At 40.1% G+C, this 122,280-nt stretch overlaps 2 protein-coding genes and 1 long non-coding RNA gene across 6 annotated transcripts; 2 read left to right on the top strand and 1 right to left on the bottom strand.

Annotated features, from left to right (window-relative positions):
* Nucleotides 1-29,523: 29,523 nt before the first annotated feature.
* LOC136992324 (basic helix-loop-helix transcription factor scleraxis-like) lies at nt 29,524-30,123 on the top strand. Its single transcript, XM_067298595.1, has 2 exons — nt 29,524-29,895; nt 30,037-30,123. The coding sequence occupies exons 1-2, from the start codon at nt 29,524-29,526 to the stop codon at nt 30,067-30,069; spliced, it is 405 nt and encodes a 134-aa protein (XP_067154696.1). The 3' UTR covers nt 30,070-30,123.
* Nucleotides 30,124-38,889: 8,766 nt separating this feature from the next.
* LOC106498492 (uncharacterized) lies at nt 38,890-68,480 on the bottom strand. 4 transcript variants are annotated; one of them, XR_010884511.1, is made up of 12 exons: nt 68,217-68,480; nt 57,879-58,036; nt 56,149-56,191; nt 54,913-55,495; nt 53,620-53,802; nt 53,445-53,503; nt 51,676-51,928; nt 51,406-51,493; nt 49,689-49,753; nt 42,720-42,897; nt 40,163-40,454; nt 38,890-39,073 (listed from the first exon to the last, which is right to left on the bottom strand). It is a non-coding gene; the product is annotated as an uncharacterized lncRNA (long non-coding RNA). The 4 variants fall into 4 exon arrangements; XR_010884514.1 differs by having other exon boundaries at nt 51,797-51,928; XR_010884512.1 differs by lacking the exon at nt 68,217-68,480 and adding an exon at nt 63,552-63,606.
* An 882-nt stretch (nt 68,481-69,362) lies between these two features.
* Nucleotides 69,363-107,697, top strand: NXPH2 (neurexophilin 2). The gene is made up of 2 exons (XM_067299398.1): nt 69,363-69,482; nt 104,985-107,697. Exons 1-2 carry the CDS (start codon nt 69,390-69,392, stop codon nt 105,726-105,728), a joined length of 837 nt encoding a protein of 278 aa, XP_067155499.1. The 5' UTR covers nt 69,363-69,389; the 3' UTR covers nt 105,729-107,697.
* Nucleotides 107,698-122,280: the final 14,583 nt, after the last annotated feature.

The raw sequence follows: 122,280 nt of genomic DNA, 5'->3' as shown, positions 1-122,280 counted from the left end.
TAACCCATGTAATATATATAATTTTATAACATATGCATGACTAAATACTCATTATATATTTCATTATACATTATATATTATATTCATTACATATAATTACCTGATGAACTCATAGCATTACATAGGTAAGTATTTGAGGTATGAATTTTAGCTGAAGTTAGCTTGCTGCCATTGTCAGAGCAACAGATGGGGTTCGGAAGGCTCCGTATATGTCTGCTCCCAGTAGGGCCAGTGGCTTGCTGGTTGACTTAAGCAACAAGTCACCTCAGTCCTGGACTTCCCTATTTCCCATCTATAAAAAGGAAATCTGTTACCACATTCTCTGTAAGGCATTTTAAAATCTAATAATTATGCAAGTGGATTTTTCACATATCAGTCTTATTATTAACTGAATGTCTGAACTGTAAGGCTAACTGAATTTGCATAACTACCTGTTCTATTGAATTTAACTGAAGCAGAATCAAGCACTTATCACAGTTACACTTTTAAATAACTTTTAAAGAGGTAAATTATTTTAAGGCTGATTTTTTTAGGTGAATAAGTAGATCATGTTGCTAATATGAATTGCTATAAACTGTGTGATGCCCCCAAAATATGCAGAAACGGTAACAGAAATTAAAAAGATTAAATGAGCACATTAGCAGTAACAAGAGAGTTCAATTTCCAAACTAATTGGGACAGAGGAAAAAAATATTAAAAGGAACAGCTTGTAGAGTGACTTCTTACTGGCAAGGAATCCCAAATGAAGCTATACGATGGAAAGGCTGAAAAATGCCACCCTTTATTTGATCACAAAGTACTTCGATCCCACAGGATAACCCACAGATCCCTACTAGATTGTGAGTCAAGGGTCTGGTCACCACCAAATCACCACAGGGCAATTCACGGGCTGGGTACTGTAGTTTTGTCCATGGTTAGGAGACCTAAAGAAGGAAATGGTGTGCTTTACTGGTTCAAGATCTCCCAGAAATCAGTGCAGGCCTTCCTAATCTCAGGGATCAGAGCTGTAACTGTAACAACTGAAAAGTTGATCAGCAAGTCTATAATTATTCCAAACCACCAGGGAAATCCATTATCAGTCCTTTCTAATTCCAGAATTGCTAATTCTTTTTTCTTCTTGACAATTTTTATTCTTTTTGGCATCTCAATTTCACAATCTTACAAAACTCTTAAAGAAAGGGATTACAGATCATCATTAAATTAAGCCTAAAATGTTGATGTATTCCCATCTGCTTCTACCACACTCCCATTTTATGAAAAATCATTTTTATGGTATCTCCTTTTGTTAATTTTACTATAACAAACTATGTTCCCCATAACAAACTTGGTAAAAAAAGGTTCCACAAAATTTTGATACAGGAAAGTATTTTCAAGTGCATGAAGCACAAAAGAACCATGCTTGAGAACTTGCATGAAGGATGAGTGTACATTTAGGTCACTGAAGTTGCAACTAGGGAGATATGGTTTCAGCTCTTAGTTTCCTTTCTGACCTTGGGAGAATCATTCAGTTTTCTGAATGCTTCTGTTCATCTCATTCATAAAATGAGGATGATAATATTCCATTAAATACAGCCTCTTCTATACCACCTTTGATTCTCAAAGAGTTTGCAACCTAAAATGACTAACTTTTGGTATAAGCATATACAATGTCTAGCACAGTGCAGCTTCATTCTCAGTCTAGGTCTATAGATACTAATTCAATAAAGTAACAGTTCTTAAGAACTGAAAGAACAAAAGTTTTGTCAAGCATCAAAATAATATAATGGAAAGAAGTGCTTATAAACATGAAGATCACCAGTCAAGAAATTATAAAAACAACATGCACATGCGTGCGGTCTCACACACACACGCGTGCATACACACACACACACACACACACAGATGTAACACGATCTGCCCTGAAATTCAGTAAACTGGATTAGAAATTTTAACTTTCAATATACCTTTAGGGAGCTGAAACAATTCAGGTATGAGCTGATGAGCAACACAGCTAATGTGGAACCTTGAAATAAAGATTAGAGAAAATTCTACATCTACATTAAAAGCTCTTCAGCACTAGGGAATATATACCAAAAGCACAAATCCTAGCATGATTTCATTAAGAATACAGAGATAGATCTTAAACATGGACGAGAATTGTCAAGATACGTGGTATGATTTTCATTTTTAAGGGAATTTTAGGAGAAGAATCTTTATTTTTTCATATTGTCAAATCTGAACTGCCAAATTATTATATAAAGGATTTATAGAACTAGAGATAGCAAAGCACAAGCAAACCAAAAGTTATTCACTGAATTGAGTAGCCTAGTGATTTAGTAGAAAAATAAGGCAGAAATTCTTTAAGAAGAAATAAAGAAGCAAACTCTTTGAGGCATAAAGAAGTTCTAAAGGGAACAGAGAAAGAAAATGCTACAAAGGATATGTGACCTCCTATGACATATATAACAAATGACCATGCAACTTGGACTAAGAAAGACCAAGGCAGTAAGGGATTTAAGACAGAATATAATTTTATTCTAGCAAGACTATAAAAATGCATGATATAAAATCAAACGGCCTGCAATGTGAACAAGGAGTAAACATTATAAATTTTTTAAATGTATTTGAAGGATGAAAATCTTGCAAGAAAAAAGAGGAGGGAATGGCAAATTAAAATGAGCAAGCAAATGCAGTCTCTACTGGCTGTTTCCTCAGTTTAGTTTCAGACATCCATGTTCTTATATCTAGTACAGCAGGCAGTTTAGCTGACATCGTCAAGTAGAAGTGTTCTTTATGCTGGTAACATAGAGTGTGTTTATATCAGACTTCAGTGTTTACACATTGCAGTCTTCCATTACAAATCATCTGAAAAAATACCATTCAGTTACGCTATACACATCACAGTATTTCCTCTAATCTCTGCAATGCATACGGTAACTTTCTATGAGCTACAGTGATGTTTGATTTTCTGTTGGTTGACAAACACCAATCATCCATTTTCAAAATTTTTTCCAATAAATTTTCCTGCAAACCAATTACCTCATGAAGGCCACTACAGGTAAGGTTGCAGAAATATTTTCAAAACATGGTGAAATTTGCCATTCATGCATAATTTGTCAAAAATCCACCAAAATGCTAGAAATTTGCCATTCTTTTCTTTAAAAGGAAAGTGTTTACCATTCACCAATTTGAGAGTAAAAAAAGAATGAATAAAATTAAAAATCCCAGCACTACTGTTTTCTTACTTTTATAAAGGAAGGAATTCAAATATATAGCATATCACACTACTCAACTGGTGTCAACATCCTAAATATCCTTGCAATATTTATAAGTGTTCACCATTTTAAGGTCCCACATATCAGAATTTTGGAGACTGGTGTACTCAGGCTTCTGAATTTGAAACTATCATCAAAAAATTAAATTAGAAAAAGGGTCTGTAATTGGTGCTTCTAGCAATCTGAATTGAGTTCCTTGCCTCCACCAGATCACAAATTACTATCTAAAATTGTGTAAGTTTGCTCATAAATAAAAATCTTTCTTTTCCAGTTCCATTAAGCAATCTCAGTTTTGTAGGATGTAAAAGTGAAGTTTGCACATTAAGTTCTTAGAAGTTTGATTCTCTTTTAGAAGGTGGGGGAAGGAAAAGAGGCGGAAAATGTTTTTCACTTGGAAAAGAAATGACCAAATGACAGTGCCATGTACAAATGTATGCTACAAAATATAACTTTTTGTGCCTTGACCACAGGAGAAAGGGATTTCAAAGATGCTATTAAAGAAAAAGAGGATCAATCTTAGGCCATTTAAATAATAACGCATGATTGCTTCATGTGGTATATTTTCTACCACCTCGTTCAAAAGAGTCTGAAGTAATGATAGTTTCACCATTTTCTTTTTCAGTAATCTAATGGCTGAATCCAGACCTGAGTCAAGGTCATGCAAAGCGTTATACACTCTCTGAAATAAAAGAGAACTATGAAACCCCAGGACTTTACAGAATTAGCTCTATACACCCTATTTCCAACTAAAAGGAAAGAAACCCCAGAAGTGACATAGGGGAAGAACAAAAAACACAGTTAATCAACATTAATTTATCTTTTTCTCTGGAGACGTAGGTACGCCATAAAAGAAATCACCTAAAGTACTACATACAAAGAAACCAGATTTTGGATTGCTGGGAAACAGTTGTGTAAGATCAGAGCAAAAAGGCAAAGAGAAGGTCATGCTGGAAACACATTTAATAAATAGTTGGAAAGCTAAGATGATTGAAAATGGTGGCCTGACTAGCCTAAAGCTATTGAAAACCAGTAGCAAAATTATGAACAGATGTGGGAAGTCCAGCTCCCAGGAGAAAGGGTATTTAATCCAAAAACACCTCAGTAAGCATAACCATATGCAAACAAACATTTAGGAACTAAGAGACAGTCACACTGATCCAGAAGAAGCAGATGGTGCACACAGGAAATCAGAAAAACACAGCAAAGAAACCACAACAATCACCAAGATATCACCAAGATATCAAGTACATGACTAAAAACTCCAGGCTGCCTTTTAGCCTGATTCAGTGCTGTCCTAAGAACCTTTAATGAAAATTAAATTCAAGAGGAAATAGAATCTCTGAGAAGCTTACTGTATACATGCCGAAAAGTCTTTTATTTACTGAAAAAAGTAGGAAGAAACCTGGTAGACTTAATTTTTTTTTTATGTTACTGGAGTATTCAAATGTGACCTAACAAAAAAATGTATTTGACCCAGAGAAAGGTCTTTACAGAGGCTTCATAATTATTGATGTCTGTAGTTAAGCATATCCAGCATTTTCTAGTTTGAGATCCAGCCTTTCTTTGCAAATATACTTCTGTCAATGTAACCACTGAAATTTTCCAAATGGGAGATTTAATTCCCTATGTTCGTTGATTTTTTTTGAACTCTTGAATAAAGCAGTTCAGCCATTTTTTGAAATGAAGTCTGATGAAAATATGCTTTGTGTGTGTTAAAATCTGCAGAACAGTCTTATCTAGTACCTTCATGCTTGGGAGCAGAGACCTGGACTTTAGGCATGGGATTAACTGGCACATATAGAAAATTCTTTTGCTATCACATTAAACTGTTCAAATTTGACCACATTTTAAGTCTCTGAAAATATTTGATCACTTAGAAACTCACTGGAATTTTACAGCTAAATTCTCATCTGTATGTTTTATATCCTCACAGCTCCTTATTCTGAATGGGCTTGGCATGTGCCTGATCCACAAAATATCTTGACCGCTTATGACCAAAACTTGAGCCATCTCAACCCTGTAAAATTCAGTGCAACTTTCCATGCAGCTATTCCTCCCATATGACAAATACTTGTGTCAACAGGCATCACACAGTTGGACTGAAAGCAGTCAATCCATCTCTTCCCTGCAATTAGTGTTTCTAAAAAAAGTAAAAATCAATCTGTCTGGGACGCAAAGGATTGGGATTGCGTATGTATAACTTTTTATATGTATATATATAACTATATACATACATTTTTTATATAATACACACACACACAGGCGCACACACACACACATATATATATATATACACAAAATATCTTTGGGAATTCCATTAAAAGCACCTGCATCAAAAGAAACTGTTAGGGTTGTAAATTCAAGTACTCCAAAGTTAAAAAGGCTAAGTGAGGCTATTGTGTGGACTGCACACCGAAGCTTAATTTGGCTTCCTTAGGCACACAGATGCTGATATGACTTTTACGTAAATGATTGTATGAATTTGAAAGACAGGAGTTCTGCCTCATTCAGAAGATAAGGTCGTGAATCCAACTGTAAACACCTGGGGTTCAATTTGCAGACATGTTGAATACTCACATCTGTAACTGCGATCAACAGAAATTATAGTTTAAAGATATAACATGCTAGAGAAAGCACTACTCTGCAAAACTAGATACTAGTCATTTCAAACTGGGTTTCCAGTATTAGCACTCACTTTTAATCTATGCTCCCACTCTCTATATTTACAGAGGGGTCAATACTACCTAATGTTGCAGAGGTGCCATGCTAACTAATTCACGAACAAATTCAAATCATCACAATACTACACCAAAAGCACCAACAGTATACTACTTTTTGTCTTTGTGGATGCAGGGTTTCAGTAGCACTCAGTAAATAACAAAAGAACAATGATAAAAGGAAATACTGACTCACTACTTCCTCAGAAAGAACCCTGTACCCTGAACACAGCAAAGGTCACTCAGAATTGGGAAAGGGCTGATTTAAAGATTCATAGGTGACTTTGATCCTGGGACTTCTAAGTGCTTGACTTTTGTACTCTAAGCTTTTTTTTTTTTTTTTTAATATACCTACAGGTTTGGGGAAGGGGGTTGTATGTAAATTAGACTAATTTAATGTTACTGGGTGGAATTCAGACTAGAATAGAGAAAATCGCCCACAACACAGGTGAAATTTAAAGGCTTCCTGGCTGTAATTAAAGGTATGCTAAACTGATATAGAGGCAAATCTGTCTGGAGGGAACGTAATGACGGCCCTTGTAATGTGTCAATCCAGACAGAGAAATGTTCAAATGTCTTACATTACAGTCACCTGCTCAGGTAGACAAAATATACATAAAAAGCAACAACACACAGTAAATATATTTATCATCTCCATTTTCTTGATTATCTCTGTTCTATCACCAAAATAGTGCTCTTAATATTGCCATCACTTAGAAATATTCAGATCTGTTACCACTCCCTCTAAAACTAAAAGTAAAAATATAATATAGAATGTATCTTTCAGGATGCGAAATCTGTGGAAAAGGTGTAATGCTGCCTTGGTGGATACCTTTTGTTTGAGCATCTCTTATCATTCACCAAGTCTGCAGAGCATGCACAGCTGAAAAAGACACAGCAGCTGCCATCCAAAACATAGATTCCAAAAGTATTTAGACATTTCACAGGTTTTACAGATACCTAAGTGACGAATTTCTTGAAGACAGAATTCCACCCTATCCACATCCCATGTTAGGTGCCAAAAGTATCTATCTGGGACTGCCTGGTTTCGCAGTTTGTTAATGACAATACAGGCTAATGATAATACAGACTAATCCTCCCTGTTCTGCTAGGTATGCAGTAGGAGGGAGGAAATTCCTGTGTTTGTAGTAGCAGGCACCTGCCCCCTCTGAGATACTCAGTTCCTTGACTGCATCTCTCTTTAGTTACCAGCCTGAAGCTGTTTCTGTTTGAGATAGGATGCCAGGACCCTTCTGATTAGGTCTCTAAATAATATCCCTGTTGTTGATAGCTGCTGCTGCAGCCAGCAAGACCTGACTCCAACAGAATTTTTCTTGTGGAAGAAGGGAGGCAGCACTAAAAGGCTGTGATGCAGAAAACAAATTCTTCAAAACAAAGTATGATTTATTTTGTCAAAAGGTATATAGCACTCAGACAAATGGACTGAAAATAACAGACACCAAGGCATGTACTGTTACTGGTTTGCATCTCTTCAGTCCTAAGGTAGACATGATTTAACCTAGATATCTAATGCTCTCTTGGGAACCAAGTTACAGCTGCCCTAGCCCTGTCTCTCAATCAATCTCTAGCAGCCTGTGGCAGCTACCTATTCCTCTCTCCACCATGTTACAACAGTCCAATCTTTTATCAGATCAATGTCTTCTGATCTCCTTCTACTCTTTCTCAGCAAGACAGCCCTGCTGTCAGTGTTAGTGTTACCAAAGGTTCCAGAGCTGCACCTTGCAGATATAAAAATATGACCACTCTGTTCAAATACTTGGAATTTCTAGAGTACCCTTTTTTAGCCCTTTATTTTAGCTTTCTTGCCTGTTTTTTTTAATCATTCTCTGTTCTCTTATTTCCCTCCTACATATTTTACTTCATATGATGGAATTCACTATAAGAGCCAGAGAGACACCATAATCATACAATATAATTCAGACATTGAGGAATGGCTTTACTGGGCACAGAGAAAGAGGGTCTGGAAGGCATGCAGGATCCCAGGCAAATCCATGTAACCGCACAGCCCCTGTGCTCAGACCAGAGCTGTTCCTGTCCCACCTATTCCTAGGCTCATGCTGAGAGTGACAGTTTCCAAGGCTGGAAGCTATGAACTTTATTATCCATCCTGAGATCTCTTCTTCACCCTCTTCCTCCAGGATATAGAATTCCTCTCAGAAACTAGATTAAAATGTATCTTTTAAGAGAAAATATCAATCTCATCCTTGCCCCAAGGTGTTTACCTTACTATAATTTTCTTTGCCACATGAGGAACCCTATGAAAGTACTATTCCTGTCTACCGCAGAAACCTATAATTGCACTGTGATTGTTCAACAGAAGTGAAAAGGGAAAGAAAAAAACCCCAAGATATACAGAAGTGCTCAAAATCTACTGGTTATGAAATGACATGCCTAAAGACCAGCAAAGGTATGACTTTAATAGTTTTGAACAGCACCTTGCCTATACTGTGATTCTCAGATTCAGCATTTAGTGATATTTTCTCCTATGTTAGCCAAATCTTCTTTTATAAAGTAATTTTCACTTTCTTACAACCAAGGGAGTGGAGTTATCAAAGGCTAAATGAAATACCATAGCATTACTCCATCTTTCTCAAACATTGTGGGTGTGAAAGTCCAGAAAATGAGCTGTAAACAGAAGATAACATAATAGGTGGGAAGGAGAGGGGAGGAGGGAGTGACTGGATGAACTCTCATCACTGATGGAACAGAACAGTACATTTACATGAAATTAATTTTCAGTGTTGAAATTATGTTATAGTAGTGACGATCACAAGAAAATATTGATAGCAATAAAATGGAATTCTAAAGAAACCGGCACTAAATCAGAAGACAGCACATTGACACTATTTATGTTAATTTCTTCAAATTTCAGCCCAGTCGGCATTATTGTTGACACCTCATGTAACCAAGAAAATAACTCAGGGAGTGAAAGTAAATGATTGCAGCTGCCATTCGATCCCTATATATTGTAGTAAGCAAATGTGCCAACACATTACAACCTTGATCTAACAACCACAGTAGTCAGCTGACTCATTGAGTACTACATTTTTAAATGTTATTTCACAGAGAATGTTTACAGAAAGTTACATTTCCCTTACTAGTTTTCAATTATAAAAAGTAAAAGACTATAACAGAAGAGAGAACGGGAAAATAAAAATGAGAACACAAAAGGAAAACACAGACAAATGAATCAAAAGCAATAAACACACCTCTTTCAACATTCATGATGGTTTTCAAAACTGTTTAACAGGTCACAGATAGTAAGGGACACTTACTTGGGTCACCTTAGCATTATGTTAGTAAATGTCCTTTCCAATCTAATCGTTGCAGAACCTGACTCTACAGGCATACTCTCATGCATGTAAATAACTTTAAATAAATTAAAGCAAAGTACTGTATGCCTGTAATTCAGTCACTGATGGAACTTCTCACAGGGGCTCTTTCCAATGAAAAAGAGGATACACTGAAACATTAATTCCTATTTATTCAAAGCAATGAGGGCCAGATTTGGACCCTATTGAAGTCAATGGGAAAATTCCCATTAACTTCAATGGGCTTTGAATCCTACAATAAATTCTCAATAACCATTTGCCTTGGCTTTAATTTAGCTGTTGCCCCCTTTCCTTCAGGTTCAGCTGCCATTTGGTCTAATTAACTGTTGCCAGATTCAGGAGATATGATTTTGAATGTGGCTGTGTGGCTGCTTCTGTTACATTTTCATCTTATAGAATTTCTGCTTCCTTTTTAATTTGAAAATTACTTTGTTACATTTAAATTGCTTTCAAAGGTAGTCTGTCCAGGCCAGCAGATGCACTAATGAGGATTCTTTATCGTTAAAATGTGCAAAGGGTAATGTTCTTGTTTTATTTTTGAAAGATTTTAGTCGGTCCTATTTTAGTCCACATTTAATACCAGAGTGAAGGGACAGAAACATAAGATCCTTAGTTGCAATCTTTAATGGATTAGTGGTATTGATCAAAGAGCTTTGAGTGCTGATGAGAATTTGTCACTTAATCTTATACGCATGTTTATCTATTTACCAAGAAGTCAGAGTGCCAAGCTAGCAGTGGTATGAGGCTAAGGGCTAGCACTTCTGCTTTAATAGTTGGATACACTCATCAAGGAAAGGAAATAAATGGTCAAATTATATCTCATCATGTATTAGGGCGGGGACTGCTATTTCTTTTTCTAACTCAGAACTTCACTTAACTTCATCCAAATAGAGCAGTTTCATCAGGGATGGAGCAACACAAGACAACATTCTGTACTAAATCAGGTAGTAACCTGTGCAGCGCATGTTAATGGGAAGGAAGACTGCATCACTGGGATTTCTTTCTTTTTTAATTAGATACAATCATTTTGACAAAAGGACATTGAGTGGTCTTGATTTTCATTTCAGAGAGATGTGATCATACTTACAATATATTTGTTAGGCAATTTAAAAGAATGCTATATTAGATTATTAAATTAACTCTTCACATATATCATATTGGTAAATTAAATCTAAACTGACCTTGACAGAAATAAGACTTTCAAAATTAAAAAAGGGTAAGTTTTTGAAGGGAAAAATAAGATTATCCTGAAATTCACAGTGTGTTTACTGTTAGCTGTAAGCAAAATGTCAACTCTCCTCAGTCACTCTCAAACCCTTTATGGAGAGAGGATTCTAGGATCTTGACTTCATTCACTGTACTAAAAGATACCTGGGCAAACAGTATGTCAGTTGAAATACCATACAGAATCACTATGACTACAACCTGGCAGTGGCTCAAAAACAATCAAAAAAAAAAGGAGCTATGAATTATGATATGGGCATTGTATGAGAAGAAATAGAACAGGGTTTCTCAACATTTTTGGTCTAGATGTCCCCTCTGGATGAAAACTGATCCATTAGAATATTTAATCTGGCCTTCTCCCTGCCACCTCTCAATGAGTCTTCCTCTACATGAAATCAGTCTGTACTTTCTGTCATTTCTATTCATTTATATGAATCTGATGCCACTACTAGTCGTGGCACCTTTCTGCTAAATTGATATTCACTCAAAATTACTGTGGATGCAGGAGGCTATCATGCTTTTCGTCACTGACATGGATTAATTGTGTCAGCTGGGACTGATTTTGTTTCCATAAGGTTGAACCTTTTCTTGAATTTTGTGGGTATAATGCTTACTCAAGCACATCATTTTTTTTCCTAGTAAGAACAATCGCAGGTATTTTAAAAGCTATGGATGATAACTACAAAGACCTAGTAGCACTGCCTGGAGAGTTTTCCTGAAGCACTGAGATGAACCATTCTCATGAGTAATTTTGTAAGAAGCAGGTTAACCCACATCTTCAGGAACCATGCTTGGCTGTATCAGAAGTATCCCACTAAAACAGACCTCCAGTTCCTTCAGGACATCCTGAACTCAGATGTACGCTCTGCTTACCTTGGGTTAGGAAAAATGCACTTATAAAATCTTTCTACTTCTCTGTTTGATAGTGTGAAGCAATGAGGCATCTGTAGCTTACATTTTTGACTGTCAGTGTAGTCTTCTGTGTAGCAGCATCTTTATTTTCTTTATTTTAAGGTAAATTCCCATAAAAACTTGTGTCTCCTGCTAGTCATAGTGACATAGTTCAGCACAGTTTCTTAACAACAGGTAATTCACCATTTCATTTCTCCACCTGCTCCAGTTTTGAGCATAGTCTCAAGCACAGGCAGACTGAGAAGACAAAGCAATGAGGTCTATTAAGGATGTTATCACTGGACAGGGATGCTGGGATTTATAATCTCTTCTGTCTGGGCCAAAGCTTTAATGGAAGTAAAGGCCTAAAGCTATATACATTCTGTCAATAGAACAAAAAGAGTGACATCCACTAAAATTTAAGCATTTGTGCTTGATAAACTGGTAATCATTGTTCACATTTTTTTAACAGAATAATTACAAAGATGGTGGAGAAAAACAAACTCTAGTCATCTGATTCATTTTTCCCATTTTTGATAGTGGAAGCAACAGCAGAGGGAGCAAAAACAAAGAGACAAAAAAGTTACTGGGGAAGCAGCATGTCTTCTGCCCTCAGTCAAAAACAAAACCTACCCAACTACATGCAGAGTTCTCTCCAATAATCATTATGGTGTGAGCCACAACCCAGAAATTCCTCTCTGCTGTGATGATTAAGGAAAAGACTGACCCTCACTATCAACTGAAATCTGTTTCTCTCTTTGTGTTACTCACCATGTCCATTCCTAAACCGCCCCTTGAAGAACTCACCCACAAGATTAGCTAGCCAATCCATCCTCGAGAGCTCTTCCAACTCTCAGTGCTGTTCTAAAGAGTCTTCTCACTGTCTGTATCTCTTCTCTCTCCCTCCTTAAATAAAAAGACAGGAAGAATAAGGTGGTGAGAAAGAACATGAAAAGGTAGTAAGAGCAGGAACATGCAGATTCTGAGAATATAGGAATGACCCTGGAAACTATTCCTATACCTCTGTGTTCTGTCCCACAAAAAAGGCAGGTAAGGACATGACTCTTAAGCTCAACATATATTTTTCTTTATCCCAGTACAGTCTACCTAATAGAAGGGAACAATAATTGGAATTTATCCCCTCTCCTCCTCCCTCCAGTAACACTAGCCAGTGAGCAAAGACACAACCAAACAGACAGCCATTTAGATTGGCGTGATCCACTCCTGAACAACTTCGGACTCTGGTGCCACCATTGGTTCAATGCACTCAGGCACACATGTAAGGGGAACAGTCGGACAGCACTGTATGATGCAGCGCAAAACGAGCCCTCAATGCATTTCTTGTGTGAACAAGTTCAATACAACACGGATAAAAGATACTTTGGGTTGCCCAAGGATGTTGTGCAGTCTCCATCCTTAGAGGTGTTTTTTAAGACCAGACTCAATAAAGCCCTGCGTAACCTGGTCTAACCTGATGGCCGAACCAGCTTGGAACAGGAGCATGCACTAGATACCTCATGAGGTCCCTTACAACATGAATTATCCTATGATCATAAGTTGAAAAAAGTGTAAGATGTTTTAATTAGATAATCCACTCAGTTTTTCAGTTAAAATCAACACTGTGTAGCAATCCATCTTTAATTGTTTTAAATTTAAAATAGAAAACAGCATTTAATCTATATCATATAATTAAATAACATGACAATAATAAAGTTTTAGAAGGATTGGTGTTGATATGGCATCAAAAATAAAGCAGACTAAAAAAAATAAATGATATTTTGAAATCTGTATTTTCTGAGGTAAACTATTTTGGAATTTCCAATTGATAAAAGTATATAAAATACTTGCCTTTGTTCTGACCTAAAACGAAAAAAAATGTCAAATATGCTTGCAAAATGGAGAGCCTCATGTTTAGCTAAATGCAAACATCATCAAAAGCTCAACCACTTAGAGTGGCTATTTAGAATGGCATTTGATTGTTACTCACGCATATGCTATCCTCAACGCTTTATCATTTTTTCCTCATGCTGAGGAGATTCAGGCCTGGTAACCTACAGAATGATCACACTTCTGCATAAACTTCACAGTCTGTTTATAAGAAATGTAAACCATTAAAAAAAGATGCTGAGGAAACTTTAGAAATGGAGCTGTTGTCAGCAGAGATTAAATTGTATACCAACAGCACGACATTTATGCACTGCTACTTAAACTGTGACAAATGGTTACAAACATGATAGTTTCAGGATCTTTAATCTAAATGAATGGTGCTTTTAGCCTACCTCTGACTGGAATTCATTTTGGAAATAAAGAATAATTTCCTACTCAGTTGTGTACAGAACTAAAGCAGCTGTGAATAAGAGGGCAGGAATCATAGCTTTCACAGGTATCTGCAGTACTACACTGCACTGTTAAGAACTCCCAATACAGGCTGTCTTTAAATATTCATTCCCTTTTGAGTCCCAGGTAATGCCTGCACTGTAAATTAAGATTTTACCTACCTGTCAACCTTATAGAGATTGTTTTCAGGGAGGTTTTTCTCCTCTTTCATTTTTCTTGCTATAACAACATGCATAATGTAAACTCATACAGGGCAGCAGAGAATACATTAAAATGTAATTTTTAAAATTACAAATATTTCACATGGCAAGTTATTAGAAAATCATTTCAATCACTATCAGTTTAGATATAATATTAACTAGTGGAGAGAACTGATGGCATAGGTAGTTTATCCTACTTATTCTAAATTTATTCCTGTATTATCCTCAGACTCCCAACCTAGGGAATTAAAAGCACAATTCTTGAAAACAAGTCTTTGCAAAGTGATTTTTTTAATGTTTATGGTCTTGTAATGTAATATTTATAAAACAATCTAATTACAAACATTTCAAGGTGTTCTTCAGCTGATAACACAAAAGAAAAGTTCACTCTTTTATAACCCCTCTTGGTCTCAATCAGTGACTTGACTGTACCCCTCAGAGATTTCTGAACTGGAAAAAAAATAATAAAAGCTTACAAGAAACAGGAAAAAATCTTCAGTTAAAAACATTTCTTCAAAAAAGAAACAACATGATGCAATCACAAAAATGTGGATTTTGAATATAATCAGGCAACTAGTTTTTGATGGTTGCATGAAATTTCTGCAACATTCCTCTTACAGAACTGCAATATTTGCAGTTAGTGTGGGGGGAATGAACAGACAAAAAGCTCAGTTAAAGTTACTACTTTAAAAACTGAAGTTTACTCCAGCATTTTTATGGCTCCTATTTTTTTTTAAAAAAAAGACAATAAAAACAATCATCTCCCCTGTTTTGTTTTTGAAGGAAAATACAATCTGTGTTCAGAAGAAATTCTTCTGATGAAATACTCAACTTAGAACAAGGTTAAAATAAAGTTAATCCAGTTTTTAAGAGCAGGAAGGCACTGCCATCTTGTGGAGCGTGGGCTAGGAGCTCCCTCAGACACACGGTTCTGATACTGGGGGATACAACAGCACTCCGGCCTTTGCCACCTCGGCCTCGCTGCCGCTCCGAAAGCCACTGCCAACAGACATCATTTTTCTATACACGCAACAACATTTTAAAAGACAAGTAGCTATATCTTTTGGAAATAATAAGAATATTCCTAAGCAAATGTATCTGATCAAGACAAAAAAAAAAAACAACAAAATTTTAAAATACTTAGAATGAAGAGATCAGGATGAAATTTTGATTTCAATTTGCCCCCAAGGCTACCTTTATTCTGGGAGATTTGCACCAAAGTGGTATACTAAAGAAATCGCTCCCAGCACAGATGCAGTGATGACAAGGAAAGCTGAGGTGTCTACTGATGTAGCAGTAGCACCCGCCACGAAAGAAACAGATTGTAGCAGTGAAGCACAGGTTTTGCCACACGCACTATGGCTTCTATGGGCACAGGTCTGCCCATTAAATCACACAATTTCGCTTTGCAGCCCTAACCAATGCAGAAATGCTAACAGAAGTCTGTAGCATGGCCCTGTGTTATTCTGCCAACCCTACTGGGAATTGCCTGGGTATAACAGAGCATAGTCCCCTCATTTTTTTTTTCTATCAGTATCTGTTATTTCAATATATTAGAGCTGAGATATTCAAAAGCTGCCTGAGGGTTTGGAGAATTAAATTCAAAATGTTCTAGGCAGTTCCGAAAATTCCTAAGAGAGTGACTTTACAATGCTATGAGTCTGATCATTCAATCCCTACTTGTGTTAGGAGTGCTTACTTACAGAAATAGTTAAAGTAGTTAAAGGCATTATCTTAGAGCCAAATTTTGACATTTAGCTGCTGGCCATGCCAATAGCACATTTCTCCTTGTGTTTTCCCATCTACAAGTAAACTCAAAGTGAGCAAAGGCTACCATCTTGCCCTTGGGCAAGGTGCATTCCTGGACGTGCATCAGGAGAAGAGTGTCTGAAATTTGAAGAATGCAGAAGCTGTAATTGTGAGAGACACACTCAGAGCATGTAAAGGGAAAAGAGCTTCCTTGTACGTGATGAAAAATGTAAGGAAGACTTTGATTATTTTGCAGAAAAATGTGTGTCTTGGTTTGTTTGCTTGCTTTTGTGCTGGGGGTTTTGTGATCAGCAGGCTTAAAATCCAGCAAAAGCTAACAAGCGCAGAGACAGGAAGAATGGACCAACACTTCTTACTATGATGCATTCACTCGTAATGAAAAGATATAGCAGAGAGCACGCTGCAGGCAAGGCCAAAACCAGCCACCTGGTGAAGATGCACAAACCACTCTGGAGCAGTTTCAAGGACACGGCACAAAGACTATGGATAAAAGACAGCATGAAGACTAAGAAACAATCCCAGACAGAGAGAAGGTAAATTAAGCTCACTTCTTGTTTAAAAGCGATGTCAGGGACAAAACTGGGCCTACTGAAAATATACCGCCTAAGCAGGATAAGCTGCATTAAGCGCTTTGCTTGGATTTTGAAGGAAACAAACGTATGCAAGCACCCTGTTTGTGTGCCTGTGTCTGTCAGTCCAGTTTAATCTTTTAGCTAATTTAACCAAACCTGACAGAGAGGTAGCACACTCAAAGCAAACTTTATGAATACAAATACTTAGATAGTGATTATCCACCTCACACCCCCATGAAGAGAAAAGCTGCAGTATGAATCAGAGCTCAGTCATAACTGAACTCCAAAACAGGCACAAAATGAAATTGGACTTCATGAGTTCTACATTTTGAGGACTACTCTTTATTTTAACACATTTCTCTATCACTAAACTTACCAGCTGGTTATCCTTCCCAAAGTATTTCAGGTGCTAAAAAGGAAACGGAGTAGAATGCTGATTTGATTTAAAAAATGGATGAACAGTGGGATTTTGTTTGGGAAGAAGAACAAATACAGGCCTATCTTTTGAAAGAAACAGCCAGGAAAAAATGAAAAACATGTCATAGCTCATCTTGAAACCATAATGCCTGTGAAACAGTCCAGCCCTGTGTAAAGGATGGAAGTAAATATTCTCTATTCATGTCTAAAATAGAACTTTCAGGCAATTTACTCTATTCCCAGCACACCAGACTAGGTTTTCACAGCACACAAAGTAACCTTGAACAAGATGTACTGGATTGAAAGGATGTACATAAGGAGCCGGCACAAGTTGCTAAAGTGGCATAAGAAGTCACTGTGTCCGACTCCATCCAGTCTAGGGTTAAGAACAGATAAAGGTTGGGTTTTTTCCATCTCACTACCAGCCAATAAATGAACTCACTATTTTTACTGTATCTAGGAGACCATGGTCTACTGTGTGAGGATATATTTTGTTATGCAGAATGGAGATGAATAACCCAGATAATATTTGGAAAAGCTTGGCTGGGACTTCAGTGCAACAAAACTCAAGCTAAAAATTACGGTGAGCTCAAACATGTGTTACACTTATCTAATTTGCTAAAGTATGGAGGGTCCAGAAGTGGAAGATTTTGCTCATTCCTACTACAGATTTAGTCCTCTAACACAATCACTGGATTTCGGTAAATCTTTTCTTCTTTTCATATCCATTCAACTCTTCTCTTTAGTGCCTGCTGTTTCTCAAAATACACATGGACAAGCATCACAGGATTTTTCTGCAACACATTGGGTGAACTGCATAACACTGAGATTAGAAAAGGACACTATGCCAATAAAAGCAAAATCCTTATAAAGCCTTTGATAAAAAACAGAGTTTAGTGCATTACCTTCAATATTTTGGGAGTTTTAAATTCACTATTCCAAACACTTATCAAAAACGATTTAATCACATTTGGACTAACAACTTGCAAGATTTTATCAACTGATACATATGTAACAGCAGGTCATTCTACTAGGAACATTTCCAGGGTTTGCAGAAAGTAAAACTTGGATTCAAATAAGCCTAATTTCAGTATTGCAGATCAGAAGCTACCCCAGTTACTCAGTGACATGTAGTACAAGCCATCTGGTGACTTGCAAGGATCTCAGTTTGGTTTATGAACAACAAAATTAACCCTCTCCACATGTTTGGGAAGTGGATGGACATGGCTATTTCCAATGAATGGAGGATTTTAACAAATCTCCTACACCAATGTATTATACACAGTTTTATTTTATTTTAGCATTTGTGACTTTGTAATTGTGCTGCCGTAACTGTGTATTTGCTCTCTGCCAGTTCCTAACTCCCCTCCCTCGAGCAGGCCCTGCCTTTTAGCTCCATGTATCTAATATATGCAGGAGAAATCTACTTTGTCATTTGTGGCCATTTGAAACTGTGAATTTTGTCAACCTTAGACCTGACTTGCAGCAGTACCCAGAGGTCCAGTCCATTTGCCACCACACTATGTATAGTCCCTGCCTCCCAGGAGCTAATTCACAATGAATAATTTACCTGACAAACTTAGTCTGCTTGGGAAATACCCAAGGGCAGATTTCATTTTCTTCTACCATAATCATTAGTCAAGATAAGCTAGAATAAAGATGGTGAAAGAGGTTGAGAGAAAGGAAGATGAGGAAGAAAATAAAGGGGATCATACCTGTATTTCTGGATAGCACACCACCACTTCATGCTCCTAATTTCTATTTCTCATACCCAATGGATGAAATTAATTTGGACAGAAGAGAGAGAAAAATCTTTTCCAGACTATGAAACTAACTTAGATCAGAACTAAAGAAACTAAAGAACTAGTATAAATTCGGCCACAATCCATTCCAAGTACAAGATCATTTTTAATTATGTTTTTTCTATCATATAAAGGGACCAGAGTGCCTATAAAGAGAGATGGAAAATCCTACGAACACCCTATTCCACATGCAGAATTCTGCTCCTCTGATGAGGATAACCTGGAAGTAGGCCCTGACCGTGACTCAGGCAGGACCCAGTAGAAAAGATCACGCAGTCCATGTATGATTCCCACCAACCTGTCACACAAGGTCCTCAAAATTTTCCTCCCTCCTCAACATCTAGTTACATGATGCAAGTGTGAATGCATACTGAATTACAAAATGGGAACAGATCACACGAGACATATGTCTGTCATATGATAAAGTGCACTTGCATTCTGCTCTGAGGATGGTCACACTTTTGCTCAGATGAAGTGTATCACCCTTCGGTGTTCTTCACACATGGTGCCCCGGCTAAGAGATTTAGCACCACTAAAATAGGAAAAAAATATCTTTGATAAGAGTTAGTCATATTAGTCCACCACTAACTGAACTGAACTGGTTCAGACTATAGGAAGAAAATAGAAGACCACCAATGGAATTCTGTGGGGAGAAAGCAAAGCTAACATTAACTGCTGCACTTCCTAAGCTAATATAATGTTTTCCAAACAGATGAGATTTATCATACTGTTTCAAAGATTAACATATCTAAAGGAAGACTCTTGCTTCTGCTACAAAACACAAGCAGACGTAAAATAAGAACCTAATTCTGGGCTCATTTTCATGTACATCAGAGTGACTATACACTGCAACCAAATTATTGCAGGATTACTGCAGAAATACAAAAATATATTTAGACAATAATATTGCCCCAAACATAAAAATAATTAATATCTGATCCATCCTTTATCAGGTGACTTTACTGCTGCAGGTCTATGGCCTTGAGGATATGAACGTCATTTTCTCTCAAACCTAATGTCTGACCTGTAATTTGTAATTTCTCTAAGGACAAAGAACCAAACTGTATTTCGCTGTTTAACCAATAATTGCTTTTTCTTATTCAAGTAAATCAAAGCATTTCTTTGATTACAAATGAGCATGTGGCACTTACAATATTGTATAAACGACTGGAAGCTGGTATCCTGACTGATTGTATGTGATTTTTAAGACCCTATACTGAAACATATGGTGTCCACTTTTCTTTTAGTCCTTCAACATAGAACAGTAATTTGGAGTTAAGAAAAAAAAAACTCAACCACTTCCCTCCTTCCTTACCCTTTAACTAGTTTGGCACTTTGATTACTGACACGGAAGTCACAGAACATGCATTAGTTCTGTGCCATATTAGCAAAATTTCTGACAGGTTTCTTTATTTTTATAAATATGGGAGGTGGATGTTTGTTATATTTCTTAGAAATATTCAGTTAAAAATGAGTATCAGTTATAGTAATCAGCCATAACTAAAAACATAATTTTCAATTTCAAATTCTACATTTTCATTTCAGAAAGATGATGTTTCGGGTAAATAATTGCCCAAGATTGTCTAGCAGGAAGCTTATCAACCCAAGTACCTCCCAGGCAGGCAGCAGTTCAGTCTGCTAGGAACGTAGCTCTGTATGGAGCTGCTTCAAAGACAGAAAAGATAACTAGACAGATCTGCCTTGGAGGCAGGTCGTCAGCCAGGGGATGTCTCTGAAATAGGTACCTGTTTTTGTCTGCATGAAAAGTGAGTTATAAGCCTTTGCACAGCACCTTTCAGGCAGGTAACTTATTTGGGTCTGCCTAGAAGGCAGGTCAGCATGCATATACACCTAACAGGCACAGAACTATGCATGTCTGCATCTCCTAGTTTCAAAGATCTCAAGACAAGTCAAGAATTTCATTCTAATGATTTCAGGAGAAAAAGCCATTATTTCCTGTAAGAAACCATTTGCAGTACAGTTGCTGAGTATGTCAAACTGCAGTTTCTTTAATGACACATTCTTAATGCCAGATGCAAGAATAAAACTCTCTACAAAGTTCCGGTGGTATTCTTCATATAAAAGGAAATGCTGTTTTAGAAGATTTAGCAGTGGGTTACTACAGAGAGCAAAATGTCCCAGAGAACAGTCAGGTACAACTGGAAAAAAGAAAACTGACAGCAGACATGCTAAGAAACAGTATGTACTCTATCCATACGAGTACAGATGTGGGCCTACTGTTTTATTTCACACCAGTGTAAATAACAGCAATGACTGTAGTGAAGGTTTAGATAGAATTGATAAAAGCAATAAAATGAACTTTAAATATCATTCATTTTAAATGGATTAAAAATTTTAACAATCTCTGATCGGCAAAGGACTTCAGCAAAACCATAACTTTAATCACTTGACTAGACTGGTTTTTAAATAAAGATGAAGAGCCTACCTTGCACTTATCAGAGCTATGGTTTCAGTGCACCTGCGAATTCAGAGAGCTCTCCATCAGGTATGCTCAAATCAGGATTTCGGATTTTCTTCATGATAATATTAAATGCATTTATGCTTTTTACATGAAAGCTGAGATCTTATTCAAACAGGTAAATTTGAAAAGGTATTTGGAACGCCATGGTACTGTACATTAGCCCAAAATAAACAGACATTTTGGACAGAGAGCAGATAGATAGCAACAGTCTGGAGTAAGAAAGAAAAAACTCTCATGCTATTCAGCAGTTGTTTTTATGAAAGGCTTGCATCTCTCTAAGAAACATTAAGTAGCACCCACTGTCAGAGAAGAGCGCTGACCAGTGCCAGACACTGGTCTTGCAGTGGGCCACTCCAGGCTGTTGGGGCCCCATAAGGCAGCTTAGCAGCTCTAGTTATTTTAAAAGCAAGAGAAGCAGGAAAGGTGAGAGATCCACGAAGCTCCAACATGGGCTCCAAGATGTATATGTACCTGGTACACTTCCGGGGGAAAACGGTGCTAGCTCTTGGTGTACTGCAAGTCTACAAAAGACACAGAAGTAGGAAATACAAAGCAGTGCTGAATTTAGTACTCTGCTTAGACAGACTTGTGTAGCAACCAGTACTCTATAAAATATTGTGACAGTAAGTTCCCAAAACATAATAAGCCAATAACATTGGGTTACTATTGATGGTCTCTTTGAGGATAATATTTATACCAAGTACAGCAATGACACCTGTCATGTGAGGTATATTCAGAAAAACAAAACAAAACAGACAAACAGTACATGTCTAAACTACAACAAAACTGTTCAGTATAATTCAGAGCAACAGTAAGCCACTCTTTCTACCTGCACAATCTTTAAAGACTCTGGATGTGAGACCCTGCACTTCTGTTATGCAGGACCACCTGGCGTGCCAACTGTCAGCAGGAATCTTAATGAGAGTGACTTATCCTTTCAGAGTGATATTCCCATAGGCACCCAAAGAAAGGTCAAATAGTCTTTGTAGAGGGTTTTCTGTGTCTGAAAGCTTGATCTTTGGTGTGCAATCTGTAACATATATAAAAGACTCACCACATAACAGAAACAAGACAAAATTCTATAGGTTACAAATCCACAAAAAATGTAACTCTTTCTTATACTCAAAACATACATGAGACTCTTATATTCTATGCAACCCCATAACCCAAATACCTTAGTTGAACATATTTTATATGATCATATCTACACTGGCAGAGCTAAAAGTTCATATCAAATGCATAATATTGGCATCACTCCACATTTGCTTGGTATTATAACATAGCCTTTTAAGCTTTCAGACTGTAAACTGTTTGCCATAGTTCACCTGTTATTCAATATATGGTATGATTCCAGCTCCGAAGAACCACTGAACAGACATATCAACAGCTACTGATTCAAGACTCTGAAACACTGTTTTCAAACAAAGGAAGTGTTTTTCCAAAAAGTTCCATTTTAGGTAGATCATTGGTTTGGCTTTTGTTTTATTTTTTACAATTTGTGAAATTTTCTGCTTTCTCTTTTAGGTTTAATTAGTAATTCACTAAAGGAACTTTTCAGAAAATTCTCCTTATCCATATCCAAAGAAAGATAAAAGTAGTATATATACATCTGAAACCTCCGTTGCCTCAAATGCAAGCAGAACGTCAGAGATGAGATGATTTTATTCTAAACCGCTTTTCCCACAGTTCTGCTACAGGGACCACAGGAGATCCTAATACACCTCAGAAGTATCTACAGGCTGATTTAATTTTGTTCAAACTGAAATAGCCCTGTAAAGGTCCTCTCCAGCTGAAGAACAGATAAACACTGTCTGTCTTGCCAGATGCTACAAACAGCCTGTGCATCATGCTCTTCACTGGTACAGCCTGCAAATACCTGTTTAAATCTCTCTTAAATCTTTTGGGCTTTTTGCACGTGCTGAGCTGGATTTAAGTAGGGCTTAAAGTCTGGTTCTGAATCTTATACAACAGTGACATATATGGGTGCCCTTTGCATTAACCAAAGTGTGCCTGCATACCAGAGCCATTCCACAAAACAGTTCCAGCATATCCACTGCCATTTCTTATACCGGAGCAGGGGAGACAGGTATTAGGCAATACCAGCAGTGCGGGACACTGCTGGTCGGCTGCGAGCATGCCTGGACACCTGCCTAAGCATCAGTGCCTCACACCGCTCTCAGGCCACACTGAGAAACGTGGTTGCTATCACATGGCTCCAGAATCCCTATTTCTCTACATGGCACACTGAAATACTACTAAACTGTCATTTGACCTATAGCGCAGAAAATTTGGACTTATTTATGACATAAATTTGAAAATGAAATAGCTTTATAGTTCTTATACATACACATACACATTCCACTTCAACTTCTGTCACAAAAATGGAGAACATAAAGGCATTTTACCCTGATGCCCTCTCTAATATCAATATAGTATTTCCAACAGCAGCTGAAAACTGGCTTCACAGTCACATCACTTTGGAATCAAAGGGATTATTAACCAATGAGGACCAACTGATGTATTCTGCATTTGCACCACTGAGCAATTATAAAACAAGCTTAAAATTTTGCCTGTGGTTCAGTTAATTATCATTCTGATTATGGCATCAGTTACACTGCTGTAGGTACAGATTAACTCTACTGGCAACAGTGAAGCCAGTTCTGACTTGAACCTGTGTGACTAAAATTGAATCTGTCCTTTAATCTAATTGAAACTATGGAATGATGATCACAGACTCCTTAGTTAACAGAAGCATAAGCGTTCAATTGAAGCACTAAGAAGAATAAAGTGAAATATCTAAAGAATGTCAGTTTTTGAGTATCTTCTTAGGAGGACACTCAAGAAGCTACAAAGAGGGAGAGAAACCATACAAACAACTTCAGTTGCGGTTATATTACAGAAGCTCCAGTAATTATACACTCAATATTTCTTTCATGTTTTTTTGGATATCTTTGTATTTTGGATATCTTTGTATTTGTCGTCTCTAAGCACTTGAAAGAAATCTCTGAAAATACATTCCTTAAAGTATCTACAAAATCTTTTGCAATATGATGCTCTTCATAAAAGGATATTGTAAGTATACTTACAAAAAACAAGTATAAAAAAAGCTTTCTTTGCAAGATCTAGCAGTCGTGGGGAGGGGAAGATGGAACAAATCAAATAGCAATAAGCATTTTGAAGTGTTTGCAACAGTTTTTTCACACAAGTAGACAACTCTGCACCTCATGTTCATGTTCATTATTACAGCAGCCAAGTATTTTTTAACAACTAAAACTCAAGTTACATTTCTATAATAGCATTCCACCTGTATTAAGAAAAAAATGGGCTGTATGACAATTCTATGTCATTTTAATAATGTATGTTCTAGGTTTATAGCTCTCAATTGATAAGAAAATTCTAGGGAAGCTAGAAAAACTAGATTTTCCATCAGAGATCCAAACTGCTAAGCTTGGATTGTAAGATCTGAAAAAGCAGACATAGCAAACCATTAGTCTCTGAAAAGGCAAAATATGGAGTGAGAATAGCAAGGCATTACGCAGACTGACCATTACTCTGACAACACCTGGAAGTGAACAGAAAGAGCACAAGTTGCTTGTGCTTTGCCTCAGAAAAGTTTGAAGAGCCCATGGCATTTCGCTGCATGATACTTCAAGTCCCTGTTCTTTATAAAACCAAACAGAGCACATTTTAACAGTCTGTGCTTGAGGCCACAAGGGCATGGATTAACATGGCCAAGTCCAGGAGAGCAGAACAGCCCCTCCTCTCCAGCCAACCAGAAACCTAAAAAGACAGGAGTAACCACAGCTTTCATCCCAATGTCCAGGCTCTAAACAACATGTGGGTTTCCAACTGTACTGACAAAGAAACTCAGCCTCCAAACCACACACCACAGCTGACTGCTATAGGCAACGTCATCCAAACCACCACACCAATCAAGATCGGTTATTATGGATTTAATAAGTAATGAAATAAGGAAGCAGTGGGGACAGCTCCAGCTGCATTCAGCTTTAATGAACAAAAATCTCTGCACAAATACTGCTCGCAAAACATTTTGCTTCCGAGGACAGCTATACTGTCCTTACATTGTTTCAGTTTGACAGAGAAAAGAATACGCCTTGTCATCATCCCACTGAATACAACCACGATCAAAAATTACTTCTGAGGCAGTTAATAACAACTTTGAGAATATCAGCAAAATCTTGTAAAACACTACTTAGATTTGGCAAGTTTAAATGGCTTTGAAATAACAGGTGAATAATACATTTGGATTTGCCTCCGTGGGCAGCCAGAGCAGAGAAAATTACCGTAAGACAAATTTTTGACAAAAACTCCAGATAAACAACTCGGCTGCTTTTTGTCAAGAGTAACAGAGTGGGTGTATAAATAAAATTCAGTAGGCAGAATGTCTCTGGAGTTTAACAAGGCCTCTAGCACACCAGCACACAGAAAACTCATTAACACAATAGAGAATCATGGCACAGATCAATTCAGATGAAGAACAGAGATGGTAAGTGCAGAGACTGCAAGTGAAGAGAGAAGTGTCATGCTAAATCTGACCGGACAGAATATCAAGAAGGGACTTGTTAGACCCCACATTAATCAACTATCAGTAATCCAGGGCAAAGCTGGTACTGCTCCTCCCCTACCTGGGAAATTGCACTGTGACTGTTACCTCCGATAGTTCAAAATGTATAGAGGATATTTATTAAAATTTGGCCTTCCAAGGTTTACCATCCCATCTGACATGACTTAAACACACAAAGCCTTAAATCCATGTCATGTTTAACCTTTCATAATTTAACAAGCCCTGTGCAAGTCCTCCTTCTCCCCAAAAATTCTCTTGTACCATTCCATATTGACTACTCAACCTTTTCTCCTTAAAACCATTCTCTTACAGGACTTCTATAGTCTAAATGTCATTTAAAAGATTCTTTGTTCAACATGTATTTTATGGCAGTCACATTTATTAAGAACTGCAGTAAAAATGACAACTCAATCATCCAGATTTGTTGTGAAGGACAGAAGTAGTTGTCACAGCCACCCAAAGTCACACACAGACAGACAAATAATGAATAACATTTTGTTGAATGTATTATTCTTAACTGTTTGCACACTTCCAGTCATCAGTGTTCTTTGTTTCTCTTTGTTAGATTCCTTTGGACTCTCCCTTGAATCTGTCAAATCTGACTGAAATATCTCAGGTACCTGCTTTATCAAGTTAGTAGTGAATAAGAAGTATCTTGGATATTAACATGCAAGCAGAAATATCACAGATATTCCTTGCATGCCTGGTGCCTTTTGACATGGGAGAAGAGTTAATTAAGCAGCTTTCACTTACAGCTTACACTTTCACTCACGTCAACACCAAAATTCAGGGTAGTCACTACCGGTAGTCACATAGGGCAGGCCCTACGAGCCTCTCCCGTAATCGCCACGCAGCTGAGGCCCACAGGGCACGCGCTCCCTCCCTCAGACAGCTAACGGAGGACGGAGCTCTAGGAGAAACGGCAACGACAACAGCAGCGTTTCCTGCCGGCGCTTGGCAAGGCTGAGCCGGGCAGGCAGCGAGGGTGACGCGTGCTGGACCCCGCGCTGGCTGCCACAGCCAGGGGCGCAGACGGTTCAAAAGCCCTGACAGCACAATTTCCCTGCCAGCCCCCTCGGCCCAGGAGCCGCTTGAATTATTCACGAGCTGCATGCGCGCAGATGGCTGACCTGCGTTTTGAATGCTTGCTATGGCGATATTTGCCAAGACCAAAATTCAAACCAGGAGGTCTTAACGCACAGTCAGTGGCTCAGAAATCTAAATGACAGATCTATACTACTTTTGACTGCAACGATATGTTCTTTCTCTTACATGTGTGCAATATTATATAAACATATATATAATTTAATGACTTTGGTCAAGAACACAATAAAAAGTGTAGACCCCCAAAAACATGACATGTAGCCACAGGAGAGCCATGGACCAACATCTGCTAGAAAGAAAATTAAGAACACTGTTAGGCAAATTTTTTTTAATCTATAGGATTATGGTGTATTGCTGCTCTTGAATAAACAGGGGAATCTAACAGAAGCCAGTGGGATCTGAAGGTGCCATAGATGTTTAAGTACTCTTTCTTAAAGGCGTTTTTGTCTCTAAATATCTTTTTCACAAGTGAAATGATTTTTGGTTAAACTTCCTATTTAATGTAAATATATTGGGAAGGCTTTTTGACTGTGACCACAAACATTCTTGACCATTAATATATATTTGTTTCTTCAGTTATCATCTAATTAACTTGTTCTCTTCATAGGCACAGTTTTTCCAAATTCTCTTTTTCCAAATACTTCTTTATTTTATGTAGTTCATATTAGTACTGTCCTTTAAAAAAGGCAAACCAAAGAAATACTAGCCACTAAACTGCAACTATATCAATGAGCTATTTCGCATTCCCAGTCTTTTGAATATTGTTAAACATTTCTTTACAATGACCTCAGATATCTTTCTCTGTGTAGATGAAGGCAAATTTCAGTCAAAACCTTATCAGTACACATTAAATATTGCCCACTATTCAGCATTACATTCATGCAGCCCCATTCTTGCTTGTTATTAGCAATTCAGCAAATTGTAAAAGAGGAAAGGGAAGAATAAAATAACAGCAATGCTGCCTTACTGCAGCTTCCTTGAGGAATATGCTCCCCCTAGCACTTGCATAAATGTTATCCCAATCAATAATCTAGTAATTAAACTCACCAGCATTTTGGCCTGTTTACAAGTCTCCTTATCTGAAAAAAAACATTTCTTGCTCCACTTTTTCAAACTGTCTTGGAAACAGAACAAGAATCATTCAGCCACCCCTTTGTCCTTATCCCCTGAATTAGCTATTGCTGTAATGTCAGTGAAAATCGTGTTGTTTTTCTCTGCAGACACAGCATCATTTTCTTCCTGAGCATTGCTTATTCCTTTCTCATTTTGCCAGTCTATCAATAAGTCATAAATTCCAATTTTGTTAATATCTCAGTAGTATATCTGGGGGGTCTGAAGCTGCTGGGAATTTTTTGTTGAGGATTTTTTTTTTTTTTTTTTACTTCCAGTAATAAAAAAAAAACAAAGAAACTGAAATGCTAAGGACGGGAAAACATTGGTAAGCAAATGACTGAGTCTGACAAACAATCAATTATCTACACTGCTCAGCTACCAGAATATATCAAGGGTGAAATCCTGCCTCCATTAAAGTCAATGGGAGTTTTGTCATTGACTTCAACAGAGCTAGAATTTCACTCTAGAAATACTGTGTGTGTGTAAACTGAACTGAAGAAACTTGCACAGAAGGCAACACAAGCTTAGATGGGAACTTCATTTCTGAAGGAAACTAAGAGAAGTACTTTAAGTAAGCATTACAGTTCAGCTTCAGAATATTCTCAATCATTTACTTTTCCAAAGGTTAAGCAAAGAATGATCTTTTCATGCTACAAAAATATGATTCGGTTACAATCACGTACTCCAGAGCAAGCTACCACTCGCACGACTTTGAACGCCGCTCTCCCCAGCATCCACATGAAGCCGGTACTGCCCATTACCACGCTACAGGCCGGTACGGGAATAATCCGCTGACAAGCAGCGAACTACTTGTGCATTTTCGCCTCGAACCTCTGCCCAGAGGGAAGACACAACAAGCCTTCCGCGGCGTGTTGCCATTCCAGCAGATGGACATAACGCACACACGCGGTCCCCTGACCGCCGGTACTTAGCTGGATTCGGAGAGGACGTGACTCCCGGCCAGGAATGTCACAGCAGCTGCCTGTCCTGAGCGTACGCGCCCAGGATTAGAGAGCGATGACTCTGCTAATCCAGCCCTGAACTGGGGAAGAAGGATTAATATTTAGACAACAGCAACATCACGAATAGGCTCCTGGGACCATATAAAATAGTCAGCTGAGGATGCTTAATCAGCTGGGGATGTTTCATTCGAGAAAACCTGCACCGTGACCTTTTACGAGTTTTGGCGGGCAGACAGGCTGTCAATTTTTTATGGAGAAAAGAGGTATAATAAACTAGTGCTTATCATGACCTTTTAATAAGTAAATGGCCGAGGGAGGCATGCATTCTGAACAGAGCGAGAAATGGGATTTGCGGGTGTGCGCAGCGCTTGCCGGCGAACGCGACGACGCCTGCCCCGGCTAGCGCAGGGCTTGAGGCGCGGTGGAAGCGCTCTGCGCCCCGGGGAGGGCACACGGGCGCCGTCGGCGCTGACTTGGAGCCGCGCTGCCCCCCTCCGCGCCCGCAGGCGGCTCCGCGCTTGGCCCCAGCGCCGCCGCCGCGCCCTTGGCCCTAGCGGCCGTTTAACGGTCGCGGCGACAGGTGCGGCGCGCGCCGCCGCCCCGCCCCTGCCCACGCCCGCGCTGCGAGCGGCCGCTGCTGTGCCGGGAGCGGCCCCGCCGCGGGGAGGCTGCTGCGCCCGGGACCGCGGGGCGCCTGCCGCGCATAAAAGTCATGGGGCGGCGGGGCGGCAGGAGGCGCCATGAAGGCCGGCGGGGGGGCGGCAGGCGCGGGGCTGCCGGCGGCGGCGGCAGGCAGCGGGCGGCGGCGGGAGCGGCGCGGCGGCGGCGGGGGACAGCGGGCGGCGGCTAACGCCCGCGAGCGGGACCGCACGCACAGCGTCAACACGGCGTTCAGCGCCCTGCGCACGCTCATCCCCACCGAGCCGGCCGACCGCCGGCTCTCCAAGGTGGAGACGCTGCGCCTGGCCGCCAGCTACATCGCGCACCTGGCCAACGTGCTGCTGCTGCGGCCCTGCCCGCAGCGCCGGCCCTGCCCGCGGCCGCAGCCCTGCCCGCAGCGCCGGCCGCCGCGGCCCGTCTGCACCTTCTGCCTCAGCGCCCGGCGCCAGCGGGTAAGCAGCGGCCGGGCCCCGGGGGGGGGGGGGGTCTGCTTCGGGTGGCGCGAAGGAGAGCGCCGGTGGCCGTGCTGCTCTCTGGCCCGTGCTTTGGGGGTTTCTTTGTAGTTTTGTTTTGTTTTTTGTCCCCTCTCGCAGCACCGGGATGGAGAGAAGGCGCTGTCCGCTTAAGCTGTCAGCAGACCTGAGGCAGCGGAGAAGCGGGCGCAGCTCTGCCGCTGACTGCGACGCTGCCTTGGGTGACTTCTCCGCGCTCCTGCCCTGTGTTTACACCTCAGCAATGCAGGCCTGAAAGAGCTGCTTTTTTTAAAGCCTACAGCAGGCTGCTCTGCACTTGGTTTTACGTGGTGACGGGCTTATTCAGGGTGTTTTGCAAGCGAAATTGAACGCTGTTGGGACAGTTGCAGCTGGTGTGGCAGCTATTTTAGTGCGAGAAATGTTAAACCTAAGCAGCCAAGCCCTGATGGCTCCTAAACCTGTGTCACATGGTGAAACTTGAACATGGAAACACGCAGTGTCTCCTTGCTGGGGGAAGCTGTCATAAACACATGGCGCTGTGCGCCCTCAGCTGAGACGGGGCTGCACGCCACGATGCCGCCCACTCCTCCAGTTGTACCCTAATTCCTGCGTGTGCGTGTGATACTGGCAGCTGACGTGCTCAGGAGGTTGCAGCGATGCTGGGAGATGCTTGGAGGTGTTCACAGAAAGTCAGGAAACCACCAGTGAAAGTATCATGGTTCAGCGTGTGCATGGACGCAACCGAGGGTCTCAAGGGATGTAGCCAGGACAGGAGAGGGAAGTGAAGAAGCCCTGCGCAAGCAATGCTTTTTCTTAACAGTGCGAGTTGTGCCAGTCCTTTAAATATTCAATGGGATATTCCTAAGTCTGTGTTTAGTGAGCACAGAATAGGGAGGGCTCTATCTATAGCCCAGGTCACTCCCAAATTGTGCCTGTACATCACTAATGCCATTTATCTCTCCTCAGTTTATCAGCCTGTGTCCTTTTTACTTCTTAAAAAAAAGTCTAAAAAGTAAATGTGCATGTTATGTTTCCTATTTTGAACAAAAATGAAACAACAGGCTAAAATCTTAAACCCCAGTAATGGTGGATTAAAAAAAGTGTAGCTAGTTTAATTTTGCTTTTTTTTTTAATTAGGGCTTAATTAATCTTAACTCTTTACTTTATGAGGCACTCTGTATTCTTTAAAAGCTTGGTAACTACCATTCTGAGATATGCTGCAAAGAATACTTGTCTCTTTTTTCCTCCCCTGATGCCATTTGTTGAGTTCTCCTGGCCAGCCTTGTTTCTTTAGCCAAATACAGGGACCGAAGAAAAGTACTGTGTTATTGACGTTACTCTCAATGTAGAGAGTGTTTTCTCTTCTTCCCCTGTGTAAACACAAATTGAACCCTGGAATTTATTATGGAGAAATCAGCAAGAACAAGATCTTGGTACGTTGTTCATGGAACTCTACATTTTTGGTTCTTCTCCTCCCCTTACCCTACACTGCCCCAACCCACACTGACCACCTTATGTTTATCGCTTTAAGGAAAAAGTCCTTTTTTTACCTCCAGAACCTGTAATAAACGTCTCCTTTAAAATCCCAATCCAGCAAAATACTGAAGCAAAGTTCCAGTGATTACACATCATGTGGGTCTACTCATGTAATAAAGGTTACATGCAGACTTCTGTACTTTCCTCAATTGAGACACAAGCTTTCTATTTTTAGGTTTCTATCCTTAGTTTTCTTTTAATAGGGAATAAATTGCTGCCAGATTATGATTTTTGTTTTGTTTTGACATTGATTCCCTAAGCTGAAACTCTTTCATGTTTATACGGAGTGTTTTTAAATTTTTTTGTATATTGTGTGTGTGGATGTAGATTTCTGAAACCTGCCTTCCTGAATTTTGTTTTTTTAATGGCTTTGGAAAAGCTTGTCTTTTAAAAAAAAATTCTGTACTTTTCAATTAAAGCTGATCTTTACAGTAAATTCTGCATTCTTATGAATACATTAAATCAAAGCATCTGAACTGCTTTATAGACAATATAAATATATCCACTTAGCTGTATCATTCAAAGTGATACCTTAAAATGGCAAAAAAGCAAGGAAATTCCCAACAGTTTGGGGGGAAGTTTTGTATTAAATATGCTTGGAATTCTGCAATTCATAAGCAGGTCAGTGAAATACAAGAAATTCCACTTAAACATGAGGAAAAAAAACTTTTCTATGGTGAGGGTGGTCAAGCACTAGAGCAGATTGCGCAGCGAGGTTTGGAGCTGTTCAGACCCCGACTGGACCCAGTCCTGAGCAGCCCGCTCCACCGACCCTGCCTGAGCTGGGGTTGGGCTAGGCGATCTCCAGAGGTGCCTGCCAACCTCAGCTATTCTGTGACTCTGTGAAATAAGTTATTTCAGGTTTTCAAAATGTTAAGTGATGTTACTGCAGTTTTAACAGTAGCTCTTTGCAAATGTGATGTATTTAGATTTAATATTATATTTCTATGATAGTTATTTAATGGAAGTAAGCAGAAAGTGAGGTCCACTTTTTCACTAGAGTATTAGCTGAAAGCTCATTACTTGAAGCTCTTTCATAAATAATTTGTGCAGTTCTGCAGGAGTTTGGTTTTCTCATTTTAAATGGGATTTCATATTCCTAGTTTTGTGTAACATTTATACAAATATTTTTCTGCCTGCTTCCTTGAAGTCACTGACACGAGCAGGAGCAAACTGTTAAAGACTTGGCCATATCTCCTGCTTAATGGGGCTCAGTGTAGCATTAAATTCTTCTATACTTACTCAGGATAAACTGTTGAGTTCAACTGGGCTTGAAGATTTCAGTATTATGCTCCAGGTTTCAATTACTAAATAATATTGGAATTCCAGTAACACTGATTGATCTCGACAGAAATTGGGCTCCAGAGCCCTGTGGCCCAAATACTCATGGTATAGACAGATAATATCTGTCCAAAACAATTATGATCATAATTTCTCTGTGGAACAGACCCCAAGCCTGCACTTATGCATATGTAATACTTTGTGTATTTGAACAGAAATGGGGACAAATCCTTACCTTTGCTGAAGTTTATTTACAGTTTAAAACTTCTCTGCCCCCAGGAGCAAAAACAGATACAGGATTGAGCTGTTACTGTTTAGTGGTCTTCCTATAAATCTAGGAAAAAATAAATTTAATTTCTAGAGACACAGATGAATTAATGCTCAGATCTCACATCTAAACAGTATAAACTAAACACTAGCTCACTCATTAGGCATTTTATTGAATTTATACTATATGAGTTTGTGTGTGATATCAATTCTATTTTTTTAATTATTTGGTGGAGAGACACTGTTTGTGGCATGCACAAATATATACTTATAAGCTGAAATTTTTAAACTTGAGTGTCTAAAAGTGAGTACCTTAACTGATATTCAGGCACCGGAATGATACATGTTTTTCCAGAGGTGCTGAGCACTCTCTTGTTCTACTGAAGACATTATTTTTTCTACATATTTGCTTGTGTATACTGTTCTGTATGTATGAATAAAAGCATGCCTAATACAAATCCCATATTTGTTTTCCTCTATACACTTGGCTATTCAATTTATATGATGCATAGATAAAGCAAAAATGGTGAGATATACACCATTTGATCTTATATCCTATTAAATGATTGTTAAAATAGCCCAAGCATAGTACTTTATATAAATCATTGTACTTAGTCTGCTGCGTAACAATGTAAAAACAGCACCAAGCAAAACAAATAAATCATGTTGTGTGATTTTACTGGTTAAGTTTAAAGAAGTATTTGAACATAGTATTTGGTTATTTATAAACTAATCATAATGTAATTTCAAAGTACTTTTAATATGTTTGCTATTATTTTTAATTCTGTTCTTCAAAACTGCAGTTTCCTTTCTAATACCTTCTTGAAAAATCTGCTCCTTTACAAAATCTGTATGTTTGCAAAATGTGCTTATATTTGCTGAAACAAACTGTATTTTTGTTACTAATTTAAACAATAAACTATGAACATTATGGTAGTAGTCCTCTTCTTCTATACCCATCTCAGTTAAAAAGATAAATGTATTTTATCTTTGTCTTTTTCAAATCTACTTATACAAGATGGCAGCAACTGGCTACATATAATGTATGTATATACGCTACTAAAACTTTTTATGAGCACTGGCAGCATAGTTGCATAAAACCAGAGGCTTTTAAACCATTGACTATGAAGCAGTTATGTTTTGGAGGTGGCATCCTGACCCTGTCATGTCTCCTCCTGTTTTGCACTACGGAAGTCACACTACGGCTGAGGTGTCCAACCAAGACACGAGCTACCTCTCCCCCCTGTATCTAACCTGTGGCCAAGCCAGGCTGTGCTGCAGGCTTGGCCGTGGCGCTGAAGATGCATTCCAGGTGCTTTGGTGAAACTCTAGGCATTGGTCTGCAAGCTCAGGCTGAGCAATGGTCGATAATTAAGCTTATAGTGTGAATGGTCTGTATATTCCAAATGCCATGTTTCACCATAATTTTCTTTTGATGTTACGTGTTTGTGAGTGGAAGGGTTTATGGTTCCTAAGACAACAAACATGACATCATTGCAAAAGGTAAAGCTTATTAGTTAAGTGACTACATTAGAACTCTGCCAAATTTACCATTTGAAATGACCTTTTAGATGTCAAAATGATTCTCACAAACACTGACGCAATCTTTTGTGTCCCTTTCTGAAAGCCAAATAATAATACATCTTTAATCATCATATTTAATCTTAAATCATCAGATACTTCCCCCTTATATATTCCATATGAGCCCTTTCACAGGGGCAATAAAACAGGTAGGTGTACGAAAAGAGCCCATTGAAAACAAGATTAAAAAGTCTTTGATGTCATAGGCTACTAGATCTCCCAGATGTGCATGAAGAAGAGTCTCTCAGATCTTCAACTTCCTCCCGCAAAAAAGCTATTATTTTCTGTGTTTTGGGCTGTTCAGCTGTGAGACACTAAGATATTATGTTGAGAGAATCTCACTAGAAAATAAATAAATAAAAACATAACAGCTATCTAAATACCACTTAAAGAGAGCAGTAAGGTCCTGAGTAGTAATAAAAGCTAAAGGAGAATGGAAGAAGGCTGAGAGAAAAATGGTATAAAATTAGCTAAATCAGGCAGCATACTGTCAAGGAAGAAGATCTAGGGGATATATCATACCAGGAATCCTTTGAAGGTTGAAGAAACGTGTTTCTAAAGAATTAACATGGGGATTGTGGAGGAGGAAGGGAAAACTATCAGAGGGATAAAAAATACTGTAGGGTTTTGTGAAAGCTTAGAAAAAAGACTTAATACTGAGAAAAAAACTGAACTGTGGATGCTCTGATCATATTTCTTCAAAATGTTTTACAAAATTTGGGTTTACATACGTATCTAGGCAGCCCAGTTCCAGTGCCCTATTTCAAGTTAAATCCTTTAACTAGTATAACATATTATAGAGTTTCAGAAACCTTGGGAATTCATAGCCTTTTTGAAATTGTACAGTAATGAATACCAGATTCCTCTGGAGAGGGGAAGAGGGAGAAAGAGAGAGAAAGAAGAGCGAGTGGAACCTGTGGGCCGCTCAGCAGGATATTCTCCCCGGTGCCGAGAGGAATCCTGGGTTCCAGCCCGGGTCACTAATCACCCTGAGGAACGCTCTGACTCCCGCAGGCCTGCTGCACCTCCTCCTCATTGAGCCAGGCATACAAGGCATAGCTGGGGGCTATTTTGAGACTCCCAAGTGGCCTCTGGTGAGAGGTAGGTATCTCGATGCTCAGCTTCCCAAGGACTGCAGTACAACTGGCCATGAACTGGGCAACCAATGAAAGATTTTATTTTTAAATTAAAGCTTAGGTATTTAAGGTCACTTAGGCAACTAGCAAAGAGCCTCATGAATTACTCTGCTACAGTTAGGGACCTCAATAATGCCTAACTGAAAATTTGGATGTATGTATGCATTTTCCCCAGCAGTAAGCCAGTTTAAAGCAGTCCTTTCTCCAGCCTCTCTTTCCTGACCCCTCAGCTATGTCATTGCGACTCTTTGTTGATCCTCTCTGAAACCAGATGAGATAAATGATTTATGTTTAGAAGAAAAAGAAATCTGTCTCTTACAGGGATTTGACCTACTGATACAAGTGAACTATAATGCAACAAAGGGAAAACAACCCCAGTTTTGGTGCTAGATAAAATGTTCATGTAACTAAACACTTAGATACTGAATTGCTTTAAAAGAGCCTTATCTTCTCTCGTTCACTTACTATTTTCACATCACACTAGCGTTGTGAGGTTTTAATTAAACATTTGTAAATTGCTCTGGGTTCTTCCAAGGGAGAAGCCAGTAGAAATAAGACAATTTCACTGAAATGGGTGATGAAATAAGTAAGTGATAAAAGTAGTTCTATTCATTATAGCAACTCTAACATCTCTAACATCTCTGATTGTCTTTCTTTCACATTATTAAAATCATCCTTACTTTCCAAACATAAGTATGCAGAGCATGCATGCATTTTTAAATGCAAAGATTATAGCAAAAGGTAATTGTTTCAAGAACAAGAACTTGGCAGAAAGGGTAGGCATCTGTCAGGTCTCGATAAGATCAGACAGCTGTGCCCTATCCTGAAAGGGTACTCGGAAGGTAGGCTTTCCTAGGGAAATAACATCTTTGCTATGAAAAGGAACAAAATGTAATGAATTATCCAAACAAGTCAAGAAAGCAAACTCTCAGAGCTCATTTTTATCTGAAATAGCAACCCTGTATCAGGAAGAAAAAACTCAGGATGAGAGGAGGATGACAACTTTACCAAACTGTAGAGCAATAAGCAGTGAGAGGATCATCTCATTTTAAGTTCTAATCTAAAGGATTAATTTGATTGAAAAGGTAAAGGTAAGAGGCCACTTCGGCAACAATAATCACACCAGAGGGCCACTAAGACAGGAAGAGAGCTGCAACATATGACGCCTAAGAAAGGCTATGGGAACACGGGTGTTTAAACTGGAGAAGAAAAGGATAAGGACGGCAGTCTCATAATAGCTAAAGGGGAAGACGTAGCCAGGCTCTTCCCAGAGGTGCACAATGAAAGGACAAGTAGCAATAGTCAAACTGCAATAAGGGAGATTTTGATTTTACATAAGGAAAGACAATCTTCACCCTGAGCATGGTTAAGCACTGGAACAGGTTGTCCAGGGAGGCTGTGCAACCCTCCTCCTTGGAGATCTTCGCAGCTGGACTGGGCAAGGCCCTGAGCTACCTGATCTAACTTTGATGTCAGCCTTGCCTTGAAAAGGGAGGACGGATCAGGTAACTTGAGAGGTCCTTTTCATCCTCATTTCTTCTGAGATTCTATGAAATGAAGAGTTTGTGATTCTCTGGAAAAAGAGGGCTGTAGAACAGAATTATAAGAAAACCTTCAAAAAGAATCAGTGCATTTAGAAAATTCTTAAGATTTCATGGGAAACAAGTCTCCTAATGCTTCTTAAGCAGTGCCAGGATCTATTATTCCAGGTGTGAATGAGAGGTATCTAGGTATGCATGTCAACAGGAGAGTGAAAGAAGCTCCTGGAGAAATGAGGAACTGAACACACTTATAAGAGGGGGTTTCCAAAATAGAAACAGTCAGAGGTAGGGCTCTGTTTCTAAGGCTGTATCATGAGGTGCACCCCAGTCTATTCTGGGCTTGAATTAGTAACATGTTTTTTAATGATCTAAATGATGGGTTAAGATTTAAATTAAGAGATGATACATTTGGAGGGTAGGATTAGAATACAACACAAACACAAAAAGAAGAGAAATGTTCTTAAAAAGTAAGATGCAATTCAATATGGAACTATACATAGTATACTACATACAGATAGGAAGAACCAAGTGCACAAACAAATGATGAAAAATGACTAGCAGAAAATGATTTCTGAGGTGTAGCATATCATAAACAAAATGACAAACCTTTGCAAAGTAAACCTCATAGGGGGATGCATATTTCATCAAAATCACTTTCAGCACTGTTTTCTATGATTATTAGCCCTTCCATAAGTTCTGTCTAAGGAATATCTAGCTGGGTGGAAAATCTATTTAAAGTTGTAACTTAAAAGAATATTATGTGTAGAGAAGTATGTAGTCTAGCTACTGAGGCTGTGCAAATGAAATGACGGAGGGGGACTTGACACTGTGAATGCCAAGCAAACTAGATAACAGAATGACACAGGCTATTTATAACCTATTAAAGAACTAATAGAGGTCTACTGAAGACACCTGCAGCACTATAAAAAGAAGTTATGAGAACCTGAAATTTTCAAATGTAACATTTAAGGAACACATGGTGCTGCTAATGACCAGAGCCTGAGTGTATGCCAAATGCATGGCTATGGTAATTAATATATAAGAAATGCCTGATAGAAATTTTAGCCAATGGGAGAAGTCAGGATAAAAGATATAACAAACTGATTCAAGTTACAAAAAGGAGAACCATGGGCTGCTGGATTCAGGCTGCAGGATACTGAGGTCCTACTGCCTGCTGTCTTGTTACCACTGCAGCAGATGCTTTTTGTTATTACCGTACCGCTTGAAGAAAATCTGAGTGCAAAAGGCAGCCTTTAGGAACAGGCGTGGTGAGAGAAAATGAAGTGAGAGTTTCTGGGCGATGCAGGAGGCAGTGTCTGCAACACGCGATACCTGAACTGCCTCGTAGCTACGCGGCCAACGCTGGAATAGCCGAGCCCAGGTCAGGAGCCTTGAAGGGCCAGGAGCGGCCAGCGAGACGGACCCAAAGAGAAACCACCAACAAAAGCAACCTGCAGCATGCCTGGGCTATGCCCAACGTAGCTGAATCCAGCTAGCGGCAGAATAAAATCAGAGGCTGCTTTTCTGCTACATAAAACGTGTTACTGCTTACTTTAGCATCTGTAATGAAATAAAACAGAAATAAAATGCATGTTATGGTATGCCTTGACATTCCAGCAAATGCCATAACATTAGAGTATACTTTATTACAAGAGACAAGCCATTGATTGGCACATTTCAGCTGTCAGCTGTGTATTACAAATGAGCAGATCTGTTCTGTGCAGAAACTGTATTTCGCTGCAGTATTGGTGTGGAAGGGTCATATAGTTTGTGCCATCTCAGCGTGTTGCATACAGTCGGGTGGCCCAATTTCCCCTGGGATGGGAAATATACAGGAAAAATTACTTAACAAATCAATACTGTTAGGAAAACACCATCACTCTTGAAATGCTTTAATTAAGCCAGTTAAACTGTTCAATTAATTAAAACAATTTAAAAGGCACATTCTCATTTCCATTACGGACTTTAAAGATCTTATGGCCTCTAACAGTATAAAAGGGTCCAAAAGTAGCCACAATGTAAATAAGAATTACCGACATTATTTTCACTGGCATTATTTACAGTTAGCGATCTTCTCATGTTGGCTCAATTATCATCCTAATTCTAAAAGGCTAATAATTTCACTCCATTACCCTCCAGATCAGGTTCTCTCTTTCATAAGTAGTTTAACAGATGCCAAAAGAAAAAAATGTTTAAAAGAGCCTAAGTGATGTAAAGAAGGGAGGCTGTTGAAAGACAGGATTGGGCAATTCCTGCATCAGTGATTTAAGAGATAGTTGCCCACCATCTCCATCTACTTTAAAGTTATCGTCAGTACCAGCAGAAACATAAATTTTGGAGGTACCACTGTTGATGGACTGGTGCATTATCTTAAACCAGATCAATAGCAGTTTCAAAGGAGACATCAGACTGTTAGTTGTGGTGGCTAGGGATCTGGTTACTTCTGCCAGCTCTGCTACCCACGTAGTAACCTCTGCTGCAGGAAAAGGACATACAGTTGAGGCAACAGCATCTAAAACTGCACAGACAGGAATTTCCAGGATTCACCTACCAATATGTAACTTCATTTGAATTTCTACACTGTTTGGGGCTTTGAAAATGAAATTAAGAGGGTTTTGAAAAAATTGCCATTATTCAGATGTTGATTAAAAAATGATAGTACATGCAGATATATAGTATCTACATACATCCTAACACATTTTGCGTACTACTTCTAGACCGACAGTTACCAGAACCCCACCAAAACTGACCAATGTTGAAATGAAAAGGAATACAAGAGACCTACTTTGTATATTCCAAATTGAGAAAATGATCATACTAACACAGAAGAATTTATAAGGGTGAACTTCAGCAGAAGAGCAATGAACAGAGTGCATCATCTCTCCACGGTCACTACCAGCCTACCTCCACGAAGACACTGGCAGCAGTATATCCCGTTCACCGGCTCTGCCAAGCAGAACGAGCTCTGCAGCCACACCACAGGGAGGAGGAGTCAGGAAACAAGATTTTCTGCTCAATATGTTTGTTCATTTTTATTTTCAGTCCTTTATAAAAAGCTGTAGGATTGAAATATGCTTTTCAGTAACTTAACTCAAAAGAGCATATTCTGTAATCTCCACTGAAAAAGTCCTGGGACGCACAGCTGCTGTTCCCAAACAATGTCAGCAGAGCAGCTGAGCGACATGCAATTGCAGGCCTGGAAGAAAACAGGAAAGAGCTCAGTGCACGCCGGGGGAAAACACCAACAACCCCCCCATCTGTGTGGCTACCTGATGCCATATCAGATGCTGTGTGGGCTTTGTCGTGAGGCCCTGACAAGTCAATCTGCTAGCAGAATTAGAATATTCTATTAGAAAGTCTCCAAGCACCAATTTCTTTCAGGACTGGTATTCTGTTATGCTCCCATTTTAGGCAGAAGGGAAGCCTACATCTTACTTTGCTTTAACGTTTAAGGATATGTTTCATTTCCTAATAATTGTGTGTCACCTTGGAAAATAAAATAGCTCCTGTTCTAATTGTATATGAAAGTATAACTAAAGCAAATTTTATGGCACTGATTAAGTGCTGCATTCACTAAAGTTTAGAATCCTATTACGGATCTTCCTATATTGGTGTTTGGTATGCTGCACGGTAAGTAAGAAAAATCAGATTTCAGGTGCTTACAAGCATGACAAATAGGCACTGAAGTGGCCTTTAGCACTGTGATATAGGAACTGAGAGGAAATTAAAGTATTCAATATCCTGAGGTGCCTGAGTCCTCTGCAGATGGGTCTTGGAGACTTGTTACTAATATAGCCAAAAGAAAATTCCCCCAGTTTTTCAAACTTGCAAAAGAAAGAATCTTAATGCATACAATATAATGTGAATAATAATAACACGGACACTAACTTGCAGCTATTACTGTAGGTGTTCATCTCTAAACCAAATCCACGATTCAGCGTAAGAAGTCCCTTTTATAGTAACAAAACTTCAACTTCATGAGGTTACTGTACATTTCTGTGTTAATTAGGGGCTTTGCCTAATTTAATTCAAGGTTGCTGACAGAAAGACTTGTGATCAGGGGTATTTTAAACTTGTGACTGACAGTAACAGCAGTGCTACGGCCTACTGTCTCAGTTGGACTATGTGTTCTGCTCATCTTCACATCCCAACATTTCATTAAATAAGTTAATGGTTAATAGCTAATTTTAAAATGTACCTATATTTGTATAGGTTCATATTTGTATAAATCTGCATTTTATAATTTGATGTATGATTTAAATGTGGATATCACATTACATGCTTTTATTTTTGTGCCTGTTTCCATCTGGCAGGTAAATCTGTGAAAAGAAATGTATTCATAGACAAACACATAGATATAGAGATGGCCTGAAAATATTTATATATTATATAATCCACTTAGACATGAAGACAATATCAGTAGGCATCTGATAATTAGGTGCCATTAGCATATGCATGAAGATATTTTTTCATCTGTTCCACTGCATTGAAAGCATGGAGGTTTAGTCTTTTAAATTCAAGAACTTCTCTGGTTTAGATTTTCATAGAGATGGAGGTGTTACAATTCTGAAATAAAGTTTAACATTAAAGAGAGTCCCAAAAGATTATAATAGTGATACTTCCCTAATCATCCAGCAAACAAAATTCTGTATCTTTAAATGAAATACACTTAAACTATTTGGGTTGTAGGTCAAATCAAAATGTGGAGCACTAGCAGATTAGAACAACAAATTGGCTATTACTAAGTAATATACACAGGTGTGACCCAGCAAAGGTCAATAGCCAAACATTTTGTTCAAGTGTGGAAAGCTAAAAATACACTGTGCAATTACAGTTTATATAAATAGGTGATGTACAGCAGCCTTCCAAGGCCAGTGCAAGTGAAAAAGTGTGATTAATTACCTAAAATTGAACTGACCTGTACATGACAAGACTATGAAATATGAACAGCTGAGCAGTTTTATGAAAGAAATGAACTGGTACTTTATAAGATTATTAGAATTTATGTTGGTTTTGTGAATAATTGTGTCCTTGATTGCTTTATCTGTTTTCCCACTCATTAAACCATCCCTTATAAATGAAATTTAATTATTGCTTAAACAGAATCTGAGCACATCCTCAGACCCAATAATATAATAATTCATGATAGCACATCAATTCAGAAGTTCCTTCAGCAGCACGCAGAGCCCATCTGGGTCGCAGTGTGCTGTGGACCAACACTTTGCTACCTGTCCTTATGTTATGGGACAGACAGAAGCAAATCAACCAGGGGATGAAATCAGGTAGCTGTTGCTTGTATTCCTACTTCTCCCTTAAAGCCAACCTCCGTACACCTACGATGCCTTCAGGACAAGCCCGTGGTATGACGCCAATGATTCCCCACCGGCCCCACAGCGGCCACCCGGATGACACACTCCTTCAGGAGCACACCAGGAGGAAAGAGGGCTGTGTTCCTACTCACCAAGAAGAAACGAATTAAAATGATAGCAAAAATTAGACTCCTCTTGGGATGGTGGCAACCAGGACACCTCGGGATGCCAGAGTCGGTGATAGCCAGGAATGCAGTTCCCAGTGCTGAGTAAGTGTTTCAGGCTCTCCAAAGACTTAGGCAGATACTGCTGCATCTGTTATGTCTGAATCTAGTCCAAAGCAGTAAAAATCAGCCCAGTTTTATTTGGTGATATTCTTCATGCCTCCTTTCAGTGGAAGGAGGGTTCTTTGAAAATTTAATATCAATGCAAAGACAACCAAACACTATATCCAGCCGTGACATTTCTGTAAAGGTTTCGGAATCACAAACAAGATCTGGATTCTGCAGCTGACTGTCATCCATGACACTCAGGTGCCAAAATAGAATACAGATTTAACAATACATGATTTGGTACACTCAAACTCTACATCAAAAACCTTAATTCATACAGCCAAGATTCATCACTAATCAATTTTATAAATACATCTTGGTACACTTCCCATGCCACTTAATCTTTTGAAAATACTAGTTACTGTTGGGCCAAAAACATCTTTTATGTCTAGAAAGTCTTTAAATTCAAAATATACTTGGTACTTCCGTATCAATATCAAATAATCACCGCTCCTGAATAAAGTCTGATGCATGATTTATCTAATAAATCTACCAAATTAAGGCTTGAAAAGAGAAAATACACTTGTTATGTCAAAAAAAAAGCTGGGTGGAATAACCTGGGAACTACAGATACATTAGTCTGACCTCAATAATATGTGAGTCTTCGGAACAAAATTTGAAGGATTTTATTTAATGGAAATAAATGGAGAGAAAAATAACGGTTACATACCAAAGACAGATTGTGCCACACTTACGCACTCTCTCAAGAAAGAACAAAAAACCCACAGCAAAACTCTACACGTTTGTAGATGAACAACCATATGTGAGGCAAACCCGGAGCCATTATGTTTTCTGTAATATTCCATGTGCAGCTGTGAATATCTGCATTAATGCCAGTTAATCTGCAGAGCTATGAAGTGAGAAAAGGGAGTGTTGGCCACGGTACTGGAGATATCCACTACTCTTCAAACACTGCAACCAAAACGCTGTAACCTCACATCCTCCTGGACCCTACCGGGGCTGAGCAGATGGAACCTCACTAAGCCGCCTCATTCAAACACAAACGCATAACAAAGCGATAAATGGGAAGGGTTTGTCATGATACCAAAGCAGGGCACCAGGAACGGTTTTACTAAAAGTACTTCTCACTTAAATCTTTCCGTGATGCTTCCAGTCGAGTGAGGAGTTCATGGTTTGAACCAGGACTAGCAGCATACCATTAGTCTAAATAAATCCAGTTTGCATTAAAAAAACAGTAAAATAAAAACCAAAGAAAAGAGTCCGTGGGACAGCATAGTGTGGCTCTGTTTTTATGTGGCCCATCAACTTCAATCATTTCTGCAGTCATCTGAGCTTTTGCATCCTTGCAATTAAGGCAGAACTTATCCCTTACGTCCTACAGTAAGAGGATGCCTTTCAGCTTGTTTTGGGGTTATTTTTTTGGAATGCCTGGCATTTTTCTCTTTCATTCCTACTCCAGCTGAAATTTGGATTTTTTTTCTCCTTCCAGCAGTCAAAGCTCTAGAGACCAAATAACGTGAAGATGAAAAATTCTTCCTGCTCAGCTCTTTAATTTAAACATTTTTGTGCTCTCATTTTCTTTATTTCTTCTAATTCCTTGAAATCTTATGGTCAGTAGAAAATGTACCATTTAACTGCCTCTTTTTTTCCTGAAACCATAGGAGAAACCCTCCATCCTTTTGGGACAAACAAGCCGAGATAAGACTCTCCTTTGTTCCTTCTGCCATGACTGAAGAGAAATTGCTTGCCCCACTGGATTATAACTTCATTTTAAAGGGATTTTCTTAATAAGTGGAAAGCAAGAGTCAGACTACAGAAAGACAGATGGGGGGCAGAGAAGCAGAAGAGATCCACAAGAAGAATAAACTTCAAAAGACTTTTCTCCTATTTTGCAGATACCATATTCTAATTCTGACATGTACCTCCTCCTTGTAGGATAATTCTTTCTGCAAACTTTTTCATATCAGCTATGTTGAGTTGAGGGAGGTTTTTCACATAAAATGTCATCTTGTGCATTCCACTGCCTTACAAGTGGCCCTACTGTTTTGTCAGGCTGCATTCCTGTAATTTCATTAAACACCCTGAGGACAGTATTAGTTGCAACAGTGTTAGATACGGAAGAGGATGTGAAATGGAGTCTTAATTCTGAATTCCCTGGCCAACCTTGTTGTTCAAATAGAAATAAAGAGTGTGGAAGAAAAGCAAACAGGAGGAGGAGAACGCAGTTTTCTTTGCTTATTCAAAGGATAACGATATCCTAAGGGAATTAATATACGAAAATGAAATTGTACATAGGACACCTCTAGTACATCTAGTAAATCTTGTAGGAAAAACAAAAAGAAAAATCAATAACAAAAAACTATTCACAAGGAAGATAAGTAAGAAAGCTGTGAGTAAGTCAAGCTTGCTAGAAGCAACACTTTGGAAACGCATATATTGTTTGCTGGGTTCTAAGACTTGAAAATTATTATTCATAATCCAGGTTGAAATTTAGTAAAGATGTTTACCCAGGGTTCACCTCTTCCTTTACGTAACCTGATCTCATATCAATTACCAGGGAAAGAGAAAACATGGCAAATCTCTTCAGCGCAGTACACAGCATGTACAGTTTCTGCTCAAAACAGTTTTTGCACTCTGCCCAGAGATGTATGCATGTTAAAAAAGCTAGTTCACATGCTATTCTGCTCCTTTGCATAGATGGTAACTTCTGTTAAAGTTGGCTGATTTTTATTTAAAAGGAACAGCAAAACAAAAGCATAGGTTCACATCAACAAAGCAGCATGCTGCACCCACTTCACAACCACACCAACAACTGCACAACGTGTAGGAGAGAAAAAAAGTACTCCACACATCAGCAAGCCTGCCAGTTCTACAGAGCAGACTTAACACAATGTATGTAACAGGAATGAATAATGACAGTTTTTTATAATCTGTTCATTTAAAAAGAGGTAGTCAGATCTTCTTCAAATTACCACCATAATTACCTCTTTCTATTGAAACTATGCATAATAAAAATAAAGTCCAAATGAGAACTGAGTAAGTTCTGAAATAGAAGAAAAAACAGTCACTGAATGAACTGGAATGACATTCAACTGAACGACCGGAATTCGTCTGCAGATGTGCTATAAAGTACATGTATGTAAAATCAGAAAACAGACATAATGCTAGTCCGATACTGATGCAAATGAATTAACTTATATTTGTTAATGCTGACAGTATGCCTCTAATTCTTATATCATGTGTACGTAAGTTTGTTTTAAAGGACAAGTTCCTATCTACTTAACCAGTCCTTTGACCTTTGCAAAGCTTTTGAATTGGGAATGAGACCTGGACGCTTGAGCAGTACTTACGTCTGCAGGTAAGTCAACGTTCTAAGAGTCACCACACGTAAGGGACTGGTGTCTCAGTGGCCATCTCTCAATTTGTCAAATGATACATATTAAAAATTACAGGAAAAGTCTATTTTTAGTATATTTAAGGACTGGTCATGTATTCTAGCGTATCAGCATCAGCGAAGCCTGGCAAACAGAAAGATTGTGGTTGAAATTCATATTAATACAGCACAAGGTCTCCCAAAAGACTTTTATCTCTCACTAAATGTTTTGTTAAAGATTTAACTAGAAAAAAGCTAGTGATATTGTAAGGCTTCTCTGCACTGGGCCCACATTTACCCTGAAAGAGTTTCCTGCACATTGTCTCATTTATTAAAAATAAATGCAAACACAGAACATACAACAAAAACTCCTTTTTCAGTACTCCAATAAACACAACATTTATTTTTCAGGAACTGCTGAATGATGACAGTGCTAACCCTAAAATGATTTACTGCAGTCAAACTTCATGCCACTAATAAAACCCTTTTATTTTAAAATATGCAACACTAAAGTAAAGCACAAGACAGGATGAAGGGAAAAAGCCCTAGGTACTGATTCTTATTATATCATATTTTATAACTTAAAGACTTAGCTGTGTCAAGGTTTTAAAACATTTAATTCTTACATTTCCACCTTCTATTTTTCTGCTAAGGTGTACTTTATCAAATGGTTACACAACTAAATAGGGATGGCCTGACTGACCTCTCCCTTCTCTTAAAAGTCCAAGATGAATTCCCACTTACGATAAATGATCAAAGTTTTATAGACTAATGACAGGTTAAAATACTCTTTTTTTTTCAGTTTTACTGCAATACTGTCATTAAGACTAACAATCTAAAGTAGCTAAGAGAATGAGTAAGCAAGATGATTTACACAGATGATAGTGCAATGGAAAGAAGTAGGACAAGATTCTTTGAAATTTTTTGTTGCTAAACCATTAAAAAGATTTACACCAAGGTCTTTAAGTGAAAAGAGAGCGTTGCCAAAGAGGTCTAGCAGCTCTCCTATCAATAAAATACTCTGCCACATAAATTTAGCCAAACTCTCAGGATAAAACCTGATTAAAAGCTAGAAGGAACTTGCTTTATCATTAGAGAGAGCCCACCAACCCAGTATCCAAAGAGATCACCCACGAAATCAGTCAGTACAATGGTACTTTTATAAAACTTCCACACCACTGCATCTCCTATATTTTCCCATGAGGCGATACTATGAAAATTCGGGAAGTACTTAGCATAAGAGAGGTAGAGCACAGGTTTGAAACCAGGACACGGCTATGCTGAAATTATTTAGGGTTAGGCACAGCATTAAAACTATATATTTTTCTGTAATGGGCTGATCCATACCTTATATTACAAAAAGTCTTGCCATACAGAAGACTCACAAAATATGTATGCATCCTTATAAGGTTTTATTTTTTCAGAAGGTCCTTTAGTTAGAGGTTGATGTAGTACAAGCTCATATCTTTTTCCCATCCCACCTGCTACAGTTTTTGGTTATTAGAGATAGCCTAAGGAGGCAGTGATCAGATCTGGATTCAGCTGTAAGACAGGTTCAGCATCAAGGCTTGATTTTACAACTGTACTAGCACATAAATTTGGAATGTGAAAGCAATCATATTTGATAAAGTTTTCAACAAAATTTTGAGACAAAACAGCTGAAAGAAACCAGGAAGCTTTCTGCTGCTCAGTATACCAGAACATTATTATTTGTTTGGTGCCAAAAACGGGCTTAAGGCTGTAAAACACAAGTGTTTTGACAGTCCTTGCTTCAAGATCAGCTGTTCATAACATTTCCATCAACTTGCACTGCAGCCTATCCATATCCAGAAAACAGGTGCCTTCCAGTTTTGGACTTCACCCAAATTCAAAACAGTAGGGACAGATACTCAGATGCCTTCACCCCCACCCTGAAAGCCTGAATAAAGACATGAGCTTTACACAGCGTGACCCAACAGTCAACAAAATCTAGAAGGAAGAAAAATAAGGAGCCAAAATGGAACGAGCCTGTTGCCTGCTTGGTCCTCTTATGCAACAGAAGTTCAAGCATCTGTGCTGTCTGAGCCCCAGCCCCAAAACCAGCAAGCCCCTCGTCAAATCATTGCTGCTATTTGGCAGTCTATAGGCAGGCAGAAACGTCAAGAGATTTCAACCACCCCGCAGTGGTTACAAAGACTGCCAACGGCATGTGCACACATGCCCAGGGAACGAGGCAGACCCAGCTCCTCTTTCTGCTCAGCCTTCCCTCAACTGACCTTTCAGTAGTTTGGACTCCAGATTCCAGTTCTCCATCTTTGCCCAGACCTTGGGCTACATACTGAACAGTATTAACAACCAGCTGCAGCTTAGTGTCACAAAATCCAGCTATTGACATATTAAATAATACAAAAAAATCCATAAGAAGCCAACACTGCATCAAAGGAAAGTCAGCCTACAAGTTTTATTGTCAATCTCTTATCTGCTTCAAGGAATAAACTCTTCTATCCAAACACAAATATTATCTATTGCTACCTTGAACATATTTAGCATCTCTGGTAGTATTCTGAGTGAGACAGGAAATAAGACCTGAAGATTGCTTTTGAAACTGTCAATTTTTTCCTCACTTTTTGGTCAGAATTCAAATTTTTAGCAAAAAAGCCTTCATATTTCGAATACTAATAAAAGAACTTGTTCCAACACTACATGCGTTCATTCAAAAACATGCATTCACATGCACAAAAGGAGTACTCTGAAGACAGAGATGTTCTATAAATAAGAAACAGGATAAAATGTGAGCCTAACGATGACTGAACACAGAGATTTTAAACAGTGTTTTAGACAGGAGGAAAATGCTTGGCTCACATTCACCAAAAAAGTGTACCAGCCATATAAGAGGATCCTGAAAGAGACAAAGCTGGGAAATGGGAGAGGGTGACTTCGGGAACAAGAGGAAGAGGTGTTTGGGAAGACATGGTGGCAAGTAAGCGGAGGCACAGTTTGTACATTTTCAGCTAGACTAGATGTGCTCTCAGCAGTGGGAATAAGGGCTCACATAAGGGCTGCTTATGCTGTTTCACTCTGGGAGTCACTACTTGTTTCAAAATCAAAGACACTGTAGACATTTCTGCAGTTTTGAGAGGAATGCCTCCTGCAAATGCAAATATGTCAGATTACTAATTGCTGAAGATAAGCTTGGTCATAAACAGAATAAGTTTGCTCTCTGGTCAGACATATGATCAAGTTGTCAGGATTTTGATATAGGTTTCTTCTTCACGTAGCTGAAAAAAGAACTGCGTGTCAAATGCATTCAAACTCAAAAAATTAGCTGAAATTTAGCAAGTAACTTCTTCTGTAAAAGAGTATCATTTTTTCTCTTAGCATGTTGTATAGCAATCTGGGAAACCAAACCGATCATGCATTCAAAACCAGTTTTCAAAATGATTTGTTAAAAGCACTGAAAAATGCTTTTTGCTTACATATTTTCCCCAGATGATGTGTTGACCACATATATGCAAAGCCCGCATTCTTCACAGACCTGGTTCTAGAGATTGTGTGAGAGAGTTAAAAGTGACAAGACACATTACTCATCCAAGTATGCGAAGTTAGATAGGTTCAGAGGGGACCACAAATGTGATTTTTTCCACTGAATCTCCTTCACGCTAAGTACTGCTTACTGCCCATGTTCACACAACACTCCCCTTTGGCTGCGCAATCATTAGCTCCCAGATTTGCAGAACTATTTCAATCCTGACTATCTTACTTGAGGGAAATGCTGTGTATTTCTCCTGTCCTGTTTTCAGTGTGGGCAAAGCAATGAAACTGATTCATAAAGAAATGAATTATTTTATTCCACATTTCCTCTCTAATGTGAAATACAATTTTTATATCCTGCATATTGATGACTTGTATGCTATTGTGATTTATAGCACTCATTTCACTCATTTTCACTGCAGCTTTTGATTCTGCTCAAATATATATGCTTTTTTGCTTGACTTTGTCTTTCAGTCACTGAGCGCTTTTTGGTACACTTTTATAGTGTACCAATGGGAAAAAAAAATACTGAAACAAATTTTACTGTATTTGCTAGTATTTGTTCAAGAGTACCTATTATGCCTTTTACCAGGAGATGGCAGCATATTGCTGCTTAGCTCGCAAGGGCTATGTGTAAAAGGGAAACAAACTTTCATACAGAAACAATTGTTTTTTTAAACCCACATTCCTGTATATTCTCTCACAACAAAATATTGTAATCATGTCTCTTACAACCCCTTCAGGGGCTGAGTGAAAGACTGAAGTTTTTCTTCTTTCTTTCTTTTTAAACTAATGTTTCACAGAAATTAAAAGATTTCTGGAAACCAGAGATAAGCTACACAAAGTCTCTTGGTTCGGATGCTCTGAAAGGTTTGTAAATTTTAAATTCCAGCCCTATATCTGCAGTCCAGGGCTTCATTTCTCTCAACAAAAAAAGCTATTCTGCCCCTGCCTCTTCAGAATTCTTGACCACACAAAATATTTTCCTCTTATTAAAAAAATACACATAGGTAACAATTTTTGCCCATTCCCAGTATAACTGGTAACAGTAGTGAATCCATAAATATAAACCAAACAACTGTAAAATAAATGACTCTGAAATTTTACTACTCCTCTGTTAAATGTTTTCCATATTATAATCTTAAAACAAAATGCAAAAAAGTAGGACGTACAGATTTTAATCATTCTAAATTCCTAATTCTCTGCGCTTTCAAAACCAAAATAGGCTCCAAATGAAGTGAGCATTGCTATTTGCACTTGCAATCAACAGTTTGTTCAATCAGTAAACACTTATAATAAATGCTGTGGCCAATATGACAAAAAAAACATTTTCCCCCCATTGTGTGCAAGGGTTATTTCAACTCAAAGTTGTGGTTCTTTCAGGTTAGAAGTTTAGGGCATACCTACAACTAAGTTTTCATCTTGTAAAGGCAGCCTTCTCTTGCATCTTCCTCTGCTATCAATGAAACCTTTCATTTGTGCTAATATAGCAACTGAAAAATATGAGTGACTGGTAGGTAGTCTTATAACAGCAAAAATCAATGGGCCAGCTCACATATCCCATGTGTCATGTTGACGCTACGACTGGAATGACTTGGCTGTTTCAAAATACATGTTAAGGAATCAAGAATCTAATTTGGATTGTCAGTGTTTTTTTCTTACCTGCAGTGATCTTGTTAGCCTTCCTCTGTCTCTCAAAAGTGACTAAAATCCCACATTTTCCAGGAAGCAAGTAGCAGCTGCTTCAGCACTGTAGTGAAAGAAAGCCTCTGTGAAACAATATAGTGCTTTTACATTATAATTTATCACACACTAGATAATAACAAAGCAAGATCTCAGGAGAGCCTTCCCACACGTAAAAACTTAAAGCATTTTTAAAGAAGCAAGTCCATTGGTTTGGGCTCGGAAGGGTAGTCTGAATGGCTCCAGCACCTGAGGCAGCCCCTCGGCGTGGAAACCCCACTGCTGAAGCCACAGCTCCCAGGGGCTTGCTGCGCCTCCGAGGTCTCGGCTCGGCATCGGCGCCTCGCCGTGCAATGTGCTGACATCTCACCGCCTGGCAGAAGGAGCGCGCATTCCCTCAGGCTTCTCCTTGCAGCTCTTTGGATTATTTTGTCTGCAGAAGTCCATCTGTCAAGGAGCAGAAGTTGAAACCAGCTGCTCATTCATCGAGAGCAACAGCAAACTGCAACACAGAACCACCACGCAATTATTGCCACAGACTATCTCAAAGAGTCCAAATTGCAACATACCTTTGAAATTCAGTATGCTTTGAGTTGAAATAGATGAACTGAAAAGAAAGATGTGAAAATACTTTGTACTGCTAAGCAGTATTAATGGACTAAAATGATGATGGGATTTAAAGACCCCCAAGGTAATGACAGTTTAAACAGTAACAATTACAGTGATGAACAGGAGTAAAAGGTTTGCATCAAGCTAATACTGTAAACAGATTTCCACTTCTCCAACCTCTTACTCTGCCCTAATATAGCCTACTTTCAAGTATTGCTTCTCATTTTCTGAACAAACCTTATACTCAGCATGACAATTGAGAGACAACTGACAGCTGTCTCTTTGATAAATACTCTTCTCATCCTCTGATTCCTTTTGCATTTTCTCTTCATTTTTTTTTACTGTACCATTGATCCATATTTTCTCCCTGACTTCTCTTTCCCTATATCCCAGTGTTTCCTCTCCAATTTCTTCAGGTCTTAATAAGCTTGATGTATCCTAATATTAGGAGGGGGAAAAAGGAAGTGTTCTCTAAAGTAGCATTTAAAAAAGAGAAGGTTAAAGGAGGGGCAACAGAATCTAATGTCATTATATATTTAAATACTACTAACAGTGCAGGAGCAGGCATGACAGAGTCCACCAGCTGTTCCTACAGGTACAAGCCAGCTTTCTGTCTCCTTGCATTATCGCCCGGTTTAACCTCTGTTATAATGTTTCTCAGGACAAAAGTTATAAATTCTGTTCCACTAAGAGCTGGAGCTCTAATTTATCTACTTTCGAATATAAGTTTTGTTCCCTGGAAATAGTTAGAAAGATAACAATTACATCCAGTGTTGTACATAGCTAACACAGCAGAAGTTTAATAGTATTTGTTAATGCAGAGTGGTTTAATTTGCATAACAGGATAAGACTGTGCAGAGCCACTATATATATATATGAATGTATGTATATGTATGTATATATGTATACGGAGGAACTTATGATACTTCAAAAAATCAGCAGACTTTGGCTTAACTGAGTCATGCATGAGAAACAGTTCTGTACACAGAAATATGCAAGAAATTAAACCACGGCTTAGCAAAGGCAAGAAGATAATTGTCCTGTCTCCAGCTAATAGAACAGCCATTGAGCTGCAGCTAATAATATCTGATCTAGACAATTTCAAATGTTTAGGTTAATTGGGGCCTAAATGCAGTTAGAAAACAAACAGACAGAAATTTATGAGGAGTCAACTCCTCCCTCCCTGCCCTCACTATTAAGAAGCAAAAATAGGGCCTCCAAATTAGAAGCAGAATGTATTTCTAGAAGAGCGTGTGGATACAAAGAATCTGGATATTTAACTTTGGCTATCTTCATCTGGATGTGCAACTTTTAGTGTTTGCCTATGGCTGCTCCAGGCCATGGCACACACCACTGTTCTTGATGTGATCCTGTATCTGAAAGGATTTAGTCTGGCCAGGGATACTCACCCGGGCTGGAAAGCTCCCTGGCAGCCGCTGGGTCCACGTCTCCCAGCCTTGCTCCACACCTTCAGCAAAAGCAGTTTTACATTGTAAGAGAGTATCATGAAATTCTTCATAAGCAAGCTGGTGTTTTGTTACGTTTTTTTTTCACCCGAGAGAGACCATGTAACAGCTTACTTACAAGCAACTTTCAGCTCCCCCGTTGTTACGTTTTGCTTAGGTTAATAGCATATAGTGTGTACCACACCTTCAGCAAGCTTCCACACCCGTGCCAAATGCCATCAGTGGAAGATTATGGCATTAAAGCAAGCTTCAGTTCAGCAATCCAGCCAGCTTTGACAACTGATGTTCTGATGAAACCTCTCTGTTACAAACACATAAGCCCCCCAGCAACTGTGAGAAGTTATTGGAAACCTTGTTTATGTGACAAGCTCCTGGAGGTAAATACATATTTCACGTTATGCAATATATAACCAACATCACCACAGCTAAAAGTCTAGAACTGCTCCACATTAACAAAAATTACTTCAGTTTTCTGTTTAATCTTTCATAGTTTTATTGGTAAATAAAAGAAGGTCTTAGATCCCATCCAGTATTTCTTAGTATATTTTCTAATATTGCCTGCATTAAGTGATGCTTGTCCTTATGCTATGTAGGTTCCTGCACCTCCAAAATAACTCCACTTAGCTGTTTATAAAACTTTCATTTCCAGCTTTCCTGACACTGTCACAGATCTTTCAAATAAAGTATTTGTCCCTCTTATTCTTGCCTTCTATGCACCAAATGCTTTGGAAATGATGCCAAGTCACAAAAATCAGATCTAGATTTCAGAGAGACAGTATAGCTGTAAAAGCCAGCTGTGATATACGAGTGAAGGTCTGACTGGTGAAATTACAGCTGAATTCCTTCAGTCCTTTCAAGAGCCTATGCACAAAACGTCTGAAGATATCTTTAATAACCTGGTCTCATCCTGAAGGAGAAATAGAAATTTGAAAGCAAAAGAAAGCGGGCATATAATCCAGGATTGCGGACTGATAATTGAGGATTTAAGTCATGCACAGGCATGATTTGATGTGGCTTCCTCTACTGGCAAATTCTTGGGTATGTAACTCTCCCTTTCTGTGTCTCTTGGGCAACTTTTCACCATGTGCGGAGGCTCTGCAAGTACGAAGTACACCATGTAAAAGTACATCGCAATTATTTAGTGCCTAATACACAAAAGGAATTGCTGGGACAAACGAGCTTCCAGGCTAACCAGTAAGTAGCTCACTACTCCTGAGAAGACATCCAACCAGCGTTTGCCAGCCCAGCAAATCCTGTGAGGAGGGCTGGCCTCCATTTCTCCCTGGAACAGGCTGATCCTCAATGTTGCAGAGTTGCCACCTTGCAACTCCTTGGATCACAGCCAGCCCAAGCCCTTAGGAGGAGGGTTACAGGTATGACAGATGATTCTGGAGAATCCTATTGACATTACCTTGAGAAGAGCTGTGTCTTTCATTGTCAAATCATGCTGCCATGAGGAAGCAGAGAACAACAACACACACTTAATAAAATAAAAAGACCTCTTTGCATCTCATTCAACCCTGACACAACAATGAGAGCAGCGGACACCTCTCAAGGTTTGGGAGCACTGATCACACAAAAGCAGGTGAAAGTACACAACAGAGCTCTTCATTTGCACTAAGTTAAGCAGCAATACACTTACTTAAGCCAGCAGATGGTTCAGTGCCTATATTTGGCTTGGATTTTAACACAGAAATACCAGAAGCTGTTAGTGGCCATACTGAATGACCTGCCTACAGTCATTGATTTTCTTTTAATGCTGAATACAGACCACAGGAAGCACTTAGAGAGACAGGTCATACGGCGAGTCTCATTAGGCAGTCACAAACGGAAGGAAAGCAGGCACTAGATAACTATTTCTGCCCCAAGCAGTAATTGCAGGATAAACCACAGTCAGTCCCAGGGAATGCATAAGACCCTGCACGCTCTGGGAACGCACGAGGAGAGAAGTGTCTGTGCACTTCCAGCCTAGGTAACACGTGGCCGGTGCGACACTGCAGGAAACACACAGAAAGAAACAAAAAGGCATAATGGCGGTAACAGCAATACAGGTGACACTCTCTCACTCTTCTGAGATGAACAAACTTCTACATCCTACTGCGTAATCACATCTAACTGTATAAAACTGATGCTTTACTAAGCTGAATAGCTAAATCAGCTAAATTTCCACCTTTTCTCAACTGGCCGACCCTTAAAAGTGTTCCAGTGCAGAAGCAGATTTTTATACTGTAAATTTACATCTACTGATTATTGGCATATTTTTTCCCCAGTTATTCCTCTTGACCCCTTAAAAGAAATATATTAACCTCAGGAAAACAGGTCAACAGTCACTGAACCGTTTGGCATAGGCATAGGTCTGCACCTGGACTATTCCCTCTGGGTATTTTTGACATGCAGCTGCCAAATTAAGCTTCCAGAAAAAGTAGTTAAGCCTTTTTCAAAGCCCCTACAGCTGTTGTGAAGAGAAGCAAAATAATACATCAGACACAATCCACCTCACTATTATGCTTTTTTTTTCTTTAAGGCCGAGTGCTTTCCCACTCCTTATAGTAAGGTTAGTCTTGCCAAACACATTGTATTAAGCACTGACAGCAACAGACTTCTGCTTGAATATTGGTTGTCTAAGAAAATTAATTACGGTAGTTACCTGTAGGAAGCAAATGGCAGTTCTTAGAGGCTTCAGTTTTTTTCTAGAAAACAGTTACAAATGCCTGACGATTGTGGAAATTGCAATTAGTCAAGAAAATTCATGGTAACTTAAACAGTCTACAAGGCAACTTTGAAGGAGTCTACAAATGTCAGATTACATGTGCCATTTAGGAAGGAATGCTCAAGTACTTTTCTTTAATTCAGTAACTCGATAGCCTATGGATTTTTCTTTTAATAACAGAAGACATTTCACTGGCCATAATATTTGATTCCAAATGTATTGTTAATACAGTATGAAAGGGTAGGGTTTACAGGTCAAATTCCTCTGGACTGCAAGACCTGCAAAACACATCCTAAGTTTATGTCCAGTATTGCTTTGAAATGATGGGAATCATCACTGTACTGATGACAGGGCAGGAAGCAGCATCTGTTTATACCTATGTTTCTGACTTGAAAAATTAATTTTGAGGAGTACTAAAAATAGCAAACACTTTTGTTTCATTATTGAAGATTTCTACTTGCCATGCTTACTATTCATGATCAGTCTACAATATGGCCTTGGTGGCCTGGTTAGTAAGGATGTATTTGCATGGTGGCACAAAATGCCAGGCTCTCTCTTACGATTTACTGAAGCCTACAAAAGGCTTCAATTTCCTTTGATTCATTGAAGATTTCATTGTAGATATTTGTTGATTCAACAGTCACAGTAGAGCTTGACTCCACTAAACATCAGATCAAATAAATCTGTTAAGATTTTAATTTTAGAAACACTTTTTGAAGAGTTGCTTTTGATTTGAGAAACCTAACTTTTCTAGGCAATCCACTCAGGCAAGCCCTTGCTTTTCTTCCTCTCATCTGATTCCCCTCCCAAAAGAAAAGAAAAATTTATCTGCCAAATCTTTTCTTCTCTAATTCTTAGATTTTTAAAGATGGCAAAGTCTTTCATAGGTCTTTTCAATTACAACTGTAAAAAAATTCACAGAACTCTGCAAGCAAGAAAAATGAAAGCCTGAGAGATTTCTTAAAGACTCAGCGTATAAAAATGAAAGCAAGAGGACATGTATATGCTTCTTTCCACGGCAAGCAAAAGAACCCTGCTGGGACACTCCTTTCTCCAAGCCCCAGGCACACTAGGTTCGTGGCTGTGTCTCCCCATGAGTAGCGGGGGTTAGGATGATCTCTGCCATTTACTCCAGCAATATCAGATCTATAGACTAATTGCTACCACACGCTTTCTAAACCAGAGGAATCTTAGTCCGTGCCAGACCTCTCAGAGGTAGTATTACATCACTGCTGTATTTCAATTTACATAGTCATACCTATCCCCCAAGCTGGATGGCAGAGCAAAATTTGCAAGCAGCACAGAACAAGCTCTCAGATGACCTTATAAAGGAAATGTTAATAGGTCACTCATATATTATTGCTGCCATCCTTGAATAAGCCAGCTGGTCTCAATATACCATTTTTAGGCAGCTGGTAAAGCTTGCTCCTGTTGGACCAAGTATTTTAGAACAAGAGTTAAAGCTACATCCTGTTGATTGGAAGATGTGGCAAACTTAATCACAAACCAGTGCCCATACTCCTGGGCTTCTGTCTAACAAAGTTTCCCCCAGGCAAGCTGCTGCTTCTGCATTTGTTCAGAATTTCAAGCACCCAGTTTCCAGAAGGCCAAGATTTTTCAGACAAATCCTAGCAAATACAAAATAAAAAGCAATAAAAATATCCTACCTCTTTTAGGGAAGGCTTCTTAGTCCCTCAGATTTATTCCGAAGCTCTTCCTGCTCTGAAGGAACCAAACCTGTTGGCAGCAGGCTTTGCCAGTACTCCGAAATAGCTGTCCTGGAAATTAAGGTCTGCCTCTCTTCGTCCATAGAGGGAAGCTCTATCTGCAGGGCCAAAGCACAGCTTCATCCACATTTGCTTGATATTTTTGATCTGGATTCTAGACACAGATAAGAGATTTGGGTTTGTTCCCCACCCCCAGAGTACCCTTCCGGAGGGATTTCCCTCTTCCCTCAGCAGCTGTATACCCAGCAGGGCCAGAATTTAAAAGTGAATGTAGCAGGCTGATGCTTGCTCCAGGGCCTTCTATGCCTCTTGTTAAAGGGTCAACAATCACAAAACTGAGGAAGCACACAAAAAGGAGCAGATACTCAACAACACATGTGAAAAGGGTTGTGAGGGAAATTCAAGAGAGGGAGGCTGTTTTCACTGCTGAAAATAAAATGCCAAAGTCCACAATCAGCCTTACAGTGAAAAATAATTTCCTTTTTAATCATCTGCAGTTAAGGATGTTAAATGTTTTATTTTTCTCCTGATCATTTACTTTGCAAAATTTGATATTCAATGTCAAAGAAAAATTTTGATTTGTGAAGCAGAAAAAGTATATTTAGAAGTTTCAACTCATGGATGAATGAGTAACTAACTGCAAGCTGCAATGGTCTACGACAGCTAGACCAAATTTAGCAGCAGCAAGACTGCATTACTGACATTAATTCTTTGATCTTATAACTGTAGCGTAAAGTATAGGAAATCAGTAGAACGTATTATGCTCACTCTTCACCTGAGCTGCCTAACGACAAGCTGGCAGACAGGGTCTGTGAAACACCGCCTCCTTCACAGAGCACAGCGAACCGTCGTTAACAGCTAGGAACGTAAGGAGCAAACCTAGAACGATTCCAGGTTTCCCTCAGACAGAAAAACGTCTTATGAATGACAGCTTTGGCATTGTGCAAGACGATGCAGAAAATCAATTTTGAAGGATTTTGTTCTGTTTTCAGAAACGACCAATTATGTACATAGCCTAGCAGCCTATATTATTTGTCAACCTGCTATAACTGTTCTGATAACATAACAAGTGTTTGGGAAGTTTCATGAAGAATTTTATTTCATAAGGTACCAAAGGCCATCGTGGTATGTGTTTTGGTCTAGCTTGGGTACAATTTGGTAAAGAATCACATGCAGGGAATGAATAGAGTAGTAAAATCTGACAATTGCTGATAAACAATAAAATAGAAGTAGATTACAATGTCTTAATTAGTAATTCAAGTCACTGCTTATGTTGAAAAAGAGATGTAAATAAAGAGAAATCTATTTTGGGTCTATCTGGTCAGAAAAATTCTCTCTTAGAAAACCACATGCGATCTCCTTACAAACACAAAAGATACTTTTCTCTATCTGTGAAAAAGTTTGCTTGGGCATGTTATTTATTATATCCTTGAGTTCTTTATATCCCTGACTAGGTTAAACCCTGAAAACATTAAAAATATTTGGGTTGCCTTTTAGAATTATCCAAAGTTAACCTTGACACTTAGCAATCATACATGTTGTATGAAGATTTTTCACCACTCCCCACATCAAAGATGATGTAAAAAAATGTGTATCTGTTTTATATAAGAGATTATGATTTAGAACTGTAATAAGAGTGAAAGGGAAGCGGATTTGGAACCATGCACTGAACTATGCACTGATCGTATTATTTTTTCAATACTAGATGAAAACAATAGCAAATTCTAATCTCTCAAATCACAGTTAAGGATCATTTTAGCACAGCTCAGTGGATTTAATTTACAATGTTAAAAGAGTTTTTCTTAGCAGAATTACACAGCAAATAGTTTCTTCATAATGCAAATTTTCTTATTTTGTCTGCTGGTTCAAACACAAACCATGATACAACTTCTTCATATTCTATGGAAAAAATAATTAAAAAATTTAAAACTCTCATATGCTGAAAAAAAACTTCAAAAATAAAACAATTTTAGAACTTCTTCTCAACTCTCTTTTCATTTTCTCTCATGTTTCTCATTTCATTTTTCCACTGATTGGCCAATTCTGGTACCATTCCTGTTCAGAAGTTGAGGTTTGTGGCTCTTTAAGCAGTATACACAACACTTGAAACTGAACTGCTTTAGAAGTGGATTCAATCAGTGAGGCACTAGTTTGCCCTTAGCATTTGTTTCAAGCTACATATTGCTCCCAGAAACTGTCAGTCATCTGACACACTTTGCATTTCCAGTAGTCTGTGATTTCTGTCATCATTTATATCCATATCAACTCACAATGGCAGATTTTACACCTAATGTGATAAGGTAGAAAGTAATGATAAAACTGACTTGTATTTTTTTCAGCTTCATTTTTTAGATAACAATTACAGGACTTTGTAAAGGAATTTCATTTTGAAATCACTGAAGTAATCACTCGGACCTCTGTATTTGCTAAAACTGAAGACTTCTAAAACCTATGCAGGCCTAAAACTGCCTGAATATTACCTTTTTATACATCTGTAGTGCTAGTCTACCAAATGGAATTGACTAGGACATATGCCACAGACATTTATAGAACATCAAACCACATATAAACAGGTATATATTGTGAGCTCTTTGGAATAAAGCAATACTCAAATACATTGCATCACACTAGTGCTGTAGCTGTACGGAAGCGTGTGCTCACATAAAGTAAGGACAGATACGTAATCACACAGACAAACATAACTCAGAGCAAATATGCATAACGTGCTTAGAATCCAGACAAGAACTCTTTAAATTCACAGGGGATAACAAAAGAGCAGGAAACAAACTTCCAAATATTTCTGATAGACAAGAAGTTCATTAAGGGAATGTGAAACTGAATTAAATTGCAGAAATATTATTTATGTGATAAATTATTTTATTTAAAGTTATAAAAATGGGGCAGCATTTAGTAAGGGGGGGCAGCATATTAGTGTCGTAATAGCCCTAATTTGTTGCCTCCACTGGTATTTCTTTGTTTTCCTGTTCCCTGACTATGACTTTGTAAGTCATGGAAGAGCAAAAAGACTGTGAAACATAAGAAAAAAGCTTTTCTATTGGGAGACTGGTCAAACACCAGAACAGGCTGCCCAGAGAGGCTGCAGAATCTCCATTCTTGGAGATATTCAGACCTCGACTGGACACGGCCCTGGGCACCCTGCTCTAGCTGACCCTGCCCGAGCAGGGGTTGGACCAGACGATCTCCAGAGGTGCCTGCCAACCCCAACCATTCGGCGATTCTGCGGCTGTATGACAGGAGACAACGGGCATACCCGTTATTCCCCTTCCTCCACCACATAAAACCCTGTAACATGGAGTCTTGTCATGGTCATTTTGGAATAAGCTTTTCTGGTTGAGTCCCTAACAGCCCTAGTCCTCTTTGTTCTCAGCAGCTTGAAGGGGACTGGACTGAGGAGAAAGGAAAACACGCTGGATTTGATCTTTACCTTTTATAGCTTTACACCGTACACAGTGAGCTCAATGCTGGAGCATTTTATGACTAACATCCCTTTGGCAGCTACCTGAATATAAGCAAGCAAGTTCTGCACTCAGTTACACTCTTATTAATGTGATCTATTTAACTGACTTCTCGATTTACAATGCTGTTGCTGAGATCAGAGCTGTGTTACCTCATTAGGCTATTCCAGTGAGCAAATTTTAAAGATAAATGCCCAAAACATGCATGTGACATTCTGGTCTCTAAGAGCACACAGATTTCAAGTGCACAATAAATTGTACTTAAATAATGAATGGTTTTAGTGCAGCGATTCATAACACTCCAGCAACGTTCTTCTCTTCTATTAGAAGCAGGCAATTTGCCTTTTTCTCCCTACATTTGTGAATGAGCAGTAGGGTGACAGCCAGCCTTTTTCCTCACTTTTGTCAGTTTGTGCCTCAACTTTTCATATTATTTCAATATATTTTTCCCACATCTAATATATCAAAGTATTTAGCATTGGTTTTGATAATCTGTAAAGATGTATGATACAAGAAAAGTGTAGGCCCAGCAGGAATCAGTAAAGAACCAGTCAAAGATATCTTCCTGATTTTCATAGCCAAACCTAGCAGGTAATTTTTACATTCCCTGCTAGTAAAATACTTCCTAGGAGTTTGCATGCTTCTGGGGTAAACGAAAGCTTAATTGGCTTCCTATATTACAGCTACAGAAAGAGCAAGGTGAAGACTTTTGTCTGCTATGCTAAGAAATGAGTATCTGACCTCGCCATGCACAGTAAAGACATATAGATGGACTGAAAGTAGGAGCGGGGAGAAACAAGGTAAGTGACATAGCAGAGCCACGAACTCTCCCACAGAGATGTGTCACCTGGTGGCACGCTGCCTGTGATGTGAATCAGAGGAAAGGGGAAGACTATTTGGAACCAATACTTTCCTCAAACATAATGAGAAAACATACGCAAGAACGAAGAAGCCTACCAGTAAATAGGGGAGCTGCAGCAGTAATCAATCTCACAGAAGGGATCCACTTTAAATTATAAAATATTCCCTGCAAAAAATTAACTATTAAAAGAATATATCCTTAATGATTGATGACGAGGCAAACATATGAACTATTCTGAAGGTGGAAAAACCTAACAGTATTCCCTAACAATGCAGGTACACTGCCCTCAAATGCTATGATACCTCTATGTGTATATTTAGTATTATAATGACTCTAGTTAGTATAACTTCTAAAAGCAATTTTATTTAATAGCTCTTTTTACCCAGTACCCATTTCCTTTAAAATGGAGTTTTCATAATTACTTCTTCTCATTATTATACCTTATAAAATCTTTTCTATGTTCCTGTTTTATACAAACCTAGCCATAGCTTATGATGTTTAAATACTCTAGTAAATTACAGTACATCTAGTAGATTTTAAAATAAAAAATGTTCAAAACTTGAGCAGTCTTAATTAATTTAATCAGCTCTTTACCAGGTGTAAAACAATATATTAAATCAGAATTAAACTGTCTATGATATCCCCTGGACTTTGACATAGGAGCACATACAACTATCATGGGTGATATACAAGTTTCAACAGATTACTTGTTTCACCTGACACAGTTATTCATGCGGCTCCGGTTCAGGAAAGCTTCTCTGTTCAAGATGTTTCTATCTGACTGAAGTCAATAAAATTGGGCAGCTGCTGAAATGCTTTCTCGAACAGGCCTTCAATATAGGCTGCAGAACCTTCCTGAATTGGAACTGCTCAAATCTAAATACATTAGATTCACAAAACTAAATACCTAAATATCTAAATATAAATTTAAAACAAAAAATAAAAACAACATAATAATATGTATTTCTTGTTACCATCACATTGATTTCCTGCAAACCCTTCCTCACATAATAAAATAATATTATTAATGTGAATAAAGATGTAATCAGAAAAAATGCTGGACTGTTAAGTTTGATCTAGTCTATATAAAAGTAGGAAGATTAGTCATCAAATTGTCTTCTAGGCCCTTTTGTATCAATTCCTTTAATATTCGCTCAGGTATTTTGCTCAGCATTAGACTGACTAACGATTACTAATTTCCTGGATGTTCCTTTTTATTCATTCTTTCATGCTCATAAAAAGGTTTAAAATGTATTGATTACCTTTACTGCATACCTCTCAGTTTTAATTAGTGACCTGCTCTCACCAATCTTCTTAAAGTAGCATCAGCATATCTTCTACAAGTTTTGTTTCATCAAAAGGTTTTATTTGTCTGCAGAATTTGATCTGGAAGTGTCTTTTTATTCACTCACAGACCTGTGAGAATAGGTAAATTGTATTACTCCTCACTTGCTTGATTTTTGAAGTCCTTTGAATATATGCAAACCATAGCAATTCAAAAAAAAGTTTAAAATTACTGGTGATTTTTTTTTTATTTCAAATGGTTCTCAAGCTCAAAAAATAAGTAAAAGGGTGAAGGGGAAAAATAGCTCCAAATAGTGGTTACTCACTCCCTTCTAATACCACACTTTAAATCTAAATGTGTAATGAACTCCTGTGAGGATCTGAACTAGAATTTGAGTGTTACAGCACAGACTGAGCTAAAGGAGCTGTAGTAAATAGCCATAGCAGCCTCTTATTCTCTATTTAGACTAGTCACTACAGAGAAGCACAGTACGCAAGCTTCACTGAAAAAAAAAAAGTGTGTAACCCAAATAAACTTGATATAAAATCGCAATGGAAAGGCGATCTCTGTTTCAAGCCAAGTTAACAGATAACTTCAAGACAACTGAGCACCTCAAATAAATGGGAACAATGAATAAATAAAAATTTGAAGGATGAACAGCAAAGAGAGAGGGAGTGTTACTGTTGATACAGCAGTAGAGAAATAAATGATAAAATTGAGATTTAAAAATGATATAAAAGACTTTACATATAGTCAGAGAACAAACTCAAATATTCTGATGGCAATGCAAGAATCATGGGCAACAGGAGGACTGATGCAAAATATGTCAACTTGCCAAGTCCTGCTCAGGAAAAAAGTGCTGCTAATATCCTGCATGAAACTGGATGAAACCAAAGAAGCACTGAAGTACAAAAAGATGGGAAGCTGATACAGGCTTAGTTTTTTTAATGTGTAGCTAGGATAACTAGAGAAGCCAATCATAGAAAATCAACTTGTAATGATTTAGAAAAAGTTTACACAGTTCAGACTACATGGATGGATAAACAAAAACAAGTTTGCAGCTAAGGTTCTCAACGCTTCAGTGTCAAGTGTTCCAGGCCAACTGGATAAAAAAATTAACCTAATGTTAAAGATAAGCACAGATCACAAAAAATGTCTAAAAGGATTGATAATCAAAGTTAATGTGTTTATTAGACATCAGAAAGTATAATAAAGTGAGAATCATAAAAATTCAAACAAAAAAAGTACACAAGATTCTTCAGCCTCATAAAAGAATATACAGGGAAAAAAAAGGACACCATCTGTTTAAAACGAAAAAAAGTAAAGATAGTCTAGATGTGCCCCAAAATTAATCTTCTGCTGTAGTTTGATACAAATGAAGCTTCTGAATATTAGAGCAAAATTTAGCTAGCTAATACAAATGGCAGGAGAAAATGGAAATGGAAGTTATAACATCCATGCTAAAAGCAAAACTCCTGCAGATGATATGTGCAGACAAGCTTAGATGGGAAAGCAGTGGCAGGCAATCTTCATCCCAGAATTCTCAAATAACTAACATGTGAAATGGCAAGTCAGGTAGAAAAGATTTGTAATAAATCTAGAAAATAAGGAATGGTATATATGATAGAACAGCAAATGCAAACCTTATCCTTAAGAATGTAGAAAGGAAGAGAAACACAGTATCAGCAAACATGAGCTTCACCAATATGCAAAGCTGCTGAAAGCAATCTGAAGGGAAAAATAAGGCCTGGGAACAAGGGGAAAACAGAAAATGGGATTAAATTTGGGTTTTTTTAGAAACACAGATCATTCAAGGATGTTGAATATTTCATTACCTGTCTTTGATTAGGTTACTAATTATCCAGACAAATGAAATAGAGTCATCTATCAGGACTTCAGTCAAAATGTGATTGGATGTCACATTGGAAATAATTGGATACGCTGGAGAAGGTAATTAGGAAAAAAGTTGTAAAGAGGGTAAAGTGTGGTTTAACAGGTTGTATTCAAGGTTAAAATATGTTTTTGGAAGGAGATTACGAATAGAGTTTGGCAAGGATTGATCTTGGGTCCACTATTATTCAAATAGCTAGTCATGTACTTCAGAGACCACAAGAAGAATTCTGCTAGAAGGTGGAAGTTATTAGCAATAGCAAAGAAAAGGAGACAGACCTGAGTCATAAATGTAACGTATTCTTGAAAAGGAAAATAAAATAACAACATGTATCAGGGAATATATTTCCAGTAGAGATAGATGAAGGATTAATGATGTTCCACAAGGCTTTATTAAGACCTAAATTTCAGTGTTCACCCATGTTCAAGAAAGATTAATTCCAGTGGATATAGACAAAAGAAAAGCTTTATTAGAATGACAGTGGAAACTGAATCCTATTGTCTGAGAGATATTTAAATTGCCTGGCTCACATAACTAATAAAGTTTGAGAGGGAATCTGTCTGCACCTTATGAATTCATCAGGGTAAACATTGTCAGAGAGAGGAAGAAGAGTCAGTTAAGATAAAGCACAGTGTCACCAAAAGGACAAATGTGTGTAAAACTGGATATCAAATACAGTGAATCTGGAAACTAGAAGTTAGAAGAAGGTTTTCAAATGATGAGTGATGATGAGCCAGATGAGTGAAATTTTGGAACAGCTTCCTAATGCGGCACTGGGACTCCCACACTCCTAAACTCACTAATTTTAAATAGAGCTTGAAAAGTTTCCAAAATGCCCTATACCTCCCTGCACTCAGGGGAGACGGACTGAATGACAGTAATAGCTCTTTCCAGTCCCGTGTTCCTAATATTTGGAAGCAGAGTGAGGAGGAGACTTAGGACTGGGAAGAGCAAAGGTTGAAGTTGGCGTTTTAAATTAACCCAGAGAAACGAAATTTGAGAACTGAATTGGGGTTGGATGACAGACTGGTTCAAGGTAAAAAAAATAAATGTTTTACTTGTTTGTACTTATAAGTTACTTGATAAAGGCATAAAAATTACTATTGACTTTGCGCTTTATAAATCGTAATTTAATCACGTATTTTTCACTGTACTGTACCAGCCAAGATGGTTTAGTAGGACTCTTAGATCTTACTTTATTTATCCCACCACTGGATCATCTATCCATTTCTAGAGAGAGCAGGATCATGCACTGCAGTATACAACTGTTATTTCCTGAGCTGTATCAACTATTTATTAATGTGCCTTAAAATTAGGCCAGAAAATTTTCACTTCCCCATTTAAATAATATTTGAAGATCACGCTAAGACACCAAAGCATGGGAATGCAACGCCCAGGCCTTACATTTTATTCTTATCCAATGCTACTGTGAATTTTCTGAGAAGTAATACAAATAACAATAATACTTATCATTTACTATGCATGGTGCTTTCCATCTTCGAAGCGCTTTACAAACACTTACTGCTAGTTAATCTGGAAAAAGTATGATTTAAGGCCAGCTTCTGATAGCTTGTGTGACAAAGTCAATGTCATTTAAATTGAGTCTGTTTGTATTTAATAGGATAGAACTAGAGTACTTTAGTTTAAACACTATTGTTCCATTAAAAGCCAATTACAGAAATTCAGCTTTCCTTGAATTTATAGAGCACAGCTTTTCATTTTAAAAAAGACCTATCTAAATACTTCATCCGAATTTAGTCTACATAATTCTAGCTAATTGCATAACATTCTTTTCACCCTACTGCATAATGTAATTCGTCATGAGGAAATAAAATCTTTGCACTGTGTTTGCAGGTAGTACTGCCTTTAAGCAGTAGATAGCGCTCAAGATGTTTCCATTTATTACAGGGAAGTGAGACTGGATCACTACTCCTGTGCTAGATTACCATAGGGTAAACTCCTACCTACCTGGCTCATCATTGCATAGGATGTTCGATATTAGAGCCTTGCTGAATGAAACAGAGCACTTTCTTGTGGTTAAGCCAAGTTAATAATTGGCTCATTTGCATAAATATAATTCCAATACCATAAAAAATCATTTTTAGATCTTAAATGTTTGCACAGAGCCTATTATTTATTTTACGTCCAGGATGTGAAAACAACTTTGGGATTTAAACTCTGATAGGTAAGTTTTAACATAGTTTACGCTGACTATTCCATATTAAAAATTAAAAAACACATCAAATGGTGGCACAACACATTGAAAACTACTAAAATAAACACTTAAGAAGAACTTTTAAGCACTGCTATAAAAATTATCCGTGTAGGTTATGTTATAATATATTGACTCAGTGAGCATCACTGTTTTGGGTATTTCTCTGAATCTTCTTTCTAGGCTGAAACAAGTGATCCCATTTTAGAGTTGTTCAGTTTATATGTACTTTCCTTTGTGATAAATTGAGCATGTTTTCGGAACCCAAATGAAAGAATATGATTTGTGGCTAGATCGCACCCACACGATACCTTTTGTGGGACACCTAGCAGCAGATCTAGTAACGGAACCGATGGGCTACCACAACTAAACAACTGCAATCATTACCTGGCAAAATCACGGCTTCTCTCGAGCCTGAAAAGGGCCTTGCAAATCTGCGCGTACTGGCAAGGATTTCAGAAGTTTAAAATACATGGGTCGTCAAAACGTAACCCGAACACAGGCGTAGCAAGGGGATGAGACGGGGTGACCCCGAATTAGGAGGAAACCAACCTGCGGAATGACAGGCAGGGTGCGAAAGCTGAAAGCGCTACCTCGACTCCAGGCCGGCGGCAGGGAACCGGCGTATCACGTCCCACGCAAACCGCAGACGAGCGCGACGCAACGCAAGGCGAAACAGGAGCGTGCGCTAGGGATGCGGGTGCTCCCACCTCAGGGCCCGGCCGGGCTGTGCCCCCGCCGCCGGGCAGCTCCGCTCGCCTCTGGAGCACGCTGGCCCCACTCTTTTATTTCTCCTTGCAAGGTGACTGCGTTGACTTGCCAATGCTGTGGCTGGAAAACAGAGAGGAAAAGAATTTAAAAAAAAAGGGGGGTCAAAAGGGGGATTCATCCATTTGCACCATTAAAGGGGTACAAGCTCGGCGCGGGCTCTTGCGAGAGGGGTGCTCCGGCCCCCCGCGTCCCCATCGGCTCGTCCCGCTTGGGTGCGGCGGGCCACGACGGGGCCCTGCGGGGCTCGGGCCGCGGGATCGCCCCCCGCCCGGCCGCGCCGCCACTTCGGGGGCCAAAGGGCTTCGGAAGGCCGCTCCGAAGCCGCCCGCTTGGCCTCCCCGCGCCCAGGCACCGCCGCGCGAGGCCCAGGGGTTTCACCCGCGGGTCCCGCTCCCCGCGGGAGCAGGGCGGCTGCCGACGGCGCCGGCCCGCGGATGAAGCCCGGCCGCTCCCCTCCGCCGCGTTACACAGGGGAGGGGGGTGAAGGGCGCCTCGGTCCGCGCCACGCCGCGGCGGCGAGGTCTCCCCCCCCACCAGAGCCGCCCGCTCCCGCCGCCCGGCGGCGCCATTTTGCGCGGAGCGGCGGCGGCGGCGGCGGCGGCGGCGGCGGCGGGGGGGGGGGGGCGCGGGCCGGAGGAGGGGCCGCCGCTCCGCCGCGCCTTTAAACTTGCCGCGAAGGGGCAGCGGGCGCTCCGCAGCGCCCCGCCGGCCCGGCCCGGCCGCCTCGGGCTCCCCCCAGCGGCGCTCGCTCCCCTCCCTCCCTCCCCGCGCCAGCGCCAGCGCCATGCGGGGCCGCGGGCCGGCGGGGGCCGGCGGCGGGCAGTGAGGGGCGCCCGCGGCCCCGCGGAGGGAAGGGAGGGGGGGGGCGCCGCCTCCCGGCGGGGCCGCGGCAGCCGAACGGGGCCGGCGCGGCTGTGGCGGCGGCGGCGCTGCGTCCTGCCCCCCGCGGCGGCGATGCGCGGGAGCGGCGCCGGGGCAGCCGCGGCGTGGAGCGCCGGCAGGATGGTGCCGCTGCCGCTCGTGGTGCTGCAGAGCCTCCTGCGCCTGGTGAGTGGCCCCGACGGGCCGGGACGGGGGGCGCAACCCGCCGCCGCTGCCCGGGAGCCCCCGGCAGCCGCCTCTTTGGGGCAACTTCGCGGGGAACTCGGCAAAGCAGCTCCCGCCGCGGGGCCGGTGCCGCCCGCCCGCCCGCGTCCTCCGGCCGTGACTGAACCGTCGCCGGGGCGGCTCCTGCCGTGCGTCCGCGCTCCCTTGTTTTATTTATATTTATTTTCTTAAGCTGTGCGTTTCGTGTCAGCGTCCTCGTTTGGGCTGGCAGAGTTTTCTGTTATTTATTATTATTATTTTCGTTATGAACTGTAATAGCGGCCCGTGTCGTGCCGCACGCTGCCCTGTGCGCGGCGGAGGGGTTTTGGGGGCTGGAGCGGCGTTAGACGGGGTGAAAGAGGGCCCCAGACCGTGCGGCAGGGGCTCGGGGGAGGCAGAGCGGAGCGGGGTGCCCGCAGCGCCGCGCCTCGCCGCGCCTCGCCTCGCCCGGTCCGTGAGAGAGAAAATCCCCCTTTCCGGGGCTGTCGGCAGCGGAAAACAAGCGGGCTCGGTTCTCATTTTGACACGCTGGGAGAGATTAAATCCCGGGAAAAAAATTATTTATGGAGAGTTTGGCAGTCCGCACTTCAAGAAGCGTTATTGTCATGTTGTTTCAAAATTATTATTATTATTAATTTTTCCCCCCAGGAGCTTGCTAAGCGCTCGCATAGCTGCCTCGGGTCCGAGCTGCGCCCCCTCCCCTCGCCGCCTGGCAGCCCAAAGTTTGTCGCCGTAGCCGATAGGAAGCGTGTAATAAACCTTGAAGGGATTAAACACCCTCCCTGAGAGCTGGAGTCTGATGTTGCAGCGCGAGCTGATTGATTAGGTTTTGAGGGAGCTTATGTCAAATTCTAATCCGTTTTTGGATTGTGCTTGTCTTGTAATGGTTTTTTTTTTTTTTTCTTTTTCCTTTTTTTTTTTTTTTTTTTTTTTTGCTCGAGCACTTTATCATCGCGGTGAAGTAGCGAGCTGCAGCCCGGCGATAAGGCACGCGTTTCTTGCACGCCGCTCCGCTTTCGGACAATAAAAGGCTGTTCACGCTCTTCCCCTCCTTACAGCACGGTTTCCAGCGGAACAGCGCACCGGGGTTAGGGATGCCAGTGGAAAGCTGTACCTGGATTACAAAGTTGCTCAGCAAAAAGGCACTAAATAAAAACACCCCTTCCTCCCACCTGCCAGCGCTCGCACACACGCGCCTTTCCAATTTTGTAGACTGGTATCAAAGAGATTGATTAAAACTTGTCCCAGCAGGGATCAGTTTTCCTGCACGGTGCTTTATGGATGCTGTTGTGAACTTACTTTCTATGGTCTTAGATATGGTTTGAGCGCGTGCTGATTAAGGGAGCAAAGTTGCTATCTAGAATAGGACAGAAATCACATATAGTCGGTGCGGGTTTTTGGATGGGTGCGGCGTTTAACTCGCAAGGGAGTCTTCGTTTTTCTGCGTTCTTTGTATACAAACCGGCAAAGTTTTGGGGCCGATTAGTTTTATAGCTTATAACAAGTTAGTTAAATAATAAATTAAAGCAAAATGAGAATGTTTCAGGTTTTAGTGATATTTTAGGTCTACCTTGTAATGCTAATCTATTACTAAAAAGTTGTGTAAATACATTTTATCATACTGTTACCAGAACATCTGGGTAACTGTAGGTAAGGTGCAATTTATTATAAATTGAGTTTGCAGATACTTGGTGCTGGTGGTGATGCGTGGAATACAAGTCTTTGTGCTATTCTTTGTTCTCCAGCCAATATTTTGAATGACTAGTGTCTCCCTGGAATCTAATTAGTAGTTTTAGCAGGCAGGCATTGGTGATATTAATTCATGACTTTTTTTTTCTTTTTTTTAACCAAAGATCAGCATGGTTAATGTTAATACAGTGTGAAAGGCTCAGCATTTCAGCCAACAAAGAAAATTATGGCTTTCACAGTTGCGATACAGCAACAGTATTGTAACCCAGAAATTCCATCATCGAGCCCTCCTACCAACTGTGCATTCTTAATTTTTAATGAAAACAGATGCTAAAACTCAAATTTTTTGGCAACTGTGTGCTATGTTTTAATGAAGTTAGAAGTACTTTTTCATTAGGCTTAAATTCAAAGTCTTGCTTGGTTTTCAAATACAGAAGTGTGTTATACATACCTGCTCTTTAACGATGCACAGATGTAAGGTAAATAGAAGTAAAACTTCACCAATTTGAGGAGACGCTAAAGATTGTGACAGATAATCTCACTGGATTTCTGAAAGGAGTGTTAGATGATTGTTTATTTGCTAGATCCAATATCATTTGATCAGAAATTAACATTTACTACTTTCTTCATAGAGTATGGATGTATTTTTATAATGCTTTACTGGATTACTGTTTTTAACTGATAGATGTGATACCACTGTGCATGCAGTGTAAGCACATATATATTTCTTAAACTACCATGTATACTTGGGCATATTAAACAGTAAGGTTTCACGCTGTTGCATCAGGCTAATGTACTAACTTGCTTCTGTGTAAATATCTTCAGTTTAAAAGTCACTTTATCCTATACTATCAATATATATCAAAACAATAATTTGCAATGCACAGTTAGTGTCTGGGCTCTTATCAATAGCAAGACAGAAAATTGTTGTATTATCATTAGTAGATACTCTTGCTTTACACTAACTGTTAAATTTTCAGTAAGTCTTTCAATTGTCGTATAACTGCTCAATGCCCTGTTAATTATCTCTTTATAAATAGTGGAGTTCTACATATTGGGAATTGAAAAGACTAAGGTATTAGGTTATATAACTTATAGTATGTCTTCTGATGTCTTCTGTCTACCTTTGAATGCCTTAAGAGAAGGGCTTTTGTCACTTCCCTGGGAAAATTATTTGTCATTTTAAAGAAATTTAAAAAACGGTTGTCAGTTTTCAGTATTTGTTTTGATTTCATTAATTTGTCACTTTAAAATGTCACGTTTCACAACACTGTTTAAAAATAGCTCATATGGCTCTTTAAAATGTATGAGATTTATCCCTTTTCTTTTAAAAATGAGAGACAGGGAAGAAAAAAAAAAAGGCTGTACGTTGGTTTTGAATCAAGAAGTCAAGCCTGTTGTAGCTACAGAAGCTGGCCAGTGCTTACGCTTTGCCTTGGCAAGGTGTGATCACAGGCAAATACTCGCGCCTGGTGTCTGTAGTCGTGTAGGTTAACCGGCACCTCGACTACTTGTTTACTTCCACATCTTTGCAGCGTGAAATTAAAGAAGGGTTACAGCAGCATTTTCTAGTGCCTACAACTAAAGTTTTGTCAGCGTTTCTATTAAGTAACTCATTTCTAACATCATGATTGGGCAGAGTTGTCACCATGGCATAAACCTAAGAATCAGTTATTTTACAACTACTTAAAAGCAGTTGTATTTTTTTCAAAGAGTGTTTGTATAGATGAGAAGTAGTTAGAAAAAAGACAGTGTATTATTTTAGGATTTTCTGTGCCAAGATTGAGCTATAGCATCTGATATGAGTGAAATTCGGTGAAAAGTTAGGGCTTTTTAAGGGCTGAAATTCTTACCTGTAATGGAAATTAATTTGTCAGACAATTAATCCAAAATTTTTTAGAGTTTGTTAAAACGGAGTTTAAAATTCTTAACTTCAGTGGAAAAGAACATATCTAGAATGCTATTGTGCAGGACAATGCTTTATGAACACAAATAGTTTGAACACCGAGATAAAGATACATTTCCATTTAAAATACGTATACTACACAAGGCATGGACACCCAGAGGTGCGTTATTCCTGGCTACTTTAATTTCCTCTCCACAGCCTTGCAAACTTCCCCTGTTTACCATGCCTTTATAGTGAGAATCAGAAATAGCTACCATGTAAAACTAAACGCTTCGGAAAGGTAAATGCGACCCTCTAGTCATCTTTGAGCATATGGATTCAGTGAGATCTGTGTCATGAAGGACATTGGGCCCAACATCTCATTTGGTTAATTTTGGTGTTTTTCTTGATGCTCTAGGCATTGTAAACCTGTGACTTATTCTGGGTGTAATACAATAATGTAAGTCACCTAAGGAAATGAAAGCAGTTTGAGGACAGCTCGACAAATGCTGGTTTCAACATAGTCCAAGACTTTTATTGTCCCAAATTAGAAGTATGTATTAAGGCGGGTGGGAGCTAGGTTTAGTTTACACAGGATGATAAAATACAACTAAACTCAACTTGTTGTTATGTCACATCTTTTCACCTAGTGCTGTGGAGTGGGTGACTGATATTTTTTCAGTTTATTGGTAAGTTGATTAGGACAATGACATTATAGATTCTGTTTAATAACTGCACAGCAGTCTGCCTGATTGAAGTCCACTAGGTTGCAAGGTACCCCAGGCCTTGCCTCTCACAGGGCAGGCGAAATCCGAGTCTCTCAGTCTTTCCACCTGTAGCATGGGAAATATTTGTCTGCTGTTGTGAAGCACTTTGAGAGCTGCATATCAAAGATGTGCTATATGTACTTTCAGTTACCAGTAAACTGCTAGGGAAGTGAAACAGAAAGGTCAATGGAGCCCAAAGGCTAAACTGATAAATCTAGATGCACTGATCAGTCCCACCACCTTTTTTTCCCCCCTCCTTCCTGAGCTTTGACTTCTGCTAGAAGGGAGCTCAGATGTGTGGGTCAAAAGGGAGCAAGAGCAGAAATCACTTGCCGATTTGGACATTTAGGGCATCAAGACCCAGAGGGCTGCAACGGTACTTGCTCACAGCTCATCTCTAGGTGTAACCACTGACTTCCTCCTAAGTTCCAAATACTTGGGAGAATTTTACCCTTAATCAGTGCTTCACAAACAGCAATGTGTGTTTCCCTGAGGAAGAGCAAGAGCTGCTGAGCATGGCAAGGGAAACAGCATGGGGCACTTGTCCTCATCTCCTCATTGCCGTGTCAGTGACTCTTAGCCGGCGATCTGTGCATGACCTGTATGTGACTCAGGTCATCAAACATGGCCATTCCTGTGAACTTCTGGGGAAGGGTTGCAACAAGGAGAAGATATCTACTGTTTTATGCTGAATGGTTTTAAAACAAAGGATTCCCTCAGAGAAGGAAAAAAAGATAAAGTTCTATATATGTGGGTTACATCTTTGTCAGAATCTGAGTGAGATGTTTTGGTGCTCAGGGAAGAATGTCAGTTTGATTCTTTCATGCATACATGTCCGTATATTGAAAGCAAATGCAGTGAGGAAAAAGGAAGGGGTTTTTTTTTAACCCTTATTGCAAAATTGCTGTGTGAATAACTATTTAAAAGCATGTGTACTTCGTAGGACAATAGGACAATACCTTTGCCATGTTAATCTGCCTTCTAGTCCTGATTTTTTGCCAACCTCTTAAACTTACCACATTGCCATACCCTGTTATAAAACAAAAGTAGTGATCTAGGTTACCAGTTTACACTTGCTTCTGGCAGAGTTTTTTTTTATCGCTAGTTAAGTCCATGACAGTCACCTTCAGCACTCTTAATCCCTTTTCCCCAATTTAATGCTTCACATTTGCAGGTTTTCTCTGATACTCTGTTTGAATTCATCCCATTCATCGGTCGCTTCACTAGGGTTTGTACTTCGGTAGTTATTCCTGTATCATCATAGCACTGAAAATGCGCCAGCGTCAGCGCAGGCTTGTGCAACGCGGCCGTGCATGCACGTTGAGTCACGTAACTGGGGTACGGCCTTGCGTTAAGTGAGGTGATGGGGGACCTCGATGCAAGGCTGCGGCCGAGGAACCTGCCTCTTGCAGCCGGACCTCTCGCAGCCTGGAGCACAGTCGGGAGCCCAGATGTTCACCTGCTCCAAGACTGTGCTTGCCCAGCGCAGCCTTTCAGCCGTGATGGGCACCGGGGTGCTGGAAGAGCTGTGGGTGCTCTGCAGGGATACGGGAGGTGTCAGCTCTGCGCCCGGTGAGCGAGAGACAGGGAGGGGGGCAGGTCAAATTGTTTCTGAACAAATCTCTTGCAAAAACTCGGATTTGCAGGTCAGGATGTGGAAAGCAGTACGGCTCTTTCCCTGTAAGGAATCCCTCCGTGGGCTGCTGCTCTCGCTAGTTATAAGCTCAGTTGCAGTTAACAAAGAGATTGTTTCAGGACTGGAAAGACAAGGAAACAAACCAAGAGTGGAAAAGGAAATAAAGTGCTATGAAGATGGATCTGCAATTAAAACTAAGTAGTTTTGTCCTTAAAGCAGAGACTTTTGATGCTGGTACAATGCTCTGTTCTCCCTGAAATAACAGCACTTACTCTAAATGCAGAATTTGAACAACTTGACTATAATTTAAGGTAAAATTATTTCTAAAGAGCCTTTAGAAATATAGTTATTGAGATCAGATTTTCTCTTTGATCCAAATGGTTCTTAGTAATAGAAGTTATTAATAGCAGGGAAGTGAAAAAGTAAGAATGGGGAGAAGTGAAAACTAAAAATCTAATGTCTCTAAAATCAATCTTTATTTGTGCTGGGACCGATGATAGTTACTGTGTCATTATAAAGCAGAGTTGAGGTTATCTAGGATGCCCTGATTCTGCATCTTCATATCCATCATGTTTGGCTTATGTTTATGTTCAGTGTTGATTTGAGAATTTCCTCACTTTATAATGCTTGTTTTTGGTGATGACCATGCATTTCTAATACCATAAATCACCAGTATAAACTCATTAATTCCATCTTTTCATAGCCATTATCTAGGAATATAAAACAATGGATAGACGTGCTTCCGTATTTGTTTTATTATTATGTAGATTTAAGGGTTTTTTGTGGTTTTGATGGAGAAGGAGCATGCTTGAGGCTGACCTGAAGAAAAGGAGCACTGAGACTTGACTTTGGGAGTCAGAGATGATTACGAGAGAGAGGAAGATGATGGGGGGGGGGGGAAGGAACCCCAGTGGGCAGGTGAAGCAAATCTGAGCAGTCATGGGGTTACTGCAGGAGAGTGACAAGGTCACAGATCTCATTCTACAGGAATACTCAGTTCTGCGTGTGAGAGGTGGTCATGGGTCCTTCCTGCCATTATTCTGCTCACTGTAGAGAATTTAGAACAGGGATTTTTCCAACCAGCTGCTTGGTAGGGGGAAAAGCAAAGAAGGATGACTTGAGATCTTTGAGTTTGTCTGTATTCGTGACTGTAGAAGTGCAAGAATCTGGAGATGTACATTAGCTGTTCTGGGTACTGTTGCTGTTTTCATCCCTTGAAAGAGGTGAGGAACCCAGACTGGTCAAATATTGGATGTCGAATTTTTTTCCCTCATAGGGAAAAATGTAGAAGAATGTAGGCATATTACAGTCCTTCCCAGGCTCTCTTCTCCTTGCAGGCATCTGCTGATTGCTTCTGGTCTTCAGTACGTGCATGTGGGCAGTTGGAAGTGCTGCTCCTCATTGGGCTTTCTGGTGAGCATGCTCTTCCACCATTGCCAGCCTGAAGCATCTGAGGTATTCCCAAACGGAAATATCCCCTTATGCCAAGCAATTACGTTCTACTAGGTAAGTTAGAAGTCTTCAGAGATTATAGTGCAGGAACAGCTACATAACAGTAGCTTTGTAGTATGTTATAGTTGGACTTCATGGTACTTTACAGCTAAGATTTGCTGCACATATGCGACCATTATTTTGGGGAAGTGGGGGAGCAAAGGCTGGCACTAGCCAACAGAATAGTGCAGTCTTGGGGTGAGTTTCTCATCGTCACTTCCAGGGCAGTCTTGGTTTATGAGCCCTGGATATGTGGTACAAAGACTGAGGCAAGGGTGAACTTGTTGGAGAAGCAGCTGACTTCTGTGATGTGTTTACATCCCGGGTGAATGACCATGCCCAGTACCCCTAATGGTCATTAATGTGACTTACTGCTTATGGTTTTTTAACCCATTACTCTTTAGGTGACACTGCACATATTTTCCAAGTTGAATTTTAGTATCACATGCTTTCCTCAGATCAGGTTCTAATTTATCTACCTTTTTCATGCAATAACACGATAATTTGACATTTAATCTCCAAAAGACAAGAAAATCTGTAAGTGAGAGTAGTATTTCAAGTAAAATACACTGTGTAAAGGTTATAATTATCTCAGAGCCATGTATTTAGAAACTGAGGAAATCTATACTAAAGAGGATATGTGAATGACATAAACAGCTTTATACCTACCCTTTAGTGACACTTTGAGGAGGAAAATAATAATAAAAATATCCTGAATATCTTTACAATATAGTTTAATATAATCTCAGGTCATAAGTATAATTCTAATATTTATTTCACATAGTATGGGGCATGGTGCGTTATGAGGCTGTGGTCTACATGAGCACCTGCTAACTCCGCTGTGCTCCTTGGTTCACAAGGTTCAACCCAAGTCCAGTCTGGAAGTCAAATATGGTAGCACAGGCCAGTGGGCTGTAAAGGGTTGTTTTCCGAGGGACGCAATGCGAAGGAAGGGGTGAGAGGAGCCCACCTCCATGAGGGAGCAGTGTACCAATGAGACAGCCAAAGCCTGTGCTGTTTTCCACTCATTAAACTAACAACATGCTAATCAGCTCTGCTGAAGGATTCATGGTAGATAATGTTACCTCGACGCAGTGGTACCGTTGAAGAGTTGTGTGGTGTGTTAGCCTCATCCTTAATAGGGGACTGAAACACTTGCCTGCAACAATTTCTAATTAAATTACAACATACTTTCTTTTAAAATAGATGAAATTTCATCCATAGGCCATTTTCCTTTCTAAGACCATTCAAGGCAAGGAAAAAGCTGGCATTAAACTTCTTCCTGGGGTGGGACAGATCCTATGGCGTACGGGTCATACCAGGGGCGGTGTGCCAGACTCTGCTTGATCCACCAGCTGGGCCACTGCGACTTACAGCCCTTGCATGAGTGCTCCCGTGTCTGCTGCTTCCCAGCTGGCGCCTCTCCCCGGAAAGGCCGTCTTGCCATGGCAGTGAGCTCTCGTGTGGCAAACGTAGATCAGGACTGGGAGATGCAGCAAAGTGCACCACCACCGCAGTACACACATTAGCATTTGGGGGGCACGGAAGGTTTTTGTTTGGTTGTGCTTTCTCTCCTTCCCTGTAAGACCCCAAACCCAGCTTTCATTCTGTAGCAGTTGTGGTGAAGTTGCTGCTGCTGTTTTTCCTCCAAATACTAAACAGTGAGGACTTAATTCTTACCCATCTCACTCTTCTGTCTTCTTCTTGTTTTTCTTGTATTAAAACTTGGTATCCAGTTCATGGTACCTGACTGAAGTCAGCTTGAAATAATACCAAGATATTTGATTGTATGTCATTATCTTGGCTTTTAAAACTGAAATCTATTTCCTGTGTCAAAACAGGAAAATAAATTCATCATTGAGTTTGGACCTATTTCATTTAAAATAAATGCCTCTAGATGTAAGAGTGAAAGAAACATGGCATACCTCATACTATCCATTTTATGATATTTATCCCTTAATCCTTTTATGCAGATATGCATGACCTAAATATCAGCAATGGACAGCCTAACACTACTTGGGCTAGAGAATTTAAACTTCAACATGTTATTTAACATCAACAATTTGTGGATATCGGAAGGAATCTGTTACTCTGCTTAGACTCCAAATTTGGTGTTACTGTTCTTAATGTACTGTTACTTAGTGTTGAACAGCTGGGCAAGGAATGAGTCTAACAGAGCTAGCTTAGTATTTGTGATGATCAAGAATACCGTTCCACAGAAGACTGCAAACTCAGCAGAAGGCAATATAGTTTCAGTGAACAACACAGTCATAGTTCTGGTGGAGTAACAAGATTAATATGATAGCAGATACGAAAATAATAGATTTCCTGTCTTTGGTTTTGATGGTTTGGTTTGTCTTGTCCAGTTCAGATTAATTACTAGATTTTTTTTAATTGATGTTAATAAAGCTGATAGTTGTGAAGAGGTTCAATTTTATGTTCTACTTAAATATTAGATTTGTAGTCCCTATAATGCAAAGCAGTAGTTACTTTAACTGACTTTTCCTTTACCAGTGATAGGAATGTTCTTCAGCATAGTCAGCAAGTACAGAGATGAACTGGTTTGTGAGCGGGTCATAATAAAGCGCACTCTACTATGAACATGTGCCCTGTGTCCCTGTTCCTGTCTGCCCTGTGAGAATTAATAGGAAACTGTGCATCTTTGAGATCACCAGCTCTGTCAGATTTGGTCGAAGTTCACAGAGTGGTTGAACAGTTATTAAAAAGAGAGGCTGATGTATAGCTAACAGGCAAGAGAATCACAGACACCCTAATTTTCTTAGGAAATGGGCCAAAATAATAATGGAAACAGAAATGAGTCTGAAAACTAAAACCTGCATCCTGATCAGCAGTTCACTGGAATTTCCTGGGGTAGCTGCACTTCAGGGTTTTCATTCTTATTTTATAGACATACAGAGGCTACGAAAGACACTTCAAACTTTTCTTGGCTCTAATGAAAATGTGGGCTACTGTATCATTCATTTAGTTCAGACTCCTCTTTGGAATACTCAACCAGAAAAGAAGAAATAATCAATGGTGCAAATAAATCTTTTCTTGCTCATATCTTCAGTTTGAGAACAACATCTTAACTAGATGTGATCAGGAATTTTTGTACAGTTCTGGAAAATTCAAATTCATTCAAATAAATTTTCAGACACCCACATACTGCATTATTACTTTAACTTTCACATTTTTATATATTTTCGGGTGTGTGCATGTGTGTGGGGAGGATGACTTAAAAAAATAATTAAAAATTTGGAAAGGTCTTGGCTTAATCCTAGTACAGAATAGTAATATGCATATATATATATATATTTAATCTCCAAGTGTGTGTGGGGGGGGGGGGGAGATGCTGGCATTATTTAGGTAGTCCTTCATGCACAAAGCTTTTAGCTGTGTTACATAGAATGATATATTCAAAATCCCTTCCACTCAGGAATAGCTAGTAGCATGACAAACCTCTTGACTCACTACCTGGAAGTTTACGGATTTAGGAGTGGACAGGCAGTAAGTAATATAGAAAGGTAGTGTAAGGCACTACAGAAGCTGTGTGTCACAGCTTTGAATTAAGCATCCGGAGTTTGCATATCGGGCCTGAGAACAGGATTCATAAAAACTCACCACACGGAGTAAAGTGAAATACTTACAATGTCCTGAGAAGAAAGAAGCAGTAACTTAAAATCTGTCCCATTTAGAAATATCAGAGCTATACTGGAATTTGCAAGGAATGCTGCCTTTGGCTTGAGGCTAGCAGGCCGTTTAGGGTAAGCAAGCTGTTTATCCTGAAGTAAAACCGCTTTCGAGGACTGATGAATAAACAGATGATAATGTCTCCATTCTCTTTGCAAATAAGTCAGTGGTTATCCTCAATTAGAATACCGTAAGGGAATGTGAGCCCTCGTGTATCTCCCAGGTGTACAGTATCCTATTTATCAAGGTGTACAGTATGCTGCAGGAGGGTACTCAGTCCCTGCTCTTGAAGCTTTTTGGATTCACATTTCAGAAGAAGAGAGAGAATAGCTACAAACTTAGTCACTTTTGGAAGCGGGATAGGTATGTTCCAGTTTGGTGAGAGAAGGAAATTGCCTTCCCTCTCACATCTGTCAGAGTGCTCCTGCAGGAAGGCACAGGATTAAAAAAAAAAGTGGAGGAGGAATTATTATCACCACTTTTTCCTCTTTCTGTCTTAAGTCATTAGTATGTGAAACCACATGCTAGATTAGATCCTTCAGGAAAAATAGGTGATGGAATATCTAGCCTGGTATCCTGACAGAGCTCACACGTGGATTAGGAGCTTTGCTGCTCAATGAGTCAGAACAAAGGCGTGCTCCAAAGCAAACTGAAGGGAATTTGTATCCTTAACACCTAAGGACTGCATGGGCCATGTGCCTTGGAGTGTGGTTTTAGAGGTTGTAGGTTTAGGGCATAGGCATGCATTATGAATCCGTGAAAAACCGGACTTGCTGCCTCAAGCTCTCCCTGCCCTTTACTGTTTACTACAGAAGGAAGACAGCAAGAAAAGCTGTCCAATACCTTCCTATGCTGTATGACTGTTCCTGCTGCACACTTCCTAATGTTTTTCCTTAGTTTGTTTTAAAAGGCCCCAGTGACAGTCCCTGGGAAGTTGACAATGTCTTACTGTTTAGCAAGTTTTCCCTAATATTATGCACAAAATTTTATTAATTTCTTCCTGTTGTGCTTAGCTGTCTTCTTTTTTATCAATCTTGAGACATTTTGCTTTAGGCTGGATTTAGGGCAGTTCCTGGGGAGTTCTTCCTCAAAGAACCGCAGTGTTAGCATTGCGAGACGCATCAAGTTTTGCCTCTTTTCTTTACTGATCTTTTCTACCGATCATGCATGTTTGGAGTGACTTTTCTTTCTTTTTCATTCTTCTTTCCTGTTTGTTTTCACAGAACGTCTTAATGTAAAGATCTCTAAAATGCTGACTTAATCTATATTAGCATAACTTGTTGGTATTAAAAGATACCGTCTAAGCATATAGGATCATTAGAGAATTTGGCAATTTTGCAGAGGAAGAAAATAAGATTAAGTTAGATTCAGAAATAAGACATTATATTCTGAATAATTCTCTTGACCAACTCTTCTTTTGAAGAAAAACCTCACATCTGAAGCCATCAAAATTAAGTATCTTCTACTTTCATTGTAGTATCTTTCATGTTCTGTTGATGAAATGTCTTTTCTACTTCAAACTGCGATGCATTCACTATCATTCTTTTATATCCATTTCTGAACACTTTATCTAGGTAGCTGATGTTTTTCAGGACATCAGCAGTGGACGTTTCTGTTCAGCCCATGAGAATAGGACACTATATATACTATGTGTATTATCCTGAAGGTGTGAACCATGTGACTAGATTAGCACTATATGCAAGTTGACAAGCACAACACCAAAAGGTAGGATGAATACAGTTTTGCAGTTTTGGTCAGCTCAGAGCTCAGGGAGAACAAACTTGTGTCTAGTGACTTACGCCATTACAAATTTTCCTACCATTTTCCTTCATTGCGAGTGCTTCAGGAGTGTCTTCTACTTCATGCACAGGGCTGAACACACATCAGTGCTCTGGAGGTGAGTAAATACAATAACAGCTGAAAGGAAAAATGACAGCAGGAATTACACATAAACAGATTGTATGCCTAAATAAGCTCAGTCCCTAATTTCTGATTAAAGCAATATTGCATGAATTCCTGAGGGACCCATTTTGCAAGCAGTGGCAACCTTGGTAGCTGTCAATGTATATGAAAAGCCCCTCTTGAAAGATGCTGTAGAAAAGCATCAGGTGTTCTGTTGAAATAAACCTGGTATCACTTCAAATTTCCTGTTCCTGAAAGAAATACGTTTGGAGTAGTCTGTAAAATAGTCCTACTTGGCACTCCAGTCTGTTTCTCATACAAGTCATCATCTTTAATAGATAAACTTTCCATTAAGAGCTAGACAAAGCTGCTGTTTTTTCTTGCAGTAGTCAGAAATAAGAACAATAAATGTGTGGGAGAAATTCATCAATTGGGCTAGAAACATCAAGGTGCGTGCTTATCTGAAATATAGACTGTATGGAAACACAAATCCTTTCAGAGAAAACTCCAAGTATAGAATTATTGACCCTGGAGGATAAGATAGAGAACAGCCTTGCTAGGCTGTACTTTGTCAATTTGAAGTACTATTTGCAAGGTGAGTAGTTTAATAGTCTTATCCCCCTCAGCAAAGATTTAATAGTAGAAGCATTAGAGCTGTTCCTAAGATTTTTCTTCATTTTATAAATTACACTACTGTAATAGTATATTAATGTTCTGTGCATTTACATGTGTTCTATAAGAAAGCATAAATAAGTGCAACTAACTGATATAAGTTATTAAAGTCCATAAATACAAATCTGTAGTTTTCCAATCTGACTGCTCATTTTCTGATGGCAGTCTCAATTCTAGGACCACCTCATTGAGCCCTCTCTACAGTATGTCACACCCCTGGAAGCTGTGAGATCTGCAATACCGTCTCTATATGTAGGATGACAGATTAAGTCAGTCTTTCACAAATAATCCTTTTCCATCTTTGTGAAATATTAGCACAATACACTACAAGGGGTTCTGCCTTCCCAGGTGCAGGAGTGCATTTGACCTTGCAGAATTTCATGAGGTTCCTGTTGACCTGTTCCTCTAGCTTGCCTCTTAATGGTGGCCCTGCCCTTGAGCATATTGACTGCACTTCCTTGTTTGCTGTTGCCAACAAACTCCTCCTTCTAGGTCATTGATAAAGATAATTAAACAGGACATGTCTCACTTGTTACTGGCCTCCAGTTAGAGTATTAACCACTACCTTCTGACCTTGCAGTCAAGCCAGTTTTTTGCCCAAATAGTAGTCCACTCATCTAGACTGTAATGTTCCAACTTGGAGACAAGGATGCTTGGGAGGTAGTGTCAAAAACCTTACTAAAGTCAAGGTAGATGGCCTCTACTGTTCTCTCCCCATCCACGGATCTAGCCTTTTGATCATAGAAAGCAATCAGTTTGGTCAAGCACATAAATCCCTGGTAAAGCCTATGCTGGCTATTCCCAGTCATCATCATCTTCACGTGCCCAGAAATGACTTCAAGGAGGTCTTGCTCCATGATTTCCCCAGGGACTGCAGTGATGTTAAACAGCCTGTAATCTCCCAGGTTGTTCTTAGCCCTTTTTGAAAATGGGCGCAACATTCGCTTTTTGCTCGGACGTCCCCTAATCTCCAAAACTTTTCAAATATGATGGAGAATGGCCTCATAATGACATCCTCCAGCTTTCTCAGCACACTTGGATGCAGCCTGTCTAGGCCTGTGGGCCGTATATGGATTGAGATTGCTCAGGGCGTCCCTGACTCAATTCTCTTACGCTACTTGTAGTTAAGATTAATTAGGAAACAGAATCAAAGCTTTAGGGGATTTGAATTAGTTGCACTTAGTTGTTCGAGGGTCAAATTCATCCCACCACAGGTTTTGTTTAGCAATAAATGCTAAATAATCATCTAGCCAAAATTTAAATAATCTACAAAGGAATAGTTATCATTTACAAGGCTTTTATCTAAATAAGCTAGAAGGGCATAGTGATCCATTTCAAGTCTCCTTAGAGAGATCTAAGCTTTACTTGCAAGGGTAGGTCTTGAGTTTGGCCTTCCAGTATTGTTGCAGAGAATAGCTTTACAGAGCTGGAAAGAATTATCTTGCTGCTAGGGCATCGGAAATGTTCCTTGAGGTTGAGGAAGCTCCAGGGGGAAAGTAATAGCATACCTTGTCTTGGTGACTTTGAGTTAGACCAACAACTTCTCTTCCTGCAAAAATGATTTGCGTTTCTAGTCATCTGTTAGTTTGTGTCCTACATATCGAAGGCTTGTAGATAATTATTAAATTCAAAAACTCTAGATAGACAAATGAACATCAAAATAAATCTAACACCTGAAAATTGATCAAGTGTAGTGATATTTTTCAGCTTTGGAAACAAATTATGGTAGACCTTTGTCAAGCACTTTAAGTTTTCTACCATACGGGAACTTCATTCTGCCCTCAGTTTGTTAGCTGATATAGTGACAAGCTGCTGAGAGATGACAGATTCAGCAAAGGATTTGGAGTCTGAACACCTGTGCAGTGTCAGGCATTTAAAAACAGAATGCGACAGCAAAACACGTCAACCCTTTAATGTCCAAATGTAAACCACAGGGGATTTCCTTCAACTTTTATCCAGAAAAATAGCTCTCAATCACTGTTGCCCAGGTAGACATATAAAGCAAAAGCTTTTTTGTTGAGGTCCAAAATAAACAGGAGTAAACTTGGTTGCTTAGTCATAGTCACAGTAAAACCATGCAGTAATCCTCACTTCTTTCTTCTTAACTTCAGTTCTGGCCTATTCTTTGAGGGGTTATTAGTTTCTTCAGGAAGCACATGCCTTTACCCATCCGTGCTGTCACAGCATGCAGAAGTGATTGTATTTTTGAGGAAAGTTTTAACTCCCTCCCTTCCAAGCTCTGCGCAGCCCTCTTTTCTATCGTAGAGATCCAGTAGCTGGATCTGTAAGTGCAGATCTTTGTGCCCAGGTTCTGTACCATTAGATCTTAGTGAAAAAAACACTTTCATTATTTAGCCAACAGTTTTTTGTCTTCACAATGCAACAGAGCTGTATAGAGATCCTTTACAAGCTCCATGAGAGCTAGTACCAAAAGAGGCAGCAGGGTTATTTTAGCATGGTGATGCAATGGTGTGAGACAGGGCTAATTAACCTGAGGATAGCCTGAAGTTGGCATGGCCAGGTTGCTTCCAGGGCACAGACTGGTATCGCTGTGTGGCCAGTCACTTAGTGCTAGTACAACTTCCCCAGCTCAGCAGAGAATTATTTTATGCATAAACCATGGCTTTTTTTTTTTTCTTTAAACTACCTATAAAATATGCACTGCGATATGCCGACTGGTTAAAGAGGACTGGCAACTGAAGTTAGTTTGCATACCTTGACTTCTGTATGCTGCATTCAGCCCTCCCATGAAACTAATAAATAAACAACTAAATCATGGTTTGTTTCATGTATGAAAAAAAAGCAGAAACAAGGGCTGTGAAAGACAGAAACATAATCTTGCTTGATTCCTGGGTTAGATTTGTGCGTTATGTTTTCCTCTGAAGGAGCCTGTGTCATTGACAGTATTTGAAGGGAACATCTTCACGTCCCATGTCCTCTAATAGTATCCTTGAAACCTTAATCAAAACTAAAGCACATGATCTGTTTTTACAGAGGATGCTGGCTTTCCTGGTCTGGTCCGAGGTGCTAAGTCCATCCATTGCTAATTCGGCCGGAGTAGTCCCCACTGGCGCCCAGTGCTCCGAGTTCGCCTGGGTCTGAGCGCGATTACGCTCAGGAACATCTTCGGGCTGGCAGCGATGAGCTAGGAAATCAACCCTTTTGCTATTACAGAGCGCTGCCCTGCCAGCGTATGTTCTTTCTTCAGTACAATTTTTGTTTTCCAAGGTCGTATGTTGTTTCTTCATATCGGGTGCCATTACTTTGACAGGATTTTTTGCCTCTTTTCTGTTACAATCTTATTAATTGTGCTAAAAAAGCCAATCTCAGCAAAGCCATTTGTTCAGCATTGTGGTCATCAGTTTTATGTGATTGTGTGATGAGGAATTAAGCAAGGTCCATATTTCACTTTCTTAGTGTGTTCTCATTTATGTGGGAGAAAGACAGAAATCTACTTTAAACTGAGATAAGAATTAACATTTTGGATGATAAAAGTTATCACACATGAATGGTTTGCTTCTTGAAATCAATGAAATAAATTAGACTCCTTGCTTAGGAGCATCTGGCACCCTCAGAACCTAGTTCATATAATGATATCTCTGTTTATTAAAAATAATTATGTAACAATATGGTTGATTTATTTCAATGTGATTGGCTTAGCGACTTAATTGGACTACGGACTATACCAGAGCAAAAAAAATAATAATTTAATTAGCTGGTTCATTTGTGGATGACTGGAAGCACTGTACATCATGCTCAGCTTCTTTAAAGATATGCAGCCATTTGATCCTGCAAGGAACTGAACCTTTTCCACTTTCACAGAAACCCTCTTCACATCTTGCAGCTCTGCTCAGCACCGCGCTGGTGTTGACGCATTGGGCTCCAGTTAAGGCCCACAGAAACCAGCAAGGACTTTCCTTTGATTTCAGAGCGCCCTTGATGCCTCCCTGCAGACAAAGGAGCCTTCCTTAAGAAACAGCAAGACGAAATGTGCCTTGAAGAATAAAGCCAAATTTTCCATGCTCTGGTCTCTCTTTTCCCTTGAGCTGAAACTCTGTCATTTATTTCCCATTTTCCAAGTCCCAAGTACTATTAACATATCAGAAGACTGGCGTGCTGCGTCCAAGTTTTCTACTCATCCTGGTGCAAAGTTTTATTTCCTCCATTTCCAGGGTGACTACTTAAACCTGAAAAACAGGCTCTTGCCACATCATTTGACTGCTTTAAGAGGATAGCACATCTCAGCTGAGAGAGAACAGTAAATTTTTTAGTTGGTGGACCTGTTGGTAGCACAAAAATATCTGGGTTAGTTATTTAAATGTGTTCAAATTCCTTAACATGCAATACTATTTTCAGAATAGTATTTGACAGTGGTTCACATAACTTGCAAGATCTCTGCCCTTTATTTTGGTTCCAAATGCTGCTTGTTGTGTCAGCCAAGAGACTGTTGTCTCGAGGGCAGATTGCACTTAAGTGGAGTTAATCACATCAGCATAAGTTGTTTCTATTCTCTGGTTTTACACCAATTTAAATAAAATTAGAGTTTTGGATGTGGATTTCCCTTGTGTTGTTAACTTGAGATACTCTGAGTCCCAGATGATTTCTGTTAGTTCTTTCTCCATTCCTGTAATTGAATGCCAAACTCCCCACTTCTCTCCCACCCCCAAAAACACACCAAAACAACACAAAAAAATAAATTAAAATCAGAGTAAGGTTTTGACTTAAAACATAAAAGAAGAAATAAGGCTGAAATTCCATACTTATCGCACCCTGTTGTACCTAGAAACTGCTGCACATCTGGTATGTGAGATAATGCACTGCTTAGAGACCATGTTGCAAACACAGAAAATTGGAAATGAGTTTCAGGTCTTAATGCTGCATTTCTTTACTACTGGGAGCAAGTAAGGCCCTGATTTTCACTTTTTTGTAGGCTGTGTGATTTGATTCCCTCTGTTTGTTTGCTCTGTAAATAATATAAACATGCAGGAAATCAAAAAAGATGGTTCTGTAAGAAGAATTTTGTGCAGCACAGCTGAGAAGTCTTTTTATAAATCCCTGAAGTATATACAATGGTCTAATTATAATGTTAACCACATAGCGAAAAAGGAAAGGGATACTCAGTGGAAGCCATGGACAGAGCAATAAAAAACACACGTATTTTGTTCAATCATTTATCACAGAATATAAATAATTAAAAACAAAGCCAGTCTTAGTCGTTCTTGACCTTTTGCAACAGAATATATTCACTCAGTACTACGTGATGTTATAATTTGCTTTTGTCATGATCACACGTATCTGTTATTTGCATGACACTAGCCTGTAGCAAACAGATATGGGAGGTTCACTTTGCAGCCAACATGCATTTAAACCACTTCTTATTGAAACTAGTGGATGGCTGCATCGGTCTTAGCTTCTGATATGGAATATTTTCCATGTGCAGTGACTGCAAAATGCAAGCATTTTATTACAGAAAATGACCAAGGAGTAGTACATTTAGTTTTGGACTTGAAGTTACGTACAGGAAATGAAATGCTTCCCTAAGAGTAGAACATCAACCCTGCTTTGTCTGGCTTTTTAGTACTTACATTCTTCCGAATTCAGTGGCTGTCTCAGTTTTGTGTGGACGTGCCTGAACGCCCCCCCCTCTCTGATGCTCTGGGATGAGAGGGTGCCAGTGACGAACTGGACCCTGGAGCAGAAGATGCTTTCTCCTTAATGCAGAGCCTGGAATTAGTGACATGAGACAATGTACAGCTTGCTCCAGGGAGGAACTGAACAAGCAGGGAAGCTGCTGGCACATGGCAAACCTGAATTCAGACCTGAGCAGGAGGACGTCTGATACCTCTGGAGGAGCTGGGAGAGGAACAGCAGTGGGAGAATCGTGGTCCGGCTACGAGGCCAAGAAAGCAGCAGGCAAATCCAGAGAGAGGAGCACACAGGCAGCGCAGGGACCTCTCTTCCTCCCTCCAATCTGTGCTAGGGCATCATGTGTAGTGACCATGAAGACAAGGGACGAAAAAGCAGCTAAGTCAAGCATGCTGTTGGCACCCTGGAGAAAACCTCTCCTCCCAAAGCCTGAGCAGCAATGAAGTGTGCTTCAGAATTGTTTGGACATTTGGATCCGTATTCAGCTATCAGAATTGTGGGTGAAATTCAGCTGAGCCCTAAGCAAAGTCAAACATGAGCCACATGCATCTTACCTACACTGATGAGGTGTTGCCCTCATCAGATGAGGAGATGTGCCAAGATTTTCTTTTCTGGAGCATGATTTGGAAACATCAAGTCAAGTGTTTTCTCTGTTCAGTCAAATAATCTGTTCAAGCTCTTGTTCTCTGAATGTGGTTGATAACGGTCCAGGTATCCCCCTACGAGTCCAGCAGGCCTGCTCTCCACAGTGCGTGGCCTGGGGAAGGCGGGGAGCTGCTGCTGAGACCAGAGCTGGAAGGCTCTCGACTTCAATGCCAGTCAAGATCAACTGGGAAACCAGATGTATTTATTTATCTGTTTCTGAGCCCAAATACCTAGCACTCTACCATGCATATGCTCTGGCTAATTTGATGCTTGTGCCTGATACAGGTTCAGTTTGTACCAGTGGATGATCCAGTCAACTGATATTAGGGAATGTGGAACCACGGTGTTGTTCTCATCTTAAAACCTCACTTTCGTTGGAAAGGGCATAAAAAGTCCAGGCTGGGACATAGTTCATCAGGGATGGGGGAGGTGGAGAGGTGGGAGGGCTCTCTAAACCCTGCAATGTCTTGCTCTCTCGAATTACTGGGATAGCTTATGACCCCCGCTGTGCACCTTTTCCACCACATGGCTTTTCTAAGGGTATGATCCTGCTTTGCTGCACTGTTTCGAGTGTAGCTGACAGCTCAGTGGCACTCCGGAGCCCTGAGCTCTCGTTGCCTTTATTTAAAGCTCTGTGCGATCAGAGCATTTAAAGCTCAGGCCGTGTTTCTTCAGTTGTTGGAGACGAGGCAGAGGAAAGAGGAAGCAAAGGCCTTCCTAATACACACCTGGTTAATCCAGCAACACAGCGGTAGAGCAAGCGGCTGAGCTAATTTCTTGGGTTCGTAGCACTTAGGGCTGCTGGTGGCAAGGGCTCCCTCTGCTCCGGTGCGTGCTCCGCGCATCGCTGCATTGCCCTGCGCCGCTCAGACGGCTGCCGGTGCCGCCCCGTGCCGGGGCTGTGCTCCCTCCATCCTTCCTCCGCCAGGAGGGCAGGCAAGGGAGACAGAAAAACAAGCCCGTCCCAAAATGGTTCATCACAAGCGACTGGCGCTTCATAGGTACCAGGATTTGTGATGTTTTTTGATGAAACACAGTTTACTGACCTGATCAGGGAGATGCAGAGATTTATGGAATCACATTTTTGTTATTGGCGCAGTCCTGCACATACGTATCTATAGACTTCAAAAAATCGTTGTAATTGATCAAGTAGGGCAGCGCATTCAATTTTAGTATAAGGGATTGCACGCAGTTCCTCTAGAACCACCTTTCGTATGCACAGGAGGCAGTGTAAAACGTTCACGGTGGAGCTGCTTTTTTGGCTGTCTAATGCTCATTACCAGCTTTGATCTGGGTAGCAGTTACATTTAGATGCGTTTCCTTCTTTGATCTCCACAATCTGTATGAAAAAGCACATAAGAACAAGAAGAAATGTATTTAAGCATGTCTTTGCTTACACGTATCAGTTCTTTTACCTTCTGCTTATCAGATCACATCTCATATCTGTTTCTTAAAAAAAGCTTCTCTTTCCAACCCCAGTTTCTTTAGGTTTTGAGATAACTCATGTCACTTGTTAACATTCAGTCCCAAACCCATTCGCAAATTTTGGTTAGGTTTTGTGTGCAGACTCAGAATTTGGCTGCTTAAAGCGAAAGGCCTTATTTTGCATTAAACCCTTTTAGACAGTAATGTGAATTAAGCAGTGACCTGTGAGTCTTGTTTGCTGTAATGGCTTCTTCTGAACTGGTTCAATCTGCTTTTTAAAAAGTAATGAGGACTAATTACTGCACAGTGGCTATTTTCAGATTAAATATTACATTTAGCAAATTCCGTTTTGGAAACAAATTCAGTATCTGCCACAGAGCTCTAGCCTATGGCCAACCAAAAAATAAAAATCCAAAAAGAAATCTGAATACCAAGCTATGAAGGGACCACTTGTTTTTTGATGCCATGCATGGTCAAGACCAGGATCAGTGAAGAGTCATAGGGACTGATAGCAGAGCAATGTGGATAATGTAGGCATTTTCCAAACTTTGGGGGAAAAAATATCTGCTCGGAGTGAAGTCAGCAAAATCAACAGAGCCAAGATTTCACACTAAATGCTTATCCAAACTGACCTCGTGTTTAAACCTGTGGAGGTTTTGCCGTCAGAGGTTTTGGATACAGACTATGCAGAAACATGGGCTGTTACAATACCCAGGTGTCCACTGAACTCTGCGTCCCAATTTGCGTTATTCATGGTAACCCAGGGAAGGCTTTTGAAGATGCTTTGCCTCTTTATAGCCTTTCCTCTAAAACAGCTTTACTGCGCACATGAAAAGAATGCTTTCTGCTGTGTTTCTAGGATTCTGCCTTTTCTAGGCTGTACGCTTTAGATGTGTGTCTTGAAAGCAATGTGCTAAAGTCCTGCCTCCCCCAGCCCCAGTCCCACAGCTGGTGATTTATCCAGCGACTGCAAGCACCCTGCTAGTATAGTTCATTTATACAACCTGAAAATATTATTCTGGATGTGCCAATTGAAACATCAAACACATCCTGTGATGAGACCAGATTAATACTTGGGGTTATGTGCACAGTAATTCACGGTGAATAAAAGACTGAAAGATGTAAAGATGTACTGGATGTATTCTCGTTTTGTTTAATACAGCATATGTAGAGCAAATAGATTTGAAATTATATTTTTATGTGCAAAAGGCAGCAATTTTTATTAAATGCTATTGTGCTAGAACGTAACGTTTACATCTGACGTAAGTCTGTCTTTGTTCAGAGCCTCTTTCTGTTCTTGCACTGTGCCCACAAGGCTCCTCGATATTAAACATCTTTGTGAATTGCTGAAAGGGAACAAACCAGGCATGTATTGTGGCAATCTTCCGGTCGATCTGGGTATCAAACTCATCTCTTCTCCTCCTTTTTTTAAACCCGAGTCATGAATTTTTTACGTCCAGGTACAGGACAGATGACTAAGCAACATCTGATTCAAACCCCGTTAAAAATTACGTGGGAGCTGGATTTCAAGTTTGGACCTCATCATTTTAAAGTGTCTCAAAACTGTCATTTTAGAATGAACCCTGCATGTACCTCACGCTAGTCTTGAATGGGAGTAATTGTGTGGTTTTTTTCTTTTTGCATAGTGATGAGTTTTTAGATTGATAAGCCAAAAAAAAAGCTAAGGAAAATGTTTCCATTCTAATTTAGCAAGGATTTGACCATCTAATCTCAAACTGTTCCCCAAATTTTCAAAGCACAAACAAATTCAGTCTGAAAGGAATCCTGTTTTTCTTCTTCGGGGGGACACAAAAGATGGGTGAATAAATTAAAAGGGATTAAAATTGGGTTTATATAGGACCTTACAGTACGAAGCCACTGTTCCTATACCATTATTCAGGTAAGAAAGCAGTGCACAAGGGCTGCAGGTGTGGCCAACTGCTGCTAGGCAAAGGGTAACGTCGTTTCACCTTAAAAGTTAATAATAAGGCAGCTCCAGTCAGTGATTTTCTCTTCTTTAAGAGAGTAATTCATTTAGGAAAGCAGCGTGCATGCATGTGTGTAGGCAGCAGTGAAATAGCTAGAAGTGCCCCAGCGTGCTGCCTCGTGCTAAGTAGTTTGAAAAGGAAAAGAAGATTTTAATTTAATTTAGAGAACTGCCATGGTCTCTCAGGCATAATCTGGGGAGGCATGAGCAGTGCGCGTGGGCGGTAGGATCTCCAGAACCATCGCCCTTAAACAACGAGACGCGCTTTCTGGAAGAAGAAAGCTTTGAATCTGAGATTATTAGGCATTTCCCCGCATCCCTCGTGGCCGAGGGCCTCTCGCGTGCATCCACGCACCTCGCTCGGGGCGGGGGGGAAGCGGCTTTGCGACCCGACCCCGAGGTTTGCTGCACACCCCTGGTCGGCAGGTTCTCGGCAGGTGGCTGCTGCCCACGGGCTCGGGGCGACCACGGCTTTCCCAGGCCTTCGGTGCCGGAGGCGCTTGGCGGCTCTTTTCGATTTGGAGGTTTGCGTGCTGAGCCCTTAGCGTCCCTACGCATGTAACTGAACCGCTGTAAGACAGTGAAAGTCTGAAATAAAGTTCGGAAGCTCTGAATTTGTTTTAGCAATCTCTCCCCCCGCTATGGTTGCCTCCTGTCAGAGCCAACAGTTTGCAAGCACGGAGCGTCTTCCGGCGATGGACTCTTAATTATCTCTATCACTCCGGTGATGGGTTGTTAGGAAATTCAGCCTGCAGTGAAGCAATAGAAAAATCTTATGCTTTATTTAAATAATGGTGTTCATTGCCTATTAAAATGTAACTTCTTGCTTTAAAATAGGATTAATTAAAATGTACAGGAATGCAATTCAGTTACATTTTATGCTTCAGCCCAGTGCATACTTTTCATAACTCATTCCCAGAAGTAATATTCAGGGCAGCATGGCATCCTCGATTCTCCCATTAAAAGCACAAATGAATATAAAACCTGTTCTTTTCAAAAACTTGGCTCAAGTATTGCCACTGTTAGATTTTTCATAACATATTGCTTTGGTCATTACTGTTTTGCAAGATAATTGTATCAGTGATCTAACTTTTGACAGTATCCAAAGTGGCTGAAAATAGTTTGCTGCAGCACCTTTGTCTTTTAAAGGCCGTTTGGGGCTTGTTATTTTAATCCTTTTGCAGCCTGATTTATCACTTCAAACATCTGTCAGCTGGGCTTTGTCTCGAAATTGATAGTGATAGTGTTACTGATTTTTCAACAGCAGCTGTTAGAGGTTCATTAGTTAGACTCTCCAAGGGGGTAGATAACTGTAATATTTTTCTTTGTTAATCATCTCTTATGCGTTGTAATAATACGGAGTTTGGAATCTGCTAGAAATGCACAGCTCCTCTCTGTTTCTTGCTTGTCAGAAGCATTCTTTTATTCATTTGAGCTGGCTAGATTATTAAAACTCTCTTCCTCCTAATGCAGTAAAAGATGTGAATAACGGCACGGGTGTAGTGAAATAGAAAATCATTATTTGCTATTTCGTGTTTACTGTGGAGGGAGGTCAGTCGTGGTCTCAGGGTCCTGATCCAAACATGAATTGGTTCCAGCGATGAGACTGAGGGCTCTTCTATAATTCATTTTTAATTTAAATTTTACAAGGCATACAAAACCCAGATGACAGCTTCAGTAAAATCTGGTTTATTTCTAACAGATACAGCAGTTTTCCGTTACTGTATTTTCCCCACCACATCATAAAATATTCTTAATGGTTAACTATGATTCTTAAAACACTTCCCTGAAAATCTTTCCAAGTTTGCTTCTGCCTGAGAGCCACCGTGACTCCCGCGAGGAGCTGCTGGGGGCTGGAGCATCTGGGACCTCTCCTGCAGTTAAGAGTATGTCAGTGCTACCGCTGGTTCAACCAGCACTGTTAACCAACAGATAATTACAGTTTGAAATTAGTATTTTAATGAACTGATCTTAGCAAAGGTAAAGTGAAGTCTCCCAGGCAATGACGAAATAAGCAGGAAGGAGAATTATTAACTCTAAAACTCAACAGACGGATGGTCAGCAGGTGCCGTCCTGGCAAAGAAGTTAAGTGTCCTGGTTTCAGTGTGCAGTACGAGAAGGTGCGTTGAGGTTTTGGTCCTGCAAGCTGCTGAGCAGCTTTTGCAGGCGGCGCGGTGGCTTCAGTGGGGATCGGAAGCATCTGGGACATCTCACAAGCTTACCAGGCAAATGGAAATGTCCTCTAAAAATAACTAAATACTCACTTAGATGCAAGGTTCTTCCTAAAGCACAAATCTCAGTCCCGTTAGCCAAAACACGTGCCCGTAGCACCAGTGAAGTTCGGTGCAAAATGGATCGCAATAGCATGGCCTGAATTTCAAGCAAATGTACACAGTGATTCAAAAGTATGTGAAGATCAGTTCCTCTTTACGTATCCTCACAGTTCCCTGTCCGTCTTTCTCTCCTGAGCTAAGCAGTAATGACTGTAAGTGGTGACTTTCAGCTAGGGACCACCAGGCTCCCTCAGTTCTTGGAGCTACTTCTGAGTCCACAGAAGGTCACTAGGAACAGCAGTCCAAAACCAGGCTTAAATTTATCTTGCTAGAGTCTGCATCAGTACTGGAAAACTTTTATAGCTCAGCAAATCAAACAAACAAAAAGGTTGCAAACTAATCTGGAGTAATGGAAAAAAAGTGTGCTGTCCAAATCATATTAGTTATTGGGGTATCCACTAGCTAGGCAATGGGGAGCAGCAGCAAATCTGAAGGCTTTGATTTAAGAGCAGGGAGGATAGAGAGCAGGAGGAGCTGATGAGGTGAGTGCCCGGCTCTCTGCCCCGTCCCCGCTCCACGCGCGCCTGAGCTGCAACAGATTATGGTGTAACTTTCAAAGACGAGCTAAAATCCGTGCCAGTTGGCTGAAAACTTTGCTTTGTACACACTGGTGGTTCACAGCGGGAGCGTGATTGTAAGGACCATTTTTCTACAAATAAACTAATAAGATGTGTATTTTCTATCTTAAAAGGCTTATTTTAGATTTAAGGAAAAAATAAGTAGAAAGAGGTAAAGTCTTCAAGAGTGGCATTTGTGCACATTTCTTGGCAAGAAGCAGTTCTAAGAACAAATTTTCTGTTGTCTCAGCAAAAAGGCAGATCAATTCCATACATGGATATCATTTAAAAGCTGTCTATGCTATAAGCAATTTAGCCAATTGAGGCTGGAGGGAACATTTAAGATAAGCAAAAACTACCAGTCAGGGTTGTGTGAAAAATGGCAAATACTTTCCACAAATACCGTTATAGAAAAAGGAAATAATTCAAAAGCCTTTTTTTTTACTTTCACTATTTTTTTCTTCTGCTTCCTCCTCCTCCCAAATTCATTTCTTTATTGAAGTGCCTGTCTTAGAAAATTACTGTTTTGCTTTCTCACAGAAAATTGGAGAATTTCAGCGTGATTTTTGTCCTGGAAAATATGATACTGGGTTTGCAGTATCTGCTTTGTTTAAAGATAAGCAATATAGCCCGAATTTGAATGTCTCCCAGCATACTAGTTTGTTTTGGATTGATGTGTTTGTCTGTGGGATATTTGAATGTTATCTAATATTCTCATTAAAGTAAACATTTCTCCCTATTACATTCCCTAGCCTTTAGGTATATATAGATGTAGACAGAGATTTTTCTCTCTCAGATCTTTTCAGAAGAAATGGCAAAGTACCTTTCAGCAGCGCTCGGTGAACCACACTTCATGAGCTTCCCGTATTCCTGGCATGAGAATGAAAGAGGAACTTGCCATATTATACTACGGAAAAATAGTGCTGAGTCTGTATATTTGCTTTTATGTCTCCAGTTTATGTTTCCTGACTTTGCTTCTGTGAGAGTTTGGAACTCTTGAAAGGTAAAACGCTAAAAAGTTAAAGCTTCAGGCAGCTCGAGCAGCGTTTACCGTTGTTTTCATGTTTCCTGCAGGTGTTTAAGTAAGTTCGTATTTCTGTTTATCAGTATTAGCTGGCTTTCAGACGATGAAACGTTATGCCAGCAAACATTAACGTTCACAATTAATCTATTGATCCATAGTTGGAGTCTGTCATTCCTTGTTTGCTCTCCGCCACTTTGCTGTTGCGCTGCCGTGACGTTTTCCCGGCGCTGCGGAAGAGACGCAGCCGCGGAGGCAGTCGCACCGCTGCCCGTGACAGCAGCGCGGCGCCGCAGCCGGGAGGACTGTACAGCAGCCCGCGGCGGGGGAAGTTCTCCGTAAGGTTCATTTACAGGCAGGAAATTTAATGGGCTGCAAAGCTCGATCACGAAGGGGTTTTTTTTCTGCCGAAGCAGCTTGTCCTTTTAGTTTTAACTACGGCAGACAGGACAAAACTGTTAAAGCAATCCAGGTATATAAGCTCTTGAACAGGGGATTTCTGGACCCCTTTCGTTAGTGAAAGGAAGTGGCACTAGCTGGGTGATCCTTTAAAACTCCCAGAACTGCAAACCCCTAACGTGACCAGGGAAGTGTGGGTACCCCGCGCTCTGCCGCAGCCCAGCTCCTGCGGTGGAGGCTCAGCGCTTCTGCAGATTCACTCCCTGCCCTGCGGTGGTCTCCCCCCATACGGGATGTCTTTGCTGAAATCAGCTCGGCAAACCCTAGAGTCTCTCCTGATGATCCATTCTGAAGTGAGACAACTAATCAGGCAGATGAACTCTGAATTTCTGACTTGATTTTAACTTTGCAAGAGAGCGTCTCAAAGCTTTGGACACCTCCCAAAGGAGAGGAAGGCAGTCACAACAGCTAGCTGCTATTTATTTATTTACAATGTAAATAAATACATTGCAATTTGATTACAATGTAATATATTTATCTACAATGTAGCAGGGGAACAGAAAAGACAGGGGAAAGTTGTCTTAGCTCAGGAAAGCGCGTTGGGTGCCCTTCACCGTCTGGAGAGCAAGGGCATCCAAAGTTACAAGTTTCAGCCTCTTTCTTGAACATTCACCACCCCCGTGTTAGCCCAGGTAAATTGTGACAGCAGTTTGTGTGCAATCAATTCTTTTACATGGAGAAATAATGAATTCCCAGCTTTTGACAAATGTGTAACAAAATTGCTGCTCAGCTAATCAAGCTAAACAGACAGGCTCTTTCGCTACTCAGGTTGTACTTTTGCCAATATATTATTTGCAGTTTTTCTCTCCTTATGGTTGCAAATTCCAAACGCCGCTTCCAGAACTGCGCGGGACGTAAAGGGAAGTGAAGGCGAGGGAAACAGGCCATGGGATCCCTGAGCGGGGAAGGACGGCGAAAGCGTGGGAAGCTGCCGTTGCTTCCTCGTCCCGCTGCGAGCAGTGAAAGTGCAAAGCATCCCCGGAAGCGCGCTCTAGCGAGGAGAAAGCTAGCGTGAGCCGTAGCTTGCTGGTCTTCATCTCCCGTTGAGACGCGGTTTTGCCCATTTTTTTGACGTTCAGACGAAAGCAGCTCCCTGTTCGTTCTGTTCCTTTCCGCCAGCCCCGTGCTCAAAGGCTGAGGAGGGCCGGGGGCTCGCGGCAGGCTGGACGCGGCTGCCGTGCGGACGGCCGCCGTCACGGGGAGCCGCAGCGCGAGCAGGCAGCCGCCCGCCTGCGGGGGACGAGCGCCCCGAGCACCTCGGCTCGCACCGCGACTCCTCCGAAACCGCGGCACAAGCTTTCGGCTCGGACGGTCAAGCAAGCACTCAACTTCGCGACCTTGTGTTAGCTGCCCTCTCATCTCAAATATACTTAGTCGTTCTTTGTACTCTCTTCACAACCAAAACGAGACACAGAACTTAGCTCTGCTCTTTGGGGCTCTTGTTGTTTTCCAACTGTGAGCGCCACATAAACCTCAGATATTCACACACGCTTTTGAACTTACAAAAACAATTTCTAATAAGTGGCTTATATTAACTCCTCATATAATCCAATGTAAAATACCTTTTGAGGAAAGCACAGGCCCCAAATCCTGGCAGGCTGTTATATGTTTCCTGCGAAGCCGTATACATCCTCGACTTGCACTCACTCCAGCTCAAGTTGGCTGATTCGCACTTGCACATTGGATAGTTGGCTGGGAACTGCTGTTTGCAAATTCAGAATGAGAAGGAATCAGGACAGAATCTTAGGACCTGTCTGGAAAAGAAACATTTTAGATTCAGTGCAAACAACTCTGGTTTTTTATGCAGGCTGACCTGCACAATATTTTATTTTGTTTTCTCAATGGAAAGCAGAAAGCCTCCCAGAAGGATTTTGGGGAGGAAGGATCAAAACTCAGAATTTTCCCAGCGAAGATGTGGGCTTGAGTGTGGGCTGCCATCCTCAAGAATCTTTCTGCGTGGTAACTTAAGTTGTTAATTCAAAGCTTTCATCCCCAACAAAAGCAGCAATGGTAAATGAGAATTAAATGAACTTTATAATTGTGAAAGCACATGGGCTTATAACATTTTGAAAAATAAGGCTGTGACTAGATGGAACAAATGTGGCTCTTTTACATAGTCCCGCTAAAAGAAGATGTTGCTTAATTCCTAAATTCCTTGAAGCATTCCTGACAGCACATCTGCTGCCATAAAACCCATCATGGCCTCTGCCTTTGGGAAAGACATATTTAATAATCAGTAAAGTTCAAGCTCAGCTTGTTGTGATGAATTATTAGAACCTGTCATCATTTTCTTGCAAGAAAAGGCTATAATGGAACACAATTTTATGTTTTTTCCATTTAATTGATGACGGTCTGAGTTTTTATTAATCTTTCTGGGCTCCAGTGTAAGATGCTGAAAAAGCTAATATGATATCATTGTATCTAGTTAATGTGTGTGCTTTGCAAAATTGATAAGGCCTGTCAAGACATAAATTATTTAAAATTTGATAAATGTGTTGAAATCATTGAATTTTCAAACAGATAAAGCAGAGCTATTTCTCTACCCTCCCTCCCCCCACTTCAAACTCAGGGTTTTGTGCAGCAGCTCAATGATTCTGCATTATTATAGCGACACATGGCATAAAAGATACTGAAATTAGCATGAGGAAGCCAGAGAAGTATTGTGTACAGCTACGGTAGTGACAGGAATATGAACCTACGAGATAAAATCTCTTGAATATTGTCACCAGATGATGGGACTAGCAGAGAGCCCACTGGAAGCTTCCCCGAGTACCAGCTTTTCACGTTGGCGAATGTCGGGGTGGAAGGAGGTCCCCGAGTACCAGGTCTCTCTTGGCACCTTCTTCTTCACTTGTGGGATAAAAAGATCCCGGTAGCACCAACGAGTGACCGAATGGTGGTTCAGAAGTATTGATTGCCACAGACCTATTTCAGCTATTTGCTGAGAGGTTTAAAATGATTCCTGGCAGGGGTGAAGGTATAGAAATGATTGCTGGTGATTGATTAATAACCTGGAAACAATTCCCAAAGCATCGGGATGATTGACTCGTGCATGCGTACACCTGATTAGTGCCTAGAGAAAGGTTTGGGAGCAAGTTCCAGATTAATCAAGCGTAAGCTTAAATGGACAAATAAGGGACATATAGCATTTACTCATATCAGTGTCTCATCAATACAGGCTAATTTCTCCATAGTAGTTCACAGGGAGCATTATTTAATTCTGTGCCTCTTTACCACAATCAAAGTCACTCGTGGAGGAGAAAGATTTTGACGGGTAATCACGATCTGTCAGATCAGAGAAGCACACAGGAAGAACCGATGGTTCGAAGATTGAAAACACACGAATATACACCACATAATACTTCTAGTTTTAACTGTTCTCATGATTGACCTATAATAAGAAACAAGCAAAGGGTATGGTGAATTCTTACATCTTGATGGTCCAAGATTATGTCCATTACTGGAAAATACCTACACAGTCTAATGGAAATCTTTGGGCTCAGTACAGAGGTAACTGGGTGACATTTTACAGCCTCAGCAATACGGAAAAAGATTAGGTGATTTCTTCTATTTGGAAATTGATGGTTTGGAGGGAATGGGAAAACGCAGGTGCAGCAGAGGAGAACTACAGCAATACCCATCTATTTAAATGTATACACTAACTTTGTAAGCAAGTATTTTTCAGACACCCTACTAGCAATATTTTCCACTACAAAAAAACATTACAGTAAAATAGGGAGATGCTGAGGAAGTCATTTTTCTAGCATGTACTACATTCTTTTAACACAGATTTTTTTTATTTCCTGGAAATTGCTAACCAAATGAATAAACAGCTGAATAAAAAGCATCGGCCCATCCTTGCTAATAACAAAAAGCTGTCATCAAGTGAAGGGCCTTTGAAATGTGTAAAGGAAAATGATCCTGTAGAGAGTTCGGTTCTCTCATATCGCAAAAAACTTGTTATTTAAAATAGAAAAAATCTGCACACCAAGAAAATTTTACATTAGAAAAGCCCAAAAATTATTCACGGTTCTGAGCAATCCAGCATCATACCTGCTCCTGCACTGCATTGAGCAGAACCAAGCTCTTTGTTAGCCACCTTTTTATTATTGAACATTTGCAAAACATAACAAATTTACAATCCAGAGCTTGTAAAGACTTCTTTCCTGCAACTGATTCAGCTCACAACTTTTTCAGCCTCCAGTTCCTATAATGAAATCAGTGAAACAAGACAGCAGTAGGATGAAGTAGAGTCAAGAATTAGAACTGCACAAGTCTGCACCCTATTTCAGTCCCACAGTCTGCAAACTATTTCAGAGGGGGAAGAAACTTTACCCAGTTTAAGTGAAAGATATAACTGGTTGATTACTGGTTGCTATTCATGCCTTAAACAGGAATATTATATCCTCGTAATTCAACATGTTAACGATTTTGTGTTCCCATATTATGAAAGCTATTTCATTGCCACATGAAATAGTCCATGTGGCTTTAGCTCCAGGGACATACTCTGTTGTCGTACGAGCATACCAGCTGCTCCGTGTGACACATACATAATTAAAAGTAGCAGTAGTTTAGCATGATACAACCCTGCAGTTCCACCACCGCAGTTCTGAAATAATTGTGCCCTAATACCTTATTGATGTGACAAGCCTGATGGGCTTTAGCACGCGTTAGTTTTCCACACCTCAGCCATACTGATCCTTACGCCTACATATATTTTCTTTTTGTAACAGAGCCTTCTGAAAAAGCAGTTCAGAAAGTAATGCTGTGCTATCTCATTTGGAGTGAGAGCCCCCTGAAGAGACATACGCTGAGTATTACCAGGAACACGTGATTCAATGCCCTCTAGATCTCTTCGAAAAAGGAAGGGGAGAAAAGCCAAACAGCTATTGCACGGATTTCAATAAACATTGCAAAAGAAAAGTAGCCCAGAAAGACAATTGTGTAGGTTCCTCTGCCCTTGTCAAGGACAGTCATAGCTGAGTGCGGGTACAAGCAAAGTTAGAACCACCTATGTACCAAATGGTTTTAATTCTAAGTATTTTTCCTTAAAATTTCAATCTGTAATTCCCTCCAAGTCAACTAATTGCAATACCAACTGTAGGTGCCAACATTTCTGAATGGTCACGAGCATTTTAAGTTTCAGGTCGGTGTAACTGCGTCTAACTATGGTATTTCAATATTATCAGGCTTCTGGTCCCAGCTGGGATCTGGAAATGCAACAAAATAGCTTTTTTTCATACTTCTAAAAGGCCTCAGGTCAGTTTTAGGAGTGAAAGATGGGCAAATGTGTGCATCAGTTCTTGTTTCATCTGAGCAGAACCACTTCTCCGTAGCAGGGAATTTACTTTCCTGGCAGCGGCGATGGCCAGCTGTGCTGGGAGGTTTGCTCTCGGCATCACCTGCTGGTTTTGAGCTTGCAAACAGGCTTAAAAGTGGCTGAAGAACCATATATAAACATGACATTGCTTCACCAAGAACTTTCCATCACAATGGATGGTTTTCCATACTATCATTAGGACAGCGCTGTTTGTGCTGGTACAGATAAGCATCTTTCACAGTTTCCATTAGAATCTCCTATTTTTATGAGTTCATAGCTCAAATATAAATAATGTAGCATAGAGGCAGAAGCTTGACGTGCAGGGTCTCACTCTGGGAGTGATCATTGTTGTCCCCCCCGCCACTTTCTAATCTGAAGAAAATAGTTTATTTATGTAGCAACAGACTTGACCACTAAATTTGGATCTATTGGTAGATTTATTTAGTAGTAATGACGGCTGCCTTTCAACGTTCAAATGAGGTTAAGCCTATCTTAATTGTTACGTTAATAGAAGATCAGGAAGGATACCTGGTAAGTGGATTTGGATTCTGGTTTAGAGCCTATTTCTAGAGAATGGACCCTAGCGAGGATGAAGGGCTTTGGAGTTTCTGGTCTTTGCCAGATAATGAAATGAAAATTTGAAGATCAGGGGTGGTATTGTACATTCACAGAGCTGAATACTGCTAAGAACCAAAGGCATAAAAGACATCTTTGAGACCAGTAATAGGGGGAAAAAGAAGTCTAGCATTACTTTTAAATATTTTCCCTGCTGAGACAAGCTGCACACAACTCTGCCTCATGAATTCAGTGTCACCCAACTGCTGGGAAGGACGGCATTTGCTTGGTGCTTTGGCTGCATTAGACAAACTTCTGCCCCTGTAATCTTGCTGAGGTTGTCTGCTGGATAGAGAAACCTGAATCCTGTGCAGTGGTGATCCTGGGAGCCCACTGCCTGGATCAAACTTGATGAAGATCTTGGTACTGCAAGATCTGGGAAGAAATCACAGCAGCATTTCACCAGGAGAAAGAGTTTTTCATTAGGGTTGGGGGGTTGGTACAACATCAGTGTTTCCGTATGAACCCCTTTTCATTCCGTTTACACTTTTTATAATGTGCAAGTGCATTAAGAATAATTGCAGCTGAATGGTTTTTCTTAATAATATGAAAGATGGCATAAAATAGTCCTGAAGAGGAGAACGAGCATGAAAGCATGTTTTACAAAACTTACGTTCAAGACTTTAAGGAATGAAAAATAAAAAGAGAAAAAGATGATAATTTCTAACACGTTGAAACAATAATCCTACTTCTGTCCTCTTTATGAATATGCTTGAGTTCTGTATTTTCATCAGGACTTCCTTCTCTTATAACATGCAGAATAGATGTACATGGGCAATATGTCTCTACATTTAATTGGAAATCTGATATTTACTAAGTTTTGAACATTTAACTTTGAAATCTAACAACATTCTGTTGATACTAAAAGCAATTATTTGCATTCTGATTGCAAACAATTTTGCACTAGACTTAGCACTTTTCAGAAGTTTGACAGGGCCAAGCTCAGAGGAGCTCTGTGCCTAGTATTGCTCAGCACTTCTGGAAAGTCAGGCCTTGTTAAATATGGGCAGCTTAGCACCTGAGGCTGGAACTCCAGCAATTACAGTTATTTTCAGGGCCTCTCTCAAGTGCTCAAGTGAAGAGCACAGATTGATCTACTAAGTTCAGAAAAGTGAAAAAGGCAAGACCAGAAAGAGCACAAACATTTTAATGCGTGAGCTTTACAGGAAAAGTACAACACCCAAAGCATCTGAATAAGAGGATTTTAAGCTTAAAAGAGTTGGGAGTGTAAGTGGGGAGAAAAGACAAAACAGAATGGAAAGTTCTGCTGTTCTGTTTCACTCCATCTTTCACCAATAGCAGGATCACCAAAGAAACTTGGAGACACACAACTGTTGCTAAGTGATCCACAAAGATGCCATTTTGGTGCTCAAGCTTTCCAGTGTCCTTAGGCATGTTTTATTCTAAAGGATCTGTAAGCAAAGGGTGTCTGCCTGCTCATGCACATCGCAGTCCTTAACCTTTCTGGATTTGCTCTGCTGGGTGGCTCCCTGATATATAGGAATCATAGACCTTTTTGCATCTTCTGGATAAAATACTCAAGCTTTCATTGGGCAGCAGAAGTTACTCATTGCAGTAGTCCACATGACTGGACCTACCTCTTCAAAGACGAGTCTTGTAACTAATGTTTTAGATCCTATTGATATAAAAATTAATATTAATGGCTGCTTTTGGATGTTGACATTTTCACACTTTATAATGCTTTCTTTCTGTTTTGAAACAGGTATTTTGTGATGCTAATCAAGTAGTACAAGCCACAGATGTGCTGGATTGGGAAGACAAGGATGCTGCAGAGACATTGGTTGACAACGTGGTCCATTCCAGGATCATCAATCCTTTACGCCTATTTGTTAAGCCATCTCCAGTGTTGAAACATGGCCAGGTGTCCTACTCAGACAGCATAGAAAACTTTTGGGATTGGTTGTCCAACATTACGGAGGTTCAGGAATCTCTTGCACGAACTAAACGCAGGCCAATAGTAAAAACTGGGAAATTCAAGAAAATGTTTGGATGGGGCGACTTCCACTCTAACATCAAAACTGTTAAACTGAACCTCCTGATCACAGGGAAAATCGTTGATCACGGCAACGGAACCTTCAGTGTTTATTTCCGACATAACTCGACAGGTCTCGGAAACGTTTCTGTAAGCCTGGTGCCACCTTCCAAAGTGGTTGAATTTGAATCATCTCCACAGTCAACACTAGAGACCAAGGAATCCAAGTCCTTCAATTGCCGAATTGAGTATGAAAAAACAGACCGCGCTAAAAAGACTGCATTGTGCAATTTTGACCCTTCAAAGATCTGCTATCAAGAGCAGACTCAAAGCCATGTCTCCTGGTTATGTTCTAAACCATTTAAAGTTATCTGCATTTACATTGCTTTTTACAGTGTAGATTACAAACTGGTGCAAAAGGTCTGTCCTGATTATAATTACCATAGTGAGACTCCATACTTGTCCTCTGGCTGATACAATGGATATTCTGAATATCTGTAGAAATACAGCATCAGTCATAAAAATAAGTATTTCCATTAACCTTTTGGAGAGGAGTATCTTTTCCTATCACGTTAAAAAAGTCTTTAAAAACCGTAGCTGTATTTATGCCGTATCTAAATAATCAAACTGTTTATGTAACAAACATTTTCATTTGAGACCATTGCATCTTAGCTCTTTCATCATTAATAAGGGAACTACCAGGCAGACATGTAAGCAAAATCAAACAAAATTATGCACATAATGAACACCAATCTTGAAAATCAGTTTTTTATTAAAGTAGACTTGATGGCAGAGAGGTTTTTGTCTTTTACTGATTTGGGCAACACTTAGCAGGAAGTGATCCCATTTCTTTACTGGAAACTGTAGAAGAACTGACGATGAAAAGAACAAATGATAAGTTAAGACAACTACCAGCTGCTTATATACAAAATCCAAATAAACAGCTCTGCCACTAATTTCATGTCACACATATAGGGCTCAAAGAATATAATCCAAATATTAAAAGCAAGTGCTATTTCTATGAAAGAGAGGAAAGGAAGTGGCATTTCTATGAGTTGTGGTAGTTACAAGTACCCATTGAAGTGGAAGAGTGAGTAGTTCTTCCTTCAGAATTCTTACCCGTGGATATGCAAGGATGTAATTAGACACTGATGCGCTTTAGTTTATTAGGCACAAGCGTACAGGTTTGGTGTACATTTCTTCCTTCTGTGGTCACCATTATTTTTGATTATTCTCAAATATTTACATATACACCAGTACTAGTCTTACAGCGATAGAGAGTTTATGTACCTTGGAAAAAGATAATCTCTGTTTAAGCCTGAAAATGATAACAGAGGCTGGCTTCCATTCAGAAGCAGCAATTATCTTATCTTGCTATCTAGCCATCTTAGCATTATGCTGTAGCAAGGAAAATACATCACAGCATCAGGATAATACCTGAATAAAACAAGCTTTCTGCATAACAACACCAAGTTGTCCTCCTTAGTATGGTATTGCATATTTAAAGCCAATATATAAGCACTGAAAAATAGAGGATAACAACAACAACAACAACAACAAAATCTATGCATCTTCATCTCATAAAGTGGATTTCAAACCACTGCTATCAGTCTAAAAATATTCACTGAGAGTTTCAACCAGTACAAAGTATAATTAACTACAATGAAGCAATGCTAACAACTGAGGATCTGGCCATGGTTTTACTTCCGTAAGACAGACTTTGCTCCCACTGAAGGCAATGGCAGCACCAGTGATGCAGATTCAAGCACAAGTCCCCCGCGCTTTCATCGGGTATTGATTTTACTGCTGCTGCCAATTACTGAAAAAAAGTTTGTAAAAAAAGACAGCAAGAGAGCAGCTCGCTCTTTTGGCTTTTGCCGTCATAGCCCTTTGTGACAGTCTGATGTCAGAGTTCCTTTGGAAAAGATAGCTGGCTGAGGAAGTGCTTTTTATTACCTATAAACAAACTAACATGCGACGTCTGGGAAAGAAGTTACATAGAGCTTAAATGAAATACTATTGAAATATGCTGTTCAAGTGCTGTGCACCTGGACAGATGACTATGACAGCTCAGAAGTGTTCATGAGATTAATTCAGATTTCCTTGGTAAAGGCTTATATAGAAAATTCTTCTGTTAAAAACATACAAATACCTGGTTAATTTGTTTTCTTAAGAGACAAACTTAGTGTGTGGTTTAGTTTGATCAAGAATCTGAATGTTTTCCTTCACCTTATTCCATATGTAGTCTCCCCTGGTCTAAGTGATGTTTTTTAGTTTGTCTATTACTGTTGATTCCTACAAGATGTTCTACTTTGTATTCTGTATAGTGTGCCCTAGTTTTAGCTGTATATAAGCTTGGATTTATTGCTATATTCTATGAGTTCAGTGCTTGGTGCTTTTGTAACTTAGCTGTAAGCCATGATTTTATTGCCATGTATTTTTACTCAGCCCTGTAGGCAATTAAAAGAAAACCCTACATGCTACTTACTGTAGAGTATGTGGAAATCATGTATGTATATACACCTAAATACATGTACACATATAGCACATGTGTACATGTATTTGTATGTAAATAAAGAGAGTTTGCTAAATCTGTCACTTGCTTGTGGCACATTTAATTTTTTTTTAAATGTTACTTCGTGCTTTTATATATAAACAAGACACTACAACACATCACTGGACATTTTTCCCAACTGCAATTTGTTCTTACATCACAGAATCACCGAATGGTTGGGGTTGGCAGGCACCTCTGGAGATCGTCTGGTGCAGCCCCTGCTCGGGCAGGGTCAGCTAGAGCAGGACCCTGCCCAGCTGGGTTTTGAATATCTCCAAGGATGGAGACTCCACACTGCTCTGGGCAACTTGTTCCCGTGCTCAGTCACCCTCGCAGTGAAGAAGTGTTTTCTTGCATTCAAGGGGAATTTCCTATGTTTCAGGTTGTGCCCATCGCCTGTCATCCCATCACTGAGCACCACTGAGAAGAGTCTGGCCCCATCCTCTATACACCTTCCCATCAGGTATTTATAGATATTGATAAGATCTCCCTAAGCCTTCTCTTCTCCAGGCCAAACAGTCCCAGCTCTTTCAGCCTCTCCTGTGAGGGATGCTGCAGTCCCTTAGTCATCTTTGTGGCCCTAAGCTATTTATGATATGAGCTGTTTAAGTATGCACTACAACATACTGTACTGCAGGCTTAAACAGAATAGATTCAACAGCATTTTATGATGAACAAGAAACGAAATGTATGGTGAAGACAATCATGAACTGTTTAACTATTATGTAAGCTACCTAAAAAAGGAGATCAAAAGTAAATGGGTTAGGCTAAATTAGAAAACATGATTTAGTTGCTCCCAAGGAGAAACTCACTGTGAGATGCAGAGGCCCACTCTTTTTCAGTTCTTGCTCAGACAGCATCTCACTGGGACAGTTGGAGCTGGATTCCCTTCCCATGCAGACATCCTCTCGCTACATAGCTGCTTTTCTAGGTTGAGTTTTCCAGACTGCAGAAAGACTGAACAGGACCGCGGGCAAATGAACATTGCTCAGGAAACCTTTGAACTGTCTGGGACATATGAGGATTCACATAGAAAGGCTCTTCTCAGTTAAAAACTCAGGATTTTGTTCACTATTTAGCATCAGCTGACAAGTACTTGAATAGGTTTGAACACCTGAATTCCTCAAACACCTAGAAGAGAAGTGGCCAACCTGTGGCTTTTCACTTAAAACAACTCACAAGCTTTTCAAGTGAAGCTCTCATGATGATGCCACAACAGGGGAGCAGCAGCAAGGTGCACAGAGTTGCAAGGAGATTGACTCTGCAGCAGCTGGAGGAAGGGGTTAACCAGGACCATTTTAGTTGTGTCACCCAGGGACCCAGCTGCAACCAGTTGAGGCCTGTCCTTCAACAGAGCATTAGGAACAGTTGTTTCATCTCCCCTGTAAATCCCCCCAAGGAGCTTTCCTTCCCCTGAACCTTCAAACTGTAGAGCAACACAACATCCCCAGGCAGAGCTCTCAGAGAGGAAGGTTTTGCTCTGCTCTAGGTTGTGTCTCATGTCACGCAGCGTATAATGATATTTCTGTAGTATCTGAAATAGTGATGCTGTGCGTGTGTGCATGCGTGTAGTAGGGGAATTGGTTTTTCATTTTTTCTTCTTTAGCCTGCAAAAACAAACTTTTCAGCCTCTCCGGAGAGGGGCTGCGTCACAGACACAAAGAACGTGTGCTTGGGAAGATAAGATTGCCATGGCTCTGGAGGAGCTGTGTGAGCAAGGAGAGCTCCCGAGAGACCTTCATTATCTCCACGTTGGCAGTGACAATCTGACAATGGCAAGAACAATACCGGGGACGGTGCTTCATTGGAGAAAAGCCTCAGAGAATCCTCAATATTAACAGTTTAAAAAAAAAAAGTGTTATAATTTCTTCCACCCATCTGCAGCTTAGACAAAAGTGCAAAGAAGCTTCGCTAGAGAGAAGCGCCACTTCCTTTATCTGAGAGGTGTTTGGCCTCACAGGAACGTTTGTTTGGAAGGAGCAGGGCTGATCCCAGGGATCGTTATCAAACCCGCTTGTCTTCCTCCATCGCTAGTGATCACAAAACCATCCTGTGCAAGCCGTAGCCTTGGAAAGGCACCGGTAAGGAGGGTCTGGCCTCACAGCGTGGGGAGAGACGGCAGTTGCACACCGGGAGACAGCACAGAACAGGGCAGCCCTGTATTAGAACTGCTTATGGCAAAAGACTGAGCCCTGCTGCAACTTAGTGGCGGGGGGAAGCAACCACAAAATTGCCCAGAATCAAAGGTTTTGGGGGGTAAAGCGAGACACTTGCTTCTCTCAGCTATTGCTTCAGGCTGCACGAGTGTTTGGTGAAAGACACTTCACTACTTTGCGACTCACCTTGCCCCTCTGTACAGGTGAACGGTACCTTTGAAGAAGGCTTAGTATTTGCTTTAAACTAATTCAAACCTTTTCCCAGGGAGAAAATTGCCCTTGCCAAACTCTGGCCTGCTCCTGTCCTTCACCAGCAACATCTGAAGAGTTTTCCAAATGCTTTTGTGCACGTCGGGCAATGAGAGAGATCCCGACGCTCCCATCCTTCTCCTCAAGCGTTAACACCAGGAAACACCCCGACAGCTGTACTCATTCCCATCCCGCCCACGGCACGGGGAGAGCAAGGGAGGGAGGCAGCCTTGGTGTCAAAATCAGTCGTGCCAGAACGTTTACCACAAACCACTAGGTTTTTCCAATCACACTACTTTGAAAATCGACTGAAAAGCCTTACAGTACATTTTTTCATATCAATTGGGAGAGAATAACAAAACCACCCCACTTGTAATCTTATTCAAGTCATAATCAAATTAAAAAGAAGTTATTTAAATCTAGCAAGGTAAGCAAAACACACCCCTATAAACCTAACAAAGTGACAGACTTAATTATTAACTCAAATTTCACACTACTCATGTAAACAGAATTAAATTTGATCTAATTTTGCACAGAACAAGCCATAGTCACCTATTATACAGGAAAATGGTTTTACTTATTTTTAGACAAGTTTCAAATTTCAGTAATTGTTTCTCTTGTGACTCTTATTCAGAGGATTTTAAAATAAGAATCTAGATATTTCAATCATCTTAAAATAATTTTGTGTAGAAACTGGAGAACACAACATACCATCTTTAGAAAGTGTCCCAAGTAGGCAATAACACTGATGACTGCAGCAAATATCTTTCTCATTTAACTAAAAAGAAGAAAAGAAAAAACTAGTATATTTTAATTCAATGCAAACCTCAACAGTAAAGCCTTGCCTGAATTTATATCATATATAAATGCATAAATGCATTTAAAATCTTTACTAAATATGCTTGCTACTGGTCTCTTCAGCACTTGGATACACATGCATAAAAAAAATCCAGTAAAAAGATAATTCCCTATATACACATAAACATCAGCCTGTTTTTTCTTCAGCCAGTACCCAGTATAGTGTTGTGCAAACCATGGACATCCAGCATTTTCTTTTTTAATCATATCAGCTTGAACATGGAAGTTACTTTGTTTGGTTTCGCACTTTTTTTCCCCCCTCAAGAATTTCCTCATTGGATCCTGAGACGCTGCTTCTGCTTGTAAACCTAATTGGCGGTGCGACGCCGCGCGAGCGCCGCCGCTGCCGCCTCTCAATCCCTGCGGCGCTGGCTATATTGCGCTGGGACTCGGGGCTCTCTTCCCGCCCCGCCAGATGTGCGCGAGCTCCCTAGCTGCTACATCCAGACACAACCCTCAGCACGACGGTAGTGAGCGAGACGGGGAAAAAAAAACAAGATGAGCATCGCTTGCTGTGGCCTCGCTAGGTTGTTATATATGTGCTCTTCCTTTTAGGGGGAATTGGCTAGTTAGGGCTTGGAAAAAACCCACCACCACCAAACACTCCTGATGCCACTGGAAGAGCTCTTGTAGCAACTAGGTGAAGCTATGCAGTGCAAATCAGCATCCTGTGGTTGGTGTTTTTTCTTTCTGATTGTGCGTAATTCAAGGACATTAGAATTTGCTATTTATTTTATGCTCTGTTGACCAGCATGATCTGAATAATGTTTTATTTATAGTATAATAATGATTCAAATTTTCCACTGTCCATATTCAAATATGCAAAGTTAAAGAGACAATAACAAGTCATATATACTAAGCAGCTCAGTGAAATACGCATCAATCAAGTAGAGTTTTCAGCTGTAGGATGCCTCATTTGAAAAACTAGACTACACCATTCCCACCTCTGTCCCTTATGAACACTTCTTACACGCGTTCACCAGAAGGAGCTTACTTCTTGTATTCCAAAGCTATAAAATGAAATGACATTTCTAACATACTGGCAACTAGTAATGAATTATACTTAGGGAATATTACCTGTACCATATTTGTCACTTTTTCAAGAACTAATTCCTAGGTTTTTATCAGAGTTGAACTTTTGCAAAATATCCCACTTCAGTCAAACCACAGCTCACTTCGGCAGTCTCCCAATACAGGCCTGCAAAAGATGTTCAAATCTGTGTTTAGAGATGCTGTATCAGACCAAAAATACTCTACCGGTTGTTGCCAACAACCTGACATAGCAACATTTTCCTGCAGAGACTGCTGCTACCTGCTAAATTGCACAGTTTTCCAGACCAAAATACCTACTTTTTTGGGGGGGTCAGAAGCAAACCTCTAGCTGTTGGTACTCTGAAGCAAGAATCCCAGTAATCTAGACTAACTTGTAAAGGGGGGGGGGGAAAATCACAAAAAAACACTTTTCCAAGCACATAATTCAGTCTCTAACTCAGCACAAATCTAGCACCAGCTGTAGCCCAATTAAAAAGCAATTAAGTTCATGGGAAAACAGTTTACTCACAAAAAGAAAAAAAAAAAATCTACCTACATCAACATTAGCAGGACTCTAAAACGAGGGTTTTAAAGGAATATCAGTACCTTCCTATCCAACAGTGATGAAACAGCCAAGTGGGTCATGTCAACAATACTTCTTATACTGGTCTCTGGTTTTGTCTTTCTATGAGACAGAACAGAGAAAGAAAAAAAAATCCACTAGTTGAGGATTTTTTTCTCCCAATATTTCGTTCGTCTTACTGAAAATGCATATTCATGATTCCACGGTTATGTGATAATCATAATACGTAAGTAACAGTAAAGTGAAAGACAAGTAGAAGTGAGTTTCCAGTGAGGACCATTCAAAGACGCGCATGCTATTGGGGCTCAGCAGGTCACACCACTAACCTGCTCTGGGTAACCTGGCTGCTGGGATGCAGAGGCAGCAAGCGGGATGATTTGGGACCTGTGGGAACTGGAAGCGTCAGTCAGACAACTGCAGAGCCAGGGATGCCTGTGTGAGGGACAATATTGTGTCGCTGTTCATCAGACTGGAGCCTTAGTTCCTCCTGAGGCCATGCCAAAGCATAATCTCATTCCAGGCAATAAAATGATTCACTTGACTTCTCAGGATCTGGGGGATTCAGCTCCCACCCGTACACGGTCCTGGGCAGCCTGTGATTGCTTTCCGCTGCTTGCTGAGCAACGGGAGGATGCGGGGCTCTCGCCCCGAGCAGGGCCTGGGACACGGTGGGGCGCAGTCCCATGGGACTGAGCACGGCCCTGCCACGGCAGTAACTGAAAGCTGCTCTTTGGCAGCCACTTCTGAAATATTTTCTCAGCTGTTCCACTACTTTCCCTGCATCTCGCTTCAACTGTCTTGGGAAATAGGGAACATTTATTGTCAGCCTGGTCCGAGACTAGTGTCTCGTCATGTTTCAGTCATCACTCTGTGCGCCCGTCCTTGGCGGCTTTACATTTTAGCCACCTCAGATGCAAATCCGGTTTCTCTATTCTCTTGCCTCATTCCCAGATAGTATGTGGCTCCTTCATCATTATGCAGTCAATTAGGCTTTGGCTACCTTATCTTAACAGCTCCAAATAAGCTGGTGATCTTCTTGAAAGGTGATACATTATAATTGGTTCCAAATTGGCAAGAAAGAGCACAGTGAAATATGAGGCGGTGAGGTTATTTGAGTTAGCCCTAGAGTTTAAAATAGCTAAAAAAGAGCACATGAAGTTATCAGGTTGTTTGCTTAGATCTTCTAGTATCTGTCAGATTTGTATTATCTGTTACAGCCAATGTTTCTCCCCAGGAAAAGACTAGGAATCTCTTGTTCTGGAGATCCCACAGACAACACTGTCGCTGCCAGCTTCCAAAATATATGCAATGAAAGAGGAGAGCTACATCAGGGGAGAGGGCCAAGGTTGTAGAAGTCTGATTTAGGGTGCATTTCAGGTGCCCTCTATAGGTGCGTCTGTTCAGCTTGAAGAATTTTTGGGGTCCCACAGGTCTGCCTTTTGGCTCAGTCCCAGGCAAGCTCAGAGTAGGTAATTCTCACTTCCTTCCAGCTGGGAGTCAGGAAGGTCGTGGTAGGCTTCCCGTATTGCTGTGACCCCTGTAAGTTCACTTCATCGCTGTGAGTTACAAAGCGATAAATGCTTAAGTAGTCCTGAAAGCAGGGTCCCTGAATGCAGCATGCCCTCTCTCAGGTAAGTGTCCCACTTAGGGGTTTTTCTGATGGATGGGCAGTGGCTGCACCCCCTTCTGTCTACTCTTAAAAAGTCCCTGATGAAGTGCAAGTCACACTCAGCTCTTCTACAGAGTCATGCAAGCACCTCCTCTCCGGAGAGGGTCTGGGGAGCCAGGTGGCAGCGCAGACCGGGAGACCCCACTGGAGGAGCCTGTGAGCCGGCACTGCTCCCGCCACTGGCGCTCACAGCATCCTGAGTGCTTCTAGCATGGGAGCACCAAGCTCCGAGGATCTCCCTGGGCATGTGGCAACAGCAGCATCACCTGCTATAGTGAGCTGCATAAGAACTGCCGTTTACATTATTTTCTTGAGGCCTGTTCAGAAAAGGGCCAAGGTTTTCAAAATTTTTCAAGCTGATTTTAACTTAAACAGTTGAGAACACAAGTACACGTTTCAGCATAGTATGAGAACCAAAGAGTGGGGGCCTTTGCTCTATTTTAAGTCAATACTACCTGCACTCTTCTACCAACACTTCTTTATCCTAGGCGTTTCTAAAGCACGTGCAGCAGTGGAAGGGGATGCTGAGCAGACCTACACTGCTAACCCAGGATTCCACTGCAGCGTATTTAACGCAGATTTCTTAGGAGGTAAACTAAAGGATTAAAATATTTCAAGATGCTACATTTAAGATGATAAGCAAGCCTGTTTAATGTAGTACTTGAGAAACGGACTGGAATTAAGTAGTCTTATGTCAGATATATTTAACTGTAGCATTTCTGACTTCAATCATTAAAGATTTGGATTAGCCAAAGTACTCTGAGAAAACAAGGCGGCTGCTCACCTGAGCTTCCTAGAGGCAATGCCATACAGGGGCGATGGCATTCCCTGAGGACAGAGCACTCTCTTTCACTTTATTTTCCTGTTTTTAAAGCAAATATACCATAAATACTAGACTGGCTGGATTTTGCCACAGCCAAGCACAACCTGACTGCTCAAAGTAAAAGCAGCACCACAGATGAACAGTGTGCAGGGCAGTCCAGACTGGTTAGGTCAGCCAAACTCATCAGTGTGTCAAGACATAAGGGATAGCTGTCATTTTATTTGGCAAAAGGGGTGGGAATAAAAATATATTTGGTACATAACACATCTTTAAAACAAGCAGAGCCCATTATTAAAAACACAAGTATCGAATTGTGTTGCCAGAAGCAGATTAATTGAAGCTTCCAGGAAAAACGGAGCTTATTTCACACTGACTTTTATTCCCACTTGAATTAAATTCTTAATGTTACACCACCTCATTTGAATTTTTTGAATTGGTTTTGCATAGTATCATTTACTGATGTACTATCTTTAATTACATAACACACATACAGTCTCCAACTGTATTATTAATGAAAGTGTTTTTAATTAAATGGCTCTCAGCATAATATTCAGTCATTAATTTCACATGTTCAGGATGTGGAGAGATTCTATTCTTATAGTCTGGGGAAACTTTGTACTTTAGATGAGGGATACATCCAAAGTGATAGTTTCAGAGTGAAGCTGAAAATCATTATGAGCATTGAATTACCCTCTCAGCAGCTGGCACTGCAGTTCTGCTCTAGTGGGTATTGTCTATTCTTCAGCTGAAGTACTCCTTTTGCTCTGCCATGCCTCACCGCTGGTAATTTTCAAATGCCTCTCGCTGGATTCATGTATATTCTACAGTGAATAATATAATCAGTTATCTTTTAGGAACAATTTATACTTGGACACTAAGGCTACACCTCGCACAATAAGAAACTCTGCATCCTCCTTTCTTACTATAGGATGCCTACCTGCCTCCGCTCTTAAACATTCAGTGCTCCTAGAAGTGACAGGTCACGCTTCTGGGGTTTGGGATTTTTCTGTCCATCCACCAGACGAAGGCAAAGACGCGCACTAGTACATCATGCAGCCTTTGCTGTAAGCATCCTTAGCGTTCAGCTGCTGCAAAGATTGTTAATTATGGCAAAGAGAAAAGAGAACAGTATTAAAACAACTCAGCTTTCAAACTACCACAAATTTAACACTGCCTTATTCACAGATGGCAGGTAGACCTCTTCTCCATCCCAGTCTGGAAAAGAATGCCCACCCAAATTGGCCTGTACAAGCCTTTCCATTCTACAATATCTGCAGAAGTAATTCATTTTCACCTCAGTGTATGCTCTCCATTTATTGATTAAAAATAAATCCCTACTTTTTAAAAGGACGTTCTACAACACCAGGAGGACTTCTAGCCTTGGAACTCATTTTTCTGTCTTTCTGCAAGGGCTAAAGGAACTTGTGAGTAACGAGGTTGCAAGCTACTATACGTTTGACTTGTGAATTTTGTTGCAAGTTTGCCCATTTTCCCAAAAGGCAAATTTGTATGAAACAATATTCTGGTAGCACTATTCCTAGGACTCTTGTCCTCCAGTTAGTCTCTTAGTTTCAAAGCAGTAAAGTCCTAGTAACACACAGTCCTGGACCTTTGGTTTTGAGCAATGAAGTCCTTCCCAAGACACTGTCCTCCAATTTCTTAGGCTTAATAGCTTTTCCCCACTGCTAAACCACACGTAGAGAGGAGAAGGCCCTGCCCTTCCCATTCTCTTGATAGCATAATGTCCTGGTTTACATCTTACCTGATGGTTCCCCTGTGCTTCAGCTCAGCTTCTTGCTGTAACTCCTAAGTTTCCCCACTCTTTCAGATTTGTTTTTCTGTTATGCTGCTCTAAGGCCACAGTCCTCTTTGACCTCGAGGTGCTGCTGCAGGCCCTTCAGGCTCTGCTCTTGCAGCCTAACTGCAGCAAGATACCTGCCACAAGCTCTTGCAGTTTCCATCTCAGCACAACCAAGAAAACCTCGTGAAGGAGAATGGGAGAGACTGAGAATGGTATGAATTAGGATAAATGCTCAAATCCTTCTGTCAGCAAGATGGAATCGATCACTTCCTTGAGAATCAGAAGGACATTAACCCAGAAGTTCACAAATCCTCACTGAAAGTCACATTAAGATTCATCCCAGAATCACCACATTGTAGTGTATTAACCGGGAGAAAAGGCACAGAGACAGACCACAGCTAACTATGGGCTAACAAGCAATAGCACCTGTATTTACAATAGCCTTAGTATCAAGTTAAGGACAATTGCCTCTCACTGTTTTTAAATGGAAGAGGAAAGAAAAAGGGTGAACATAAGAACAATGTTTAATGGATTCTGCCAAATCATAAAGATACTGTACATGGACCTCCAGAGCATTTAAAAATGGGTTTCAGAGAAGAGAAATAACTAGTAATTTTTACATGACAAGACTAATTATAATATGCGTCCACATTCCAAGCATTTCATGTCTACACAAAACATTGCACCATAATGAAGATAATCGAAAGTATGACTTTCATCAATATTTAATTAGCATTTGATGCTAACTCATTATTTTGGTACAATTAATTTGACATCTTGCTGTATGGCTTGCACAGATTTCCTTCCAGAGGGTTATATTATTGGTGGGACATCAGTAACACTAGACATGTGTACCTTCCCTGAGGGTTCTAGAGGACTATGAAATATGGATAATGTGACTGACATTTTAATCTACTGCAGGACATGAAGGCATAATATTGAAGCTCAAAATAAGCACATGCATTTGGTTAATTCATTTTGTAATAACAGAATTATTCTACTAAACTAACATTCTCAGAAAATGAATTGTACCATCATCATACCTGCCTTTACTCACTGATTCTCCCAGCTTATGTACACAGCGATAATTCAGTAAACTTAACAGCAGTGCCTTATTTTAGCAATTTAAAACTTTAGTAAATAACAATTTTAAGATCATTCCCTATAAATGCAAAGGCTCTTCTACAGAAAATGGATCTTCAGATGATTACAGAATACTAGATCATTCCTAATGACTTGGAGATACTCTACAAAAGATCAGATGGATAAAGGAGAACAGTGATAGTGTCAAAACGATACTTTTAGCCATTTACCCAACCAGACCTTTAGAAAGATCTTTTAGTAGACATAATTCAAAGTGCACACCTTTCTACATTCTTAGAAAGGCGTTCCTTATCCAGAGGATTCTGTAGACACCCGGTAAATGTGGAATTACAACTATGAAGAAAGAACAGCAAAGAAGAAGATAGGCTAATACAGTCTTGACAGAAGAAAGTTGAAAATGCATTGCTTATATTCCCAGATGATAAATGAAGTGCTTGAACAGATCAAGAAAGTGTTCCATATAAGAATTTTCTGAACTACAAGACTGCCTCAAGGCAACACTGAGCCCATTTCCAGAAATGGAAAAACTCACTGTCATAAGAAATACTACACTTTTGTTAGAAGACAGTAGATAAGAGACAGATAGTAGATAATAGAAGATAAGTGGTAAACAGAGGTCCTGAGGAAATTGTCAGCACTTGTGGGATTTTGTTCCAATGTTTTGACTTGTACAATGATGAGATCTTAATGGGTAAAGTTTCAAATCTATATCACTCTTCTTTAGCCCTGACATGACAAGGCTGCGTAGCATTGCCTCTACTGTTAAATTGCTATGATCTACCCAAGACTAGCTGCATTTCAACAAACATTGTGAATATGGGAGCTTGCAGGTGAGGTTAGCCAATTCTTATAATATGTAGGATTGTTTTGGTTTTGTGGTCAATTTACAAACAATACAATATACACATTAAATATTTCAGGACTCATAGTCTACTTTTCACAGAGGATATGAAAACACTTCACACACTCAGTGCTCTACCAATCTGCAAAACTGGAAATATTTCACCATTTTAATTGCAGCAGATTTCAAAAGCCTGCAAGAAACATGGAGACTCTTTAGGCAGCACAGTAACTTAGGTATCTGCAGTTTTAAAAGACATCCAGTGCATGCACTTTGATACGTGTTGAATTACATATAATCTACCATTTTCAGAAGACAAGGGGCTACAGTTGGTGAAACCTACTGAAAGCAATTGGATTTTCAGAACTGTTGTACACGTTCAAAATTATTGTTCATTGGAAGTTTGACCAGTTTTAAGCATCTTAAAAGTTGGCATACCCCCAAAGTCTGAGATGCCTCAAATCACTATTTGCTTACTCCCCAGAGATTTGAATGAAATGCTTAACAAAGCTTTAACAGTGTTACAAATAATGAAGTGGTACTAAGAGCTGTAAGTGGGAAGTTTTAAGATCTGCTTTAAAAGCTATTTTTCTTCGCTTTGCACATACTCACATTTTTTATTAAACATAACCCCTCCAGCTGATTGATTTTCAGAATTTTCCTCACTTCTAAGGACATTTTCAATCACTTACTACTTGCATTTTTTAAGGAAAAAATGGTTGTTTCTTTAATGATTTCCAAGTGAAGCTGAATCTAATGAACAGATTCTGTAAGTTCGTTACTTTTGAAAGCTAGTAAGACAATAAAATTCATGTCTAGCATGCTAATGCAGCAGCATATCTAAAGAAAAACAGGAAAGTAACCACTGTTTAACCAACTGAAAAACTGTTTCTCAACCAGCTTGGCAAACGTCATTTTTAACATGCAGGCTCCTGCATGTGTTTTTGTTCAAATCCCATTACAGGGCTCCAAAAGGACAATCATCATATTGAAACACAGTTCCTGGGCAAGGACCAAAAATTACTCTTCCTCTGTGAATTCTTCCTTCAGATCTCTAAATGCAGTTAGGATAAATCTGCCCTACACCAAGGCAGAAACAGGCTGTTGACCATTGTGCTCATAACAGAGCCAGAACCCATTTCCTCATGTCACTCCTCTTTGCCTTCTCCCTTCGTTGCTGTTACCCAGGAGAGTGGTGGCAGCGGGTGGGAGAAAGAATTTTGCAAGGTGCAAGTGGGAAGGAGGAACTCCTTCCAACTCAGACTTGCTGGAAATACAAGCACTCATCACCCTTGCACATTCTTGCCTATCAATTATGTGATGTCTCCTCTGTTTTTAATACTTGCTAAGACACACAAGAAAAGCTCCACAAAACAGCAAGAACAACAAACCCATAACTGCACCCTCCTTTTCCTGGTTTGCAGAAGACATTCCCACCTATTTCTGCACTCATACACAAGAATTAAGCATGAACAACATCATAACAAATCCTAGACAGACATTTTAAATGTATGTGTGCAGTATTTCAGGGAAACTAATTCTAAATGCATGGAGCTAGTGATCAAACCAGTAGCAAGTTCAGCTACAAAGTCCAACTACGTAGCATGCTGAAGCGAGTTTATATTATGCATTTAGAGAACTGGCTAGAAAAAACACGCATTTCTACTGGTAGACGAAAGTACTGACGCGAAAGTCGAAGAAGCTGAAGTCTACAGATACAAGATGCATGTTCACCATGAAAACAGCTGTAGTGATCTGCGCTCCAAGACATTTTTTACTGCCCCACTGCTAATTCTTACTGTCCTGAAGAGCGCTGGCGTGGACAGAACATCAATGTCCTTCACTTCACCCCCTGCTTAGCCCTTTTAGCTTAAACTGCTGACTAAATAGCTTTGACAACCACATGTGAGGACACTGAATTTCAGCAGATGAGCAGGGAAGCCACAGCTCTATTCAGACAGCAGGCAGCTCTGGGAGAAATGGCATTTCCATTATAGATGTTTAAACCCTACTTATCTGCAGGAATAGAAGGCAGTTCTGTCACTGAGATAAAGTTTAGCCTTATGAGAGCCCAATAAAGATTACAAAATTATGCCAGCAGTATCAATGGTTCTAAGATAAGAATCTTTATATACAACTAAAGAAGCAACTTATTTTTATTACTGGTGTGATCTCAGTGACACTGAATGTTTTTGAATCAGCCCAGTTTCTTGGGTTTGTTTGTTTTTTAAAGAGTAAAATGATAAGAAAAATATTCACACCAGGAAAGCTTCTTTCCATCTTTGTAATTTACGTTAAAACACAAGCAAAGATTATTGTTAGTCTCAGTGGACCACCACCTTCCTCCAAACATTTTTATTCCGAGGAATCAGTACATGCTTAGTTTGCATTCCACAAACAAGCAGAAAGGGAGGACAACTGACCTAAAGATATACAGATGCAGAATGCAGAGATGATTATTTTTGATTTACACAGAACAAGACCAGCTTAGAAATGCACTTGGTTTTATACCAAGCGGAATATCTTCAACAACTGACTATTTGATAAGAAACTTTTCATAACTAGACCTTTAACATTCCTTGATATTAAACTGAGACCTCCTCTTAACAGAAATAAGTCATAAGATACTCATACTTCTCACCTCTTCATTTCTTTTTCTAGCTGCTTAGAATATCATCTAGCAGCCAGCAAGGGATGGTCACTATTATGAAAGAGCAATATTAAGCTATTTACTGGATATGTAACTCTCCTGGAACTATGCTTTCAATTCTCACATCAACTATGCTATTCAAGACTAAAGAATATTTTTACCCAAATACATTTTAAATAGCCTCTAATACCAATGGTTGTATCATAAGAAAAAAAAAAATTCAGTATCAGCATGGAATTCTAAACAAAGAAACTCACATAAAGTAAGATCTATTAAAATCCAAGCCAGAAAAACACTGCCTAAGATTCTTCCCCCACCACCCACACCCATCAGGTCTGCCCACCTGGGATTTTTGGAAAATCTTAAGTGAGTTTTTGTGCTATTTGGTGCCTTTACCTCTTCCATGGCATTCAGACCAGTTTTTCTGAAAAGTGCAGCCACGTGCTAAGTGTATAATTTGGTTGCTTGAAACCCATCTCAACCCTTCCTAAGATCATACTAACATTTTTCAGGTCAGCTCTTTCAGAAAGCAAGTTTCAGTATTCTGCTCAAGTACTTAGATTAACATTTGTATACAATATTCACAGATATAATTGCACACTGCCCCTGTAGACATCACATTTACCCAAACAAGTGACCAAAAAGACTAACGTGAAATATTCGTAGATAAGAAAATTAGCTGAGATTGCAAGCACTACATTTCTTT

This window comes from Apteryx mantelli, chromosome 6 (assembly GCF_036417845.1).
Source record: "Apteryx mantelli isolate bAptMan1 chromosome 6, bAptMan1.hap1, whole genome shotgun sequence".
NCBI lineage: Eukaryota > Metazoa > Chordata > Aves > Apterygiformes > Apterygidae > Apteryx > Apteryx mantelli.
Note: the sequence above shows the minus strand (reverse complement) of the source record. Positions and strands in the feature narration are given on the sequence as shown.

Excerpts from the sequence above, each read along its gene's own strand:
- LOC136992324 (XM_067298595.1), top strand. The coding sequence starts at position 29,524 with ATGAAGGCCGGCGGGGGGGCGGCAGGCGCGGGGCTGCCGGCGGCGGCG. Across the intron at positions 29,896-30,036 it reads TCAGCGCCCGGCGCCAGCGG|CACCGGGATGGAGAGAAGGC; the intron begins GTAAGCAGCGGC and ends CCCCTCTCGCAG.
- NXPH2 (XM_067299398.1), top strand. The coding sequence starts at position 69,390 with ATGCGCGGGAGCGGCGCCGGGGCAGCCGCGGCGTGGAGCGCCGGCAGG. Across the intron at positions 69,483-104,984 it reads TGCAGAGCCTCCTGCGCCTG|GTATTTTGTGATGCTAATCA; the intron begins GTGAGTGGCCCC and ends GTTTTGAAACAG.